The sequence below is a fragment of the Contarinia nasturtii genome, unplaced genomic scaffold, assembly GCF_009176525.2.
Source record: "Contarinia nasturtii isolate CC-2019 unplaced genomic scaffold, AAFC_CNas_1.1 Cnas_scaffold_187, whole genome shotgun sequence".
Classification (NCBI taxonomy): Eukaryota; Metazoa; Arthropoda; class Insecta; order Diptera; family Cecidomyiidae; genus Contarinia; species Contarinia nasturtii.
The window spans coordinates 2,470,710-2,594,002 of record NW_022197544.1 but is presented as its reverse complement, the minus strand read 5'-3'; the positions used below and the strand labels follow the sequence as shown (position 1 = coordinate 2,594,002).

The window sequence follows — 123,293 nt, the reverse complement described above, 5'->3', positions numbered from 1 at the left end:
ATCACGCTATCTGAACTACATTAAAGCGAATAAGTTGGAATACTTGGATTTGGATAATAATTCGATTGACGAACTCACAACATCTTTTTATTTCTTGAAAAATTTGAGCCATTTTCAACATTTAAACAAATGTATGTTTTATTTCAATTTAAAGTCCAAACCTCATTGGCGCTCTCACACGTCAGCGGATGTTTTAAAGTCAACAATTACTGAAAACTACTGAAAGTAGGCCAAGAGGAACGACAAGAAACCAAATTGACCACATATGCATTAGCGCCAAATGGCGCAGCTCACTACTTGGCGTACGAAATAATAGGGGCGCAGACTTGTTCACCAACCATGGACTCATCCTAGCAACCATTCTATTGAAAATCATGGCAATAAAGAACACACGACAGAAGCAACGACGCACTAACATCAACGTCGGTGAACTGAAAGACCCCATCAAAAGAAGAGAGTATTCAGCCAAATTGAATGAGTTGCTAGAACAAGATGCACTCAATTGGCAAGAGTGCCATCTGGAGGCAGCCAAGCAAACTCTGGTCGAACAAAGAAGAAAAAGCCGCAAAGCATGGATTTCTGACGACAGGTGGCAGCTCATTGAGCAATGCCGCCTGTTGAAAGAAAGACTAAACCAGAATGAAACTCCAGATGTGCGAGCTCAGTACAATGACATGGGAAAAAGAGTCAAGAGAGCAGCCAGACACGATCAACGCACCAACACCAACAAACTAGCTGACGAAGCAGAAGAGGCAGCGCAGAAGCACGACATGCGCACCCTTTACCGAAAAGTTAAAGAACTGGCAAATGGTGGCAAGAACAACAACATGCTCCTCGAAGACAAAGACGGCAACCACATAGTCTCTATAGACCAGCAGCGATCAAGATGGAAAGAATACTTCGACGAATTGCTCAACTTCCAAGGTGACGCAAACACAAACAGGCGAATCAGCACTACAGCACCATCAAGAACTGAGATAGTTGAGGCCATAAAGAAGCTCAAAAACAACAAAGCACCTGGAACCGACAGCATACCAACAGAGGCCTCTTTAAGGCAAGCCCAACACTATCAGCCGCAGCGTTACACGAAATGTAACACATGGAAGCATGGAATAACGAGGATTTCGACAATGAATGGAAGGAAGGCGTCGTTGTGAAGATACCAAAGAAAGGTGAACTAAAGAAGTGTGGTAACTGGAGAGGCATCACAGTGCTTAACACGATCAATAAGATCGTGGCACAGATAATTCTCCCACGCATCTCTGAACACATAGAAAGCCAACTTCGAGATGAACAGGCTGGATTCCGAGCAAACCGTGGCTGTATTGACCAGTCAAATACGCTACGGCTTATAATAGAACAGTCAAACGAATTCCAGTCACCGCTCTATGTAATGTTCGTGGACTTCGAAAAAGCATTCGACCGAGTCAACAGAAGAGAGATATGGAAGGCGCTGGTGAGAAAAGGCATCCCATCCAAAATCATCAGAGTTATTAGAGCACTTTACTCTGAAGTGAAGTGTAGTGTACTGCACAACGGAGCTAGGAGTGAAGAGTTCGAAGTACGAAACGGTGTAAGGCATCACCACTGCTGTTCATAATAGTCCTGGACGAAGCCCTTCGAGAGATTTCAACTGAAACACTTGGCATTTGGTGGAATCCAACACGTAAGCTTGGTGATCTTGACTCCTAACCAACACACACTCAAATATGCAGACACTAATGAACAATCTGTGCGCATCCACACAACCTAAGAGCCTTAATATCAACATCAATAAGACCAAATTGATGCGTATCAACACCGGCAACACTAACACCATCACTGTCGGAATACAAACGATTGAAGAAGTCAGTGAATACTGCAATTTGGGCAGTGTGATGTCGAAGAATGGAGGCACAAAAGAAGACATCAGCAGCAGAATCGCTAAAGCAAGGGCCGCATATGGACAACTTCGCACAACACGGAACAAAAGAAAAATAGCTACCAGCACAAAACTACGAATATTCATGTCATGTGTGCTTGCGGTCCTCTTGTACGGCAGTGAAACATGGAGCTACACAGAACGAGAACTATCAAGTGCTCAAGTATTTGTCAACAAGTGCCACCGTAAGATATTGGGAATATACTGGCCAAATACCATCACCAACAGCCAACTAACTTGTATCTAATACTCACTTTCATTTAAACTAGCTAGAGTTTTAAAACTACTTTCCAAAAATTTATTTGTATAAAAATTGTACTAATCTCAACCGTCGGCTTATTTAAGTAGACGTAAAAAGCAATAAATAATAATAATAATAATAATAATAATAACTGTACCAACAGACTGACTGTGAGCCACTTGAGCAAATGATAAAGAAAAAGAAGTGAAGTTGGATCGGACATACACTAAGAAAGCCACACGATTCAATATGCCGTCAAGCACCAGACTGGAATCCACAAGGCAACAGAATACGAGGCCGACCAAAATAGACATGGAAAAGAAGAGTTGACAATGAGCTTGTCGAAGCAGGAATCACATAGAACGAAGCTAAGACCACAGCCAGCAATCGTAGAAGATGGAAAGCCTTATCTGAGGCCCTATGCTCCACAAGGAGTTAAAGGGAAAAAAAGACTGTTAATAAAAACACTTTAAATTTTATTTTTAAATGCTTTATTCAAAATTCGTAAAAAGAGAATTTTTCTACATGCAAATCTCTCTACCTCTTATTCAAAACTGAATCATATCTATATAAAAGCACATCTGAATTCGTTCCCAAACACAAACTATCAAAAGTACTATATTTCCCCAAATACTTTTTTACGGATGTGAGGTCTACTCATTATTCCTTTTAATATATATATGCCAATTAAGAATGCAAACAAAACTATAATGCACAAGCATAGGCCACAACATTTGCAGCAGAGTATGCAGCCCCCTAAACAGCCCAAGGGATCTGGTTCTGATAGAAATAAAAAATTAAGATACAACTTTCGTCAAATTATTTTATCTTTGGAGATATACTTACTCTGAATAAATGATTCTGGTGTTGTAATGGATATGGACGTACAATTATCTGGTACTGATGACTGTGCAACCACATCTGAAATCGGAATCGTGCCCAAAAGTATCGGAATTGTTCCCTGCACATTTTCGTGCATTCCAGACATTTTCAGCACAAACTGTGTAAATAAATGAAACATAAATTTCAAAATCATCTGAATATAAAACATATTTCAAGTTATACCATCAGTTCGTAGCACCACTGAATATTAGAAAAACTATTTGTAGGCTGTAATGGAGGAATTTCAAATAATTGATCCCTTTTTATTGAACTTTTTGCATCCACACCATCCAATAATATTTCAGTAATTTTGTTTGACTTGTGTTTAACGTCAAATTGAGGTTCATACATAAAATACGATTCCTTTCTATTAAGAATTACTTTTATTTGTTTAACCGGAACATTACTCATATTTTCAATATCCATTGTGATTGGAATAGTTTGACCCGAAGTATATCCGGTTGCCGGTATTGAAATATTCGCTCGAAGTGGTTCATTTAGACCGTTAGAAGAGAACGATTTCTCTAATGGTAAGTTCACTGGCTCCTTTTGTAATAATTGCAGTGTTTATTTAGATAATGTTTGAATGTTTTAAAACTTAAATTTACGATTTTAATTTACCTTCACATTTGGTATTTCATTCAAATTTAACGGTGAAATGACAACAAACTCTTCAAATTCCTTTTTTTCTTTACGACTTCTATCATTAGCGAATCTCAAAATTACGTTCACAGAATAGGAAACGGAACCCTTTTCCCCACAAATAGTCGACGGAATGTCACCCGGCAAAACATATGCGAATGGAAAAGAGTGTGTACCTGCCGACAAACTCTTTCCCGCACAAGAGTTCATCAAATTTGAACCCAATAAATATTCTGTGTAGTCCAAATGATTTTCCTCTTTTGTATAAAACTCTTCTTCATTTTGTAATTTTCTTGTTAAAAACATGTATGTTTTTCCCTCAAAATGGATCTCAATATCTGTAATTTATAGAAAAACAGTGTTATTTGCTTGCTGCACATGGCCTACTGCCCAGCAGCATTGATGCTCGGCTCGCTGATTTGAAGCATTAGCCGCATGTGTACATGTGTCAATGAGGAATGGCGACGCCCAAACGTGCACCATTCACGTGATTTTGTCAAAATATATGCACATAGTTTTCAAAAATGTGAAAAAAAATACATGAATATTCAAACGCACACAAAGTGTGCACGTGATAGATCCTCGAATGCTGTTAGGCAGTAGGCCGTGTATAACATAACTGTAAATTTTATTTGTCACCATTTGATTTTTTTAAAACATATATTCGTCACTTACTGCGAATTAGCTTCTCAGATTCCAATTCCACTTGCACATGACCCTCTACCTTTTGTCCTGCATAATATGCTTTAGATGAGTTATCAAAGCAAATATTCAGAATTTTTGGCGACATTTTTAATTTTCTATATAAATAGATTATGCAAATTGTAAAAAATCAAATAAATTAAAAACAACATGCTTTATATATTATTAAATGGAAAAAACCAAATTTATTTATTAGTTTTAAATTATTTAGTACTAATAACCTAATTTGAAATGGAATTTTTTGTACAAACTGCTAGACAAACTGCTTTCTTAAATATTTTACTTACATTTTGCGTGGCGTTATTTTGAAGACTAAATTAATTTCTCGATTTTACTGTGAAAAATACGATGCGATATCAGTAAAACACTCTAAAAATATTGAGCTATATTTTGTTCCCTTTCTTACTCGCACCAGAAGATGATGTAGATGTTTAAATGTGGCATAAAACAGTTTTTTTTAAAAATAGGATGAATAGATACGATACATTAATAGTTATTTCAGTAGAACACTGGTAAAAATTGTGTTATCTTTGGTTTTCTTTCTTACTCGCACCAGACGATGACGTAAATGTTTTCGCAGAAGCGGCTTTTTTAAAATTTAGTCAGAGAATTTCATAAGGCGCCTATCGTTCGGCAAGCAAGGAAACATGAGGTCACATATACGGCAAACGAACCATATCTACTACACGGTTTTCGTACGTGCGACGAATACGTCTACACAGATACCGCATCTCGCACGAACGAAAACTGTTCGGTACATATGGTTCGTTTGCCGTATATGTGTCCGCATGTTTGCTTGCTTGCCGCCCGATAGGCGACGCAGGTAAGCAAGCTGCTTATAGCAAGACATTTGACAATCACTGAATTTAGTCAAACAAAATTACAAAATTTCAGAGCAAAAAACAATCACCTAGTTGATTATTCAAGGATTATAATATAAAAACATAAAAATATACGCATACTGTACATTTTAAATGTTAACAAACGAGAGCATATAAGTAAAAATGTGTATGAGTAACCAGCATACAAAGCCAGCCGGCTGATAACACAGCTGCTAAACTTAAATTTTAAATTAAATTATCAAATCTCATACCGAAAAAACCCCAATGAGCAATAAAAAACATCTAAAGTAAGATTATAAACAATTCTTTAGCATGCATTCGTATAAAATATTTAAAAATTATGATTTTTTGTTTGATATTATTAAACTGTTATGGCGGTTAAGTAAAGACTTAAATTCAAATTTTTGATTGTGATTTTCTTAGTTAGAACAAATGTGACGTTTGTACTTTGAAAATTTCCAGCAAATTTTCCACTTAAATTCAGTAAGCGATAGGGGAAATCAACAATACCGAGAGTGGAACAATTCACACAAAAAGGTATGCCAATGAGAAAGGAGTATCCATCTCATAGTAAATCTCAATTAAAATGTATCTTTCATATATACAGAGATATGATTTTATTGCATGCTATCCATTGATTGACACACATCCCATCAGTTTTTCTTTTTTTCATATTGAAAACCTTTTTGCATAAATTAGAAATAAATGGCCGATTAAGCGAGGTGAAACGAATTTCTAAAACGAAATATGAAATATTTAGGCCCAATCAGCCGTATATATTTTATGGTTGCTAAGTTATGCCCCCAGAGAATACCGTCCTCCCCTACACACTCATTCAACGCAAATATAAAATCATTGTTATAATGATTGATGGTATATTTTCATGCACACTATATATTATTTCTATCATCCGATAAAAAAAATTGTGAAACAATATACAAAGTGTACAGCCGCAGTGAATATTGAATTGCCGTATTCGATTTTCAGTTCATGCAATGCTCTCTTGTTCATTGATATTCACTGTACGTAGCAGTGAAGGGTGTATGGTAATTGAAGTTTTGCATTTCCATCTCAAATGTGTGTCGATTTGTGTGAAGGGGAAAATTGAATTGAATCCAGTAGTAAATTTCCTTGTCGTTGTTATCGTGTATGTTTTTTCCCCGATATAATGTTTTCCATACAATCCGACAAATACACGCAGACAGTGTGCGTGGAGCAATGTTGTTGACACACACAACATAAGCGGTACAACGGTAAACGAAATCTTTGGCATATTGCTTGAATTTAGTGTTAGTCACGCAGTCGCCAAGTGAATACCCATAAGAAAGGTGAATATGGCGAAACATTTGATGGAAAACATATCCTTAGGCATATAAAAAAACAAATTCATTGAAACATTTTGTTTTATATTGTTTCGTTGACATTTTTGTTTATTCACGTTATTTTTACATTTATTGAGAAATTTTTAATGATTTTTCAATGTCATTGATGTTTTATGACAATAAAACGACAACAAGTACGCCACTAAACTATTCTTAACAATAAATCTATATATATCGAAAGATTCTTTTCTCTACCTTTAATCGAATGGAGTGTCACTTTTTGAACGAAGAGATAGAGTAAAAAGAAACACAAAAACAATATCATCAAGTTTTCCATTGACTGAAGTATAGAAGTTTGTACAAAAATTCAATGTCCAGACGCAGTTAATTACTATTCGTTGTTTTTCTTGCTGTGTATATGTGCTCAATCTTTTATCTTGTGCAATTTGTGCATAACGAAAACATAAAAAAAAATAAAGAAATAGTTGTTGTTTTTTGGTTCAGTTTAAGTCCGCGTGAGCAAGTCCCAACTGGTCTATGAAAAAATGTTCAGGTATGTTTATTGCTATCACTCTTGATTGGACACTTAGTTCGGTCTGCGACAATACCACGTACAATTGCCATTGTATGGAATACATTAATTTGCATATGGTAAACGATATGTATATTGAGCGAGAGTGAGCTTAACACTTTGACGACTTTTGGTCTTCTTTTCGGATTTCACATCTCTGGCGGCAACATTTTAAAACCGATTTTTGTTTTTGGACGCCGGGCTTCCTCAAAATAGACTAACTATAATGAATCTAAGCTTTCTTTTTTAACATCTCAATTGCAGTTGCGTGTTTCCAAGTAACATTTCAGATTACAGAGTGATATCATGTGGAAAGATTCAATCTAAACAAAAATCCATTTTCAATTTTACAATAATTCATTTCAATTCAATCCGGGGAACGTATCCGAATCATTTATCCGATCTGTATACAAGGAATATCGTGACAAGAGGATATTTAGTATTATTTGTGTAGTATGTGAGCACAAATGTACCAACAGAGATGTAAATTTTGTAGTTGTTCAGATTTTATCGTCAAAGGGTTAATGTGTACTACGCATACATTGTATTTATTTCGATTGTGAAGCAACGCAATGGACAAAAATGCAAATGATGGAGCAAATGAGTGAGCAGAATGTTCAGAAAATAAAAATTATTGGTGATATTGATAATAAAAATCCAATCTAATAAATGAATGAAATTTTCATTGCCAATTTAATATTACGCGAAGCTTTTGGCTCTTGGTCAATGAAATGTGAGTCACAATGCACCTTTGTGTGTCTGCTTTTAAGTAAATCAAATGAAAACTGATTAGTATGCATTCTGCATAGAGTTTGAGTGTGTTGTGATATTCTTCTGTTCCTCATTTTTCATTCTCTCGCTCTCTGTCGCATATGGTTTGAACTGAGTCGTTTTTCCCCATCATTATGTGATCGGCTTCGGTTAGGTCTGATATGTAGATTGTTCGGTCTAATAAACATTTGTTTCGTTCGTTTGCAGGAAGCAACAATCAGATTAGGTGCTGTAATTTGATCACAAATGTAACATTGATGCACTGAAAAATGGCAGAAGGCGGCCTAAGCTTAAATCGAAGCCAGGAGTCAATCGACGAACGTAGCGGAGATCATGATTCAACCGTTCAAGTATTGTATTCTTTTTTTTTTCTCATTCGTATTTTAATATGTTTTTGTGTTGCAGTACAAACAAAATGAACAAATTGTCTATTAACCTTCCTTTTATCATGTTTTGAACTGTTTATTTTTTTCTGCTCTCTCTCTCTCTCTCTCTCGATGCCTCTTGCAACTCGGTGGGTTCTTTGTTTTGCTTGGCATTTTCATTCGGGCGTGCGCTCGTTCAGTCATCACATGTTTTGCAACGGATTAAATCGGATCGAATTCCGGTAACAAAACCAGAAGAAGATCGCCGCAGGCGTACCATTATCGTCGAAAAGAAAAATGGATCGTTTGGCTTCACACTACAAAGTTATGGCATTCATTATAAAAAGGAGCAAGAGGTACAACATTTTATTCCACTTTGTATGCTTATGGTGTGTGTCGTCGTCGTTGTCTTCTTCATCGTCATCATCATCGTTATAGCCGCTATATCGTTTTGAATGTGTAAATTTCAAAGAGTTGCGCGCTTATCATTCGCGAATGAGCTCGCCCGTATTTTTGCAACACTGCATTTCAAATAGCCGCCGGCAATTTCTATTATAAATCTTGATTTGTATAAGCTTAGCGTTAGCGCTTAGGCCAACTATTTTGAACTTTGAGTCTATGAAAAAGACAGCAAAACTGAACATTCACTTACTGTGTAATAGAAGAATTAGTTTTGCATCAAGAAAAAAAGAACTCGAAAAAAAAGTTTGCACAAAGAAAATGTGTGCTGCGAAAGAGAAACAGTGATACAGATGCTAATACTTGCAATCTTCTAATTGCAAAACTCTATTGCATCCATAATAATTCTTTTTTTTCTACTCTCTTTCTGTCTCCAGGTGGAAATGATAACTTATGTGGATTTCGTAGAATACGATGGTCCGGCATACAAAAGCGGTAAGAAGTTGATTGGTTTTTTTTCTTTTTGTAAATTTGCTGCTACTATGTTCTAAATCTGAATGTTTCTCTCTTTCTCTCTGTCATCGGTGGATTCGTTTATTTGTAGGAATGCGCGAAGGCGATGTGATTCTATCTATAAATGGCACTGATATGGAAAAGGCTGATCACAAAACGATTGTGACATACATAAAAAATTGTGATTCACGTATGCGTATGGTTGTGTTATTTGAGGACTGTGTACGAAAAGTTGAACTACATATGCGATACATTCAATTGCAAAATGTGTTGCATTCTAAAATGAACGAATTAGAACGAACATGTTTAAAAGAACGTGAACTACTTGAAGGCAAAAAGATATGGAAAACTCATAGTTTGCCGGCACCACGAAAGAAAGCGTCATCAGCAGCCGCTGCCGCTGCAGCATCAAATGTTTCACCATCAACCGAATATCTAACACCATCGATGTCTGATTTAGAGAATATAAATACAACGGCATTTCCAAATGTGCGGCCAATATCTGAGGATGATTTAACAAAAGCGAATAAACACAGTCCGAGTGTAATTGCGCCGCCCGTTCAATTTATGTTGGCCACTTATCAATATTTAGATCCGCAATGTCGTTATATTTTAAAGCCATCGGCATCAAATAGTGGTGAATATCTATTGAGCATTGGACCACCAGCACGTAGTAAAAGCGAACACCAACAATTTTATAATGCAAATAGCATTTCACATGATGAACTGAGTGCGTCACAAGAGAATGTCGAAAATAATCATGATAATCAAAAGGATACACGGTGCAATTCAAAGCCACGAAATCACTGCCATAAACGTTCATGTAATCCATGCTTGGGATCACAACGTGATAAACAAAATAACGGTGATAACGTTAGCCTTGATGCATATGATTTGGCCAGTCCGTGTTGTAATCCAGAATGTGTACCGAGAAGGTCGAAGCACAAAGAACACAAACATAAACATAGGGATAAAGATCGTGCACAGCGACCAAGATCACAGTCACATGTGTGTCATAAGAAGCAAGCTGCACAGCAAACAGCACAATGCAATCACATTGAGAAACATGTAAAAAAAAAATCTTTGCGACATCTATTTGCCTCCGACATGTGTTGAACCTGAATATATTTGTGTTGTTTTTTTTTTTCATTCTTAGAATCATCGTCGTCTGCACAATTTGAGCAATCAATTGGCATCACGTTGTAGTCTTCATTCGTGTATATCATCAAGTGATTTTGACGGAGGTGGTGGCGTCGCTGAAAGTAGTGCCACTTCCTATACAACATCATTGAGCACGGACACACTATATTGGGATCAACAAAGTGATGCATCTGCCACAAATAGTCGACAGCAATCAATCAAATCTCGTCAATCGTACAATAGTCTTCAGCACCCAAGCGCAATGCTAGGTATGACCGGAAATCGACAGTTAGACTGGAATTGATACATTTTGATATTTTTGTTTGGATTCTATTAGGTAACGCAAATGTAATGCCACAACATCGACATCATCATCACCATCATCAAAAACGAGGCTATCATATTGCTCCGACACAAGGTGGAGCACCGCAACCAATTCCAAACCATGAAAATATATCGTATTATGATACACAAGTAAGTTCATATTTTCATCATCTAAAATCTAAGAATGACATTTTTCTTCCAAACTTTTGACAATTTTTCCAATTGTTTTCGTCAATTTTAAAAGCAGTACATTCAACAGAAACCAAAATCATGGGATAATTTAGCGATGAAAGCAATCGGTGGGTATGGTTTTGGCTATGGATATTTGGAAAAAGCCAATACAAAGGCACGCACGAATGTCACGTCATCGGGAACCGTTCGTACACATTTTTTAGAATCGGAAAATCAAATAATGTATTCATCGCAAGGATTGACAACCAATCGAAATATTAACGAAATTGTCAATCCAAATCATCAACATAATTCAGTGCCAAGAAAAAATCCATCGGGACGATATTCATTGTTAAATATTGAGAATTATGCACCGCCACCATCGCAATTTGTACAAGAATTTGCGGCAACAACAACAACCACATCGTTTACCAAATCGACCGATAATTTATTGGATACATACAATAATGTATCAAATACGAGCATCAATTCATGTGAATGTAAACCGGTCGATTCGCAAAATAAGATTTTGAAACACAAACAACAATCGGAGTGCATCGGTTATTATTCGAATTTGCCAAAAACAACTGTATGCAAAACAATGCCATTGGCAACAACAAAAGTCAAAAGCAATGACACAACGGCCAAAAATTGCGAAACGGTCAGCACTGTTTCCGAAATAACACGATTGTAAGTAGGGGGGACAACAGCAAAAGCAACAGAAACAGCACCAACATCGATTATGCTTCAAGTGCAATACTCCATAAAATATCATTACCTTGTTACCAAAACAAATTATAGTAACGAAGCACAAATTTTTTTTCCAATTATATGTACATATAAGTCGATATTTAAGTATCTGTTACCATACACACACACACACACACACAAACAGTCAAACACACTCTCACAGTCAAAGCGGTCTAGAAGAAATACGGCCAACAAATGAGTGGTATTTATTTCTTCAGCATTAAACAAACAAATACAATGAATTTGCAACCATCCGTTATCACATTTAAGAGTAATAGAGAAAATGGAGAGTTTTAATGCTTTTAAATGTTGTCTTTTTTAGCCATTAATCATCATCGATCAAATAGATGACAAATAATAATGAAAATATGATTTTGATACACATACAAACAAACACACGCCGAAAATATGCAAATATCATCGATAGCAACTATATTCTTGTAGTATTTTTCTTTTCTTTTCGAGACTTTTTAACAGCAGCTTAATGAATAGTGATAGATAATTTTTTTTTCTCGATGCAACACATATTTAATTAGACGGTCTAAATCAAAATAAACGATAGAATTTTGATGGTGTGGACAATGTTGTTATAAGAGTAGGACTGAAAGGGATTCAAAGCGCTGGAAAAAGTGTGGTTTTCGTGTTTGTTTGTCTTCAAATTACTTTTTTTTTTGTTACGCGTTAAAATGACACCAGAATGCTTCCTAGTCATGCACAACAAATTTTTTTGCAATGAAGCAGCACTTCTGTTTGTTATAATTGTATCGAATTTCTTTGCATTTTATTTTGTTACCAAGTAATTTCTTCTAGTGAATTTTCATCAGGGTCTGATTTCAAAATGTGAAACGTTTTTTTATACATAATACAAAGAAACATCTATTATTTATTTAAAATAATTTTATTCATTAGGAAAAAACAATGAATCTCACTAAAAAAGAAAATGGTAGAGAGTGAGAAAAAAAAATAAACAGGTACAATTCGATCGTTTCGAGAAAATTAGATTTATTTAGATTGTGAGGGAAAAAAAGTCATATATATTTTTGTTGAGTCATGCATTTTTATTTAGATAAAAATTAAAATATGTTTGATAATAGTGAGTGGGTTTTTGTAATTTATATGTCATTCGGATGAGTTTGGATCGAAAATTGATTATTGTCAATGGAATATCGAATATGATGGCAATAAAATTGTTTAAGTAAATAATCGAATTAAATCGAGAGAGAGAGAGAAAAAAAAAGAAATCGAAAAAAGTAAATGGAAAGATCGTCGAAAATAGATCAAATATCTCGCCTTAGAAATTAGTTCTCATCGTAGATATTTTCAAGCATCAACACAGTTTGTAAGCAAGAAATAAATTGTATTTTATAAAGGCCAAATTTACTTGAATTCAATAAAAAGAAAAAAAGAAAAAAGACAAACATTTCAGTTAATAAAGTTCACAACAACAAAAAAGGTTTTTGCATTTTTTTCTTTTCTAATTTCAAACAAAATCGTTTAACATGTGACGTGGCATGGTGACAAGCTATTACAATCAGTATTATGCATCTTCAGACCATTGCATAGGCAGCATAATTGGCCAAACCGCATCTATTACGATGTCTTTCAATCTTCATGTAGCCAGTCTCACCCCAGCGATCACCTGTTGGTTATTTATTAAAAAAATAAAAAATTAACGCTTACACAAGTGAAAAAAAAAAACATATACCCACCCCACCAATTCTGCAAAATAAAATAGTCTGGAGTATAACCAACGGCAAGCATCGCATGATTCACCATTTTATCGGTACATGAGGAATCTGAATAAATTCCATGCGAATATAGTTGAAATGATTTTGGTGCTGCGTTTATAGTTATTGGAATTGGTCCATATTGTGCAATGGCTTTTACAAGTGATTTTTCATCTTTTTTCGGAAGTATTGCCCACCTCGTAACATTTACGACGGATAAATTTGGATTGTACATGCACTCTTGTTGCTCAGACGCATATGGATAGTCGGTTTCTCGCATTAAACCGTTTGTAGATTGAAGATATTGAAGAGTTCCACGAAAATTGCCACCTTGACAGGCACCATTGCCCCAATCAATGCTACAATCAACAAATTGCTGTGCACTTAATGGTACAACCATTCCAGTTCGACGAAATATTTGCGCTTCAATGCTTGTTGCAACCGAAAATGCATAACAACTTCCACACGACAGCTGATTTTTTGGTTTGGTTATGAAACCCAAATCACGCCAATCCAGCGCTTGAAATGAGTGAAACATTTGATATAGTACTGTTAAATTGTAAAAATTTGATGGAATACTTACTTTCGGGTATATAAGTATCGTCGTTTGGACTATGACGAATTGCACGGCGCAGTGCTTCTTTATCTTCAGCATTTACTTCATTTTGCGGTAAACTTTCCGGATGAACAACTTCTTTAAGGCGGACGAATCGTTTCAAATATGCTAGGGCGTAATCGATGAAAATTAGGACGTTTGGACAATTTTATTAAATAGCACTGGAGATAAATACCTTCTTGTGTGTAATCTGTCATACTATTTGCACGTAATTCGTATGTATGTTTACCCATTTTGGCTTCTTCGTTATGCTTTTTTATTATCTCCATATTCTTTTCAAATGCCACACGTGCACGTTTCACTTGATAATCATGATAATATATTTTATCCATATTGGCCTGTAAATGAGTTAATTTTAAATGTTATTTTATTAATTGAATTCAGTTTACTAAAACTCACTTGAAAATGATCAAAATTATCAAATGTTATAATTCGCCCGAATGAAAAATCATTGGCATTAATAATGACAATGAAAACTGATGCACTACTAAATATGAAAATTATGTTAAATAGACAAGCCATAACTGCAAACTGTATTCGCTGAATTTACACAATTGACTTAAATAGTTCATCGACTATTTAACTTGATCATAGACAATGACAAATTCGGGAATATAAACAAATTTCATTCTGTTCCGTATGCAGCTTTTTTGTGTCGATTGACAATGAAAACACAACTATAAACTTGTAACAATAATAAAAACAAAACTATATTTGATTCATTTCGACATGTTTCATTTGGTGATAATTTCAATTACTTAAATTAGGTATTTAATGTTTTTTTTAAATATTTCTTTGGAATTGAATGTTGCGTATAGTTTTTTTTAAACCATCGCATAAGCAGCACAATTTGCTATACCGCACATATTCTGATTTCTAGCTACCTTCATGTAACCTCTATCCCCCCACCGATCACCCCACCAATTCTGCAAAATAAAATAGTCTGGAGCGTAACCAACGGCAAGCATTGCATGATTTGGTGGACCATCCGTGCACGCAGGATCTGAATAAATTCCATGTGAATATAGTTGAAACGTTCGTGGTTTTGCATTTATTGAAATTGGAATTGGTCCATATTGTGCTATGGCCTTTACAAGTGATTTCTCATCTTTTTTCGGAAGTATTGCCCATCTCGTAACATTCACAACGGACAAATTTTCATTGTACATACACTCTTGTTGCTCAGACACATATGGATAGTCTGATTCTCGCATTAAACCTTTCGAAATGTTTTGAAGATATTTAAGAGATCGACGTAAAACACCACCTGTACAGCCCATGTTCCCCGATTCGATGCTACAATCAACAATTTGTTGTGCGCTCAACTCTACAAGCACTCCAGTTCGTCGGAATATTTGCGCTTCAATGCTTGTTGCAACAGAAAATGCATAGCAACTGCCACACGTTAATTGATTCTTTGGCTTGGTTTTGAAACCCAAATCACGCCAATCCAGGGCTAAAACAGAAAATAAATCTTAAAGTTACCTAAGCCAGAATAACTTGATATTATACTTACTTTCGGGTATGTAAACGTCATCGGCCTCACTATGACGTATTGAACGTCGCAATGCTTCTTTATCATCACCATAAAATTCATTTTCCGGATGAATGGCTTCTGTAAATCGAATAAATCGCTTTAGATATAGCGAATGCGTGAGGTCTGTCATACTATTTGCGCCCAATTCATAGCTATGTCTGCCCATTCTGGCTTCATCGTTATGCTTTTTTATAAGCTCCATATTATTTTTAAAAGCAATTCGCGCACGTTTTACATCATGTTCGTGATAGTATGTTTTATTCATGGCAGCCTATTGAATTTAATTAACCATTTAGTAAGTCCAAGAAAACTCGTTTTGAAGAAATCACAATTTTTTTGAAAAAAAAAAAACTCACTTGAAAATTATCAAAATTGTTAAATCTAATAATTCGGCCAAATGCAGCGTCGTCTGCATAGACACTATCAAAACTCAATACACTACTGATTACTAAAATTGGTACGACTAAAGAGGCCATCATTGCCGACCACATTCGTGAAAATAACACCGTAGATTACTGCATAATAAATGTTCCCTTGACTATTTAACTCGATCATAGACAATGACAAATTCAGAAAAATAAACAAATTTCGCTCACTTCCGTATGCATTTTCATTTTTCAAGAATGGCCATCACATGTTTTATGTCGGTTAAAAGTTAAAATGCCGAATGCACACATTTGATTTCAGCTTCACTTTTGTTTTGGCTCTGTGTAATATAGCTCCGTACATTTTTTCTTGAACGTTAGGCGCAAATCAGATGTTTTGTGAGCAAATAAAAATTGCAAAAAGTATACCGCCGACCAAATCGAGTCAAACAGAGAGATTTACGACCTGAGATAGTATTGCCAGACGGACATAACAAGTTATGGTCATTTATGGACAATATATGGAAATGAGTGGACTTTCAATCATTCATAACATGCGTGGACAGGAAAATGCGCATCAAAAAAGCAAGTAGATTGTAAAGCATACTAATTTTGTCATGTTCTTTTCTATGTGTCCATATATTCTTTGCTCCTCTAGACATTGATAGAGGGATTTGTACAGAACTGTGAAACCCCCTGTATATTGATTCGTTTGTGAAAATTTTAATTAATAGACACATCGAATTTATAAATTGCGATTAAAAGATCGGTATGTCCCATTTTTGTTTTTTTTTATTGATACTGTTTCGGTTTTTCTTTTGAATTACGATCATTAGCTTGGATGTTGTGTGTTTTTTGTCAAAAAAAAAACAATTGTTATTTTACTTTAATACGTAGCGCATGATAAAGAGCTGCTGTCTCCAAAGACTGTGAATATTTTCATTTTTTATTTTTCGATCAATTGATCGGCTGAAAATGAAAAACAGAACTAACAATTTCATGAATGTACTCGATATAGATATTAAGAACGTACACATGTAACTGAAGATTTTTCTAGAATAATGAATCTACAATTGCCAGGCTTCGCTCGGATTGTAACTTAAATGAAGGGTGTATGCACTATGTGTCACGTACTCATATATTCATGCAACATTCGCAAATTATTAAATTAAATACAGTAATTATGAAGGTGCTACGGATAAGCAAATGTGTATCTATCATATATGAACAAATTTCTGTAAAATGTACATGATTCTCTATATCGATTACGATCGACTACGCCATTATATACAATGTATGATTCAGGATCGATCCAATTTTTCTGTTCGTTAAAATAATAAAACACATTTTATCCAATGGAATTTGTGATCATGCCGAAATTTTTTTCACTAAGTTGAAATTCTTTTCAAATTACACGCGAATCTTCATTGTCGATTGAACAGAATAAAAGAAGCTACGCTCTGGAAAATAACTTTAGTCTTCTAAGCAAGTGAACTAGGTGCGAAAATGAAGTTATTCGACATAAAACTGACACTTTTCTTCGTGAATATATTCCTTGTAAGTATATTTTCAATCATTTTTTGACAAACACCATATCACAAAAGTGCTACTTATTACGTTCATTATAATGTTTTTTTTTTTTCATTTCAGATTATCCACTGTGGCGGAACGAAGAAGGAAAAGAAGGCCAGCAGTAGTAATAATAATGTAGAAAACAGTAAGTACTCATACTCATGTATAATTGTATATAAAATATGTTTCAAACAATTTAAAGAAAAATGACTGAATATACATCGATCAAAAGTTTGGGCCAATGTATTTTTCATTTAAAAAACGCAGCAAAATGGCGTTTTTTAAGGTTTCAAAAATAACACTTTTTATTCTCAGAAATCAATAGTTTTTTGTATGTTTTTTCAATATCGTATGAAGAATAAAATAGTAAATATTTAGGAAAAAATATTCACTGGTTTTCAAATGACAAGTCATTGACTGCAAAAAAAACAATTAATTTTCATACAAAATTTGTCATTTCAAAGACTTGCAATAATACTTCTGATCGGTGGTGTATGAAATCTTGCGTTGATCGTGGAAAATTAGCCCATTTTTTAAACTACAATCAAATAAGACGCACCACGTCAATTCCTATGGAAATTATTTCTAGCATTTGTTTTTAAGATTATCGAACATTGACAATTTAGTATTTGATGTTCGGTAAAGTGAGTAGTTATTGAGTGAAAAGGAGTGAATTAATAAATAAATGTGTATTGATATATGGCTGATAAAACTTTTTATGGAACACAATAAGGAGTCTTGAAATTATACAGCCTTATACAATACCAAAATTTCCATGAACAACGAAACATTCGTTTCTCCGCATTCCTTTATTCTCTTGATCACATAGCAACAATGTCAAACACACAAAATTTTCGAATACTTATATTAATTTTGCTTCTATTTCACTTTCAGTCGCCGACATTTTTGCTTACGTCGATGAAGCGGTTAAAAATTTCACATTAAAATTGACTGATGAGAAAAAAATTGTAATGGTTTTGGGAATAACTGGTTCTGGTAAATCGACTTTAACGCTACACCTTTCTGGTGCCGATTTAGAAGCGATAGAAGATCCAATGGATGGCACCATTCGCATTGTACATAATCTTATTTCAAATGAGACGTGGGCATCAACGACAATCGTGCCAAATTTGTTGATCGATAAAAAAAATCAAATCGCCTACTATGACTGTCCAGGATTCAAAGATAATAACGATGAAATCAAATACGAAATTGCCATTAATTATCTACTTAAAAAGTTATGGGAACATGCCAAACAGGTAAAACTTCTTTATGTTTTGCCACAAGATGCATTTCAAGGAAGTAGTAGAGATGGCTTAGAAGAATTTGCCCTGCATGGTGCTATGATGATCACAGATGTTGACCATTATAAAAATGGTATGGGTTTGGTAGTTACACGAGCTGATCATGCAAGAAAAGTGCCGGATGACAAGCTTACGGCATTTAAAGGCAATTCACTGTTGCGCGGAATGAACGGATTGGACTATCCTGACTTGGAAATTGAAGATAAAATCAAACATTTTGTTAAAATATTTTTAGAAAAAGATGGTGATAAATATAAGCGAATTAGAATTCATCGATTAGTAAGAGTTCCTGGAAATTTGGACGAAATGCCAGAAATGGTTGATGAAAAAAACTCCATCACAGATATGGTAAAATCACTTAAATGGATTGATAAAAGAGATAGCGATTTTGGATTTAGTTTGTCTGAGAAAGCCATTTCCATCATTGGTAAAATGATCAATAAATTGGCTAAAAGTTTAGATGATGATGAATCTAAGATTAGCGAAGAGATCAAAGAATTTTTTTCAATCCAAAAGAACCAAGCTATGGATGTTAAAGAAAAATTCGCTCTCTACGAAAAAGTACAACGAGCTTATAAGGAATTATCTCAGATCGCATCTAATCATAACGATATTAAATTGTTTGAAAGCGAACTTAAAAGTGCTACCTCTTCACTTGGTATTCCAATATCGAAGCCACATCGAGATAGTTTGGATAGACACATTGAAATGGTGTTTAATTTTATGAAAATGAGCAATTCCAATTTACCGAGCTTCTTCAAAATTGGAAACAAATTGAAGAAAGCCATCAACGAGCTCAACGAAGCTAATGAAAAATACAAACAGGCTATATACAATGAGATAAATGAAGATCTAAAAAATGAGGTTCGTGCACTTTTCAGTGAAATTGAAATGTTTTATTTAAATCAGGAGAGTGATGTCTCAGATTTATCTGTATTAGACGAAAAAATGCATGCGGCATTTAAAAAATTAAAGTTCTCATCCTATTCGCCGACACCAGAAGTATTTATCAAAGAAATTTTTAAGGATTTGTCAGATCTGAAACTCGATGGAACAGGAAAAATAACTGAAATTTTAAATAAATTGAAGAAAATTATCAATTTCATAATCTCCATTGGATACAAAAATGACAATGTATTATTAAAATTATTCAACGACCCAAGTGACAAAGTAAAAACTACAGAAAAGTATCTGTCCGATTCATCGAATTGGTACAGGTTTTTGTTGACTTTATCCAAGTTTGAGGGGCAATCTGACGACAATCGCGAAAAAGCAAAGAAAATAATCGAGGAAATAGCCCAACTTATTCGTAACAAGGCAAGCCATCTCAGCGAAAATATTTCAAAATATGCATTAGCCATGAAACTCACATCTTTTGATCTTAAGAATATTACATTAAACACATTTAAGCTGAAGTCGTTGGAAGCTTCAATCAATATAATCCATAATAAACCACCGCCAAAAACGCAGAAGGTAGAATCGAAATCAGAGAAACCGTTACCGAAAAACGATGAACCAGAAAATACCGATAAACCAGAAAAGAACCCAACAATTCAGAAAATTGTCTTTAAAAACCCAAAAATTGTCATTAAAAATCCGAAAGTCTTCGTAAGAAAACCTATCGTGAATATTCCAAAAATTCGTCGTAATAATCCTGTAAAGGCATCAAAATTGAAAAAAGAATAATCATTTCCACCCAAAATCTTTCCCACTTGAATCTAAAATGTCTTGATTTAAAATCATAACAGCCAATATTTTTTGGTGCATTTTTTGATAGCTTAACTAATAAAATGATCTTTTGGGACCGCTCCGTCACGTAGAAAAGTATGAAAGTATATTTTATTCACTTACAACAATTTCTTTATTGATTCAAATTGATGCATAAGTGTAAATAATAAAAATTACATTCAGAAATATTTCCATTTGTTTATTTTACTTTCTTTTGACAATTTATTTATATGAAAAAAATATAGAGGGAAAAATTTCAGACAATATATTGAATTAACTAGTCAGTTGAGCTGACAGTACGTTAGCCAGCTAAATGGGCTAAAACAATAGACGTTATTGTTTTGATGGTGAATCACTTTTCTCGTTTTAATGGAAGTGATTGTTCATTATAACAATATCTTCTATTGTTTTAGTCCATTTAGCTGGCTATAACGTACTGTCAGCTCAACTGACCAGTTAGTTCAATAAATTGTCTGTCAAATTTACCATATCATTTATAATGCGATATGTTTAGTGGTTGCTGTGTTCTTGGAGATAACGAATAAAGAGGGTGGACAGAGTCAAGAAATGGCCTACTCACACGATGGATGCATAACATTTGACATGGACCAAGATAATCCTGTCTTATACAATTGAACATTACCATTGGGTGAATTATGTGTTGAATTTGACTAATCTTTTCTTTCAAACAACCATCCTTTAAGTTTCTATTTATTCATTTATTGGATTTTATTTAAATATTGGCTGTGTAGTCATAATCTTTGTCATCACGTGAAATAAACGTGTACATTTTTGGTGCTGAACCAACGAATAAAAACATTTCTCTTTCGGTATTGGTAATCTTTTTTTATTTTTACTTTTCAATTACTGAATATTCTTATATTATGCATAGGTCAAGGGTGTGTTTTCGCTTGACATCTGCAAAAACTTTCAAAAACCAATTATTTAATGCTCGCTCGTATTTGCTCCATTCGCACTTATAATTTTCTCATACTGTTCCCGCACTAATAAATGATATAAATAAAGAAAACGGGAAACAAAATGTTATACATGTAATGAACTTAATATATTGAAACCTTTTACCTTCTGCATTTTTAATCAGATCTCCTGGAACGTGTCCAACATGATTTTTTGCCTTAACATCAGCTCCATGACGAATGAGCGATGTAGCGATATCCATTTTACCTAAAAATTAATAAAAATATATTGTGAGAATCTTGTACTGGGTGCAATTTTAACGTTTGAAAGTATTACCAAGTTTACAAGCATAATGAAGTGCACTATAACCTCGATTATCAAATTTATTAACGTCAGCTTTTTTATCAAGAAGCTTTTCGACCACATTTGTCATGCCTGTGCGAATCAATATAATCGTTCAGATGTTCAATTTGTTAAAACTACAAAATAACATCTACCTTTGAGCACTGCCTCTATTATTATTGATTTTCCTCCTTCCAATTTTTGATGACGAAAGTCTGCTCCCTTGTTAAGGATAATCATCGCAATTTCCTCATGCGCTGAAACAACGAATATATACAATATATATCAGTAATGTGCGAAGGAGGGTTTACCCCCTGTGATTTGGAAAATTTTATTCGCGAAAATTATTCGAATTTGCTAGGGTCTTTGATTCTAAAGTAAAGAGCTTTTTTTAGCTCATCAATGTAGAAAATTGAGGAGAATTCTTTCAATTTCCGAGGGTTTTTGGTTCCGAGAGAATTTTTTCCGATTTGCTAGGGTTTTTCACGGAGAAAATTCTTTCGATTTGCTAGGGATTTTCGCCTCAAAAAGTGACTTCCAGAAAAAAAATTGTTCGATTTGCTAGAGAAATTTTTGGTTTCGAAAAACCACCCCCCCTGAAAAATTTTCCTCGCACAATACTGATATATCTATATCTATTATATATATTAATGTTTCAAATACTTCAGAAATTACCATTTATGATTGCTTGACAAAGCGGTGTTTTCCCCTTTACATCTCTTACGTTGACTTCAGCACCTTCATCAATAAGCCTATTAACTTCATTTATATCACCTGTACGTAAAGCGTTATCAATTCAGTATAATTCATTTCATAATAAATTGAATGCTCTCATTTGAGAGAAAGGTACCTTTTCTGGATGCTGCCAAGAGCTTCAAAGCTTTAAAAATAATTAAAATAATGAATTTAAAAAAACTGTGGAGAATTTTAGAGAAAATACACCTTAAAAAGCTCAAAGTGATCCTGGCAAAATGTCAATGGCATTTTACAAAGTCAACACTTTCATTCTCATATGAATGTATTTTTCAAGTATATCAGGTAGTTGCAAAAATGATATTTTACCAGGCTTACTTTAAGAATTGTCTGGTAAATTTTGTCAGAGTGTTATTAATAAATTAAAAATGGCACTATCATTCAAAATTAAGTGAATTTTAAGTCCTGAAAATTACCTTTATCTCTTTCTTCGACTATGTGATCAAATTCAGCTGAAAAGGTACAATTAAATTTATCAATAAGTTATGAATCGACACTGTTTATCTGAAAATTACCCATAGAGTGACCCTTCTTTATGGCAAACTCTTTTGGAGTTAATCCATAATTATTTTTTACATCAATATCGGCTCCATTTAAGATGAGAATTTTTGCAGTACTCATATGATCTGAATAATCAAATGGCATAGTTATTGAAAAGATTATTGTTTTTAACTCGATTTTGGTTAGAAATTACTATGAGTGGCAGCTGCATGTAAGGGAGTACAATCATAAAGATTAAATCTTGAATTTCTGATGGTCTTTACGTTAACATCATATCCCAAATGAAGAAGCCTGATAACGGCCTTATCTAAACCTGAATCACAGAATATTTTCAATGTATTAAATATTTGATAATATTTTTACAATTTCTTAAGTGTTACCTTGATATGCAAAAATATTTAAAGGCGTCTCTCCCCAATCGTTCCGAATATGAGCATCAGCATGGTGATCAAGAAGCATCAGAACGATCTCTTCATGCTCTGGGCAAATAAACCAAATAATATTCAATTTATTACTTTCATAATTTTCACTTAAAACATCAATCAGTCTTACTGCCGAGTGCAGCACAATGAAGGGCTGACCAATTATCCCTATTTACTAAATTAACTTTAGCCTTGTCTTTCAGAAGTACTTTAACAAACTCAGTGTGTCCTAAAAATGATAATATTTTAAATGATTATTTTATGAAACTAACCATTATTGAGATATAGATTACCGTGTCGGCTGGCTATAATAAGTGGCGTGTCTCCATCGTTATTTTGTACATTAATATTTATTCCCTTTTTGATGAATGTTTTAATCTTATCCGTCAGTCCTGAAGAAGTAGTCAACATTAAAAAAATTAAAATTAAAATTGAATTAAAGAATGAAATAAACATTTCCATCGATGTCTGGCCAAATCAGAGTAACGAAACGACAACAGCCTAGGGGCATAGTTCGGTGAAAAAATTCACAAAATTCACAGAAATTCATTATTGTGACAGTTCAGGCGTGCTAGCAAGCCGCCATCTTGGATTTTCATGTACAATTCATACAAATTCACTGAAATTCGTAATACAAAAGAATGCGTAAAACCAATGAATGTATATAATGAACACTAAAATATTTTCTATACGTCCATCATACTGTACATGATTTACTTTCAAACAAACCAGTGTCATGACAATCTAACTCGTCAGTATGGGCTTCATTACTCTGGAGTAATTGAACTTAATTCCAGAAATCGTTTGAAAAGTCTTGCTTTCATCTTACAATCTTAGTTTAGTTGTAGTCAGTACGTCAAAATAATATTTTAAAAAGAAATTACCTTGTTTGGCTGCCACAAAAATCTCATCTGTAAAAATAAAAATAAATTGTAGTAAATTGAAATGAAGACATGTGGATTTGACCATTTTTGCAATTTTTATATAGTAAGCAAGCATATCGTATATAAAAGTAAGCAAAAAGGAACGTTCAGGCAATAACCTCTCTCTTTAACAATATCATCAAATTTATCTAAAAAAGAACAAATAATTTCATCAATAAGTTATGAATCGATACTGTTTATCTGAAAATTACCCAAAAAAAAGTAGTGACCCCTCTGTTTTGCGAACTCTCTTGGAGTTAATCCAAAATTATTTTTTATATTAACATCGGCTCCATTAAAGATGAGAATTTTTACAGTACTACTACACTCTGAATAATAAAATGGCATAATTATTAAAAAAAAAAAAATATTTTTTTCAACTCGATTTCGGTTAGATATTACTATGACTGGCAGCTGCATGTAACGGAGTACAATCATAAAGATTAAATCTTGAATTTTTGATGGTCTTTACGTTAACATCGTATCCCAAATGAAGAAGCCTGATAACGGCCTTATCTAAACCTGAATCACAGAATATTTTCAATGTATTAAATATTTGATGATTTTTTACAATCTCTAAATGGTTACCTTGATATGCAATAATATTGAATGGCGTCTCTCCCCAATCGTTTCTAATATTAGCGTCAGCATGATGCTGAAGAAGCATCAGAACGATCTCTTCATGCTCTGGGCAAATAAACCAAATAATATTCAATTTATTACTTTCATAATTTTCACTTAAAATATCAATCAGTCTTACTGCCGAGTGCAGCAACATGCAATGGCGTCCAATGATCTTTATTTACTAAATTAGCATTAGCCAAATTTTCCAGAAGAATCTTAGCAACTTTCGCATGTCCTAAACAAAACAATAATAAAATACTTTAAGTAAACATGTTTTAACTTTTGAGTTGTACAAAATCATTTGGATCATACCATGTCTGCTAGCAATAATTAACGCAGTATCGCCATCGCCGTTTTGTTCATTAACATTTATTCCCTGTTCGAGTATTCCATAGATCTCATCCTTTAATCCTGAGCAAATTTGTGAAGTTAAAATATTGTTAGGTTTATGTAAAACACTTGTATTTTTCAGCAATTATTTTGGTGGTTAACAACGTCAGAAATGCGGAATTTAAATTACCTTTTTCGGCGGCATTAAAGAACTTCTTCAAAAGAACATCTATGAATACGAATTAGTTTTAGTGAAAAGAATATCAGAAGATAAATTTAGAGAGGTAGATCTATTGTTGTGATAAATTTATTAATGCGTTAAGCAATATTGTAATACGCTTTATATTACCTTTATCGTGGATCATAGAGTCAATTTCACCTGAAACGAAACAGATAAATTTATCAATACATTTTTTCAATGAAAGTGTTTTTCTAGTGGATTTTAGGTTCTGTGAAATACTTAACTACACCATACGATTGGGAAACTTTTTCAGTCGATATTGTTAAGCGTTTGTAATGTTAAAAGAACAAATATGATACTACCTTTATCTGTGGCAATGTCTTTTGGTGTTTTTCCATCTTTTGATTTAATATTAACATCAGCTCCACGAAAAATGAGAAGTTTGACGGTATCAGATTGATCTGAATAATCGATTTATATTATTAAAAATCTTGTTTATTTATGAGGTTAAATCAGAATTTACTAGCTACAACAGCACAATGTAGAGGCGTCCATCCATTCGCATCGGTTGTTTTTAAATTAATATTGAACCAATTATCAAGAACCTTTCGGATTGCATGGTTAAGACCTGCACAAATAAATTCACAACATTTTTCAAATTCATTAAATGTAATTGTAACTTTTCAAAAATCTAAGTATTTTTACCTTTACTAGCCATAATATGGAATGGCGACAATCCTTCGGCGTCCATTGCATTTGCATGAGCACCATGATCAAGGAGTAATTTAACGATATCTTCTTTCACTGAAAAAATCAACCAAATAATTTACGATTTATAATTTACATTCTCAACTTATACTCATTAATCAGTCTTACTAGCATATGATGCAGAGTGCAATGCCGATTGCCATTTATTATTATGCACTAAATTAACACCAGCATTGTTATTTAGAAGTACTTTAACGAATGAGTAATGTCCTAAAGAATATATTTTAAGCAAAAAAAATTATAGTCACATTCGAATGTACAAAATCATTTGTATCAATAATCTGTAGAATCCTACCAAGTCTGCTAGATATTATTAACGCAGTATCGCCATTGTTGTTCTCTTCATTAATATTTACTCCCTTTTCAATAAGGGGCTTAATCTTATCCTGTAAGCCTGAACATATTATTAAAAATAAAAGAAATTTCAATTAAAAAAATTACGATTATGACATGGAAATTACCTCCTTCAGCTGCATCAAAAAACTCTACAAATGAAAATTCGTTTGAGAAAGACAAAATGAATTGGAGACATTAAAAAGTAAGTTTTTCTATATGAAATTGTTGTTTATTATATTGGTCTACAGAAATTTGACTGGATCCCTTCACTTGCCATTTTTTCCATCAAAACGATTTGAAACCATATGTTTTGAAAACATATTCTGTAGACCAATACATTGATACATAGATTTCCATATGCTGTAGATTACCTTTCACTGCGATTATATGATCAAATGCAGCTGAAAAGAACCAAATTAAAAATAAATTATCAATAAGTTCTGTATTGTGACTATAAAAAGAACCATCACTAAAACAAAGAGACAGTAGAACTGATGTTCAGATCAAAATGTTACCTTTATCTTTAGCGATGTCTCTTGCAGTTTTTCCTTCGTGATTTGTTGCATTAACATCAGCTCCATTAAAGATAAGAAATTTCACAATGCCCATTTGATCTGAACGTTTCAATGATAAAATTATTGAAAGAAAATGTTACTTCATTTCGGTCGGTGACAAATTACCATACGCTGCTGCTGCGTATAAAGGTGTCCATTCTGAAGTCGGTGGGGTGTTGTTTGTTTTTAAATTAATATCGAATCCATTATCAAGAAGTCTTTTGATCGCAGCGTCAAGACCTGATTAAAAATATGTTAAATACATGATAGTACTTTAACGAAGGGTATTACCCCGAATAGACATAAGATGGAATGCTGTCCATCCCCACTCGTTCCTTGCATTAACATCAGCACCGTGATCAAGGAGCATCTTAACGATATCAGGATAATCTGAGTAAATGCACGAAATAATTTTGAATTTTTTACTTTCATTATCAATTTTCAATATTTGATCATCTTACTGCCGTATGCAGCAATATGCAATGCAGACCAAATGTTTTTTGATAGTATGTTAACATCAGCTTTGTTTTCAAGAAGAACCTTTACGAAATTTGTATGTCCTGAACAAAACACATATAAAATATTTGAATTTATCGTTGAATTCATACTCAAAAAATGAATATTGTAGATTACCGCTTTTGGCAGCTATAATTAGTGCCGTTTCTCCTTGCTTATTGCGTACATTGATATCAATTCCTTTTTCAAGGCATGGCTTGATACTATCTGCTAAACCTAAAGCAATAGATGAAAATAAAATCAAATATTTACCCCTTTTTTAACAAATATATTTTATGCTGATCATTCATCAGAAGCTTGGCTATAAAATAAAATTACCTTCATGGGCAGCATCAAGAAGCTCATCTGTAAATGAATAAAAAAAAATAGCATAGATTTCATTGATAAGAAAAGTATTTTTGTTTTTTTTTTTCACTCATTGCATGTTAATGAACAATTCCGACTAACTTGCATCTTCTGCCACACATTCAAATTCCTAAGGAACAAAATAAAATGACGATAATTTCAAAAAAATAAAATGAGGAAAATAGAAAAAACTTACAAAAATTGTGACCAGAAAAAGTGCCACGTACAGTGTCCACCGTGACTTCATTTTTTAATGAGTTATTAGCACGTTAAGTGATGATATTCCCAGAAACATCTGAGTTTTTGATGCGTTGGATCTATGCTTTTATACACCCCAAATATGCATTCCACTAAGGATTATTAGAGCGATACACGTCTCAACTTTTTGCTATATTGACTTTGAAAATATTTCCAAAAATACAAATTCACTGGTATAAATATTTGTCGGCTGGAATTTGTCTAAGTAGTCACATGTACTTCGACTGGAATACCCCTTCTACAAAAAACGTTACCCAAATTTTAGAATTTTAACCTTCTTTTATTTCAACATTTTTAGCATTTTGACTCAGCATTCAAACAGTTAACAAAAGTAAACAAATGACCAGACGTGGTTCAATTTATCCACTTACATACTTTTTTCGAATATTCTATCTGATGGCTGTATCATAGATTGTAACAGGGGGTACAGTGGCTGCTGCGACTACTACGGCACCATTCGCTCACTGAGGTTAAGCTGCATTTGCTTTGGCCAGTGTTTGAATGGGTGACCGATAGAACATCGTATGTAAGCTACTAACGTTATTAACGGGGTTTTGAGCCAAATCGCATCGGCTTGATAGCAGCTTGACAGCGCATCAGCTGGATAGCAGCTGATAGCGCATCAGCTTGATAGCGTCACAAAATCACCGAGAAAAAAATAATCTTGCGTAATAATTACGCCTTTGGGTCTGTGCAAAAAACTGAATAGCATAAGCATGAGCGACACCTCCTAGCTCCCCAAAAAAAAAAAAAAAAAAAAAAATCATAGATTGTATTTTCATGAGGGGCCATAAATTAATAGTCTATAACCTTTCTTCATATGAGATATTTTAGCTCAGGCACTGAAATGGAGCGACAACAATCAATTCTATTTCACTCCATTTCAGCGCTCGACGTTAGTTGCCTGAACTGATTCAGCTTGCTGAAAATATATCAATATACACAGAGAGAAAAATTTGAGTACGGTGACTCGCAATTACGGTGTTAGCAGAGCATCTACCTCTCAACATGAGTTACGCACTCTAATTTACTCTATTTTTGGTATTAATTTCATACAAGTGAAAGAAGAAATACATGTGTGTAAATAAATGACTACACATGTATCTCATCACTTGGATGAAATTAACCCCAAAAATAGATTAAAATAGAGTGTGTACCTCATTTTGAGGGGTAGACGCTCTGCTAACACCGCAAGTGCGAGTTACCGTACTCAAATATTTCTCTCTGTGTAATGTCTGTTCAAAGCTCGACATTTTATAACTATTCATATCTCTCTTTATAATGAATATATACTGGAAGACTCCTGTATAACTTTAAAACACTTGATCAAATATCGACAGTTCGGAATATCATATCTTATTAAAAAATGGATGATGAGATATGGATCTGTCATACATGCTACTTGACTTTCTCACAATTTGTGAGCCACAAAATACGATTTGACAAAGAAAATGAAGAAGAGAAATTAGTATTTTTCTTGGAAATGTGCCTAATTTTTTTTAGAAAAAATTAAATTACAGATGACAATGATATTGTTAAAAAAGTATTATGATTGGAGGTGTAAGCTTGTCCAATTTTGTTCCTCTCTGAAACTTAAATGCCATAATTTTGATATTTTTGTGGATTTCCCTTCAAAAAATCAAATTATGGATGCAAACACATTGGAGAGAAACATATTATTTTCACATTTTAGTTTTACCATTATATACTACTATTATACATATATACAAATGAGTAAGTTTAAATTTTCTATCCGTCGATTTAATGTAAAAAAGGATGATGAACATTTTTGAAATGGTGCCAGGATTGATGATAGCCAAGAACGATCCGAATATTCATCGCTGGAGCCTTGAAGATGGATATACAATCGGTTTAAATGAAGGGGAGTATCCAATTCGTACAATTAATTCAGGACCTGATGCTGCACTTGATATCGATATTGCTTTTCCTATTCAAGGATCATATTATTCTTGTTTACCTTTTAAACGGGAAGGTTATCGTGTATATGTGGGCACCAAGTGAAATTCTGGATAGTTATAGTTAGTTAACGTAAATTTATGGCTGATTGATGGGCAACTAGATATAAAAGTGGTCTGAGTGGTTTTCTGGGTTTTGAAATACCACTTTCAGTGCAAACGAAAATTTGAACTTCGTAATTATTTACCAGCACAGCAAAAATGTTACTTCAATTCAGAACGGAAACTACGTTTCTTTAAAACGTATTCGGTTATTAATTGTGATACAGAATGTGAGGCAAACTTTACAAAGCAGGAATGTGGATGTGTAGCTTTTAATATGCCAAGTACGTTCTGCAAGAGTATTGCCGATATTAATTTGGATGAATGTCAGCAATTATTTTTAATAACAGCAATTATTTTTTTTAGTGATTTAAACAAATTAGAAAAATTTGTCAAAAAATTAAAAGAACTCCATAAAAATCCGTAAGATATATTGTTAATACGTATTAATTCAATAATTGAATAGATTTCAAATTAATCACTATTTCTAGGAATACCTCACAACCAATAACGAATATGATTGCAAAAGTTTGTGTTGATCTTCACATAAATTGTGCTACATCCCACATAATTCATTTGCGGAGTAATTTTGACGGTGGCGGGACTGTGTGGAGTTTGGCGGAGATGACATACAAACTCTGTGTACGAGGGTAACAGCACTTCTATGTGTATCATTCTTACGCAGATGATTAGTAACTTAGCTGTGTGTACGGCTACTAAGATGTACGATTGGACAAAATAAATCTATGAACAGCAAAGAACGCTGTTGCACTCGTACACACAGCATTTGCATGCTATCTCCGCTGAACTCCGCACAGTCCCGTCATCGATAAAATTACTCCGCAAATGAGTTATATGGGATGAAAGCTGGCACGCATGGGACAATTTGGAATAGTATGGGTCCAGTCGGAAAACTTGGCCATTCTCTCAGCAAAAAAATGACAATCAAGAAGAAATGAAAATGACAAATACGCCAACAATATTCAAATGATAAAAGTACTTATCACTTGATGTCAGAATAAAATATTCTCTCATTCGAATCGATAAATAAACCCACGTATCACATCAAATATTTAGGTAATTGTGTATTATTATTCATTTACGTTTATCATAATGTCTTGCGTCATTGTGTATTTACAACCATTCGGTATTTATTTGGTTTTCTCTCTTTTAATGGATAGCACAAATTTAAGACAAAAACATGCAAAACTTCAATATGAAGAATAAGCTTGTCAAGTTTTGTTCTTTTCTAGGATTTTGTTTTGAAATTGCTAGGGTTTTTCGCGAAAAATTCTTTCGCTTTGCTAGGGATTTTGATTGGCTAATTGAAACCTGAAAAAAGTTTTGGAAAACCTAAAAAAAGAATTGTTCTGAAAGAACATAGTAAAACTATTATTATTTTATTTTTGACCTTCTTTCATTTGTTAACATTTTATTTTAAATTAATGAATTGAAATATTCGTTTCGCTTCGAGTTGAAAACAAAACAAAATCGACGTCACAAATTAAGTAACTATAATCACAAAAATTTTATATTCGTAAATAAGATTGTTCTTTGAAATTATTAAATAATGCAGCAATGAGTTTTATCGATTACTTTTACTTTAGGTACTGCAATTTAAAATTCATCATGATCTGTTTTTGGATCCAAAATTAATTTATCCGAATTGTATGGTTTCTTTCTTTGCTCATCTCCATTAGATTTCTTCGGCGAAATATGTGTGATACGTTCGTAAAGTAGTACATTATGCCCAACTCGTCCGTCTGTCGTGAATTCCGAATGGCTTATATTATTGATTACCTTGTAGTTTTGTAAGAATTCTTTGATTTTCGGTTGTAAACAATCAAAAAGAACGGCATGTGATGGCATTGCTGATTTCGGATGTACAGGTACGTGAGATCGTAGCCAAGCAACTGGATTTGCATAGAATTTATCGGCTTCATCCATGTAATTTTCGATGCCATTCAAATTGGGTTCGCATGTTAAAAATCGTAGTGAAACATTTTGATGAACATGACTGTAAAACGGTGTTGAATGGCATGGCATTAGAAATAGAAACTTTGCTGTATGTCCATCCACATCACGATATTCACGTGCAATACGTTCAATCGAAAGCATAATATCGGTGGTGCCACGTTGATGCACCCAACTCAAGTAGAACGCCGGTATTGCATTGAATGTTAACAGTCCCAAAGTAACAATCCAAATGGCCCATCGTGAAGCATTATGACTCCAGTTTTTCAATGTATCTGCGGTAATATGCAAACAAATTGGCAACAATGGTAAAATAAAACGAAATTCCTTGTGATTTAGAAAACTGTATACGGCCAATGTGAACGCTGTTGCTTTTAATAAATCATATCGGTCTGAATAAATGGTGTGATTTTGCAATGTTTGAACTACGGCAAATGCAAATGGTAATGTGACAATTCCCAAAACAGTCGGCAAACCAATTGTGAAATACCAATACCACGGTTGTGTTCCATAAAAACTGCCCACATTCTCGAGCACATTCAATTTAAAAAATTCAAACGGCGTCACAATGAAACCACCATATGCGTACGAATCCAATCCAATGGCAATGGTGCCAACAATCAATGCAATTGGTAAATATCGTTTAAGCACTAATTCGGCAATCGAACGATAAGATCTTTGCATATGGATAACGCACAATGGGAACCATAAAATTGCAGCCGTTGGCCGTATGAAACATAAAAGGGCAACAATCCAAAGATACTTTTGCGAATCGGTCTTTGAGTTTTGTGGATAAAGGCTCAGCGCAACGGTTGTCAAACATGTTTCGACCGTATTGAGCAGAGTTCGAGTGGCAGTATAAAACCAAAACCAAGATGTTGCTATCAAAAATATGGACCATTTACTTCGTTTGCTCCAACGATAAAAGCAATAGTCACTGTATGCAGATAAAAAGGCTTGTGAAATTCGAGGTGCCAACACCAAATATTGTACACGCTCGAAACCAAGCCAGGCAAGTGCTCGATACACAACTGCTATGCTCAATGGATGAATGTAGCTGCGTATGCCCTTTGACCATTCCCATGTCATGTAACCATATCCAAAGGTTAATTTATGTGCCACTTCTAAACTTTGCCAATACTCGTCCGGCACGTACCAAGTTTTCACCACAAACACCGATAAGAGACGCAAAAGTAGAAAAGCCACAAACACAATCATTGTATACACAACTTTACCATTTGCTACTTATCTCTGAAAACATTGGCGTAAAATAAAAATTATTAGCAATTGCAACAATCGTTTTACTGATCAAATACAACATAGAATAGATAGAATTGTAATTAAGGTTTTACTTACAAAATAATAATAAAAAAAAGCACAACAATTGCCGGTAGTTGTTTATTGCTTGATTCGTGTGACGTTTTGTGTTGTAACCCATACACATATACACACTGATTTTCATGACGTTTGCTTTATGAGCCAATGCGTATAAACTTGAATTGTGGCAAACTGTCAAAGGACAATTCAAATTTCGATACATTCGTTATTTATTTCCTGCAAAACTGATATTTTTTCTGAATTTTTCAAAAAAAAAGCCAAATATATTCAAGCGATTTCATATTGATTTCTCGTGAAAAAATGACGTTTTTTTGCCATTAATTGAAATCAACGATGTTGTTTATTCTAAACAGCAAATAACTCGGTTTCGACCTTTGGACAAATCATACTTTTGAAGTTCAACTCGACATGAATGAACTGATAAAAATTGATAAAATGAAACCACTTGAAAAGCACGTGTTTCGTTTGAAGGTATATATTTTTTCTACTTCAAGTTGATTCAAAGGAAAAAAAATCGAAAAATTATCATGCATCGAAGAAGAAAAAACAAAACGAAAAGATCTTGGAACAACGTCTGAATGAAAAATGACTTTCTGCATTTGCCAATAATGAAATAATATTTATTATTATAGATTTTCTTTTAACAACATATAATACAATAGTTGGATGAATTCATAAAATCATGACTCTATTTAAAGTGCAATTAGGACACGTGCACATTTATTTTGTTTAACTAATTGAAGCGTATGTCATCAACATTTGTGAGCCCATTCTCTTTCTCTCCTCCACTTTCTCTCTTTCATTTTTTTCAAAAAAAAAAAAAAATAGTCTATTTTTATTGGCAGCCAAAGACTGTTTAACTCTACACATAGGCATAGCCATTTCTTTCAATAGAGAAAACAAAAAAGAATATCATATAAATAAATTTCACTTAAAAATTAAGACGAAAAAAAATAAATTAAAAAAATATATATTGTATAGATTCTTGACTCTTTGCAAATGGGTGCATAGAAAAATAATTCTTTGTTATACACAATATACATTAGAACATCCGTGTTGCATGTCGGATTTCTTTCCAGTTCGTTTTTGCTCTTTAAAAAATACTCGTTGATGTGAACAATAAAAGGACTATATGCATGTCTTCAAACAAAATTAAAATATCAAATAATATTCATTTCACTAATAACAATGTGAAAGACGGTGACGGTTCTTCATCGGTGACGGTGATAAAAATGTGCACATCATCCTAATGCACATCATCGAAAATTGTTCAATGTTTAAATGTATTTAAATAAATTATATGATGAAATTGTGCATCAATAAATATGAGCGCAATTTTAGTGCCCGCTCAATTGTTTGTTTGTTTATTCGTTTCTCTATAATGTGATATTCAAAATATCAATAGAGAGAAAAACGGTGACATTGTATTATCATGCCGACTTCATTCCGTGGCAGTATCATTCAATGTAAAATATTGGAGATTTAACAGTAGTAATATTTTTGGCTTTAAATCATTTCTTTCTCAGCTTCATGTTGTTCGTTTGTTCTGTTGTTGTCTATAAATGGATTTGATTAATCAATGTTCAATTTAAAAATGTGTATTCGCAATCGATATAGTCTTCCTGAGAACTAAATCTGTGATGCAATTTGCGCTATATTTTTTTATTTTTTTTTGGTTTAAATAATGTTCGCTTCGCTAGCGCATTCCTCTTCCACTGAAAATTAAATAAAAAAAAAGAACAAGAATAGAGATTGTCACAATACATTCAAAGATAGAATCGAAATGTTCATTGCCTTTCGATCAAATATATTATGTTTTATCTTTTGCACACCTGTAATATACATTCCTTCTTCTTCGTATGTTGAATCGTGTTTAGCCAAAATACGGAGAAGTGGACGCAATTTCAACCACCATTGATGTTTGGGAATACGTTGTCTGAAAAAAAAAAAATGAAAGTGTTATTGTAAAGAAAATTTAAAATGAATTCAAAATCAAACACAAGTCTCATTATTGCGAATAGTCTGTGTTTTAAATACGGTGCTATTGAGTAAAGATTTAAAACGATACAAAAAATCCCGAATTAACTTACTGGAAATTAGTTTCCGGAATAAGTTCTTTGACTGGCGTGAAACGGTATTGACGACGAACCAAACCAAGTAAGCAAGCGCTTTCTGGTCCATTTGCATTGACTGTGCCATCATCAGCTGTGCATGTTTTCAATTGTTCAACCATCCATTCAACGCATTTGGCTGCCATTTTGGTGCCCATATTACGATCGAATGGTGTTGGTGAGCCACCTTGTTGCATATGCCCCAAAACATTCATACGTGATGAGAATAGACCACGTCCCTCTTCCGTGTATAAACGATGAATGAATTCGGTATTATAACTTTCGGATGCTTTTTCATTGCGCAAAATTAAACCACGTTGAACGCCCTCGGACATTTTCGATGCCATATGTTGTACATCCTGTTGCAAATCTTTAATTGAGAATTTCTCTTCATAAATGTATGCAGCATCAGCACCACCAGCCAAACCGGCCAATGTTGCCAAATAACCACAATAGCCTCCCATTGTTTCAATGACAAATACACGGCGTTTTGTTCCTTGAGCCGATTGACGAATACGATCGCAAATTTCAGTAATCTCATTCAATCCGGTATCACATCCAAGTGAAAATTCAGTACCGGGAACATTATTTGAAATGGTCGATGGAATAACAACCATTGGAATACAGAATTCCTTGAATTTTTCACGTTGATCGGCCAATTGACCACATGCATGATATGCTTCGAAACCACCAACAATCAAAAGACCTTGAATCTTGAATTCACGCAATTTAGCGGCAATTTTCTCAAATTTACCCTCCGGAAGGGTACGTTTTGTGCCAAGAAAAGCACCACCCTGACCAACCCAACCAGTTACATCAGACCTGAAATCATACAAGTCGCATTTAAAAAAGACCCGACGAGAGAGAGAGAAGTGCATATCTTTTTACCAATTCATTTGGTTAATATTTCCAGCAATCAATCCTTCAATACCGTCATGAATTCCAAATACGGCATCACCGCGATAGATACAATTACGCACAAACGAACGAACAGCCGCATTCATACCACATGCCGGTGCTCCAATGTGCATAACAGCCATTCGATAACCACTCTGAAAACAAAAATAATGTTACTCTGGTGCTGCCATTTAATTGTTCACTTTTTGCTCTTACAGGTGGTCGGCCATCTTGTGATTCCTTTGGTGGCTTTAGACGAGTCAACATCTTGTATGTTTCAAGATTTCTAGCAAATGAGCGTCCACGCAATTCGACAGCCAATTCGAATTGCTTCTCAGCCATAGCCTTTGCAACAGCTTGTGTACGCTCAACACATTCCATCAATGGTACACGAATAGCCTATAGTTGAGAAATGTTCTTGTTATTTGAAATCAAATATTTTACTATTAATTAGCATCCAATCGAACAAAATATCGTGATCGTGATTTTTAATTGAGTTTGAGTGCAATATTTAACACATACTTGATTACCATCCAATGACACAACGCATGGAACTTCTGACTCATCAGCTTCCATCAATGCCATAACTGCCTCAGCTCCCATACGGCATCCCTGTCGAAAGCAATTTATCGATTAATTTATTCGATTATTTATTAGACAATGAATGCAATTGTATTCAATCAAATGAATCTCTCAACAATTTATAAATTGAGATCTTATTTATTCATTTTGTTTGTGATATACTTCTATTATTGCAATTGAATGGAACAATCAATTATTCTGTATTCATGAAAACGCAGATAGATAGATAGATAGATAGACAGAGAGACACAGAGAGAGAGAGAGAGAGAGTATCAAAATATACGAACCAAAACACGATCAAAAGCGCTTGGATTGCCTCCACGTTGTACATGACCCAGTACAGTGATGCGAGTATCTTGATTTAATTCTCTGACGACAGTTTGACGAACCAGTTCAGCTGTAATCGGATTTCCATCACGATCAATGGCACCTTCAGCAACAATGATAATATTCAAACGTTGGCCAGCATTTCGTTCCTATTAACAGAAAAAAAAAACATTCGTTTTCAAATCAACATGAAATTTGAGCCAAAAACAAAATGAAATAATTAATTAAGTCTAATAAAGCGAGCATTTGCATGGAAAGGTCTTAAAGCTTCTTTTGGTCATGAACAAAAAAGATGTTCATCGTACAAAACACTCATTTTTTTGCAATCAAAATTCAAATACACGTTATCGCATGTAATCTGTAACGTTTAATCGTACAATGGCACTTTTTTGTTCGTGGCAATGCAAGTTTTTTTTTCTTTTTTTAAAGAAGCAACAAAAGAAATTGATCAACATGTGTATCGAAATCTAAAAATATCTTGTGATGGGTAAGTTATTGCCAATAATTAATTTGATGACACGATCATTTGAATAAAGACACTTCACGACAAATGAAATGAAAAAAAGGGCAAAGGTTCAAATTGATTTAATAATGAATGCGATATTGAATGGCGAAATTGAGAGTGCAAAAACGAAAAGAAGTAGATGTATCAATTGGGGAATTCAATTTCGGATTGTTTATGTCAAAAGGCATTTTATTGAATGAAATGACATTCTGATAAAATGAAAAGAATTGAAAAAAGTCGTTTGTGTGTGTGTTTGTATTTGTGTGTGCGTGTTCGTGTCTGTGATTGTTTGTATTTTGTGGAATTTTTTGAGAATTCAAACGAAAAAAATCAATCAACAACAACATCACAAGAAATCTCAACTGTCGAAGTAATGACAGCGATGAATATATTTGATCACAAATATAGAAACAACAACAAAAATATCACTAGATTATCTGCATCGTAATAGTCTAATTAATTATCCCATTAATTATTTTGATGTATATATAAAAAAATATATGCGTGCTCATTAAAATCGTAATTATGTACTTGGTTTTTGTTGTTTGCTTAAAATTGTAGTGCATTTAAAAATCTCGGCGAACAACCGCGAATTAAGTGCATTTCATTGATCAAAATTAGAAGAAAAAAACATCCAATAACATATTTAGAACTTAAACAAAAAAAAAGCAACAACGAAACAAATTTATTGAATTGATGCTTGCCTGTGACAATTGTTTACAAAGACGTTGAGGCCAGTCGGCAGTTGGTGGATCCTCTGGTATAAATATATAATCTGCTTCACCACACAAACCCGCTACAACGGCCAAATAACTGTAATTATGGTGTTGGTTATTTACGAACAAAATTTGTAAAAAACATCATTATTTGTGAAATTGAACGTTGTTTTTTTTTGGAATTGTGTTTTTTGTTTGTGTCTTTCTTTTTTCTCAGTGTTTTGTGTGACTGTATCCTGTTAGACTGGAATTTATTCTCTTTTTTTTGTTTAAATTTGTATCGTGAAGCATACAATTGGCGCTATATTTTAAGGTAAACGACAAAAAAATGCAATGATGCTTGGATATGATGAAATGTGAGGCTTAACGCGATAATTAGTCAGTGGTACAATACAAATATTTTTGTAATTTTCAACAGAAAGGATTCGGTAATGCACATTGATTAAGCTTGCCTGAATCAATTTATTGCAGAGTCTAGTCGGCCAATCGGTCGGCGGCGGAGACTCGGGGATGAATATATAGTCCGCTTCTGATATTACACCACTAACCACTGCCAAGTAGCTACACATTCGGGTTATTTGTATGTTTTTTTTTTTCGTTTGTTTGTTCGTTCATTTTGGTTTTGTTAAAAATCTTATTTTTGTAAAGTCAGTTTAAATATAGACATCTTAAACTTTAAACAGCTACACCGATTAAAAAGAACACCGCTAAGGCGTAAATACTTTGGTATAAATGAAGCGCGTGCGACACATTTAAAAATGCTGAATCATATATTGTACTTGTGTGTGCTTGCGCCATTCAAAACAAAATCACCAAAGTAATTACATCCTCATCAATTTCCATCCGATGCAAAATAAAAGCGAAATAAGATCGAACAAAACAACCAATTTTCATATGGATTTGTGTACCGCTCTTTTTCTTTTTTCGTTTCAAAAATTAAAATGTTATTAACACTCACCCACAGTGACGGCCCATGACTTCCATAATGAAGGTTCTTTGATGCGAATATGCTGTACTGACGATTGCATCAATTGCCTCGATGATACGATGCAATGCTGAATCTGTGCCAATGGTCATGTCTGTACCGCAAAAGTCATTATCGATGGAACCAACCATTCCAGCAATATGTAAAGCTCCATACTTTTTGCGTTGTTCATCGTCGATTTTTTTCTCTTTTAGCAATTCATCCAGCAAACTGCTCCATTCTTGACGGAACAAATTTGCACCGGTCAATGAACCATCACCACCAATTACAACCTAAACAATTCAAATTCGAATATTCAAACAAAAATCAAAATATACAACATAAATCAGTCGGTTTTTGTCAATATTATCGTTTAATGTTGCGTTAGTGTAAAAAACTGTCTACTCAATCAATTAAAAAACGAAAATTATATTCACTTTCGATTGAAGATATTTCAATAAGAAAAACAGTTAAAAGTGGCATTAATTAAAATTCCATTTTGCGCATGTTGAACGTTTGGTTTCAAATTCACCGAATGAAATTTCATCATATATTTGTTATTTGCTTTTTGAAATAAAATAATGAATTACCAAATTTGTAATGCCGCGTTTGATGAGATTATTTGCAGCCTGCAAGCGACCTTCACGTGTGCGGAATGCAGCACATCGAGCAGAGCCAATAACAGTGCCACTATATTTAAGATTAAAAAAAAAAATCAGACCGTTCAACATTCGAAAGTAAACACACTGTTTTTGTTGTTGTTTCAAAATTTAAAACGAAAAAAAAATACTCGATTCAACGGAAAAAGAAAACAATTTTTACCCTCGATGAATGATGCTGGACACCGATGACCAATTTGCTTCTTCGATGTTTTCACCACCATCGACCATGCCTTGGTAACCTTCACGAATGAAGTAAACCTATTTGTTTGGTACGTGATAAAAAAGACAACAACAAGAAATGTGAACGCACCGCGAATCAATTTTGCATCATTATGGTGAAATTTCGGTCATCGCGTACTATGCTCACGTACTCACACCGAATTCACCATCAACGTAGATGGCACAACAACAACAATGAATGATGTAAAGAAACGAGTGTGTTTTTCTCAGTTAATCATACCTTGCAACCGAGATAAATGCCCATACGCACACATGCACGTACGGCTGCATTCATGCCCTGTGAATCACCACCACTTGTTAACACGGCCAAGCCCTTGCCCTTGTGTGACCCGCGGGCAATAAAGCGGTGATTTCTTAATTCAGCCATCGGTTTCTTCTCAAATGTCTACGTTCAAGAATGTGGGGTAATGTGGGGATCAAATCAAAATAAATCACCGTTTTTAAAACTCATAAAATCCAATTTCAAGCCAATTATCATATGTTCAAGTAAATTCAATTCAATGTATGCAAAACCAATATTGTGAAATAAATTTTCGTGCGTAATTTTGTTTTTTTTATCGTTATATAACGATATATCAACAAACCAATTCAATCGTAATTTAAAAAATAAAATAAAATTGAGTTTTGTCAAGAAATCAAAAAGCAAATCAAATGAACTGCGAGCACAATTTTTTTTATAATAATTAATGTTGGAAAGAAATAATAAAACGGATTTCATTCATGCGAAGTCGATTTCCAGTATATAGATATATATTAGTTTTTTTTGTAAGATTTCATAGAATTCAAATAGGTTGTGATTATTTTGAAGTGTGAACGAAAAATAAAAAGACCAAGAAACGAAGAGTAAATGAAAGAAAAAAAAGGAAAAGAAAACGAACATTATTTAAAATGAAAATCTCCTGTTATAGATAGATAGAAGCACATATACACTTGCACAGTTGTTATTATTATAGCAAAAAGCTTACCATTTCAACGTAATTATCTGTATTCACACAACACTTATTTCAAATATTTGTATTATTTAATAAAAAAAAGAACAAAAAAATTGTTGGTGCTCGAAATTGTATCTTTTAATTGATAAAGCGAGTGACAATGCCGAAAAACGTCTTACTTGAAGCAATCAATAAATAGTTTCTGTGTGTTATGGACCCGGAGAGTGACACAGTAGTATATGATTAGAGACCAAACGTGATACACCAAACGAACAAATCAACTGATCTTCAATTACGCAAAAATGAGGTAACAAGGTGACATATTTTTGACACTTCAAGGTGACCTTATGTACACAAACATTGGATAAACGATTGTACGGCCATCTGTTGTTTTGCTTTTGAAACCGTCATTTTTGGTGGAAAAAGTCGACAAATTCACCGTTTACATATCAAATCAATGGTAAAAATTAAATTTAAAATTCAACAAAATATTCAATTATTCATCACTTTCAATTCTCAGTTGTTATCGAATATTATTTTACTTTTTATCGCACAAAATGCGATGCATTCACCTTAAAAATGATTTGAATGGTGCGCAAAGCTTTTACAACTGTGTTTGTGTGTCGGTATTTTATGCTGTCAAACATGTTTTGCATTCTACTTCATGGCTATTGGAATGTGTCAAATTGTGCGCGTTGTGTGATATCAAATCGTATTTAGTTTGTGTGTCTACTACACGTGGTTTTACACATTGTGAAATTTTAAAAAGTAAAATATAAATATTTACGGTGAAAAAAATTGAATAAATCAATTTAAAATGGCAACAGTTAATCCCGTTGATGATGTTAGCGTCGAACCAGAAGCTAAAAAACAAAAATTGGACGAAGAATCGGTTGAAGCGGTTTGCGTTGAAGCAAAAATCGAAAGTGCTGACGATACATCGAATGCAACAAAACTTCAACAAAGTATTATCGATCAGGTTGAATACTATTTTAGTGATCCAAATCTATTTCGCGATAAATTTTTAACCGCTGAAATTGAAAAGAATGAAGGATGGGTTGCAATCACCACATTGACGACATTCAAACGTTTAGCCGCATTAACAACAGATGTTAAAGAAATCATTGATGCATTGGATAAATCCGATTCGGGTTTGTTGGAAATCAATGCGGCACGTGACAGTGTTCGTCGTCATCCCGAAAATCCGTTGCCCGAACGAAATGAAGAAACACGCAAAGAAATCATTTCACGTTCAGCATACGTAAAAGGTTTTCCAAAGGAAATGGAAATGCCGGAATTCATTGAATTCTTCAAGGATTATCCAAAAGTGGTACATTTCAAAATTACTTATTAATTATTATTGATTGTTTTACGATTATTCTCCGATTACTTATCGATTATTTTAAATTTTATTCTTTCCTTTTGTGATTCTCCCCTTAGGTACATGTCACCATTCGCAAATATTTGGATAAACCAACCAAAACATACAAGTCAAAAGGTAGCGCATTTGTAACATTCAGTACACGTGAACAATGTGCCGCATTTTTGTCACAAGATGTCAAACACAAGGATACCGAATTGATTACAAAATGGCAATCCGATTACTATGCTGGCAAAAAGACCGAACGTGAAGAATTGAAAAAAGAGAAACAAGCCAAACTCGATCCGGATATTGAATTGCCAAAGGGTACCGTTCTACTCATCACCGACATTAAGCCGGACAATACGCGTGAAATCATCAAAGAAGCAATTGAAAAATTCGAAACGGAAGTGGCATTCGTTGAATTTGCAAAAGGTGATGAACGCGCCCATGTACGTTTGACCAATGAAAATGCTGGCAAAGATCTGTTGGCCAAATTGACCGATGGCAAATTGAAATTTGGCGAAAATGAATCACCAGTCAGTTTGCTTGAAGGTGAAGACGAAGAAAAATATCTGAAAGATTGTGTTGAAAAAATGAAATTACGCCGCCGGGGCAACAACAGAAACAACAAACACCATAAATTCAGTAGCCGAAAACGAGATTAATCATCCGACGATTCACTAACACCTACATACATTAAGAATACATCATTTTATATACGAATGTATAAATTACTAATTTTCAACTGAATTTCAATTCCAGAATTTTTCTCTTTTCTTATTTTTGTTTCTTCTTCTTCTTCTTAAAATTAAAGAAATAAAAAAAACTATGAAATTTATTCGTTAGACAAATGTCAATGAAAATATGGATGCGTTTGATTTTAATTGCGTATATACCGTTTTACAGGATTGTTATTGGCAACAACACACTGTTGTCGGTGTCCAGTATTTATATATTGCATCGTTATCTTGTTTACATAATACTTCTTCTTTTTATTGGTTATTTCGTTAATGCTATTTTTTCAGCCAGTGATCCGCTAAATGTCGCTTTTGGTAAGCTATATATTTGATAAATGTCAGTATATATGAGTATTTGGGATAAGAAATAAATATAAACAGCACCGTACCATTATTCAACAATAAATTGTTTTACATATATTTATTAGTTTATTGGAATCGCCATTATCAGTGATTTTGTGATATTTGACAACATAAAAAGATCATCCATCTCATTCTTATTCATTTATTTGTTGTTTATTTCCATTGTTTTGTTTTCTTTTTTTTCGCTTCAATTAAATGTTTATGTCTCGGGTAAATTTTTGTAAAACATTTCGCGTTTTTATTTTTCATCATATCTGTGAAAAAAAAATACATATATATTTATATTTAATATAATATTACTTTTATCAAAAAATAATAACATCGTCTATACTTTCGTATGTGGTTTTGTTTTGTTTCAAAATAAGAAAGAATATGTTTGTAAACTTCAATAAAACATTATGTATGTAAGTGAGTGTATCGCTCTCTCGTTCTTTCTATCTCTATTTTTTTCTCTGTGTATATAACCTTAGCTGCTGTAAAATTCAATTTTTCAATTTTTTGATGTTATTGTTTGCGTGTGTTCTATTTTTTTTCTTGTTTAATTTTGATATGGTCAAAAGCTTGATCGTCTATCTTTTGTGTCATTTTAAATGTTTATAACTCTATTTATCTCTCAATTCATTTCGCTTCATTTGATTTTTTTTTATAAAAAATATTTATTTTTCAATTCATATCGTTTCAGCTGTATACATATATATATATATGATTTTGCCTGTTTGCATAAAAAAGAGCCGTAAATGTACATAAATTTCGTTTTCAATTTTCGTTTTCATTTTCATCTAAATAATTTTTTTTAGATCTTTACGCTAGATCTTACATCACATCGATTAGATAAACAATTATGTGCTACTAGTACCAATTGGTACTATTAATTTCTTTCTGTCACCCTCACTTGTATGTTTCTTTTCAAATTAAAAAAATTCAACTAATAATATTCTAGTAAAAACTGATCAGAACATAAATTTGGCACGATGTAGTTAAAATTTATTATATCATAAATAAATGTTAAATTCTGTCTTAAATCCATTCTTAATTTCTTTTTTTTTTATTTTCCTTTTGTCTATTAACTTAGCTTATCTCTTTTGTCTATTTCTTTTTTTTTTTCGTTTTCACTCAGTTTTCTCGATTCGCTGCATGCGCATATAAATATATATAAAAAAACAATATCAATTTTAATCAATGAGAAATAATGTTGAATCGAGGGTGTTTTGTCAATTCTCATCACCCTCGTTGATTGTCAGAGTGTCTTTGTCGTCGTTTAGTTTTCGCTTTTTTATCATGGAACCTGTATTAGCGTCAGTAATGTTATCAGTCATTGACTGTAAATGGTCCTGATTATTGGCATTCGATGATTGCGAGTCATAGCTATCTGATGCAGTAGCGGCTGCTTTTCGTTTATCCGGCGATACAGATTCAACTTTAAGTTTTTCCGCTAACGCTTTTAAACTGGCTAATGAATTATCACAATCGGTTGTATCGATGTCGGTTAAATTTATGCGAGCCTCTTCAATCATTTGATACGTGCCGAACGGTAATTTTTGTAAATTCTCCAAACGTTGAACATGCGTTTTTGATCGTAAATGTTTGGCCAAATGACCATGAATACGAAACGCACGACTACAATCCGAACATTCAAATGGTCGTGGATTATTTTTTGTTGAATTTCCTTGCGTTTCGACAACATTCAATTTTTGGCACTTATTGTCACGCATATGCCGTTGCAGACGATTTTGCGTTTGAAAATATACACCGCACAAATTACATTTGAATTTTCGTTCGGGATTCATGTAGTGAATATTCATGTGCAATACCAATTGATGACTTTTTGGAAAGCTAACACCACAAATCGTACATTTCGATGGTCCACCATCTTCTTGAATAAATGCAATATTTGCACGTGTGGTACTATTTGTTGAAGCTCCTCGTGGCATTGCAATCATTGGCAAATCACTTGAATTTGCTGATTTACTTTTAAAACCATCTTCACCAACAACAACCGTACGGGCCGACATGAGCACTTCGGGTCCCGATAACAATGACATCATCGATAATCGTCGCATTTGTTTATTTCCATTGTCAGTCACAGCATCCGAATCAGACGATGCACTGCTATCATCAATTGCATTATCCTGTTCGTTGGCCAATTTCAGGTACTCGGACGCAATATTTTTGGCACTAATTTCTTTTTGTGAAACTGATTCGCATTGTGTCGGTGGTTTCGTCGATGTGGTTGGCACAGAATTAATCGCATCATGATTAGACATGGTAACGACAACACTTGCCTCACATGATGACGTTGTTGCTGTCATCGTCGTTGTCATTGTCGTTATTGTTGTTGCTTTTGATGCATCCAATTTAACAGAATTTGCAGCAATTTCGGCCAATGTATCCATGCCGGATTGATCATTGATACCTTTGGCTAAATCAACTGTTTCATCGGTCGGTTTTGTAATGTGAAGCTCAACTTTAACATCATCCTTTTCACAACTCGATTGATTTGTGACCACGCTTTTTTCGTTCGATTGAATTGTTGCCTTTTCGTCTTTCATTGTTTGATCGTCATTTGGTAGACGTTCGGCCACACTTTGTCGTCTTAGTTCAATTGATTTGGAATCCAAATTGGTCATTATCATTGACCTTGGCTTTGGACTGATATCAATATGATCTAATTTCTTTGATAGCATAAAGAAAGTGCTGCCAGATTCTTTGAAAAATTTATTTGACGGTTTTTCATCGAATGCATTTAGCGTATGCACTTGACTAAGTTTCATTTTTGACTTTTGCAATGCTCTCTCCGTTAAATATGTTTGTAATAGCATGTTGTTGGTGAGAGTTGGCTCTTGTCCATTACAACTAACCGGAGTTAAATTTAAATCATATGACGGTGACGATGACATTGCTGGCACTTTATCGCTCAGTGTCATCAATGATTTTAATAGTTCGGCAGCATTATGCAATGAAGTTGGTGTTGTTGATGTGGTGGTGGAGGTGGTGGTCGCGGTTACGGTGGTAACGGTATTCGTGGCGATTGATTTACTTTCTAAACTTTCTTTGAGCTCCGTTGAAATGGTTGTATTTCGCGGTTTACTCAAATCAATAACGTCCGCATTCATGTTAACACGTTTTGGTTTAATTTCGGTTGGTATTTTAGTGCTCGTTGTTGCACTTGTTTCAGTTGATGATAGATTTACACATACATTTGATATGACTGAGTCACTTTTGATAAAACCATCATGTTGGTTTGCTGTAAATTCCTGTTTATTTGTTGTTTGATGTTTTGGCGATGTTGTTAAATCACTCTGAACATACGGATATGTGGTTGGTTGACTTGGAACCAGCGATTTTGGCGATACATGCGATTCTTCACATGGTGATCGCTGTGATAATGACAATAGACAATGAGCTGCTTCATGATCCGGTAATTTTGCGTCTTCATTATCTGAAAAAATAAATAAATTGAAAAACCATATTTATATAAAGTCTCACAATAAAAATTAAAATCAATAATTTGGTCTCCGAATCAAAAGATTTTCCAACAATTCGAAATAAAAAAAAAATTAAAATTTTCAACAAATTCTTATAGAATAGAGTAATTGAGTCATTTTCGTTTACCACTGCTATCAATCTCGTTTTCCATTTCATTCTCCAATTCGTCTCCATCCGAATAATCATCTGAAACGGTATCGCAATCTTCATTTGTTGGTGGTAGATGTTGGTCAGTCGATGTATTCATTTGATCTTCTTCTGGATTAGCACCGTCATCGGCTGGTGTTTGAGGATTGATACCTTTTTCCAGACACTTTTTGTAGTGTGCCTTTGATTCCATGTGTTTGGTGAGATTGCCTTTCGTTTTAAAACTATTTAAAAAAAAAAAATAACAAGAAAATAAATTGCATTACATAAGGTAAGCTAGTAAGCTATTTTCATTTTTTTATTTAAAAGAAAAATCCTGGATACTTTACCTAAACATACAATGTCGACATGTGTATGGCCGAACATCACTATGAACCGTGCGAATGTGTTTTTTCAGTGTGCATGGTTTAATACACCTCATTCCGCATTCGATGCAGACATAACGTCCTCTGCCACGACCCCGAACATAAGTATAGTCTTCATTGCTCTTATAGCCACCAGGTACGGTCGATAGTTTTTGTACATCACTCACGTTTGCCACCGTATCATCCAAAATGCTCACCTGCTCGGTGACATTAGACGTCGTCAGTTGATTGTCGGTTTCGCCACTTAGTCGAATGCAATGTTCCTTTGTATCAATTAATTTGAGTGAGTCTTGTGTTTTATCGGATGGTGCACAAATCATTGTCAATTTATTTGATGTGGTAAATTTGCATCCTTGATAATTGGTATGGGTACGTTGTCGCGAATCGTACAGTGACATCACTTCTTTTGGTGAGAAACCCAATGGATGTGGATTATTTTCGGCGCACGTTTGCCAATTGCTGTACATTGAAAGTTCCGGTCGACCGACAAACAAAGCATAAACTGGTTGCGGCCGATTAAGTGTACAGTAAAACGTTTTTGTGCTACATTTCAAACCAAGATAAGTGTATGCATGCCCATTTAAATAAAGTTGAACACAATTTTTCGATGGTCGTGGTGTTTCTGGTGAAATGAGTGGTAATGTATTTGCGGTTGGTGTGATGCCATGGTGTTTTTTCGGTGTAAATGTACCAGGTTTCAATGGCAAACTAGATGGACGTAAAAAATTATTCGTTTGTTTAACGACTTTGTCATGATCCAAAACGTTTAATGGCATTTTCACTTTTTCTGGTGTCATTTCATTTCGAATATTCGATTGCAATGGTTCGTATGCCGTCGAAGCACATTCAACATTTATATGAAGCGGTGATACATCGACAACTTGAGCTAATAGTTTTTGTCGAGGTTTTAATTTATCTAAATTGGTTGAGCTCACTTCTAAATTTCCATGTAATTTACCGCCACCACCGACATCGATACGAATTTTTGGCGGACTCAAATTATCAGCAATTCTCATAAAATTAAATGGTTTTTCACTAATCGTATGACTACTGTCACGACTTGTGTTTATTGGCCATACATTATGCGGTGACTGTTGCTGTTGCTGATGCTGTTGCTGTTGCGTTGCACCAAGATTATGCGGATGATTTGCGATTGTGTCATTGTTGTGATATTCGGAAGACGAATGTGATTTAATATTTAGGATTTTTGATAATGGTTCCGGTGATTTTGAATGTTTTGCTGTGTGTACTACAACTGATGCTGGACTTATGACAGCTGATGATATCGATAGATTTATCGATCGAATTGATGGCGTGCCCGTCGACATATTACCAATATAAAAACTATTTGGATTTTGACTTGGATTAAAGATACGGTCCGAACATTTTTCCGTTATCATTGACGGAATAATTGGCGATAGTGGAGCATTTGCAGATAATGAGTTTGGTCCAGGAATACCGGGAACAAATGGAATGATTTTACCTAAAAAAACAAATAGTTGTCACAATGTCACATTTGAATTGAAGAAAATGAAAATCCAAACAATTAATTAATTACCTCCGTGCATAATTTTTGTAGCTTCGATGGCCGCTGGAAGATCCGAATTGAATTCGGGTTGTTTTGGTGGCAACGTTAATGGATTATAGGCGGTAATTGAATTAATTGGTGGCGGTGGAAATTGGAAATAATTTGAAATTAAATTTTGATTATTAGCTAAACGAGATGATAATGGAAGAATGGTTTGTTGAATATTTCCCGGGCTTATGGCCACATTGGTGGTGGTAGTAGTGCTTGTTTTTCGTTTAACTGTAATCGGTGATTCAATGATTGAACCGCCTGATAAAAGACCAGTACGAATGCTAAGTGGACTATTTTCGGGTATTGAGTCAGGTGACAGTGATGAAATCGAAACAATTGAACCACCTGACGATCCAAAGCGCGCAATTTTTTCGACGGTCTTTTCAACAATTTTTATTTCACCGCCACACATTTGTAACAGTTTTTGATTTCTCGATGCGAATAATTCGTCGGTTGTCTGTAATGAGGATGACGACGATGATGATGGTGAAAATGATGCCTGTGGCCTTGACGGTGGTTCTTTCGATGGTGTCGTTTTATTTGAATCGATCAATGAGATAGCGCCTTCGGTTGCGGATACTGCAGTGTTATCACTTTTGCCGGCAGTCTCTTTTGATTTGTTTGGTGTTCGCGATTGATAATGGTCAACGAGCCGTGTTTTACCAAGCAATGGCCCCGGCGATGGCAACGATGCATCCATCAATTGTTTGGTTATTTGTACACATTGTGATGACACTGATTGCATTTCGGTGGCAAAATTACCAAATGAAGACGGTGAGGTTGATCTATTACTGGCACTTGATTTAAAATTTTCCATTGCGCTACGACTAGACGATGCAGACGCCGGATAAACGGACGTTGCAACTGTTTGTATTTTACCTAAACTCAAACCAGCCGCTTGTTGTGCTGCCAATTTGGCTAATGATAATGGTGTACGATGATGTCGTATACTAGAACTGGCCAATTTGGCCAATGTGCTTGGACTATATTTTTCCGGTCGATATAAATTAAATGAATTCGATCGAAAGTATTTGTGTGATGGCGATCCAACTGGACTAATGGGGGCACTTTGTGGACTACCATTGGCTTGAGCCGATAATGATAAAGACACTTGTGGCGTTCCCTGGCAATAGCATTTCGTATGGTATTGAAGATTATCCGCACTTCGAAATGAAATATTACATAATGGGCAAATGTATATGGCATCATCACCTTCGCCTGCCGTCGGCACAGCCAAACCGCGTGAATTTAATAGCAACGATTTTATGATTGATCGTTCGGGATTTTGTGGATGATGATTTTCATAGAATGTACCACCACCACCACCACTGCTGCTGCTGCCACCTTGAATGGCCGCATTTGATTCAGATTGACTGGATGTGGACGCAACTGGACTACCCGAATGTATTGAATCATTTCCGATGGATTTCTTTCGTTGTGATTCGCGTGATGAATTTGTTAAATTCAATGGTTGTGCATCGGATGATAAATTTAGAACAGAATAGGATGTCGTTCGATTTGGTGGGGATGATTTTTTGAGAGCTTGTTGTGCTTGTTGCTGTAATGTTGGAAATGGTTTCGTCTTTATCGATCCAATTGATTTGGCCTCATGTGGAACGCTTATTTTTAAAAGCATTTCGTCTGGACTCTGTAGAAGCGGTAGCAGTGGCAATGATGATGATGATGATGTCGATTCTGACCACGTTTGGGTCGTTTGTGTTTCATTCGCATTATTTACATTTGAATTTATGCCACGAGGTATTCCCGTTATTTTGTGATATTTCTTTTGCAATGCTGGCGCAACACCTTCCATAATCGCTTCATTTTGTGATATGATTTTCGAAATGTGCTCCTTCAAATACTCGACACTTTGCGTTGACTGAAATCATACGATTTGAAATTTAATTTTTAAATTAAATACAAAATTAAAATGAATAATAAAATGAGTAATAAAAAAAATCATTATCTAACTAACCAATGGTGAATGCGTTATCATCGTATTCTCATTGACCATTTCAATGGGTTTGGTTTTGATAAGAGCCTTTGGCCTGCTATCATCGATTTGTGATATGGAATTTGAATTGGTATTGTTATTATTGTTGTTACTGTTGTTATTGTTTTGATAGTAAACGGCTTTATGAAATTTCGGTTTGTATGGTCTATCTGGCACTGCCAACGATGCTATCGAATGCGCCACTGAATGCCCTTGAGATGATGATGAAAAATTTAGAGCTGCATGTGGCACAGTTGAACTACTGTGCGACTCTTCCATAGGCGTTGTTGATCGACTTATCTGTATCAAATGAAAAATGAACGATGATAACATTCAAAATGAAGATGATGATGAATATCAATTTGTTTAAACTTACAACATCAGAACTGGCAGTTTCACTGCTGTTGCTCAATTCGAGATCGGAACTAGTACTTTGTGATATGTCGAGATCTGCTTCGTCGTTTGGCAGCTGAGCATTATGTGCACTTTTTATCCCATTTTCTTCTATAACTGCGCTTGCGACACGTTTGAACTTTTTATGTAAATATTTTAAACTACTAGAATTGTTGAAGTTATTTGGAGGACTTGATTCCTTGTGTGTTGTTGTTGTTATTGTTGTTTTTTGGCACTCAACTGTATTCGCATGGCTATCGGATGTGGAAGCGATTGATGCTGTTGCTGACGATGACGACATACTCGCCTCATTCATATTATTTGCTAACATTTTCCGATTATGAGCTTCATTCTGTTTTTGACGACGTCTCCATCCGACGTGATTTGAATCATCTGCAATACATAAATGGTTTTTTTTTTCGTTCAATTTTGTTTATTTCATTTCATTTCGTTCATTCTTTCTATCTTCGTATGTGTATGTGTGTATGTGTGTATCACTGTAAATTGTCATACTATCTGACTTAATTGATTGAAATTGAATGAGACTTTGCTATTGCGAAAGTGACTACATGCTATATATATGTATATATATATATTATATGTACAACGTATATATTTAAACTGCGGTTATGTCTGCCAAACGATAACTGACCACGCGATATTTACGATAAAACCAAAATCAAGCAAAACAGATACTTTGTGTGTGAATTGCGATCATTTTTTATATGTGTATATACTTCGTCTTAGCTTGAGGTTTTGCTTCATTTTTGCAATCGTTCCATTTCCTGCATTATTATTGTTTAACACTGCTTGTTGCCATTCTTTGTGTGTATATATACATATATATTTTGTGATGTGTTGTTATTGTGCACATATGCATACACATATGTTATTGACCAACCAGACACACTGAGATTAAATACTATTGAAATCATTTTCAGACGAATACCAATACTTGTTTGGAAAAAGACAAACACAAAGGAGATGGTGAAAAAGTGAGTCTTATGTGAAATTTAAATGTGCATATTAATGCGAGTAAAAGAGATAACCGTATATACGTCACCTACTCCTTTATGCATTTTTTTCAATTTAATTGATTGTGTTTCATTATAAATATCGCTATACCAGTAGCTCTAGTACAACAAACTGCCAGATTTTAATGTATTTTCACGAATTTTTAAACAAAAATCGCTAAAATCGAGTTCAAATTTGTAAAGCTACGATTTTGTTTAAAATTATTCAGTTTGAAACTGGGATGAAACTTTTTAGATTTCTGTCTTTTTAAACTTACCGAATATCTGTATTTTCATGAATGTCGATATGGCTCAAGTTTAAATCATACGATTTTCATTAAAATTGCCCAATTTTTCGGCGGACCCCAGGGGTTAGATATATTTTTTAAATTCCACTTGTTTATGCATCAATACGTTACAGAGTATAACTTCTAATAGAACCAAAGGAGAATTTACCATTGTGATCAAAAATTATGAATATTTTTTTTTTTAATAGAAGAAATCGCAAATGGATCTTCATCATTTCTGTTACGGCCGAAAATGTACATATCCTTCCCCCACTCCTATGTCAAGTTTCAAAGTGATGTGATAACCAGTATTTATATGCTCACCTGTTGCATATAATGGCACAAAGTAAATTCTAGACATTCTGTGATACCAAAGTGATTCAATAAGATTTTAATCAAAGTTTTGGTGCATATTCTATCAAAGCTTTCAGTTATCTAGTACATTTTTTAAGTCCTGTTGTAAAAACATTCAGTTTTAGCTTTTCTTAATTTTTGGCATTTTATACCTGTTACTTCAAATTGCAAAAAACTGCACATTCTAGACTTGAACTAAGAATCTTTATGTAAATCACTTATGAAGAATATACCTTTTCAGCCGTAAAGGAAACGAAGAAGACCCATTTTCGGTTTCTTCTCTTTTAAACTATTATATGTACTTTTTGATCACAATAGTACAAAGCAGTCTGGCGCCAATCGACAGACAATAACAATAACACAGACAAACCAGCCCGCACACATACAAACACGTCATTTGCCTTTCTTACGTACATGACATAGTATTTTACACACAACATAGAATATATATATACACATCATGGCGTGTAATACAAGAATACATATTTAAATTTACACACTGTATATATAAATAAAAAAAACATCATCATCGCCATCATCATCATCATAATTGTTGAATGTACGTAATGACGACGACCTGAGGGAATTCCTGATGATTATTTTTTTGCTTAGATTCATCCCACGAAACAAGAAATGCAAGTTTTCTTTCTCTTTCACACACATTTGCACACACACATGCACACATGCACACATGCACACACTAGATGTTTATAAATAACATAAATACGAAAAAAATATTTTGTACAGTATGAACTTTTTCTTTTTTTGCTGCTGTTGCTGTTCATCGTCTCGTCGTTTTTTAGGCACCACCAAAGTAAAATGAATAATTCACATCGAACCACCGTATTATGAAACTATTTTTTTTTACCGAAACTTTTTATTTTTTGTACACATTCAAATTCACAATATATAAATTTTATTTGCTATTCGTTTTCTTTGCTGTCGATGTTCACGCACATTTTCTTCCTTGTTTATCCGAATGAAATAAAAATTCGGTTTTCCAATTGTTCCTTTCATTTTTTTTCCTTTTTCAAATATACTTACGCTGCCCTACCGGATGCATGATTTTATTATTATCACAATAAGTTTGTTGAGGCACAGCGGAAAACACAAAATCACAAGAGCAAATACAACACTATTTTACTTCAAATATTTACGACGCCATATGCATTCGATCGTCTTCATCTTAAAATTCATTTGACGTTCGGAGTGTGTTCATTCAGTTCTTTCGTGTGTATTTTTTTTCCTCTTTTTCTTCTTTCATTCTTACATTTTTATCAGTTCTTTCTTTTATTTTTTCCCCACTTGGTATGTACTGGAATGTGGTCCACTAGGCGGCGCTAATGATTCATCAACACAAAAGATAACCACTTTGACAGCAGGTGACACCACTTTGACAAATTCATTTATACTCGTATTGCATAGCTTGAGGTTAGCGTAAGTGTTTTTATTTTGATTAAGACTTGTTGTTACAGAAATTCATCAATAAATTAAATTTGTTTTTCATTCGAAAACAATGTACTGTTTTTTGAATTATTGAACATTTTTTTTCATTAAAAACAAATATTTCAATGAAATGTTATCAATTTGTTCAAGAAATAAAGAATTGCTGAATGAAAAGATAATTCTGAGATTATTTGAAGCCATTCGTACTGATTTTGACAGTTCACATTCAACTTTAGTATTCTCCATCTATTATGTGTTGCGCAGCATGTGAACACTCTCACTTGTCAAACTTTCGTATTATTTGTTGCAATTGAAATTTGCTTGTTTTATTGTTTATTTCAAATAATTCATGGTTGATTGAATAATCCCGTAGAAGCACCGAATTGAAAAAAAAAACTAGACTTCAACTCACAGCAATTCAGAATGGTGGACAATGTGCAGCATATTATTTTGGTAAAATCAGTAAAAGGCGGCGTCGGAAAATCTACAGTTAGCACTCAATTGGCCTTATCACTATGGGATTCCGGTTATCGTGTTAGTTTGTTACTCACTTCCTTTTAGCAATTAAATATATTTATAATTTTACTCCTATTTTGCACAAGAAATTAACACGCATTTGTGTAAATTATACGATTACGGATAAAAATACATGAAACAAATGTTGTATGTTCGTTTATTTATTTTTTTCTAGGTCGGAATTTTAGATACTGATATTTGCGGTCCGAGCATTCCATACTTACTGAATGTGGAAAATAACAGCGGTACGGAAACCATTTATGACTAACAGACATTTCGTTATCAAAACAGACATTTCGTTATCAAAATACAAAATGCGTATATTTCATTTGTACTTCATCACATTTCGTTTCTTTTTCTATGTCGTTTAAAATTTGTGTTATTTTTTTCTTCTGTTTCATCGTCTGTTATCAGTGTATCAAAGTGAATCCGGAAAATGGGTACCGATTTTTAAAGGCGACGACAAACGTCTGGCAATTATGTCAATTGGATTTTTATTGAATTCCAGAGATGATCCGATTATTTGGCGTGGACCAAAGAAAACATCGATGATACGACAATTTATCAATGACATTGAATGGGGTGAATTAGATTATTTAGTTGTTGACACACCACCTGGCACATCCGATGAGCATATCACCATTATGGAATGTATGAATGAAATCGCCGGCAAATGTGACGGTGCTGTGATTGTTACTACGCCACAAGAGGTCTCATTGGAAGATGTTCGCAAAGAGATTACATTTTGTAACAAGACCAAAATAAATATTCTCGGCATCATTGAGAATATGAACGGTTTTACATGTCCAAATTGTGCCGAATGCACGCCAATATTTTCATCCGATGGTAAATGTTTAAATCAAATAGTAATGACGCTTTAAATATACAAATATTATGTTTGTGTTGAAATTTCAGGTGGAAAAGCTCTTGCCGATTATGCACATATTCCAATTTGGGGTTCGCTTCCGATTGATCCACGTGTAGCCGTTCTATCGCGAAGTTCACAATCGGTGCTCAGTGGTTTGCCAAATTCAACATTTGCCGATGTGTTTAATGACATCGTCCAAAATAAAATAGTCAAAGCTTAAATTCGTGATTTTAAACTGAGATTTAAAGTTGTTGAAAACATAAATAAAAAAAATATGAAAAACAATGCATTTACAATTGTATTATATTTTATTAGATATACGATGATTTCACTTTTAATACAAAATAAACAAATAAATTTTGTTACCGTTTGATGGGAGATGAGTGGAGTAAAAGGCGAAAGTTGAACAAAAAAAATATATGTCTAAATGCATGAGAATTTGATGAGTTTTGCATTATTTGTTGGTTCATCGAAATTATTCAGTTTTTGCATTGGCTGCGTCTTTAATTTTTCGTCGCCATTGGATCCATTCTTCGCTGCCCGGCAAATTTGATGTTTCAACCAATTGATAATAGGCTTCGCGAATTATTTTCAACGCCTGTACATTACGATATGGAAGTTTTGTGAGTGGATCAATGTATTTGGCTGGTAATTTTGTGAGCGGACAAACTAAGTCGACTTTTCGCTTGGCACTCGGTTTATTAAACACTTTTTTGAAATATTCATCGTTCAGATCATTTTCGAGTGTGATGAATGTTCGTTCGACACGCTTATTTGATGCTGAAAACGGATCACTATTTGATGTTTTTATTGTGTCCATTTTATTACTGGATGGTTCAATGTCCATATCAATGGACACTTCACCGTTAATATTGGTTATACTACTGGAATTTCGTTTTCGTTGTAATGCCAACAATGATTTGGTTGTTTCGATGGCTGGCATGCTAAGTGAATGGTAACGTATAATTGGACCCGGATTAACACGTTTCGTCGGTCGGACTTTTTTCTTTTCAATTTCCATCTTTTTGAATCGTTCTAACGATGCTAAATTTTCTTTGGCCGTTGTTTCGGCTTCGGCCAGCAATTCTTTTTGTGTTGGCATTACATCAACGATGCGATAATTTTTGACACGTTTTCGCATCGCCTCTTTACGTTCTTTTACCTGACGGGAGAATCACAAAACAAAAGAACGAATAATCAAAAGAGAAATAATAATTTAAAAATTAATGAATAATAAGAAAGTTCTTTTACCCTATGCTGTGTGGCGGCTGATTTTAATGCGGTCGAATGTCGCAACGATATTTTTCCCGAATCCAAAACTGTGTATGATGATCGATGCATTCGTTTCGATTTAAGACGTTTTGTGGCGGCCGGCTTTTTAACCGTTTTCGCTGTTGGCTGTTGTTGCTGTTGTTTCGCTTTTGTTGGTGGTCTTCCTCTTGCTTTGAGATCTTTGTATACTTTTGTGGATTGTTTTGCTCGCCGTTCCGGTACCTCTTCAGTATCTGAAATGAGCTCATCATTTTCGTCGATTGAAAAATCGGAATCGACCGAATCGTCATCGTCGTCTTGTTTTATTTGTTGTATATAATCATTATCGTCTTCAGTCTCTTGGAAGCCACCGTACAATGTTTTGTATATTTCTTCTTCCTCCTCTTCATTCAGTAAATTACTTATTCGATTTCCAGCATTCACTCGACGTTCACGGGTTGCCGCCATTTTGCTTTTATCTCGGCTATATATCAATGTTTCAAAATTTGTTGCATTTTTTAGTCATTTAATTTACAATTGTTCTTCATCGAATGGAACTTGTGCATGGTGCACACAATTTATTTACACTTACCAATGTTAAAATTGAATTTAAGATGGAATTTGCGAGAATTTTGTTTTGTTTTTAGTTACTATTCTTTTCGCAATGTTCGGGTGTTGAGTAGTTTACTGAATTTCGACTTTGACATTTGGCTGTCAATAGAGGTTTATGTCTTTTTTTTCTCTCTCCTATCATGCAATGTACTGATGTATGTAACGCCATCTATTGGTCTTACATTGCAAATGAAACACATTTGTCAGTAATTCAAAAGATGTTTTTATTTCAAAAGAATTCGGTAAGGGAGAATATAACAAAAAAATAACATATTTATAGCAATTAGGTTTCGGTTCATTTTTTTTTTTCAATTGTATTGGTTGAATTCACTTCGCTTTTCGAGTTGTATGTATTTTCAATTTCAAAGTTTTCCGAATAGAAGAAGATGTTCGATTTAGTTGTCTCGCTTGTGTACTGAGAGTAAGTGCTTGTTAATAAGACGAAAACTTATCGAAAGTTTTACCTTGAGGTCGTGTAATTTAAGTGGTGTTTTAAGGTGATAATTGCGAAGAATGTGTGCAGCGACCAGTTTCATTGTATAAATTGCATAACTATAACCTATTGGAAAGAAGAAAGATGTTAAAATAATAAACGAAATGTTCAAACTGTACTTGACAGCGAAAAGAAACATGACCACAAAAAAACTTTGGAAAACAATGTAAGTTGAATTAAAGAGAACAAATACGAACAGTAATGCACTTACCGATACAATTGCGTGGTCCTAGGGAAAATGGCAAATAGATTCCTTGTTGCTCTTTATTCGGATGATTTTCGTTTGGTTTGAAGCGATCTGGATCAAAAAGATGGGCAGTCGGTCCGTAGTAGTTATCGCGTCGATGTATTTGACGAATGCCAATGAAAATCGGTATATTTGCCGGAATATCGTATCCTTTGAGATTGATTGTTTCGTTTGCGGCTCGTCCAATCAATGGCACCGTTGGAAATAATCGTTGTGTTTCACGCAAACATTGATCCAAATAAATCATTTTATTGATAAGGGCTGGCGTTAGATCAACATCTGAATTTGGCATTATATTTAACAGCTCTTGATATACTTTCTCCTGAACATCCTCGTGCATTGCTAACATAAGCAATAATGTCGATAGTGACACGCCTGTTGTATCGCTCGCCTATTTTGTAGTTTTTGTGCGTGTTTTTGTTGTTGTTGTTGTTATTTTTTTGGGTGTATTATTTCGTTGTTATTCGATTGCGTTTTCGTCAAAGAAGAAATATAAAACATTCATTATTGCTTAATCTGAAATTCATTAAATATTCCTCCGAGTCGAAATAATTTCGAAAACTTACGCCGATTAAGAGAGTATGAGCTTCGACTTTGATGTCCTGAAGCGTGAAGTTTTTGTTTTGCTGTGACACTGTAATCAGCTTATCGAGAAAAGTATTGCCGTTGGATCCATTTTCCAATGACCGTTTAATTATCTGAAATTATTCAAAAGCGAAATAAATTTCCCGAAAGCATTTTACTCCTTTCAACTGCAATTTGAACACTTTCGAAAACTACGACAATCCAATAACATTGGTAATTCGCAAAACACGCTCAACGAAGCAGCATAATTGAACGGCGATGAAAACGATGTGCATACAACATATATATATATATATTTAGATATGTATGTATGTGTGATGGAGTTATTGGCGCGCGCGAAAATCATTTGATGGGCAAATGAACGAACGGAAAGTACATGAAAGGAAAGGGAAGGGACAGGGAAGGGAAAGGCATTCTAACGTAAAGCGTGTATATTTGTGTCACAAAAAGCGACACAGGAATCGAGAAAGAGGGAGAGAGAGAGAAACAACTAACAAAAATGAAAGAAAATAGCATTACCCCGTCCATAACTTCGTCACTAAACTTTTGAAAGTACACAAGTTTCTTTTGGTAGTTTGTGATTTTGCGGAACCATTCAACTTGCAGCCATGGACGAAACATCCGTTGTATTACCGCCGAAATTGCACTGTGAAAATTATTAAAAAGGATTTATGTACTTAATTAAAAATCGATATTTGATGTAAAAGCTTTAAGTCGATATTACAAAAGTTCGAGAAAATGGTTCATTAAAATTGCGAATTGACTGTATCGATAGTCGAAGCCAAGCAACGGCAAATCGATTACGAATGATATGCGACAAGAGAAATCAGCTTCATTCAATGAATGGGAAGTTTGGGTGCGTATGTGTGTGTCTCTATGTGAATTATATGTAGGATGAGTATGGGATGCGAAAATCTGAATCGAGCCGTGTGAATTGAGTGAGAGAATTGAAAACGGTAAATTGCTCCCACTCCTTCTTTCGCATTATATCAAACGCAAATGGAAAATGGAAAATGAACATGAAAATGAAAAACTTTTTCGAACAATTTAAAACGGCAACGAAACAGAAATTTAAAAAAAAAACAACAAAATTTATACTTACTCGCTGAAGAAGTTCGCGTACGCCGTTTTCTGGTGCCATTCAATGCCGAGCGTTGCATCCAAGTACATTGAGAGCAGACACACATTCAGTGGCAACATCACATCAAAAGGTTTTCCATTTTTAGACTCATCATCGAGTTTTGTATTGCAAAATTCGCGTATATAGTAGTTGAAAATGGATAAATGACTAAAAACGGTTGAGTCTTTTAGAGAGTGTGGGACAGACACAAAGAGTAAAATTAGTTGAATCAAAAGAAAAAAAAAAGCTTTTAAAAATTGCGACCAAAAACAAAAACAAGCAGCAGCAGCAGCAGCAACAACAACAACAGCGATGAGAATAAAATTGCGAACACACAAAAACTGATACACTTCAATTACCTTTTAGCGATGGGCTCATGAGTTTTCGATGCATTTTCCAAACTTCGCCTACGCATATTCACCGATCAAAACAGTGAACGCATAATGAGAAAAACGAGAATGAAAAATAAAAGTCAAACTCATACGAAAACAGAGAGAAACAATGTTGAAGGAGATGTTGCAAAACAATTTTTAAAAAAATTTATAAATTTTTTTCTGTTTCTATGTTTGTTTCTGCATTTGACAATGGCGAGAAAAACAAAATATTACCATTGCTTGAAAAAAGGCCATCACCACCGAGCGCATCATGAATTGCTTCGTACACTTTTGGTTTGTTTAATGTTGATCGTCCCTTCAGCACTTGTTCTGCCGATTCGGCATCATGAACGAAAATATATAGATTCGGTCCCATCCAAACTCGTGTTGGGCTCGGATACTTTTGACTAATTTCGTCCAAATACTTTGAATTTTCTATGTTTTAACAAATAAACTTTTTTTTGTTATTTTCATGAAAACGGAATTGCACAAGATTTTTAAGAAATAAATACAAGCTATATTACAAATTAGAAAAAAAAACGAAACAATACATAATAAACGAACGGATTAAATTGATCATGGACAAACCTTCCTCATTCCACATTCCAAGAATATTGCCAACGATTGGAATGTACACAGTGGGTCCAGGCATTTTCCATGATAATATATAGATGTTGCGTCGAGTCCATATTACATATAGCCATAATATGGCTAAAATAATGTATAAAATAAACATATTTTCACTCTCCGTTTAATTTTGTTCGTGATTAATACTATTTTTCCGCCACCATCACCGTCATCGACCAACTAATCACACAAGTTTTGCACACACTGTAAAATCGATTTTGATGTGTTCACCGATCAATTTCTTTTTCCCTCGATGAATTAAATTCAAGCTACAAATGATGTTACTGCTGCTGCTGCTGGTGCTGCTACTGCTCCATGTTCATTGACGAGATAATGCAAGCGTAATGCATGCATCATTATTAAATAAAATGCTTTTAAATATAGTCCCTATTCTAGAAAAGAGTTATCAATTGCACCTTTTGATTATTTAGAATAGTGTCGGCAGCTTGGAATGAACGGGAATGCAATGAAAAAGAAAGAAAAAAAGAAGCAAATAAACGATGGCATGTTATCAGAAGGGCGGATTAAAATAGGTTAAGGCAAAATGCATTTACATTCATGATTTTATTCAAGCTCTGAACTAATTCGAAATATTGCAACACATAAATGAACACATACTCTCCGTTTGCATTATATTATAAGACAGTTTCGTTGTTGTCGTTTTTGTTCCGTTGTTTTTGCAACCACATAGACTAAAAAAGGGTGCTGAGACATGAATGACTGGCATTCGTCAAAAAATTACGCGCACCATATTATCAAAACGATTACGGGCAAAGGTCGTTTACAAATTGGTATCGACGATCAACGGTTTTCATCGAATTCAATTGATTTATTCACGTAAGTACATTCGATTAATTATTTGAAAAGGATACCCATTAAAAGCAACTGCTGTTTTATGTCGCATCGCTTATATCTTACCTTTTTCCATCTCATTCAATCGTTTGCTCCGTATCATCGGCTCGTTCCATATACATGGATATGGTGTGCGTGTGTATGACTGTGAATGAGATTTTGTGAGTGAATAACAATGCAATGCATGTATGCGTTGTTACGGGAATTAAATGAGTGATGCATGTCTATTCATGACTTTCTCGCAATGTAGCCTATGTAAACAATTGGTTGTATGAAGTGAATGCAACGTATTGTGCATAAGATGAAGTGTATTTTCGAGAGGCTAATGAAACCGATTCCTTTTATTATTATCAAACGACGACGATGGTCTAAAGAACATAATCTATCCAACCCATTGTACATTGCAAATTGTATATGTGTAATGTGTATCCATGTTATGTTTTTCAGATTGCATGTGGAAATTCGCTGATACGCTCTCTCGCTCTCCTCTTTCTCGTCAACTCTTTTTCTTCAAATCCTGTTAAAATTGCCAAATTGATAACAGTGCACAACCGTGCGTGTTGTGTTGTCGATATATGCAAGACATAAGAGGTATATCGAGACAACACAAATGAGCAAACAATGAGAATCGCATAAAAAAAAAAACCATACACACATTGTCAGCGATATGCCAACGACAAAGTATACGACAGTTATCGTGCAGTTCAAATGGCATTCAGCCTTCTTTCATCTCGTTTTCGTTTGAATGCAGTGTGAATTATGATTAGTCAATTTGCATCTAATGCACTATTCTTTTTATATGTGTTGCTTTGAAAATCGTGCAATTCTTCTTTGCACAATCCTTGATACCTCAAAAAGCCTCAAATTCTATCAAGCTTTAAAGTCTACAATAAATTCTTTCATGATGTATTCATTGGTTCAAATATTTTCGATTTCAGTCTGTCTCTGCCTCTGGCCGATTTTCACTGCTATTCTCAGCTATATTTTTTTTTTGTCCAACCCATTGTTTTGCTTGTACATTTTCGCTTCGAGCAAAAAGCAAACATTAACGTACGTTCTTCATTTATTGAAACGCTTTATGTATGACAAACCGTCTCCACTCTCTATTTTGTTGCCATTTATATTGCTGTTGTTGATGCTATTGATTTTGCTGTATTTTGAATATTTTCTTAAACTCAGCAAAATCAACTCGTCGCCTACAAAATGTGTGTTTATGTTCGATAAAATATACAAGAGCCACATTTTTGCTAATGTTGTATTCTCCGTGTTTTGTTTTCTAGTTGTGTGTACGTGCATCGAATGCACTTTACATCATTTATTCTCGAACCCTGTGCACCATAAAACTTTGTCAATTGTCTACTATCCTTCATGCTCACTTTCTCTCTCTCTCTTTGTATATCTTTCTTATTGTGCTAAAAGAATCGGTTCTGGTTTTAGTTTTGAAATGTGTTGACGTTTATAGTAGATGCCACCACAAACGCTTTCAGTACGGTGTGTATACATATATCTTAAATGTCATGTCAAATATTTAAATAATGTGTGTTGTACACACTTTCTAGTTTTATGTAAATACAATTCACTTAGACTCGTTAGACTTGGAAATTATTTTTTGTTATCTTCCGTTTATTTTTCCGTTTTTGGTTTGAAACGGAGTTTGAAATTGTGATGAATGTGTGATCAAAATACAGATGTGACGCATTTAAATAGATGAGTGTCTTCCAAAGTTAATTTTCGGTAATTTTTGGTACTTTGTGTATGTGAATTGCTATGCGCAAAATTGTTGTAATTTTCCATTTATTTCATCATTATATAGATTTTCATCGTTCGAAACGTTCAATATGTATCGTAGACAGTTTATGAATTTTGGCACCAAGAGCAAAATTACTGCATTATGGACAACAATATCAGATAGCAGAAATGTCTATAATTTGCAAAAATTATGTCGCAAGTTTTCTACATCGCATGCATTCGAACCAAAAATATGTGTGATTGGAGCGGGGCCAGCCGGATTTTATGCTTCACAGCATATTCTCAAAACATTACCAAATGCACGAATCGATATCATCGAGAAATTACCCGTTCCGTTTGGATTGGTTAGGCATGTAATTGCAATAGAATCTATCTTTACATACACACTCACACATTGAGCATACAAACACCTGACGGAAGAATTTTATGGTCATTTTCTTTTCTCTCTTTTTCACATTTTTATTTATCGGTGCAGATTTGGCGTTGCGCCCGATCATCCTGAAGTGAAAAATGTCATAAATACATTCACAAAAGTTGCAGAAAATCCACGCGTTCGATTCATTGGAAACTTATCGCTGGGAAAGGATGTGTCATTGCGAGACGTTCGTAATGCATACAATGCCGTTGTATTGGTGAGTAAAGTAGATTACAATTGAAAATAATATTTAAAGAAAAAAACGAATTCGTCTTCGTTATCGTCGTCATCGTTTCGGTTATTAAATTATGTTCATTCTATGCACATTTTGTGTGTGCGTTTTTTCTTTACTTTTTCATTGACAGTGTTATGGAGCCGAAGAAGACCGTAAAATGCGAATCAATGATGAAGATAAGAATACATTGTCGGCACGGAAATTTGTCGCTTGGTATAATGGATTACCGGATTGTGAAGAGAGCTATGAGTCAATTGAAAACCAACTGCGAAACAGTGAAACGGTGACACTGATTGGACAGGGTAATGTTGCTGTTGATGTGGCGCGCATTTTATTATCGCCAATTGATGCACTAAGAAAAACTGACATCACATCACGTGCCCTATCAACGTTGGCCGAATCAAATATCCGAATGGTTCATTTGGTTGGTCGACGTGGTCCACTTCAAGCTGCTTTCACCATTAAAGAATTGCGTGAAATGTTAAATTTACCAAATGTATCAACCATTTGGCGTACAACTGATTTTATTGGCATTGATGAACAATTTGTTGGAAGGCTACCACGACCCAAAAAACGAATAACCGAACTAATGCTAAAAAATGTCCACGCATCAGTGGACACAACATCATCCACATCAAAATATTTTTCACCCATATTTTTTCGTAGTCCGATACATGTAGAGCATGATAATTCAAATAATGAAAAACGATTGCGATTAACCGTAAATCGATTATCCGAAACGGAAGCAGCAATACCAACAAATGACGCTGAAACATTACATACAAATTTAATATTAAGAAGCATCGGTTACAAAAGTGTAAACGTTATTACGCACAGCGATGATGAATTGTTAAATTTTGATACGAGCAAAGGATTGGTACGCAACGAACATGGTCGAGTTCTTAAGTTAATCGAACAAAATAGTGTGGATGCATCCAGTGTGGATGATAAATATGAGCGTGGACTATATGCCAGCGGGTGGTTGGGAACGGGCCCAACGGGTGTTATACTCACCACCATGAGCAATTCATTTTTGGTTGCAAAAAATCTATGCGATGATATTCAAGCGAAGCGAATTGATTGTAGCACAAAGTCCGGCTTGGACATTAAAAAGTATACAACAGCAATAACATGGAATGACTGGCTAAAAATTGACAAATTTGAAACTGAAATGGGTGCTCAGAGTGGAAAACCACGCGAAAAACTTTTACACACTTCAAAAATGCTGGAAATTTTAAAATAATTTATTATTGTCCATGTTTTGTTATTTCTTCTTCATTTCTTTCTTTTTTTGGCTGAGAAGGAAAAAAACAAAGTTTACTCTTATACGTAGAAACACAAACAAACTTATCAACTGCCCCCGCACAAATCATATTTGTTCTTTTGTTTTCTTTTTTTGTTTAACAAGAGAAAAATACTTGAAAACTTGCAAGTTTTCATGTGAAGTGAAAATAAAGCACAATAAAATTAATGATGGTTTTCCTCATTTTTGTTACGTCTGCAAAATGTCGAATGAAATTCTCACGATACCGGATGAGACTCCAAATGCCGTCTAAATAAGATTTGTATAGATTTTCTTTAGTGAAAACAGTAATCCACTTTTGTTAAAATTCGATTTTATACATTCGTTATGTATTCGATTTTATAATTTAATATCGTAAAAGGAACAACAATTGCTAACGAATAAAAAAAATTGAAAATGGAAAAAATAAGAATGAATAACAAAAATAAACAAAAGATGATTTTTAAGAAGGCATCGTCCCACGGCGAGCCATTTCGTTTCATCAACAGAACAATGAGCTCACTCACCTTTGCTGTGCTGCTCGCCAAATGAAGTGTATGTTATCTTCATCCAGTGGCGAGCGCGTCTTCATCGCCATTACAGACGCCCGCCGTCATGCACTCAACACTCTCTGGCATAAGTCAAACGGCATTTTCTTGGAAAATATAACAAAAACGACTTACCTCATTAAAAGCAGAGTCAGCCAACATAAAAGTAGGCAAAAAACAACACCAACAACAAATCAACACACTCTAACACACAATTTTTTATGTCTTTTTTTATAACTTTATTTTGTAACTTGTTTCATTTTTTTTTTGTTCTATGCTGTATGTACATTCGTAATTATTCTTAATGTTTCCCTGAATTCACATTTCGAAGTGTTTCTGAAAATACACACTTTGAAATGTGCTCCATGGAAAGCTTCTGACTATACGCACAACTATACACACACGCGCGCACGCACATATTTACACACACATACACGTACAATCACATAATTCACATGGAAAATCATCACGTTTGAACCATTGTATTTTCTCTAGTTATAACTTTTCTTTAATATTCTTTTCAATACTCCATTCATTCCATAGGTGTTAACGAAAAATAACGATTTTTTGTATACGAATAAATTCAACTACATTAATTAGAACGGGCATAGAATGAAATTTGAATTTTTTCCTCAGGAGGTGGAAAAACCTGAAAATGTAACTCATTTCGGCGAGAAAAATTCACTGAAACAAAAAAACTGGGTATGCCATCGATACTACATCGTGTCATGGAACCATAGAACTCATAAATTGAGGGTGATTAATAGTCATTTTTCGTCAACACCTATGCTGCATTCCGTCTATTGTTATAGTCACAATATGTGACTGACTGTGTGACACATTCGCTTTGATGGCAGAAGGAATGCGCTGGTCCAACAGCCTTAGCCAATCATCCCCATGCAAATAAACGTATTGTACGATGCTGTGTACTTCATTGCACGAACGCGCGCGCGTACGCTCTCGTTAGATTATTTGATACAAAGAGAGGTTGCTTCTAAAATTACAACACATTTATAAGTAATTTTTTTTTGTTCTTCTTCTTTTTGTTGTTGTTGTTTTATTTATTTCATTTTCATTTTCTCTCATTTCTATTTTGGTTACTGTATTAAATAATATAAAACTTTCTACATTGACTCATGTAAATTTAATGAAGGAATATTCGTTCAGTTATTATCATGTTCATTATTTTGAATTTATGATGTGAATGAGCTTATGAACTTCGTAATTTCACTGTATATAATATATTTTTTGTGTTCACCATATTATTTGTATTTTTTTTGTTTTGTTTTGTTTTGGTTTTTTCTTTTCTTTGGATGTGTTTGTATGTGTGTGACTTATTGCAATTTGAATGAGAGCGTAAATGGCATGAAATTGGAAAAAAGGTTCCACTTTTATTTTCAAGTTTCAATGTTTCTTTAAATATACATATATATAATTCTTAATTTTTTTTGTTTGGCAATTACTCAATTCATTTTCATTAAATATACTCAATTACTACGATCAATAGACTATTCAATGATACACAATCGTTAAAAAATAGATATTATTTGATTTTTTTTTTGTTTGGCTTCGATTTTTATAAACGGATTTTTTTATAGTGTAGTTTTGAAGAATCATTATTATTACTTTTATTACTCTTATTAATTATTGTTATTATTATTAGATCTCTTTTTTTGTGTTGTTTTAAATCAATGCATATGTGAATCAGCACAAGAATCAATATCGATACGTCATAAAAGTCCTCGTTAATACACTCCGATGACGTTTCATATTAAATTTCGAAAGTATTTGCATGCCGTTAAATGTCATTCGCAAGAACTTATTAGATTTTTTCTTTTCGTTATGGTTGTTTTGTTTGTGTTTTGAGTTGAGTTATTTAGTTTTCTTTTTTACTTCTTTTGGGTAGCATTTTCTTGTTCAGCGATGCGCAGATCAGCTTCGTTAAGAACTATAAGCACGTTGTTAATGTGTTGCATTACTTTCCATTTGTCACATCATAAGTATTGTTTCATGTCAATTTGTGTTTTGTGACGTACAATCAAATTATCACCAAACATTTTGTTCCCGCGTGCGTTGAATTTGAATTATGAATTACACACAAACTGGGAATATTAAGGGATAGAGACGAGGAAAAGGGAACAAATCATAACCGAAAGAGAAAGAGAGAGAGAGAGAGAGGGCAAAAGAGAAAGGGAAACAAAGAGATGGCGAAAGAGAAAAAGGGGGGAGAGAGAGAGGAGGGAAATGACACATAAACTTTCGTCAAAAATCTAATAAATTCTTTAATCTGCATTAAAAATTTGCGCTCATGGATGTAATTCAAAAATGTGGCATAAAATATAAAACAATGAATACTAGAGTAGTATGGATCACACAATAAATGACACAACACAAATGGAAACACACATTTATATATATTTAGAGAGAGAGAGAGAGAGAGAGAGAGAGAAAGAGATGTGAAAGAGAATTGAAGACAGCAAAATACAATGAGAATGAGTGAGGGTGCAAATAAGTGAGATGGCAAGAGAGAGAGAGAGAATAGAATGTGTATGTGTGTGTGTGAGAGAGAAAGCGAGTGGAAAAGAGAAAAGTACGTTCATATATACCGTATAATCAAGTCACTTTTATGAATTGCTAATTACGTCGATGAGCGCCTGCAAAAATACTTCCCGCGGAAATCATCTACACAATGGGATGGCTTGAAATTTCACCTTTTTCACCGCAATTATTTCCGAAATCCGGTGATTCGGGAGGGATGATGTGATGCTGTGCACATTGCACTATGTGTTTGTGTGAAAGAGAAATAAAGAGAGAAAGAGAGCGAAAAAAAGGTACACACATTTGGAATTTTCAATTCAAGTCAGACTGCGTGTGATACAATGAATGAGCGCGAGATAAGAATTAACCGCATGCTGATAAATGCTGATAAAAAACGCATTGATGAGTGAACGTTGAATGAATGGGGCTATCCAACGTGATTATTTGTTTGTTGTTGTTATTGTTAAATAAGCATTTGGAGCCCATATTTAGAAAAAAAAATGGGACTAAAAGCTCCCCCACATCTAGATGAACATTAGAAATGCGACGATTAATTTACTTTTTACCGACCTACGATCCAACCGAAAAATATTATTTTCTATGCTTTTTGACAATTCATCTTTTGTTTTGTGTTTGGTTTGTTAAAACCAAACTGAATTTTCATGCACATTTCGTTGCTTTTTTAACGTTTTTTTTCTTCTAGCCTGACATTAAATCCGATGCCATCAGCCATGTTTTTCTTTTCTTTTCCATAAACCGAGTGCATTTTGAATGCTCTTTTTCTTGACTAGATTTAGTTCTAAATTATTTTATTTTACTTATCCATCAAACGATTTATTTTGTCAAAATTTTCATTTAAAATTTAAAATGATGTTATTTTACGTCTAAAAAATATAAACATTCCAAAAATTGGTAATAAGAATTTTTCCAACTAAATTATTCTCTTTTTTTTGTTATTAAAAGTCGATAAACATAATATCGTCAAAGGTTTAACAGATAAAAATTGGTTATCTAAAAAGAAATTACAACTATAATGGTATGAGGTGAAGGGGGGGAGTGTTAAGCGAATGGAAAGCTTCGTTCCTGTTTTTTGGATTTTGGTGAGTCGCCAACTATGTCGATCTATTGTTACGTATAGCTTTGTAAGGTGCACTAGCACACGCTTTATGATTCAAATACCTACATATACATATTTTTTTTTAAATTTGTTTTTACGTTTCATTCCATTAAAATATCACGTCTAACTCGAACCACGAAGTTCTTTTTCACAAAACAATAATATGAAGGGAAAAAGTCAAACCACACGGACTATGAGTGTGTGTGTGTTTGTATGTGGATGTGACTGTGGCGGATAAAAAAGAACAATTTTATCACAATATATACCGAATCGTTTAAAAGAAGTTCGTTTTTTGCCTCCATGCATTCCATCTCTTCAACTCAGCAATGAAAATTAATAAAGAAAATTGCATCTAAAGTGAGCTTAAGTGGCCTCTTAAATGAAGTTCGAAATAGTTTCCGTCAAAAGCGAGACGAGAAATTATTCATCAAACACACATACACACAATCTTTTTTATGTTTTCACGGAGTTTAGAAATTTATTTAAACGCAGATCTATCGAATAAAACACACATACACAGAGCAAAAGAGACGGAGATATGGAGAAAGACAAAAAAAAATAATAATACCTCAATACAATTTTCTTCAACTTGTATACTTAAATATGTCTTTCAACTGTAATTGCGAACTGGGTGAGTCTGTCAACAAATGATGATAACAGATATGTTCCTTTTCAACGCTTCACACGAAAACAAGGTTGAACATTTGATTCTCAGAGGTACGTACTTCGAAACGCAGCTAACGAGAGAAAGTGAAATAGTCGTAGAGAGTAAAAGAAACGAAAAACAAACACTGTACGAAATAACAACAAACATATATTTTTCAACGAAACAACAAGATGAACGAAAGCGAACAGAAAAGAGAAAAGAAAACAAATAAAATATTCCCTATGAATATGTATATGAATTATGATTTTCTATTTATCAAAATCTTGGTGCATTCATTTCTCGCGGACATTTTCTTGCCTAAAAATGCCGATTTTCTTTTTATGAACGTCACCGTCGACGTCGACGTCGTCATCGCCGCACACACATAATATTTATTTATTTATTTTTATTAATATTTCTATTTTGTTTTTGTTTTTTCAGTAGAGTCGTATATTAATAAATATTCTTTTGCCTCGTTCTGCTCGTTTTGTTATTCATTTTGATTATAGTCAGTTCAAAGCAAAAAAAAAAAAAAAAAAAAAAAAAAAAAAAAAATCGAGAAAATATTTAGCATGCTAACGAAAGAATGGAACGTGTAAGCTTATGTGGAGTTCGACTTTTGAGCAACGCGTTTAAAATTAAGCTCATTGTATAAATGTTAGCGAGTTAGCTGTTCTTCTTGATTTTTTTTCTTTCTTTATTTTCGTCGTTCTTTTTCTTGGCGGGGTCGGCATTCAGCATATTTTATTCGAGATAATTATACACAAAGCATTAATCAAATGCTTTACTTTTGATCCAGTAATCACGTGTCTCTTTCTCTTAATGTTTTTGGCGTGCTTTGAATGTCTTTGTCTGATGTTAAATCGTCGATGAACAGTTGTTGCGTCCATAAAATCGCTTGATTGGCAATGAGGTGGTGCGCATCTCGTTGAATTGACTTTAATTATTTGAACGTTTGGCTTTTGATTTTAAACTTAGTTAAATTAGCTGTGTTTGCCTTCATCGTCATTATTTTCATTAAATTTCGTTTCAAGTACGATAAATTCAAGCGCTACAATTACCGTTGTCATTTTTTTATCTCGCCGATTTGAGTTTATCTGAATTCCATGCCACAAAAGAGAATGCCATTCTGACGTTTTGCCGAATTGCTGTTCAAATGATTTCCCGTAAAATGGATCGAATTTGAAACATAAATCCAAAAAAACATGTAGAATATCGCTTAAGTGTGATGCAAATGATTTTGGACCATTTATTTCATTCGAATTAAAAAAAAAAAATCTGAATTCGGGAAAGTTGTTTCGAAAATAATTCATTGTCTTTTTTTCTGTTGCAACCAGGTACATATCAAGCTAAATAAGTCCTATATTTTTAAATGCTGGCATTCAGCACTTTTTTTCTTTCGCTTTTTTACTTTTTGCTTCTATTCTTATACATTCAGTTTAATATTTCTATTATTTACTAAAAACTAAACAATAGATATTCAGTATCATCATCATTATCGTCAACATCAATCGTTGCGTCAATATTGACGCAATGAAAGTGTGAGTTGTGTTGTGTTAGTCTTTGCGTTTTAGGTAATTAAATCAGTGGTTTTGCTCAATCATAAGAAGATATAGACAAAATAGAGAAAGAGATCTATCGTAGTGAGAATGGAGCATCCATTTCAAGCATCTTTTCTCTATTCAGTTTGTGTGTATTTTATTCCGTTTTTATTTTCATTCTAACATGTTGCTTTTTCAATTTCATAAGTAGCCACCGTATTATACTGGAGTGGCGTTCAGCCAGTGCGTCTGCTCAAAATCATAAAGAAATGAATGTGTGATGTTTTCAACATGCTTTTAACTCGGATGACTGTTAAATGTTATTGCAGTCCGATTGTCTCCACGCGCCATATCACATGGAACAGACAAAACCGTTTCTTTTGTATATATTCCACATTGCCGTTCACCGTAAATTCCAATGTGTGGAAAGAAACAAACACCGTCGTTCTATTTGATGTGCGAGCGTGCGTACAAAACCAAAGTGTCAGCATGTCAACTTCTTAAAAAAAAATTCGATGCGAAACAAAACGGAACGTATCTTACATGAAATGATACAACACATTTTGGTCTCAATGCATGAATTTCTTCGATGAAAACTATACAAAACAAAAATGCGCGGTGTTATGCGAACAAAAAAGAAAAACAACAACATCGAATCGTTTCAATTTTTACTGAAACCACTTAGAAAACTCGAACCATTCTTTTTATTTTAAATTTGCAAAACAACCCACAAAACACTTATAGCTAAAGAAGAAATAATTGGATTGCGTGTGCTCAGTGGTGCGTTGGTGGATTTGGTTTCTTTCTCTTTTTTTTTTTTCAAAAAAGCTTAAGGCGAATATATATATTAGAGTGTTTTGTTTTTCTCTAACAAAAAATATATTAAAAGAAATAGAATTTTTTTTGTTTCAGTTGAGCTAATAGAATCGTCAAAAAGGTTTAAGCGAGCAAAAAGTTTCTTTGGAAGTCCATTGGTTAGATTGAAAAAAAAAAATCATCGAAAAAAATGTTTACAAAAAGGAACGATTTAAAAAATAAAACGACAAAAAGCCATGCAAACAACTTTTTTGACTTTATGTGACTACAAATTGGCAGAGAAGTTTGACCTGCGTAAGCGACCTCATTTCGAAAAAAAGACAAATGCGCCACCGCTGCTGAAGATAGACGTTTATTGTTTGTTTGTTTTGAGATTTCAGCGCCGTGGCTCACTTGAGATGATCCAAAAATGAAAAACAGAATTATGGGCGTTCTTTGCGATTTCAAATTGAAATACGAAAAAACAAGTTTATTTCAGTCTGAAAGTCACAAAGATTAAAAAAAGGAAAAATTCAACTGACGGAATTTCGATAGGATCTCTTCAGTGAATTAATCGTGCTTAGAACTTGGTGAACGAAGAAATCCATATCGAAGTTGTCACACATTCTTAAAAATCTCAATTCTTCATAAATGTTAGACACGTTTTTGCTCTGGCTGAGCATTTCATGAAGGGAACTAGATCAGTTGGATTGTTTTGGATCATTTGATGTTTAGAAGAAACATTTTTCACATATAATGGGAAAATCGAGCGAAAAACTAGGCAAAGTCCTTTCATTAAAATTTTATTTAAAAGTACACAGAGACACGCATTCACTTTGACACCGAAAATAAAAGTTATTCTTCATTGTCATATGTAGTACGAAGAAATCTCCGATGAATTTTCGTAATTCTAGGTTCAGTTCTATTTCTTGTTCGAAAAGGTGTCCAAACGGTTATGTTTGGTTCTTGTTTTTGCATCAAATGAATTATAACTAACTAACGTTCATCATAATTTCGCCATTTTAACTTCTAATATGGTCTTGTTTTTGTTTTTTTGTTTTCTATGTTGGAAACCGTTAAAAAATAAGCAATTTTCATCGATTTCATGATTTTCATGATCTGTCAATCATCAATCGTTTTCAATGCTAAAACAAATGCTCACGTATACAATTTATCGTCAAGCTGTGCAATTTGACAAATATTGATACCTCTATACAGTAACAGTAAATCATTGTCATAAGCTAATTACTAGACTAATGAAAAAAAAAATTTCGAAATGCTTGGAGCCAATCATGTGCCGCATAGCGCCGGCATCAAACTCACATAACTGATGGTTGAGCTAAGCGCTTCATCGCACTCATTGGCACCACGCATTTTATAGACATTATTGTGTTCCAATTATTATTAGTAAAGATTATCATTATCAATTTCTATGCTCTAAATTATTTAATATATTTATTTATATATTGGTTTTGTTTTATTTTGTTGTTTATTTGATTCGTTTTTTATGTTTTGTTCTGTTTGTTATTTTCTTTTAAATATTCGTGTATTTGATTTTATGATTTATTTGTTTGTTTTTTTCGAATAAACTTAGTAATAAGTAAAACCAACTAGCTACTACAACTTACCACCCCGATAGTAGCCTGTTCGATGGGATCCAAACAAAATTCGTTTGAATGCTTGTCTAAACTCAGGACTAAATATTGTATAAATAACAGGATTTAGTGTTGAATTAAAATAACCCAACCACAAAAATAAAGATGCAATTTTATCGTTTATTTGGCATGATTCACCACACAGCGGCAACAATAAAGCCATTAGAAAAAATGGTAACCAGCATACAACGAACGCACCAGTTATGATTGCCAACGTTTTGGCTGCCTTTCGTTCGCGCTTCGTTTCCAGCGTCTCCTTCCGAGACTTTGAACTCTGCAATTAGAACAAGAAATGAGGAGATAGAGAGAGAAAGAGTGAGAAAAACAACCAAATAAAAAAGAAAACTCGTAAAAGATTCAGTGAAAATTACACAATTTTCGAAATGTATTCTTTCTTATGAGAAAAATATCCATTAAAAAATATAAATACCATACACACATATTCTCTTATATTTTTTATTTTTATTTTTATTTTACTCAAAGTACTCAAGAAAATCAACGGAATAGACATTTTGCCAACTTATGCCATTATTTCCGGATCCATTTTTGATTTTTGCAATAATAGCATCATCGTCATTAAATATTAAAAAGAAAATATCATGATTCTCATGATTTTTATAGACTTCAAATAAATAAATCGCTCTGATTACGAAATGAGATCCCTTTACACTTTGTATATATTAAACGAACCATTATGAAATGTCATACATTCTGCGCGGAAAATCTCATTGTTTTACGCAACGATTGTATTACAGTACGCATCAAGGCACATTCTCGAGATATCGCAGTTCTCTTTTTTTTTTATTACATACCATCCAAGTAAGAGCAACACCGTACTATTTATATGTTCTTTGTGAATGTGCGCGCGTGTATCATCGTTATATGGGAAAAAGTCGACGCTTGCCATTTGGTTCTACAGTTTTTTTTTTTCTCGATTGAACCCATATCGATTTACCAAATACAACGCACTAGGGAGGCGATATTATTGCAAAGTATTCTAAGGGATGCCAGTACAAATGAAGAAACTGGGGGACAGATTCCTTAGATATTTCCACGCAATGGCTGTGAAACAGTGTTGTATATTCATGAAAAATGTTACTTTTAATTAAAATGCGGACACACTTTTGACAAGAAAAAGAAATGTGCAGAGGTAGGCGGCAGAATCGGCACGTGTAGCAGTTTTCTTTCGTATGAATCAAGTGAAAATATACTTTCCCAAAATTGAATTTCGCTCAAATTGTAAACATTGGATATTTTGAAGTAATTTTAAATCAACGCTAATGTATTGAAAGGTAAACAAGCACAAAATACTAAATGGATTTCGTCTGAATAACATCAAATTTAGGTGTTTACTTTTGCACTTAAATAACCCTTACAATATGTTTAATGAATTGCACACAGAAGCGATTGTATGATGATATTTATTAATTTAATGGAGTAATTGCATATCATGTGTAGCGCTTTTATTGTAGAAATTATTTCCTTCCGTACTTGTCAAGGTTGTTTAAACAATTCAATGCTTGGCTCTATTCACGTCAACTATTTTCTAGAAACTGTTGCTCAATACGGCGAACCACACAAATGCTCATGTCATAATAACTTTCAATGAAGAGAAATGAAAGACATGCTGATAGGTACTTTTACCTCACATCAAATTTTATGGATTTTTTTTATGAATTCTAATGATAAATTCGTCGAAGAAGTGCTTTCGATTTCAATGCAATAGAATCCATCACTCGGATGCGCGCAAAAAAAAGATAAACTTTCTTACAATTCTGTCTATATTTTTATTTCAATTCGTGAGGCGTAAAAATGTGAGGCGAGCCAGACAAAAAAAAGAGACATGTACAATTGTACATGAAATGTGTTGTATTGATAAATCTCTTGGGTGATTGATTTATTTGATTATCGGAACTGACTTTTTTGCAACAATGGAAAAAAACCATCCACCAGACATTTCAGATCGAGGAATTATGCTTCACGCTGAATTTTTTCGAATAAACTAACTTCAAAATTCACTCAATATCAATTTTCATTTATATTCATTTTCCATATTTATATACAATGGCATGGAATCGTTTAAGCAGCAGACAATATGAAACGATCCAGGCCCAGGCATGTAGCACGCATGTTAAAAAAGATCGAATCAAAAAGTTCTACGCACTTCTTTCCGATTCATTATGCTTGCGATAGACACAAATACTGCAATACATTTAGTGCTTTAGTAATCACACAATATAAAAAATACTCAAAGTTTCTTCTGATATTCTGGTGTAACAACATTTCAGACGGATGGATTTTAAAATTCCGACAGAACAACTGGAGCGCAGGATGTTTTTAATCTCACATTATAAAAATCAATCGGAAAATTCGGATTTATATTCATCGGATATTTATAGACATGTAGTTACGAACATGTCTGAAACTTATGGCGATTGATTAATTGAAATGTTAAGGTGAACACAAAGTAAAAGCCCAATCAAATTGAACGCACTTGTCTCAATTGTCGAAAGAATTAATTATTAATACGGTATCCGTATCCCATGTGTAAAAGAAATGAAGATTGGATATTTTGGTTGATTTTAATCATTTTAATTCAGTTACAATCGAAATGAATTGATCTAAATCATTTACAGATGATTGAAAATGCTTAGTCGCCTATGTGACTGAGGTTCTAGTTGTATGGTTCAGATCGTTTTAACTCTTCACTCATGTTGTCTCAAATAAATCGACTGATAGTCGGCTAAATATATTTTCACAAGGGATGCTCACTATTTTACCCTGATGAACCATTAAAATGGCAGTGCAGGTGCGAGAGAGAGTTAATGTGATAGATTGTACATAAAAGTTTTTATGTCGACTGAATTAATGTTATTCATAGTTTACCAACCAGATTGGTTATTTGTTTATAGAAAATAGCGAAAAACCGCGACTCAGAACACACTTTATTTTCAACGTAGCCAAGACAATCATTCGTTTTTTGTGCATATATATCCATGACCCGACCCCAGTTCTGAAAAATGCACATTTTTATCACAAATTGAAAAAAAAAATCGCGAAAATGTTGACATTTCTTCTTTTCCTCTTCAATAATGTTAAAAAATGTTCGTAGATTATAAGTACATGAAAGAAAATATTTGTTGAATTTTATTCCAATTGGCGTTTCGGATTCAATACATTTCCACCTGGTAAACGAATTAGGAAAATATGTTGGTAATCCAAGGGTTAAATGAGATCCTTTTTTTTGCCTAGGTTTTTTTACTTGAATCACTTATCTGTTGGTAAATTGAACACTTCGGTTAATTACGGGAGCAAGCTCTTTCAAAATGAGAAATATAGTGCTGAAATTATTGAATTTTCAAGGGACATAATACAATTGATAATGAGAAATTACTCAAAAAGGGCTTATTGCCCCCGTAAACTCTGGTGTACCTATGTTCGTAGACATTTTTCATTGTATGGAATGTTTGAAAGATGAGAATACCCGAGTATACCGGCGACGCTCTTTACAGAGCGTGTGCGCTCTTACTGACGCTCTTCTGAATTTCTTTTTATTCATCTTCTCTACATTATAAGCAGCGACGAAGAAGAGCTATATCATACACAGCAACAAACACAGTGCGAGTGACTAACAACAAATCTAGTAACCATTGCATTAGTTCTTGTATATATTTCGTATGTACTGTGTTCGTTGCTGTGTATGATACAGCTCTTCTTCGTTGCTGCCTATATTGTAAAGAAGATGAATAAAAAGATATTCAGAAGAGCGCACACGCTCTGTAAAGAGCGCCGCCGGTGTACTCGGGTAGTTTATGAAAATTAGTAATTCGAAGTCATATAAAAGAATATTTTCAGAATGTATAAAGTTTTATTTCAAATATTTGCGCAACCATAACGTGCAAAGAATTGAAGTCTCTCTGATATAACACTTAAATATTGATACAATTGTTTTTTTTTTAAATTTACGTCCAAAGGCAACCATAACTTTAAATTAAATTAACGTTTATTCAAGTTTTCTACCATATCATTCATATTCGATAATTTGTTGTAAAATATGTTTCACATATTTCTACAGGAATCAATGTAAACTAAACCAGCAATATTCAAAAATAAAATGTTTGTCGCAACGGAAAAAGGTGAATAATTTTATTTCGAACTGAAATTGTCAGATGATAGATTCATCGATGAAAATTAACGTTATTAAGACATTTAAATTGACATCAGATGAAAATAGACTTTGTATTACAGCTGATATTATTATTGCATTATGATTGGTGCTTAATTAAATAATAAATGACGCTATTCAATTTTGATCTGGTTACGTTTATAATTGATATAGATTTTCAATTTGTATTTCGTGTTACATTTTAAATAAGATTTCTGTATGATTTTTTTTTTTTTTTTCAAATATTCAGTGGCCAAACATGATATTGACGTTTTATTTGTGTTGTGATGAGTGCATAGACCCTAAATCGAAGAAATAATGCAAATAGTGGTTCCATCTAAAATTCACACCAATACAAGTGGTACTGTTACTATTTTTGCTGTACACGTAGAGTTTGTCAACTGCATGTTGTGTTCTTCATTCTTTTGAATTGAGAACGCCGATTTTGCCTATTTGAATGTAAAATTAAAATTAAGGGAAAAAAACTTTTTCCAACGTAATGTTTTCATTTTAACTTTTTTGTGTGTGGCTTTTCGGAATTTCGCGAAAAAAATATTCAAAAAAAAAAAAAACGAATTAGATTTCGTACAAGTGGCTGGAAGTATTCTCATATATAGAGCAAAACGGAAACAAGCGTTGTGGTTACAAAAAGCACCAATAAAAGATATGTCAGTAACACGGTATTGTCAATTCAATTCAAATAAGAATGTGCGGTTTAGCAAATAACTGATAGAGATTGATACAATGCCGTGAGTAGTATAGTCAGAATGTAATTTGACATTTTTCAATGAAAAACCATCTACTTTTCATGTGAAAAAGTTGCCAATAAAAACTTGTTCCACGAAATATTCTCGTGTTTTTTCATATAAATAGGATTTACTTAGTGCAATCCATCGTGCGAGCATGGACAGCGAATGCTTTCAATCAACGTATAACGTACTCAATGTCAAGCTGATTTCTACAGCGCAATCAAGTTTTTATTTTATGTATAGGGGAATTGGGGTACGATTGTACCGAACACTCGGTTTTTTTTGTGCTGTTCGGATTAAAGTTTGGATTTTGTTTTTCTTTCTGTACGGCGTAACTGAGTTTGAAACACTAATTAGAAACAAAGGTTTTCGATTTTGGTTTCAGTTTAGCTATATACACTTCGAATGCGCATTTTTTGACACCAAAATCTAATAAAGGCACATAAAATTTGTGGAAAAAAATACGGAAATAAGTTCAAACATGGAATATTTTATTGAGTTTTTTACAGAAAAGTACGATACTGGTGTTGTGAATTAAACATTTTCTCGTATTTATTTTGGGAAAGCATGAAAGTTCAACGTTTTTTTTTTTGACGACTTACGTAGTATAATTGCATCATTTTCACACCATCTCTATACAAAAAAAAAATCTCAATTTTGCTGAAAAAGTTTGCGTTTTTTAACAAAAGTAAAACCGAGAGTTATTTTTTCACACACGTAGATTTTGAGAAATGTTCAAAATGTAGAAACCATGGATTTTCATATTATCAAATTTTCAAAATTGATTTCAAAGTCAAGTGCTTCATTCACAATTTTTTTTTGACTTGCAACTTTCTATCGGACACGGACATTTGATATTTTTACCACTTTTATTTCGACGAGTGTCAAAATGTAATTTAATCGCAAAAAACTAAGATTTTTTCATGGATACAGATTCAACTTCAATTCATTCACAAGCTTATTATGACGGGCACAATCGTCATCCGTCGAAGTAATGACAGTGAAGGTCACTTTGGGTAGGTATGTCGCGTTAGGATAAACTTTTTGACTTAATTCTTTATGTCACTGAAGAGGATCTCTGCTCCTCAAGCTCCCCAGGGCATTCCTCCTCACATTTATTGCTTTGAGAAACAATCTCTGTAGAACATAGACCTTTAGTTGAATTTGCACGTCAACATTTTGACGAAAAAGAGAAATTATGTTGAATTTCATTGAATCACAATGGTAAAATTTCTGTGTGTCTAAGATTCCTGATTTTTCAATTTGATATCTTCGATGATTGTCAATTCCGCAATATAAAAAAAGTATATTTGTAACTCACTTTGCTAACTTGAGTTGGTTGTTGCGTTGTCCCTAGCACTGGTGGTGTTTTTTGGATTTCGTCGTGTTTTTGATGGTTTGGATGCGATGGAGAAGATGAAACCATTAATGGATTCGCATTAACGTTTCCGGTGCTTTGATCACTTATTGCTATACAAGTTTCACCTTCTTTGCTTTGATTTTCCTTTTGCGATTGTGTCGTCACTTGTTGCGAAACGGTTACTATTGCTTCAGAAGATGGCGATGTTGTAACCTAACAATCAAATAATAAATTGTTTCAATTTTATATAACAATTTTTCAATTTAAATTTCATTTTTGGATGCAGATGGCGCAAACACTGATTTCACTTTCAAAGTTGTAATTGAATTTTGAAATCGTTTGTTACTCACCTCTTTTGTTGTGTCGTTGAATGTGGTAGTGATAATATCAATTCCTTTTTTATCTGTACTACTTTCGTCTGTGTCACCGACTGTATTAACTGTGATTGTGGAGTTCCCTTCAACTAAACCTAATGATGAAACTGCTGATTTCTCGTGATTGACAAAGTTTGATGTTAAACGAAATCGTAATCGTGGATTGGACTTCTTCATTGTTTTATTAACCTAAACAAAATGAAAGCGACAAAGAATCGAAAAACAATTCTATTATACAATATGTATATAACAATTGTGTTTGGTCATAAATTAAGCGGCCGTCATTCACTTGAAATGAAAATATTGTTTGCCAATGCCGATATGCAAACATACATAAATAGTGTGGGTGTGTGTGTGTGTGTGTGTGTGTGTGTGTCAATATGTATGCAATACCTGATTATTGTTGGCAGAAAGGGTCTGTTTTGGACGTCTTCTATGAATTCGTTTTCGTGCAGTTTGATATATTTTCCAATACAATATTAATATTATCAACAGGGGTACATAAAACGTACTGCACGTGGCAAATATCTGAAACGAGAAACGATACAACAATACGGTTGTCAATTTGAATTTGCTATAACTCTCTCTCTCTCTATCATCGATTGATGTTTATTTTACAATTGAAAATAATTGAATATCGAAACAAACCTGATAGCCGATGTCTTGCGATACCATACATTTTTGTTGTTGTATTCGTTCCATATATTCGGGATCTTTCCATCCGAATTGCGGTGCTAACGATACGATTACGGCTGATATCCATACGAAAAATATCATCAAAGAAACGCGACCAGTTGTTCTCGAGTGAATATAATCAACATTTGTGACTGCCCAATAACTGCAAATGAATACATGATTTTTTTTTTTTTTTTTTCAAATTTTAAAATCAACATAAAATTCATTTTCATTTGAGTCTGATGAACAAGACATTGAGCCATTTTATTTGCTATAACATTTCACCAACATTCTTTTTTACCGCATTGGCAATTATGCGATTCCATTGAAACAAGCAATTCCAATATATTTTATTGAAAAAGCTTTTGTTAAGCGACTTTGTGTAGTTATTTACGAACAATGCTTGTCAAATCTGATGTCTAATTCATTTCTTATACCGTTTCAGGCAAAATAACATTTCACCATCACAAAATATGAAAATAAAAACACTTGACCTCAAAATCATTTAACCCTTTTCGGAGCCAAAGAAGACTAGATACATGTGATTTTAACGCTTTTTTATATCTCAAATATAATATGGCACTAGATTTCTAGATCTATGCCAGCAACAAAATACTAAGCACAGCGCCTAAGATATGCCTGTTAATAATTAAACTGATTTTTAAAAGAAACTGATTGTACTGACAAGTGAGTTGGAATATGGATTTTCTACTATTTACTTAAAACAGAACCGAGCAAAAAGCGAAAATGCACTGAAAACCCTCTTAGGGTAGCTACGAGTTAGTAATAACGTCTCAAACTTACTACAAAAGAAATATTAATTGGATTATGGCTTACCGATCGGCAGCTATGGCAACCAGATGTAATATCGATGCAGTACAACAAAGAACATCGCACGATGTCCATATATCACAAAGCTCCGGTCCGAGTATCCAACCTGAACTAATCTGTAATGTGACATGAGGATTGCTTTTTATCAGATACACTGAGAGATAATGATGATGAGACCCTCGGTTTTTCTTATCTTTTCTGAGGGTCCGTAGATTGTTTGAAATCAAGTGGTATTAAGTGATATAATTGCTTTATATGTATAAAAGCGTCAAGAACAGTTTTTAGATGTTCAACAAAATGCCGAAAGAAATTTATTGATTGGTGAATCTTACTTCGTAAACGGCTCCTAACGGCATCACAAGACATGCAACGAATAAATCAGCTACAGCCAACGATGCCACCAAATAGTTTGCGACATTTTGTAGATTTCGTTCCAATATAATTGCAGCTATAACAAATACGTTTCCTGTTGAAAATAATAAAATATACGGAACAAAACCTTAAACTGAGTTTATCTTGAGAAAACGGATTTTCTATGTTAATTTTTTCAACACGAATGGCATCAGAATGAGCTAATGCCGTGCTAGCTAAAAAAAAATCCAGAAAATAGTTGACAGATTCAGGTCATTTGAAGATTTAGTCACATTTACGTACTATAGGCAAAACAAAAATATTTAGATTTGATGAAGTTTGGAACTTCTTTATATATTTTGACATATTGAATTTGAAAAATTGTCCGAGACTTTGAAAAATCTGTCTGAAAAAAATGCTCAGAGTCCCACCATTACCATTTTTTGTAATAGAAATACAATTTTCTCAAGTTTGGAGTACGGAAATATTACTCGAAATATTTTAGATTATAAAAATGAAACTAACTTTTATCCATTTCGATATGAAAGTATTTTAAAAAAATAAACAATTTTGTTGAAATTGGCCTGAAATCTTAAAAAGCAAGAATGCGAGGAATTTTTAATGCTGTACTCACCGATAACTGTTATTAATATCACAAGTCCTAATATTGTAGACGTAACAGCCAGAATCACAAGCTCGGTAATTTCGTCGCTTGTTGTATTTCCTAATCCGCTAGTTGTTCTGTTGATGATATTGCTTTGAGTTAAGATGGAGCTGTTGAAACACCCATCACATGACCCGTTAAAATAAAATGAACTATTTAAAATTTTAAAATCCGGTGATAAATATGTTTCGGAATTTCCGTCATCAAGAAGTAAGTCATAAGCATCTGAAATGAAGTGAAAAAAAAAACAAGCCAATTAATATTGTCTAACCCGTAATTTTATCATATTAATGATAGCATCCGTTTACATTGTGTCATGAATAAAAGTAAATACAGCTCCTGAAACTGTGTGCTCACATTTTTCGGAAAATCATTTTATCAATCACTGGGGTTGTTCGGTTCAAAACTTTTATGAACATTTTGTACCATGTAACATATATATTTCGGGTGAGTTTTAAAATTCAAATTAACAAGGTTTCTTTCATCGTGAAATGAAGTCGAGATGTTTACCATGAAATTCATGCTTTTTTATCATACAATGCAAAATTGAGTGAGATTCCAATGAAAAATGTGCGTACTACATACGTACACAATTTGTATGATGTAAAATACAACTTATTCAATTTACCGAATAAATCTGTGAGGAATGCTGGGTTTTCATTCGGGGTTTTAGTATATGCGCATAGTATTTTTTATGCGTTTGCAAAACAATAAGCAAGGAAATTCCATGGCTCAACATGGTATAACGCACTTACTACAAATAACAACCGTTTGGACCAGCATGTTTTTTTTATTATTCTATCGTTCTGTCGATATATTCGGTCGTATCCAATGTTTCACATTGTGGTTTTACAGTACATTTTCACACGCACATTCCAGCAAATCAAGTTGAGTTCATTTAAAAGAATTGTCCACAATGTGTGTGTGTGCCCCCCTTTTTCATGTATGTTATACATATTAAAACTAAAGGCACTGCTATTCAACTCTCTCTCTCTCTCTCTCTCTCTCTCTCTCTCTCCGTACATACATGCCATATATAATGTGAAATTCAACTCAAGCATTCCTTACTGTAATGGAAAAATAGCCAAGTGATTTTTTTTCGGCGTTTATTTTTTTTTTTTGCTGTGCAGTAATTCGAGTTTGGAATTTCATTGAATAATGCCCGTCTAGTATACATATAGATTGTGTGAAATTGGAATTAATGTTAGCTTTCAACAAATCAAATCGATTCATAACCGCGTGATTTATCATAAAATGTATTGCATTCCATTCAACAGCATTTCTCTATAGAATAAATTGAGCCAAATCTATAAATCTATAGGCAGTATTATTATTGCTCTTGGACACAATAATATAAACACTTACAAAGAAGCAAAAAACCACAAAAAACATGCCTCAACAACAGACAGAGAGAAAAAAAAACGTCACGCAAATAAAAACTAGGAAGAAAAGATTTGGTGTTTTATTCACTTGTTCTTTCTGCTGTGTGTATTAGAATCAATGAATAAATCGCCTATTTTCTGTACAAAGGCCCCATCACCAAATCATGAATGCTCTCTTCATTCTTTTTTCTCCGCCAAACAAGTGGACGAGAAGTGAGCGTAACCTAGCTAAATGAAATCGTTCAAGTGTAAAACAGTAACAAGTAATCCTGTTTTTATTCATATTAACGAAAAACCAAAAATCATGAGAAAAATCTGGCTACTTGATGCTCTTTTTCTTCTCTTTTACCGCTCAGCATACGATAATCCATATCAACAGTAGTACATCTAAAGATATTCTTGCTTGAATGACGAACATCCGCGTTAAATTTGATACTTATTTTCGCTTCATTCGGTGTAACCTTCTACGTGTGATTCAAGTGAGATTGAACAAAAAAGAAAGTATAGTAGAGCAACAGAAGAAAAACACCACGCACACTCTCTATTTATTATTATGAATAGGGTGTAAATTTGTATTCTCTCTGTTTCACACACAATCTTCAAAATCATTTGCAATTTTTCACTTTTATTTTTTACTGGCTCTTTCTATTTCAATAAATATAAATGAATATGCAAAATCATCGATGTATGAAGAGTCTTTTAAAATGAATGTGTCTTTTTTTACCACTCCCCATCACCAAAATTTCGTTTGATTTTTACATTTTATATGAGATGATAACACACCATGGTTATTCATGACAAGATGTAAAATTTGTTCCCGGAATTTAACAAGACATATAAAAAAAAATCAAATGCAAATTTTTCAACACAGAATATGCTGCAAATTTTATGCTTTTCTTTCGCTTTTGCTTCAACGACCATTCTATAAATGAATTAATTTTTCGCTTTGTGTTGAAATTTACATTGAATTATTATACTTTAGTAGATTCTTTGACACGATTGTTTCGATATAAGCATTTGGTTGCGAGAATAGATAAAAAAAAAATATATAATATGCACACTGCACACAATAAATTACATTTTCTCAGTTAAATCAGAGTTTTATTTATAGCATATATCTTTACAACTGAATTAATGCTGGAAACGTGGTGTTGGTAGGCCAAAGAGGGTGTGCCTTGATTTTTACTTAAAAAGTGTCACTTTTAACTATTCTGCCAGACCTTGTATCACCAGAATTGAATCTTATGAATTAATCTTTTAAATAGAATAAAGAATGAAAAACCTTTTTCAGCATTACAGCACATTTTCATATAAATTCGATGTAAAAAGATTTCAGCATCTTCACTGCATCATTGAGATTTTGAACTGATAATAGAAGGAAAAATGCTTAAAATATGATAAACGATCTTTGCGAGTGTTTTTCAATAGATAAATAATAAAAGTGTCAAAAAATCGACCATTTTTGAAAAGCCAATCAATAGAGCACTAAAGGAGAAATGCTCGAATAAATGATCACAAACGACCGGCAATAAAAGCGTATACATATTTTGATGTTTCTTTAATAATCAACAGATTCTGTGAGATTTACAACATCAAAATATAGAAAAAGTTTTTCAAATTGAAAAAAGTAGTGTTTGCCAATACTTATTAGTTGATATGAATAAGTCTATGGCATCACCAAAACCAGTAATGACCAAGGAGTTCGCTTTCATAGGAGTTGAACGAAAATCTCTTTTGTACGAATAGTTCGTTCAGTGTTCAAAGGTCGTTTTCATTCGTATACGTTCGAACGAGCATATTTTTTTGGTTCAAAATCGAGCCATTTCAAAAACGACCGAATGTTCATTCAAATTTGATTAAATGTAATGTTTTACTGATGTTTTCATTGTTCTCTCATATTTTAACGAATATTTGTGAAATTCAGATTCCAACAAACGAACACGAACAATGTCTTATCTCTGGGCTGAATGAACATGTTACTTATGTACTTACACACCATTGATTACTATTTACCAGATGTCATAATAATAGGCAACGAGCGACATTACAATATCAATACATTTTAAGAAATAAATGAATTAAAAGAAATTGTCTGCAAAAACATATTTCAAAAATTATGATAAAAATACGTAGCGGTAGGTCGCGACAAATGCTGGTACTTGGCGTTGTTTGCTAGATTTTTCTTCTTGGGACCTTACTCCCAATAGTTTACATTGTTGTTCCCACAGGGAACCATACAAAAATATTGTGGTCAAATAACACTATAAATAAGGTCACTTAACCATTAATCATAAATCCTAAGCTATCAAAAAGTCATCATAATCGGTTGTGCAATTTCTGGCATGCGCATTTCTCATAGGAAATTGCGTAAAACTTTGCGCGTACATGCACGTTGAATATATCAGCAATTGTTACTTTTTTATTTAAAATAATCATAAATAACGAGTGATGTTTTGGGTGTTCAAGAATATAAAATCGATCCACTTTGTGTAATGATTTGTATGCAGAATGTACGTGTTTTTCTTTCTCCTAATATTGAAGACGATTCATGTCAGAAAATTGTTTGGACATTTCCATTATACTTGAATAAACGAAGCAACAGTCTCTTTTTTCATCAGATGTCTTGACTCAAAAGAATACATTCTGTAAATCTCGTTAACTGGAGATAAACGAGCAAAAATAATCCAAACATAGGACTAGTGTTGTAACGAAAATTGTTTGTTTTTTTTTCTTCTTCTTCTTTTTGAAATCATAGTTGTTTATCCATATAAAACTTCTTCTATTATCCACGTCTGATAAATTGAAAACCAAAGTGGTAAACAATTGAATGGCTGCGAAAAAATGCGCTCAAATACATAAAATGTAATATACGTCTACATGTTAAATACAAAATAAAAGAACATGTTCTTTTCTTTCTATGTAGAGATTCCAATGCCAAAAGACGTTTCATTTAATGTATTCGATACATGTTTTTAATGGAACATCTACAGAAAAATCCTTCGCGTACATACGAATATCTTGGCATACTTACGTAGACTATATATGCATGTAGTATGCGAACATTCTTTTTTCTACCTTTCTCTTCATCTATCTCTCTCTCTTTTTCTCTCTTTTATAGTTCACTCTTGCTTGCTCTCTCATTTTGTACAAGAGTGCACCAGAGAGAGAGTGAGAGAATCAATTCCATAATGTTCAATGGATAAAATTCGAATAGTATGGCGCAAGCTCATACGCAATTTCATGCGGCTTATTTCATAAAGCGCTAACTCAGCCATAGCTGATGGCAAACTTCAGACGTAAAATACATTTTAAGTGCGGTGAGAACGGCGATATTTGTTCACCTGATATTATTCTCAGAAAATATACGGTTCGATTTTGTTTTGTTTATTTTGAGGAGTAATATTATGACGGTGGTCAAATGAAAAACGTACTTCCTGAATACAGCACGTCAATATTCATGCACAAGAGAAAAAGAAAAATGTACCGAGAATTATGTATAAAGACTTTGTTAACTACTGAAGCAGAATTCATTCCATTTAGATGAAGACATCAAAGAAAGTAATTTGGATAAAATACGTACTTATCTGAAGCAAACCAGGAATGAATTATTAAAGAATCGACTCTGTTTTCCAAATGTGGCCATGATAAAGTGAAAGCAGTTTCAATCCAAGCGTCACAAATTTATCAAAGTATTTTCTATCACAATCATTAGCTAGTTTCAAAAACTTCAAACGATTACTATTTGAAAATTACATAAATAAAACTTTAAAATTTTGATGGGTTCATTAGATTTCAAGAAAAATCGAAGACAAACGACAGACAAAACAGTGAACATTAAGTACAAATGTTAAAATGTCATAAATTCGTTGGGAAAAAAATTATTTTCGTTTCAACTCATTTTTAACAGAATACAATTCATAGCGCATGTGCTAGACTCTTGCGCTTTATTCAAGTGAGACAGGAGATATCAACTTCAACTGTTTAAATTAAAAACAAAAAAAAGAGAGTAAGACCGTCAAACGCATTTCCGAAGCTTTAGTGATGAAATGTTACGTGGTTTTCGTTGCTATATTACTCCTTTCATTCGGAAGATTGAGCGAATGAACCGCACCGAATATGAAACAAAAAGAGTGAAAAAGAAATGAACCACACTAAAAATTTGCATTGCGAATAAGGATACTTGTGTTTTAAATCTGCGAACATTTCCGCATTTCGTTGTTGGGCTTTACAAAATATCATATTCTTCCTCATTTCAAAGTCAAATTTTCCGCCAAAAATACACATACTGTGTTTGTGTATGTGTCTGTGTTAGATTTAGTAATTTCGCGGTAAGCCTTATGCGCTCATCCTTCTTCGCTCTCTGTCGCCTAGTTTGAACTCATCGCATTCTACTTTCACTCTGTCTACTGTATAGACATAAATATGATTTGTGATTATATGCATAATGGGGCGAATATACGTAGTATGATGGTATTTTGTGCGTGTGAAGCGAGGATATCATTTGAATTTTCAATCTCAAGTATACGACTATATTCGGAAATCTGCATGATACAAAATGAAAAAAAAAAAAAACGAAGAAAAAAAGGGAAAACGGAAAAATACACACTCTGTGCATGACGGCACCCCAAAATATCATTGTTTCATTTTCCTTAAATCTCACTCTTACGCGCGCTCTCACTCTCTGTCTCTCCGAGCTTTTTTTTATCGTTTTAGAAAAGTAGTGGTTTGTATCGCATTAATAAAAACAGTATATCATAATTCTATACTTTATGCTCGTAAAAATGGTCATTGTCAAAAAAATTATGTGCGAATATTTTTATGTCTTACTTTTCGAGGATCGGGGAAATGGTGATGGAGCGGATGGAAAGGGGACCGATGGAATGAATAAATTATAACCTTCAGAAAATGAGAAGCATTGTTTGAACTCTTGCTAATTTTCGAGTCGCTAATGCAAGCATTAAGTTGTTTTTTCTGTTATTCTTTGCTAGTTTTTTTTTTCTTCTTCTTCCATTTCTTTTTGTGTGCATCATGATCACAATGTTTTGTGCATTGTTGTTTCGACCCGAATTAGCTATGTGTGTCTGATCACATACATTTCCCTCTGTTGATGTTGAGAATGCCATTTTTTCCTTATTTTTTTTCTGTCACTGAGCCATAATCAAAAACGATTACATTTTTTTGCGCCTAATATTTTTGTCGTTTGACTTTGCTTTAGGCATAGGCAACATTTGATGACTAGCCTCGTATAAAGAATAATAATAAAAAAAAAGAAAGAAAAACATATACGATGTTTTACGCAAACAAGCAGCGTTCAGCTAGAAAGAAACAAAAAGAACAAAACCATGTACATGTGCTTGTACTTGGTCGATTTTTACAAGCGCGCTATCTTGAAAAGGATGCGCTCTTTTAACAAATCAGCGTAAAAAAAATATTGAAAGATGGGAAATCTTAATTCAAAGTACATGCACAGATGTTAATGGCTGTTTGAAGTACGTGCGAAAAATGCTTTTGTTGGGATATCCGAAACAAACGTTGAGATTTGACATTCATTTTTCGTTTGCTCACAAATATATTCCAAATAATAATCATAATACACTCTGTTACTCTCTGTGCACACACGTTTGTTTGTTCATACTGTATTGTACGGAGTGAACGATGCAGCCTTTGCGCGCAAACAAAGGATTTTACTCGGCAATTGTCAATGCCAATCTATATAAATAGCATTTTCATTATCAAAACACCATACGATGCTAGATTATGTTGGGTGTGACTTTGAGCTGATATGTTCGCAAAGTTAACTTTTGATGATTTTGAAACAATTTATTTATTAACAGTTGCCAGGCTAAAGATGAAAATAATAATAATAACAACAACAACAACAACAACAATGGAGCTAGGAAAAAACCATCCCGTCATGCTTTTTGATTGAGTAACTACACCGAATTTGCATTGAGTTTGATTTAAGCTTAAAAACAAACTTAACGAAAATAGTAGTTAATCTTTTCAAAACTTTTCCGTCTTGTCATTCATTGAATTCAAGACGTTTAAACTTTTATTGTGTGAATAAAATTACATATATCTATATTTCTATACGTTGTAAGAAACAAAAAACCAAAAAACCATTGTGCTACCCAAAATGAATAAATGAAAGCTTTTTAGTTTTCTTCTTCTTGATGCACACTTAAGACCAGAAATCGAATTGAAAGCACCAGAAAGAAAAATGGAAATTACTTTGTGTGTACAAAAAGAAAATGAAAATATGTGTGTATAAAAAGTATTGCGAATACTCTTATTGAATTTAAATGAATTTTTTTTATTGTCTTTATTCGGTTTGCAGAAATAATATTTCATCACCGATGCTGAGTATTTTCTCACATTCGCAACCACGTTAGCGTGTGCATAAAAACCACGACGCAAAAGCACAAGAAAAACAGATTCACCGAATCGCAAATCATATGAAGATGGAAGGTTCATTTGCAAGTTTCTTAGTTAAAAGGTTTATGCGTTTCTATTCAATTTCCATAACAGAATTCCATTATTTGAAAAGCGAAAGAGCGAACAGAGAGAGAGAGAGAGAGAGAGAGAGGTTCTGGCTATTATTTCAAAAATATAGTTTGAAAGAAGCAAATGTACATAATATATATTACTTTGTGTGTATGCGCTCTTGTCAATATGTCTTATTTTATTTCAACACCAAAAAACGAAGTTTCATTCAAATGAAGAAGGTTTATTTGTTTACATTTTTGTAGCATGTTTTTATATTGAAGATATTTCATTTTCAACTTGTCAATGGTTAAATTGAAGGCTGGTCAATGAGCGTGTGCACGCGCTCACGTCCTCGTTTTCTTTCGACGCAAATGTGTATGTGTACGTTGTGTCAATATATCTTTTTCTCGCATGAAAAGAAAAAAAAAAAACGAAGTTTTGCTCCATATGATATGCAATAAAATGATATATTGAAGCCAAGAAAAAAACGAAGCAACCAACGAACCAAATAACAAAACTATACACATTACATATATATAGCTTTCTAATTTGATGTGAATTGAGAAGCTATTTGGGAAAAGATGAAAATAAAAGTATGATATGCACACAGATGTTACGAAAATCTATCCAGCTATGAAAATTATAATCAAATACTATATTGTTTGACACGTTTGTGTGTGTGACACTGTGTGTTGAGGGAAAAAGGATTTTCAGTAAACATTGCCTATAGATTTGGTGGTGCGAACAAAATGCGTGCGAAGAGAAAAGGGGTTTCGATCCAAAAAGTGAGAACTTTCTGTGTCAATTGCTTTCTGATATGTTCGCTTCACTGATGCAATTATTTTCGGGGGTTGTCGACAAAACCAATTGGGATATACGAGTGAGAGCAAGAGAATTATGTGTGCCAATTGCTAAATGGAAAATCTTTTACTTCTATATCATATGTATCTAATCTAATGGAATTCAAAAGTGTTTTGGAAGGTGTTTCGTCATTTTATCCAATATAGATCCATTGTTTTTTCTATGTGTATTTGTATTTGTATTTGTTGTTGATGTTTTATTTCTTTGCGCTCCTGTTTAAATAAAGTTTAAATAAGGTTCCATTAAAACGAAGATTTTGACCGATGAAAAATAAATAAGTTGAAAAATGCACAGAGCATGTTTAGTTTGAAAATTGACAAGTGAACAGAAACACCGAATGAAGAAAGACATGCACACGTACAGCGGCAATTGGTTGATGCGTGTGTAAGTGTGGTGAAGTAATGTTGAAAGTGTAAAAGCATTCTTGAGCGAGAATGTATCAACATGTCAAGAGTATCTATCGACTAGATCGATAGTAAGAGATGGAGAGACGGAGCGGTTTTCACAGTTCGGTCGGTTGCATTGAATGGCAAACCAAACTAAATCGAAATAGAGCATTGAATGTTGTCTTAAAGTGAACTAAATTTCGACAGATGATAGGTGACAGTAATGAAAGTGTATGTTTCTTACCTTTAACCACTTCTGCCAAATCGGTGTCGATCGTGCTAGACGCTGGTTTCGTAGATATAGCTGTAGTATATTCCATGTTAAAGCTTTTTTCATTTGAATTTCGATTATCGAAAAATTACAATTTTTTTTTGTTATTATTATTTGTTTGCTGCCCGGTTGTATTTTTTCGTATTTCGATTCGTTTTATTCTCTCGTATTTACACACTGTCAATCTCTTTTTATTTCCTTATGTTGGTGATTGCTGATGCAGTTGCTGTAGTTGCTGTTCAATTTGAATGAATTAATCATGCCGCTGATGTTTGGTTGTCATGAGTATGGCATTCGAATTTATGTTGAATTCATTGATGTAAAACTTAATCCGGACGATAAAAAGCGCACACACGCACTCACCAACAACACAACGAACAAAAAACTCAATTCCCCAGTTCTGAGTCCATTATTTATAAAATATTTATATCCAATTTCATCATGGTTTTAAAAATCGGTGGTTCCACTTTAAAGTTTTATAAAACATGCCTCTCACATTTAACGGTCCCTTTTCTCGTTGCTATCTCGCTTATTTGCTCCTTTATCTCTATATGTATACATTCAAATGATCACTTTAAATTAATATTTTGTATCACATTCATAACATAGATATGTAAATTGTAGTTGATCACACACAAAAAAAAGTGAACCTAAATTTTCCAACAGATAAAAAACTCAGTGAAAACGTTTACAAAAACAGAAGAAGATTGAAATTGAAATGATAAAAGGATTTACACACGACAAAAAATACGAATAAAAAAAATGTGAATTATATCAAAAACGGTGATACGAGCTTTCAGTTGATTCACACATTGAAAGTCAGTTAATCATGCGCCGAGCTCGAGTAAAGCGTCGCTCGTTGATAATTACATTTTATCTGGAATAAATTAGCCATGTCTATGTTCTACATAGATAAATAACATCACTTTTCCAGTCATTTCATCCATACGTACTTTCACACGCATACAGACACACACACAGTGATACAGTGCCGAAACGAGAAAGAGAATGTTTCGTGAGAACATTGACCATCTGCTACGCCCTCTGGATGTGCCCGTTAAAAGGCGGCCTCATTTATGTAATTTCGATGAGATAATTGAAAATCTTTCATGCTTTATGTACTTTGGATTAAAACTGTTAATGAAAACTGTAACGAAAATATTCGCGTTTACCGACTCATACAAAATACATTTTAAACTAAAATAATGAAGCTAGAGAGCGAAATGTAGAATGAGAAAAACAGAGAATTGTGGGTTCGAAACAACAACAACGACAGCAAAAAATCCATTTCACCACAGTGATTGTTCGTTGTGGTTCATAGGTTTATGTATGTTTATTTTATGTGGTACCGTATTGCCGAGATATTTTAATTTGCGCACTGAATAGAATATAAATTGAAATCAACTGAAAAACAAAATTGCATTAATTATATCTTTTAAAGTGGCTTTGTTTCTGCATTTGGTTGCTTTCCATGCTTTTGCCATCTTTCTTTGTGCAAAACAGTTTGATGTAGTTCAGTTGTATGTTCGAGAGCGTTCAAGTTTTTGCCCCTATACAATACGCTTACCGTGTCTGTGTCCATATTATATTCTCGGTTTCTCTATTTCTTTCTCTTTTACTCGCTTTTATTTCTCAATCATAGTATGCATTGTGTCCAGATGACAACAACACAGACACCATCGCAGTGAGAGATGCATTGGCCGAACATTTTCATGTTACGAAAATACAAATAAAATGAGATACCGAGTGATTGCTACCATTTGGGTCATCTATAATTACTTTTAGAATCAAAGTTCTGTATTTCATCGGGTGTATGTGTGTGTCCGTGCATGGGTATTTGTGTGTGAAAGTGTTTTCACTCCTTAAAATATGTGTGAAAATATAGTGAATGACGCGACGATAGAGGATATTGTGTGTATTATATTATTTTCCTATGCAGATACTTTTTATATTTATTGATATCTATATATAAAATGAAAATGTGTGTATGAAATGTATGGGGGCAGCAGACTACGATAAGTGTATTTCTATTTGATTGGTGTTGTCTTTTTCATTCATTACAACCTGAAATAAAATGAAACAATGCAAATTGGATTAGATGTTGAACAAAAGCATGGAGAGAATATGAGCTTAAACGAGTGAATTGAATGCGAGAGAAAAAGTGAGATAGAAAGAGAGAAAAGGACAAAGTGTCTACATATATTTTAGCCTGTTTTCAAAATTGACATAATAAAACAAGCACATCGGATGTGGTGTGAAAGAATCAAGTCAAAGAGCACTGTACAAATTTGTGGTTCGAAAACCATTACACAAATTCGATTTGATTGAATGCACGGTACGTGAAAATGCGCTGTTTGTCAAAAATGACGTTGTCAAGTATATACCGAAGCACGGTGGGAAGATTCTCTAAACATAACAATGTTTTTTTAAGGCACACATGCAGCGATCACGCTCGCGCGTTTGCATCTGCACACGCATGCACATTGAGTACACAGCACAGAGTACATGCAAAAGCAATGCCGCACAATGGGAATGGCTTGGTTGAATGGTCGATTCAATGCTCATGGCAAGTGTACACAGCCAGCAGCCAGCAGCCAGCATCAAGTGGCGGGATTATGTGATTCCACTTGTTTGTCTTTAAACGCTTCCATTATATATTCGTACCTTCCACTCAAATAATATTTTACACGGTGCATACAAGGTGGATATATTACGCACACACACACACAATATTGTTGTCAGAAAGTTATTGTATATATTATGGTGTTGTTGTTCATTTGTTCGTTTGCTTGCCTCGATTGTTTTACCACATCACATTAGCCACTGTTTACTGTAGTTGTTGGCTGCTGCTGCTATTGCTTGTCATTAAAGCCACCGACGACACTACCACCGCCGCCGTGTGTTGTCACATTAGGCGAGGGAGTGCGATTTCTCTGTTATTATGCAGTAGTCTCAGCATTCGGAAAACAAATTAAACTATTTTGTTGTGCTAGAAAAGTGCCAATCAAAAGTTTTTATTGCTGGAAATGAGCCAACAGCATTCGTATGCGCGCTACTCTTACTTATTCAGTTTCTCTATATTATTTTGTATGTGCAGATACAGGAAGTTTATATAAGTTTTTAAGGACGGAAAAATTGTTTTCGATGCACCATAAAGCGTTTCCATGTTGAGAAATAAGTCAGTTTAATTCTCTCACAAAGTGATAAAATATCATCAAACCGCAAGATTTTTGTTATTTGCCATGCTTTTTCCTACTGCATATTTCCTTGTTGTTCCCACTTGTCGTATATGTTTTGCTTACACGAATTCTCCAAAGAGAGTCATCGAGAACCGATACTCACAGAAATAGAAAGAGCAAGCGAAAGATAGAGAATGTGGTTCATGTTTCGTCTGATAAAAAATGCACCGACTTTGCATGCCAAATTCCTTTCTTGAGACTTTGTCATGCCGCTCCATGCACATTGCAAATAACATCAATGTCGTGTGTCGCTTTCTTTGTGTGCGTGTATGTGTGTGTGTTTATGAATGTTAGTTGCAGGAGGGCCGATTAAAAATGAATGTGCATTTGAGCGTTTTAGCATTTGAGATGACGTACCGCTTATTTGGAGCTAACTCTTGAATTCAAGCCCAAATAACACAGCAATCAGAAGCTGATGATGATGAAGAAATGTGCGGGGGTTATGATTTCAGTGTTAACGACATCATCCAAGCATCTGGAATATGCTCTTTTATGCCCATCCCGAAAATGCACATTGAAGTACACTGGCAACACGCCAAACGATATATTCGATACAAGTGAATCCCCTTCGAGCGATTGTTCCCTTGTGCTTTGTTGTGTGTGCGCGCGTTATGTGTATCTTCGTGTGCATGTTCCATATTTTTATTCGATGAATAGATACGTATATATGTATGTGTTTTGTGTACTAATAAGAAAATAATTGACAAAAACTTTTCATCTATTGAAATCTATTGGCTTTGTATGAATAAGTTAAATACTAGGAGTCGATATGTTCGAGTGAGAGTTGAAATATCATTCTCTCTCTCCCTTTATCTCTATCTTTCACACACGATTTATCTTTGTTTCCAATGGAAACTTTCCATGTGTATATGTTGAGAGCAAATATTCATCACGACACAACTGAATAAATTGTTCGCAAATTTTTATCGAAAAATTTTAAACAACAAACAAACAATCAAACTCTATGAAAGTTTTATGAAAATTCAGAAGTTGAACACAAAAGCAACTGAATTTGAATTGTATTTAGTAGTTTTAGCATGATCATGACTTCATGAACCGTTTCCAAATGAGGCGCACACACCATAACTTGTTTCCACATACTTTTCTCTGTTTCTCGGTCATATAAGGTATATGTGCGCCTCTCTACACGGGTTTTTTCTTCGGTATTGTTGTACGCTATGTTTGCACCATTTGCGGGAACATGGTAAAATAAATTCAAACACATTACTTTATGCGATGTGTTGGCTTTGCTCCCGACAATATAAACTGTGTAAAATAGACTAGCGTCTTCCCATTTGTCTCCATCTTTACAATTTTCATTCAATTTGGTAAAATGAAAAAAGAAAACCGAAGAAGCAAAAGCAGCACAAGCTGAAGAAGAGGAAGAGGACGATGACAAAGAAGATTTGTTCGAACCATTTTTAAAACAGGCTCACATTTGCTTGTTTGCTGTTGCGTTTTATATATATGTTAGGGTGGGTCAAATCATCATAGCGATTCTCGTTCTATGGGTCATAACAAGCATTTTTGCTCAAGAAACCATAAGTCCAAAATGAGTTCCTGAAGATATTTTCTGCTGCCCTCACATTCTCCCCACCCCTTAGGGGTCATAGCTCCTTAACCCCTGATTTTTTTTTACCTGAAACCCAAAAATTCGGCTTCAGCATGCCAAAAAACCTTTAGAAAGTGTTTTTTCCAGATGCCCTCCAAGCAAATTTTCACAAAATAACCCATAGTCTCATAGTATTTGACTCCAAATGGGGGATCTTAGTTTTTGTGAAAATGGGCTCGGTTTTTTTGTCTTTTTCATACAACATCTAAGTCGATTTTTAAATATTTTGGAAAATATCTTCAGAGAAAAATTTGGTTGGCTCGAAATTCATTTTAGATATACGGTTTCTTGGGCAAAAATGCTTGTTATGATCCATAGAACCAGAATCGCGATGATGCTTTGATGCAAAAAATTGACCCACCCTAATATATATATTTTTCTTGCACATTTAAAATGTGCGTTCACTTGTGAGAATTTTCTCGTTTTTGGTTTAAAATGCGTATGCGCATCAATTTTCTCTTTCTTTTTTCTCAGCTTAATATATCGCGATGGCGTTCTATCTACGGTTCCTTTGGCTATGGCGGCGAATATATATGAGTTTAGATAGTTGGGCAAAGAATTCATTTTTTATTGTAAATCGCATCACGGACATTTATGTGGATAGCAACGAAGGCGAAAAAAGCCACGACTGAAATAGCTCCTAATTGTTTTTTTCCATTAAAATAATTTTCGTGCAATGCAAAAACGTTTATTGATTGCAATTTCCTTGGCACAAGAAAAGAATTTCCTGGCAACTTCACTTTATTTTATAAAAGCACCAGCGCATGACTGAATGTACTTCATATTACATCGTATGCACTTGTCTGACATCCGTCGTCGCGTTCACATCATAATGTCTCACGACAACCACCAGATTTTCTTTTCTTTTTCTATTTTCTTTTCTCGTCTTTTTTTTCTTTTTCTTTTTCTTTTGTTGTTCTTTTTCTTCACCTTTCATTCCACGTGAATTCATTGCCTGTCGTGCCTCAGTCCCGGCACACAACTTTCCCATTCACTGAGCGCGCCATGAACGACGCTGAATATAATTTGATATGAATTTGATATGTAAAAGCGACTCATTACGAATTATTCATATCGGACAATGTGCCAAAAAAGAGAATGGTCGATGGTTTTATCAATTATAAATTGTCATTTATTCGTAAGAATCACATAAAAAGAAATCACAAGAGATCAATCTAAATGATAACAATGGCGGCGAAGGCAAATGTAATGGCTATAGCCACATCGTTTCATGTAATATTCAATTGAATGTTGTATGGGAATAATGCGTGATCTTCGTACCACATCAATATTTATCGAATTAAATTCAAACATTTTCCAAACGAAATTCCATATTTATACAGTCTCCTCTCAATTTTTCTTTATTGCCGTCTTTTTGTTCCTCATGAAAAGCTACTAAGCGTGTATTATTCCATTTTTTTCGTGTGATTTTTTTTATTGTTGCTCTCCATTTAATTCCGAAGCATTTCTTTTCTACTTCTTTTCTGTTTGGTAATCCGGAATCCAGATAAGTAAAATTGATTTCATTCACTTCGTTTCGAAGTGTTAGAGTGCGATTGCGTGAGAATGTGGTACAGAAAGATATTTTGTTATTTGAGGTTTTTCTTCTTCTTCTTCTCTGCTCTCTTTTGGTCTGATTATACCAAATGAAGTTGAGTGTCTTTAACGTTCTATTTACTTCGATTATGTGCACCCTTTTAAAAAAAAATTATTGAGTGGGAATCAAAGGAACGTGGAATCAAAGTCTGGGTTTGCAGCGTGCGTACTTATTGGAATCGTAGAATTAAAGAGTCCGATGAAAGATTCATTCGTTCGTTCATCTTGGTGATGATGGTAGTGACGATTTTTATCCTACACTCTTCTTGTTAAATTAGCTAATAAATTGAATGCTCATGCCTGGCACAGCCCGAGCGGAATGGAATTTCCATTTGATTTGGTGGAGCGTTTTCGCAATTCGGACTGTGTTCAACATTAGCGTTGGAATTTTTCGACTTTTTTTCCGTTTTCTTCTACTTCTTCTTTTTCGTCTTTTCCGTTTTCTTCGAAATTTTGTCTTTTTCTTATCCCGCCGAATGGCAAACGGACGCGCTAGACCAAACGATAAAGAAAATAGAAGGCAAACGAGAGTGAAGTTGTGAATAACGCATACACTTTCTTGAATAAAACACACAATGAAATATGCACACACGCGCCAACTGCCACATTGGATCAAAATATATGTATACGCATAAAATGTGTTGTGTGTGCTCGATTCTTCTCTTCTCTCGCACATGATGTACACTCTTATATATATAAATATAATACGTATCTTGCACGTTTGGTCCGAAACGCTTATCGGTTCTTATTGCTCAAATGCTATTTAAACTGCTCTCAATCCTTATACATATATTAATAATATTGGTGCGTTTTGAAATCAAAAACTCGCATTCAAAAACTACTTTTGATCATATTTATGGTCAAAGGTTTGAACCGCACTAATACCATAGCCTCTAAACGAGTCCAATTATGGATTTCGTTTTGCGAATAGATTGCGGCGCTTTTCTTTATTCTTTCATATTTATTTTTTTCCTTTTACTTTCTTTCCTTGCCCCATTCACCATATATTCTATCTATATGGATTTCTCTCTCTCGCGCTTTTCTCAACACTGTTTGCTCTGGTCGTTTCTCTCGTTTATGTACATAGAGATGTACAGACACCAGAAAAAGGTCTATATTTTCCACGAAATTATTTATTAAGCTAATCTTTTCTGAACACATACCTGAATCGTCTTTGCTCGTTTTGTCCCCCCGACAAATCCCTCAATTCAATTGCTATCAAATGAAAATGCATTGCACATTTCGCTTTTGACCGTGTGCTTTCGCTATCATTTCTCTTTTTCGTTCTCTCACACTATGTTTATCGTCGGTCTTTTTTTTAAGGTTGTGTATGCTTTTTGGCAATTCTTTGGATTTCATTTCGTGGTTTTGGCTCAATTCAACAAGAACTCTTGCTCTGGGTCAACATTATTTATATTATTTTTCATTCTTTCTCATTCACGCTCATTAATGCGATGGCTGGTTTGGTACATTAAGCCGGAGTAAAAAATAATAATAATAAAAAACGAAACGAGAAAAAAGACGAAGACGGTGTGATATGGTGACGACGACGACAACGTCAACGAGTACATGAAAATGACAGAGTTTCATCGTATCATCTCATTGTCAAGAAATCCAAACAGTTTCATGAGTAGGACCGAACCGCAATATTTGTTTTAATTTCAGAACAAACATCAAAATAACAAATCACACAATTCATAGTGACGATAGCATATATTAAATTACAAGAAAAGAAAACACACACTCGCATTCGCACTAGCACTGACACTCTTTCGCTCTTCATTCGCGCTGTAACGACCAAAAATGAAAAGAACAAAAAAAATAACACGAGAAAGAGAGATGAATAGAAAGAGAGAGAGAGAGAGATCGAGCGAAAAAGAGACCAGAAAAAAATATACTTTGTTCACAATTTATTTTATTTTTTCTTTGTTTTTTTTTTCCTTTGCGATGGAAAATACGAATGGGTCTCTCGGATAGGAGTCACTTTCCCTCTAACTCTCCTGCTCTTTACTGTGATACATGTACATATATACTTAACGTATACATTTTGTGTACTATTCATTTGGAGATGTTTATAGAAGATTAACAAGTAACCTTTCTGGATGCTATACTCTCTACTCTCTCTCACAGTTTCTACTTTTCTTGTTTCTGTATTTTGGCAACAATACCACTGTTGCTTTATCAAACATACATACATTATTACTGTTATTGCAATAGTTGTTATGGTTTTTATTCTTATTATTATTATTTTTCTGGTTATTTCGGTTCAGTTTTTATTCATCCATTTTTATTTTATATTTTGTTTTGATTTTTTATTCGGCCACCACACGAGCAATAAAAACACGGAAAACTGTCGTTTTACTCATATGACTATGACGACGACGATGACAATAACAAACACAAGAATAAACTATTGAATCATGAACAAAAATAACAACAAAAAAAAAAAAATGAAAAATCGAGAAGCAAAACAACAAACCAAAGCCAAAAATTTGTAATTTTTTTTTGTTCTTTTATTCTTTTCAATGCTCTCGTTTTTATTCATATACATTAATAGAATTTACATAATTCTTGTGCTCATTTCTCTCCATGCGTTTTTATTTCTTTTAATGGTACGTTTCTTTTTTACTCTTTGTCGTTGTCGTCGATGTTTGCTTACTTGCGTATCTTTTGTGTGAATCCACCGCTTGATATATATTCATTGGCAAAAAGTACTAATTAAAACGACGAAACTGTTAATCTCGTTGAAAACCGATTTCAAGAGGGAAAAAAACAACAACGAAAAAAAAAATATTCAATCGAACAACAACAGAATGAGAACGAACCAGTGTGTAACAGAGAAAAAAAAATTACTTTTTTATTAGTTTCTAGGCTTCAGCAATAACTTTCTCCCGGACCGATTCGATTCGCTTCAATAAAAATTCTTTTTTTTTTCTCGCTTCAACTTTCCTTCAACGGAATTAAAACAAAACAGTTTTATACTAACATACGAAAACGAATTCTGTTTTTTTGCTATTCTTAATAATCGCAACGAATTTACGGCCCATGTTCATGCTTGAAAAGCAACACCCTAACTGAAAATAAAGTGAAATGCTGACGGCAGCACGCCTGAGATATCAGTATCGAAATATTCCAAATGGATGAGCAAGCGAATACACCATATAAACATGAACTAACTGACTCTCGCTGTCGCACCTATGCATTGTTTTCCACGGAGAACAGCAAGAGCAGCAACAGCAGGCACGATGCCATCATACATTTGGTATGTGTATCGCGCGCGTCGTATGTCGTGTGCTTCGGTTGCCAGCTTTCGTACAATATAACGTACATGGCGTATACACACTTCGGCTTGTATTGTGTGTATTATTGGAAGAGAAAAAGAGAAATTGAGCGAACGAATGAAAGAGAGCATGGCTTACGATGAGATGGCAAGTTATCGGCAGCATCATCAGCAAAGCCAATGCCAAAGCCAAATGCAAAAGAAGCAGAGCAAAAGTTCTGGAGCAAAGTCTTGGATCGAACAGGATTGTGTCAGTCAGGCGATAGCACAATAGCTTTTACTTGTACAGCATCAGCATCGGCAACATCGACACTAGCAGCAGCAGCAGCAGCAACAGTACAAAACTGATATTTGATGTGATTTACTTTTAGCTGTCGAAATTTTATGTAAGCTTTCATTCACAAAAACAATGCACTCACCGCATTCTCTTTCATTCTCATTCTCTTGCTCTCCATGTGTCCCGAGTGTCAGTTGGTAAATGAGATGAGCGTGAGCGAAAGCCGAAAGGGACACGAAAAGTTATAAATGGTCGACCTGTCGTTATTTAAAGTACGCAATAAGCAATAAGCTAATGAATTGTGATACAAACTTGATTTTTAGATAGGTCGGTCATTTAATTTTATTTAATATGCTTAAATAACGGCTGAACATTGGAAGCAACAGAAACCGAATACAACAACAACAGAGGACTACAAACACAGAGTACGTACGATGACGATGGGCTAAAAGGCATCGAACGTTAGCCACTCGGAAATATTCAGATAATTCCAAATCGTATATATATATCGTTCATTGTGCACGCTCACACTCGACCGCGCGCGTACTCAACGATTTGTCTCGCCGTCATTTTACATTATTTCACAATCTATATTCGAAAGAGAGCGAGAGATTCAACCATTCGATAGTCAACATTACATTTTACATTGTGCATATCGTGCATATCGGTCGTACATAGATGATATTGTATACGCCGTGACAATGTTCATTTTTGCAACTTTCCGAAGCTTTTCTCTCTTAACTCTGTTTGTGTGTGTGATTTTTTTTATTTCAGAGGAAAAACGATGAGACTTTTGACACGAACAGCCAGAATGCTCTGAAAAGTTTTATTTGTTTTCGTGACACGTTGTGTATTTCCCGCTCACTCGCTCACTCGCTCGCTCACTCGCTTGTTCATTCAGTCGTTTGCATTATTTTTTTTATTTTTATTTTTCATTGGCGTGTGCTTCTGAAACATGGTAAATTCACAGGCCATTTCCCGAATCCAAGAAAGTGCCAAAGCGGTATAAGCATCACAAATACACAAAGATATCGGAATATAGCTGAAAAGCGGAACACAAACGACGGCACAGAGTAGCTATACGTTGTTTTTTGGCGAACATAAAAATCATATCTCGAATAATAGTTACATTTTCGGGGTAAATGTTTCTTTAATAGAAATTTACTTTCGGCAATACATTGTCATCATTGCCCTTTTACCATTTCGAATTCGCAATGTTGGAAAATCGACCACGAGCTCTATATGCGCGCTCCCCCCGATATAAACATTATTGGTCCTCCTCGAACCCACGAAATATACGTGCACTTATTACCGAATGTAAACCATACTAGTATATTTCTGAAATGAAAAAAGAAAAAAAGAAAATAAAACAAAACCAACAATTGCGAGTCCATTTTTCTTTCTTCCATTCCTTGGGCAACACTGTGTGCAAAGTGAAAATATATTTTCCCGTTTGATTCACGCACTCTCCACCATCGATGCGTTCGTCGTTCGTCTCACTTGTGTTCTTCTTGTTCTTTGTGTTGTTGCCGTTGCTGTTGTTCTTGGTTTATGCTCTCTACACTTTGTCGCTCGGTGTTGTCCCGTTTTCACGCGCCATTCCCATATTCGATATCATCGTCTACCTTTGCCACCCGATAGATGGAAAGAGAAGCTCTTTCTCTCTGTCTTTCGGCCTGTGAGTCGTATCTCTTTTCTATGTAGAAAATTCGAACAAATGTTCAGCATGTTGTTGTGTGTTTTTTTATTCAACACCACCATCACCACCAGGCCTTGAGTTTATAACTCATTTACACATTACGTGCGCTTTTATCGCTTTTATCAACATTCTATAAGCCAGGATGAAAGCAAATTGTAAACCTTTATTTCGAGAGCACTGAAAATTGCCTTTTCAGTTTCAGTTTCAGTTCCAATTTGAGTGTGAAATTTCTGTTTCTTTCAATTTTTTTTCTCTTCTTCTTGTCTTTTACATTTTCTTACTTGTTCTTAACTGCAATGTTCGTCGTATAAACGGGACGAGTTTGGAACGATTTTCTTTAAATGGTTGTAATAAATTAGACCGTACGCAATGAACGAACGCTTGGAATGCTTTTTACAAATGTATCATTTTCTCTGTGTGTCTCTGGGTTTCTGGTAAAAGTATGCGAAAATCAAACATAGAAAAATCGTGAATGTGTATGTGTGCTTGTGTGTGTTGTGTGTGACAGAGACTACACGATCATTTCAAAAGGCGACATTTAAAAAATATTCATCATAGCATCAGCACACGGCCCAAGAAACGGATTTTAGAATGTATCACGATTTTTAATATGAAACACTGAACCTTGTCGTCGCTTCATGCTCAAAACGCATCCAAATCATCCACTCGAAAACTTATTAGATTACGGAATTTTTATGGAAAACATTACTTATTTCAAGGGAAAACAGATTTGGTGATAAGTTTGAAGAATGTGTTTATTCTTTTTTATTCCAGTTTCTTTTTCACTCTCACTGTTTCGCACTCTTCGTAATGTCTTTCAGTGTTGCACTTTAACCATGTACCCTTACTCATTCTTCGATAAATCGCGAGCGTGCGACAATTAAAATGAATGATCCCAAGACAACGACACAAGACATAATCAGACGCGCTTCAGATTGTGCCAAATTAACGTAGAACCACTTCAGTCAGCCTAAAATTCAATGGGCACGCACAAATATCTCACTTTTCATCTAAAGCGCACTTTGAGGCCATGGCGAAAAAAGAAGAAGAATTAAATACGTCATCAACAGCATTTCAAGCCATTGCAAAGCTCTTGATGTGAACTTTTTGTATTCGCGATCGATTTGTGTGTGTTTGTGTATTTTTTTAAATCTTTTTCAGCTCAATTTCGATGGAATTTAATTAATGAAAATTCCATGCACTTCGAAATTGGTAAATCACAAAATTATACCAGCGCTTAAAAGTATCGTTTATGTTGCATTTTTTGAACAGAAATAACACCTATCATAACGATTTTATTTTAAATTGATTATAAAATCGTTTTTGCCTATTTTATACACGCATATATGCAATGGTGTTCGTATTTTGAAAAATGGTTCATAGGTTGGATTCGATATTGTAGCGAAAAGTAGTAAAAAACACAGTTTGAAAATTCAAAATTGCTATTGTTTTCGACGATTTGTGTATATTTTTGACGTAAGTTTATTGTAATTCGAATACATTTCGAGATATATTTCTTGATAAATTCATTCCGGTACCGTTGACTTCATCATTCAAAGTCACTTGTGGAACGTTTTTATTCACATCTACAACACTTTATCCGGCTAAAAATGTGTTGACTACTGTGAACTGGCATTGCCAATGATTAATAATGCACCGCAACATTTTGAAATGTTTTCAAATGCTTACACAGCTGGAGTATCTGAAGATCTATGGCCATTTGAATGATTTATATTCCACTTATTGATACGAAAGTAAATGTGATATCAGTGAAAAAGTTGACAAAACTACAGCATTAGAAATGTGATGCGAGAACTTAATGTTATAGCGCCCTTGATCGAATCGAAGGAAACAGTCTTTTTCGGGACAAAATATTAGAAATAATTCGAATTCAATGTTTGAGGTAGACAATGATTTTTATTATTATTAATTTTTTATCTTTTTTTCACAAACGAATGTGGGGTTTCGGCTCTGCGTCATCATTATCTAAATGAAATGATTCGCTTAACCTGACAGGCGCTGAAAAATGCAGGGCAGAGATAATACTTTGGAAAAAATGGAAATGCGATACTTTACAATCGGAAATTGGAATAGGCCCGTTAGATAGGAGTCGGAAATACCTTATTATTGGCTGTTAAAATCAATAGCTGAATCAGGAAAAAATTCACTGTTTAACCTCAGGAACTTGATGAAATCGATCAAACGCCTGTTATGGCAATTGCAAATGCTTTAAACCGATTGAACGATTGAAGTATCAATGGACAGGCGCGTTTGATACATTTAGTATGCATGAAATCAAATCTTATGGGTTTTTTTTTACTGTGTTTTATTTTCGGAAGACAGATTCAAACAAATGGAAGCTTGCAGCAACAGCCACAGCAGCAAAAAAAATCACGTTCAGACGTTTTGTATATTTTATGACTTCGTCAAGCATAAAATCAAGAACCATCAACCTTGGATATATTTCGTCGTGAAACATTGGCTACAAAACTTAGCACACAACTTTTCGATGGCAATAAAGTTAATGTTTAATTCACAAACTTGCCTAATTAGATTGGGACAATTGCTAATTCTATTTTCTGACTTTTGTAATAGTTCTTCCGATTTAATTAGACCGTTAGTTGTTTTTACATTCGCATCTCAACTGCGACGAATAGAGACAGAGAGAAAGCGAGAGTGAGAAGGAGAAAGAATTAAATACATGTTGTAATACAACATTTGAAAATGTGCGAATGTGTCACTTTGATTTTTCATGCAAAATTTACTGTTTTTGGCTGTTGGCTGTTTGTTTATTTCACACATTTTTTTTTATTTCGAATGTTTATTTTGTGATAATATTCAAAGCCGGATTTATGTAATGGAGTGAAAGCAGCTTATTTATTGGCTGAACATTCACGATCTACATCTACACTTGTGCCCTCCTCCGAAAAAAAAAAAAAAAACTATTATAGACTGTCATAAAAAACATATTCAAAGGAAAATAATCATCAACACTCTTGAGATGGAAAATTCAAAAGGCTGAATTGTCGAAGGGAATGAATGTGAATCGTGAAAGTTTTTGTGAGTGAACTTTGTGAGTGAAAAGCACTTTTTTCACTGATATTATGAATGTGGTTTAAATCAGAAAGCGCAAACTCAGTCATAACATGACCAATTTTATTTTGCTGTCAACATCGCTGAGACATGAACATAAGACCTTAAATCAAATTTGATTAAAAATACACTGAAAATGCAAGAAAGTCGACCAATACACAGGAGAGAAATCAAAAGAAGAAGAAGAAGAAGAAGATGCAGAAAATGTGAAACGGAGTCATTTCATTTTGTCGCATTACCGTTGTTTGTTTTCGCAAAATCTTTCTTACATGAGACTTGTAGCCGAAAAAAATTGCACCATACACACAGACGCTTTCTCTCATAAAATTTACAGTGAAATTGAATGTGTTGACGCTTTGCAATTCTACATAAAATATCAAAATGATGACTTGTACCCGAGAGATGTGAGCATGTGTGTGTGTGTTTTTTTTTTTTGAGTGAACAAGAGAGTCCAATGCGGTTTATGTTGTGAAAATGTGCAAAATGGATTAAGATTTGTGTTTTGAAAGTGCTTGGAGCAAAGCATCGCGCGCAAAGCTCTCAGATCTTTTAACCAGAAAGATCAATAAGAGTATAACTTATGTTCTTACATACAATCTTTTAACTTGTGTTATTATCCTCATTTGCATGCACATCAAGATATATTGTTTCATTGAAACGGTTTCAAACCAAATGATGAACATGTTTTAGGCGCAACATCACAATCGAAAGTTTACAATATGAAGTTGTGAAATCACTTTTTCATTCAAATGTATGTGTACATCAATCCATACACAGGGCTAACCAACTCAAACTTTAGTGCTTAGCAATACCTTCATTTCGCTCCTGCGAAACATTTTGATTGAATCAAGCAAACGATCGGAATTATACAGTATTGTCAATCATACAATAATTCATTTTTGTCACAGCTGGAACTAATGCTGTCCAATATCTGAAAATAAAAGTCGACATCACGACGACTGAGATTTCTAAAAAATCCGGTTGATCGATAAGATCATACCATTTTACATTATGGAAGCTCTTTCTTTGCGGCACCGAATATGGTTTCACCAGATTATTCCGTAGTCAATCATAGAGAGAGAATGTTTCCGTGTTTCTTTTTTTTGTTTTAACCCTCTTTGAACTACTCAAACCTTTTACTAGAGTTTTTTTTCGTCAACCAAGTGACCCTTTCTTTCTTTTAACTTCTTCACAATTTTCCGAGATGAAAATTCCTTTAATTTGCTGGCCAACCCTTCTGATTTAAACCATTTTCCCTCTTCCCCCATTCTAACACATCGTAACCAGTAGTCAATCTAACCTTCTAAGACCAACATTCATCAATTCTTCGCTGAGATAAAACTTGAATCTTTTGAAAAATATATGGAATACTTTCGAAATTGTGCCACAACCCATGTGAGTCATCTATCTGAAATGTAATGATAATCAAAAATGAAATTCCAACTAAAAAATGTGCGTTTTATTTAAATGCCACGAATAAAATTGTATAACCCTGTTATGATATGCAGTGTATATAGTGGCATATTTTATGTGTTGTTTATTTTGGCATTTTCATTTGCTCGGGTTCCTTGTAATATTTTTTTTTCTTGTTTTGTATTGTAAACGAAAAAAAAGGGCAAGAGTTCATTAAAACGCACTTCAGTTGTACAATTGTATTTACTTTTGGTTTTGTGGTTATCATGTTTTCACTTGCTTAACTGTGATGTGTTACAAATACAATAAACTACTACAATCTACCATATTATTAAAGTGAGATTTTAACAACAGCGCAACAGCATCATCAACAACAAAACCAATAATAACTGTTTAAAGACCATGTAAATGATGTTGCTTGGATGAAAATTAAAATGACATGATATTGAAATTCAGTTGATATATCTAAACTTTTGCCCTAGTACACGATTAAATTAGCTTGTTCATGTGTGAAAACCACTTTCATTACCAACTTGATGTAATTGATAAACTTTTGCATTGTACATTTAAAATAAAATGTTTTCCAGAGAGATAGAGAGAGAGAGCAGAATCAGCAGTGGCATAAGCAGCAGAAGATCAAATACCAATATAGCTTATAGGTGGTTATTCGTGTGAAATTGGCGCACACTTTGGAAACTTGATGAAAATTCGTACAATTTGTGTATGCTTTGCGTGTATACTGTGTAAATATTCATTTTACCACTGTAGAGCAATTGTTTTTTTTCCTCTCCTTTATGTACAAACTATACGAAGTTATGACGCTCATTACGCGTTGCGGATGTTGTGGCTATTTTTGGTCGGTGGCATTTACTCCAATCTCGAAATGAAAATAGAAACTTGCCATAACTACAAAACAGAGAAATTGCAACTAACGGGTCCCACAGAAAGATTTTATGTGATGGTTTTTTTCTCTCAATTTTTTTTTCTTTTTCTCGTTGCTGTTTTGTTGTAAACTATCTTTTATATGAACCTCGAATTGGAAACGATCGGAGACATAGTGAGAAAGAGTAAGAGTGAGAACGGAATAGAGATAAAATACTTCAATTACAAAAGCGACTGTTTCTGTAGCGAAACCCTTGGAGACACCGCTCCAAAACTTGAGTGAACTTCTTCGCTTTTCTTGAATAGATGCATAAGCCCACAAATACTAAGAACCACCTGAGTCAACCGATGAGAGGAGATGTATGTTAGAGACAAGAGAGAGAGAGAGAGAGAGAGAGAGAGAGAGGATAGAAATACCATGTGATATTTTTCATTTGGTTGAATAGCAAATGGAAGAGTGGAAGAGTGAGCTAAAAAGATACAGATAGAAAGAGAGAACGTGGAGATTTTGCACAATTTAGCATTTGCATTATATTGCTGTTTGGGGGATGAAAATGAGACACAGCCGTAGTATGCATAGAGCAATAGAAAAACAATTTGATATATTCGTCAAACAAGAACGAACATATGTCAATTGGTTTGTTTTAAATGTAAAGAGTTTTCGTGTTCGTTTGTGTGTTTGTGTCTGTTCGATTGTGAGAAATGTGTTCTTTGACGAACTTCCGTTTGTGTTGTCTTGTAAAAATGCGAGCATCAAAGCGAACGCGATGTTGACAGAGAGTCGTTTCGTATTTTATTGTACGTATAACATCCGGTATACGCAACTATATAAATTTCTAGAGTACTTTGGAAAATTCTTGCAAAAGCGAGAGGATTTTTCATTGAAAATCAGTGCCATGCATCCGTCTTTGATTTTGTTTGCCGATAAATATCCTTTTTCTAATGAACGCCGCGGCACGCCAAATGACACTAGCCATTAAAGAATACTCCAGTTGATATATACATGAAAACGGAAGTAACAATATATCGATTGTGAGACGTCTATTTCTTAAGGTGGAAATTTAAGATTTCGATGAATTGAAAAGAATCAAAGCGAAAAAAAAAACGTCAAAAGATAAAAATGCTTCAACACTTACGTACGATACAAAATGCTTCAACATTTACTGATGTTTACTAGAAAAAAGCGATCAAGAAACATCGGACAATCAATACAAATAATGCGATATATTGCTTCGTCCACTTGTAATAATATTCCAACCATTTAACAGGGCTTCAGTCATTCGCTTGGATTCGATGCTGCGCATTCAATAACGATTTTCTCGATATTCTTTTCATTTTTAAATTGAGTAAACGCACTTGAACGTTAAGAGCGAACGGAAATATAGGAGATTAAGTAGTATATAACTTGAAATCTAGTTGAGATCAAATTGAGAAAATATATATTTAGATTATTTATAATGACTTTGAATTTGAGATCAAATCGTCATAGCATCATTGAAATTGCAATGCATACAATAATAGTTTCATCTTGCTTTTTATCTCTCAGCACCGCTGATGATGCACAATATTTTAAGCTTCTGTCAGTTATGGATATTCAAAATAATTGACTAGTGATGGCCAAAACCATCTATAATCCACATACAGGGTGTCTCATAATTCCGTACAAATCTCTCTACCGCAGATTTTCATATCCCAAGTATATATGGGCACTTTTTCCAGGTTGGTAAGTAAGTCATACCAATTTGACCATGTCCAATGACTTTTTTCAATATTTCTTTATTTCTCAGTCCAATTTCCAATTAGCCAAAAAATGGAGAATTTCTGTTGAGAAACATAGACAGAGTGATATGGAACATCAATCAGAATATAGAACATTTTGACCCGAAGGGGTCATATTCATGATCTATACTAAAACGGCCGAACCGGAAAAAGTGCCCATTTAACTGTTTATGAGCTGAGGAATTTGTTGTATGGGACAACCTGTATATGAATTCAAGTATAAACCACATTCAGCGTGGGTGTACATAGAAAGATTAAAACATTTCAACAAATATGAATGCCACTTCGGATGCAGTTTTGAAAGCTCTCTAACAAATAGTAATTTCCTAAAAGCTATATAGAATTCTCTCCCTTTCGCTCACGTTTTTTTCATTCCCCTGTGAAAATAAGTAAAATTAAGAAAAAAAAAATGCATGAAATCCAATTGAAAAGCAATAAAAAAAAACCAACATAATCGCGCTTTTGTGTAAAGCGAATATGAAGCACATCTCTTGACAGATGTCTGAAACCACTCGTAAATCTATTATTTTTTTGGCATTCATTCCGTTGATGTCGGTGGGTTTTTATCATCGTTTTGATTGACCACATCTCAAAACTTTAGCTTATTGTATTTGTTAATACATATGTATTCTGGCCGAATGTTTTTGATCTATCGTCTATTTATTGTATTTGCAATGAGTTTAATTATTAGAATAATTCGGCTATGTAATTATGTGGAATTTGGTTTGAGTCCGCACATCGCAAATGATTCACACAAACACACACACAACCAATGCTTGATGTTCGCAAATATTTTTCAATAAAACAGAATTAAATACTCGGAAATATTATATCACTGTTGAATCGGGATTTTGGATTTGATAGATTAATTTAATAAATTGTGATGGTTTGCAAATTACGTGTAGCATATCTCTATTCTCTGCATTCGTTTATATCATTTGACGTGTGCCGACAGCAACGTTTTTATAATACGTCGGATGCGCTCTCCTATATCTAGTGCCACAATACCATGTCCGCAGTAATTTTGAAATCAGCTGAAAGCACACAATCCAGAACCATTAAACGTACTCTAGTTATAGCGATCCATGGTGCTTGAATTAGATTTATTTTTTTTATACACATTAATTTTTTTCGGTGGATTTATTTTTAGGGTTAATTGTTCAATTCTCGGTTAGATTTGCATTGAAATATGGGTCGCAAATTGTTAATTGATACGTTTAAACTTTTGAATTTCAACATATAAAGAAAAAAAAATGCTACATTTTAATCTGTGATTTCGGTTTGGTATTACATTTCTGTTCTGCTCTTACTTTTATTCATCGACAGAAATAATTCCATCTTATACCGTCGAACAAAGTATCGTACAAGCTTCATTGACCAATGGCACAATTACATTCCCCCCGTTTTTTTTCCTTAATCTTTCCACAAACGAACGGATGGATGAAGGGAAAATATACAAAAATATCTTAAATTTTTTCTTTCGCTTTCGGTTAAGATGCATAAATCTAACATTGCGATGCTTTGAAGTGCGTTGAATAAATTTGTTTTGTTTTCGTACGAAAATTCGTTTAATATGAACTGGGTTAAACACTCAAACTCATGGATGACCACATTTTTTTTTTGTTCGACAAGCGATTTCTTTCATTGAGAACATGAAATGTGGGAAAAATGGCTTGGAAAATCAACATTCTGTAGAAGGGTCTTTTTTTCATCTCTCGACGTAGTCGTCGTGGTCGTTATCGGTGCTGGTGGGCAAAAAAAGGACATGTACACGGTTATTATTATTTTCTTTTCTCTGTTACTTCTTTGTTGCTGGGATATATCAAAAAGTACCCAACGAGTACAACAGTTTATCCGATCTTCTCTCTCTCTCTATCTCTCTCTCTCTTCTTCTACCTCTATCTCGTCGTCGTCTTTCTTATCATGGAACGGGTATTATATATTTTTTTCTATCATTCTTACAAAAGTATAAACGTTTGTTATATCGCTTCGTCCATGAACAATGCTGAAATCAATTAACGAGTATGTTTTTTTCTTTCTTTATTTCACTATGGATGACTTTTTAGTATCTGATCGGTCGGATTTGTTGTTGTTGTTGTTGTTGTTTTCGCCCTCTTCAATAAAAAAAAAGACGAATTGTCATAAAAAATCCTTTGCTACATATCAAATTGACATTGAGCAGTTTTGATTGTCCGTTTTGAATCGATAGAGTATTGATTCGAATTGCGCTTTGGCAGTGCGTGATTTGATTTATTAGAACGGTAGACTTTTGTGTCTTTTTTTGTGTTTTCTTTTTCTGTTGCTACTGCTTATACATGTGACATGTGAACGCCCAGCGAGAGAACAAGTTTAAGAAGTCAGAAGAATAAGTTTTTAAGAAGTTAAATAACAACATCAAACAGAAGATGGCATGAATGAGAGAAAAAATGGAGCGACGCATACACTCACTCACCGTGTTCAAAATAACATAGCAATAGATCCCTCTTTATCTCGAATAGATTGAACATTTATCTTTCTTTTGAAAATCGTATTTCTTTGGAGTGAAGCTGAAGTAAGAGAGACTGCTGTTTTCATTAAACTTGGAAATCCGCAATGTTTGTCTCATTTAACATATGTATTGGCGACAAAAGAAGGAATGAACGAGAGAGAGAGAGAGAGAGAGAGAGAGAGAGATCCAAAAATTGTGCCACGCAACACCGATTCACACAATGTTCAAAACACATGTCTGAAGCCCGTAAATGCATTCAATCATTGATAGAAACATTTGACTGTTGGTTTGCCTGCCATTCTCGTAACAGATATTCTCGGCCATTCGACATACATATCATACAATTGTTCAAGTTTCTATTAAAGGTTTCTACTACAATATATATGTATTTTTTTTTGTTCTGTCAAAAACTTTGCGCCTTTGGTTGCTTTAACTATCAAAGCAAACTTTTCACAGAAAAAAAAGATGAAACTTTTTGTTTTGACGGCTAAACCATCATATTCGTGTGTAAAACTTAACTACACGCAACCTCGACAATTCTCAATTCGGCTTATTAGTTGTGTCGCAGAATGAAATGGGACTATTTTAAACTAACCATAAGACATCGACAATACCAATATTTCTTGGAACGATGATGACGGTGGTATTATGGTATTGTTGAATATTGGTCAATTCGATGGAAGTTTTATACGCATTTCCAAACGATAACGATAGACTGTTCGTTAAAGTTTTACGCAACACACACATCTATTAGGGAAACGGCTACACATTTTTGATGATAATATTTTGAAAAATCAGCTGCGCCACTCAAATTCATAAACATTGTAAACGGTTGAATAACGATAGAATGACAATGACATTTTACCCACGTAAAATGCAAATATTTACAGTTGAGCTCCTATTATGTTGGCTCAACGGTGATTATGTATGTGTAATTTAATAGTTTTCATTGTGGTTGTCTGTCGTGTGTGTGTATTTGTGTTTGTATGTGCGTTTGTGCTTTCATTTTTCCATGGTGCGTTTTAAAAACCATCTAGATAGATGGATCTATGATACACATATGATTTCGGCTAATGCATGTGATACACTACACACAAAATGTGGGTTATAATTTTATGGTAGACAACACCCACCACGAAAACCGTACGTAACCAAAAAACGCGTGAGTTCAATGTCATTTGATAGTTTAATAGAATCCCATATTTCATAGTATTATACTGTTTATTATTCAAATTGATTTTCAATAAAATATTCAACGAAGTTTTGTGTAAACATATATATGGTTGGCTGGGCAAAAGAACTGAAACATCATTGAAACATTTCTCTAGATAAATTTGATTTTGATTGGTATTTCCTAGTTCTGTGATTTGTTGTGTCCTTTTTCCCTTACATTTTCGGAAAATCATTTCGGAATATTTAATGTGAATAATGACTTTGGTAGTTGTCGTTTTTCTATTCTGGCATTCACACAAAATCGTGCAACAATCGAATTGCGTTGATTTTAAGTTTGAATTTTAATTACCATATTGATTGAGTAAATGTCCATAATTATCGCGGCACGGATAATCACATACTTTAATGTCAACATAATCATTTGATTTTGCTAATTAAATATTTCATAATGTTATCATCTGTAATACACTGTAATCAATGAACAATATTTTGGCCATTACGGCCCACTCAACGCATATTTAACGTTTAATGTTACAGTAAAATCATGCAAATTGCCCCCATAGCATTCGTTTCATTATGGTTCGAATAACACACGTCAAATAATCGCAATTTCGATTTTTATGCATTAAGAATGATCATGAGTCATGGCATGTAAGTGAATCACACAGGCGAATGAATAAAAAGAAACCATTGAGTCATTCGCATTGAACGTATTTGCGCAAGCTGTCATTAGTTCTGCACTGCTAACATATTCAAATGAGAATGATTGAAAAACATAAAGATGAATAGTTGGCAGTTTTTTTTTCTTATATTTTTGATCAGCTTGAGTATTTCGTTCTTTTTTTGTGTTACACATTTTAATCGCTTTACTCTATTGCATTTGCTATAGATGTACAAGTTTAATATATATATGCGCCAGTTGGCATTAAACTCACTCATTCGATATGTTTCCATGTCAACATTAAATGCCACCACAGCACATTTTATGCCCTTAAAACCTCATGGAAGATACGAATTTTGTGTACACCCACATGCATATATGTATATACATACACGCACCAAGCAAAATTACAAATATACAGGAAAAAGTCAAACAGTAACAGCTGCTAATAAGCAACAGTTATTGCAATGGTGTGGTGCGCCTTTTCATATTCCTTAATTTCAGTGTATGCGAAACCGCATTTGAAAAGCATCAAAAAGAGAATGAATTATGTGTAACAGAAACCACATGAATATACATGTTTCCCTTCATCTGATGTCTTTATTCAATGCAATTATTTATGTGCGGGTCAAAACGTTTCCATTCCCTCAAAAACATTGGCGGCATTACTCACTCTCATTCTACCCCCTCATTTTTCTATGCATTGAGGTTTATGCAGTCAAAACACTTTATGTTGTTTGAATATACGTTTCTAAACCAAAGTAATACATGCACACACACACATCCATTCATACACAAAACATTTTACAGTGCCAAAAAACTATCAGCGAAAGCATTCCAATGCATTTGGCGCTTGAGTGAGTTTTGTGAATTGTTTCATTCTAAACGGGCTATTGTGTATGCGTAAATTCATTAGATGTTTAAATGGATGCGTCTAATTTTTGGACCATAGTTCATTGTATTATTCACGCTATTTTCAAACGATGAGAATTTACATATGGGGAAAATATACATGTGCCTCTCCATCTGTATATTAAATGTCGCGTGCGAGTTGTGCTTTTACATTTTCACATAACATTCAAACAGCCATAATATGCGAAAATTCTCGGAATTTTCATGAGCAAATGCCCGGATAAATATTCCAAGCGATATAAGTATAGAGCAGAAGTTACAGTAAATGAACAAATGCCAAGTAAATTCACTTCGAACTCGCTTTCATATATTGATTAAAGTTGCTGCCACTGCTGCCACTGTGGTTTTTTTTTCTCTTCTTTCTTCGTTTCTCAAACAAAGGCGATCTGTATAAATGAGTCCAAATAGAGTATCACAATTTTTGTTTATCTATGCCAAAATGCTATGAAACTCACCCATCGTAAAGATGTCGGGAAAAAAGGGGCAAAACAAAAGTAAACAAAATCGAATGGAGAGGAAAAAAAGGCGGCTGAGAAAAGAGAATTGGTTATAATAAAAAAAGGATATTATACTTTTCTTTTGCCCTGAGCTTGCCAAGTATGTGATTTTGTGTGAATAAATGTGCATTTTAGGAAAACTGCGCAAAACGTACGACATGGAAAAAATGCTCTATCACACAAATTGGTATTTATCGGAGCAACAATACCTATATATATGTACAGTATGTTTCTGTTGAGCGTTTAGCATTAAACGATAGCGCCTATGTATATTTTATTGTTTTCACAGCTCTCTAACGAAAATGTATGCCGTCCGTGTGCTTTATAACATCGAATCATGCAATAATTGATAACGACACAATAAAATGCGTGCGAAATCGATTAAAATATAAAAATTATTGGTAAACGACACAAACCTGTGCGGTTACCATGGCTACACTCTGATTGAGAAATGGAAAAAGCGCGCGAAAAAACACTACAAGGTAATTATTATTACACGCAAACATACAAATACACAGACACAAACACCCACATACATGGTTTTTGTCAATGTGATACAGGTGACGAACCAAATAATGGTCATGATTATTTCCATATCGATTTACTCATCCTGTAAGAAAGCGGGGAAAAAAACATGAACGAAATCAAATATTGTCTACCATGCATAACGGTGTGGCAAATAACGGGTAACTTTACGCATATATTTATTTACTGTGTCGTATGAGCCAAAAATCTCTTCATTATTTTTTCTTCTCTTTTTTTTCAATTTTATTGCAATAAGCTGCCATATATACATATATTTTTTCGAAAATATATACAGTGACAATACATTATGATTGACTGTGGATAAAATAAAGCCGGATTTTAATATTTCATAAAGCAGGCAATAAATATTAAACGAAGTGAATCGCGAAGGGGAAAAAGCAACCAATCATAACAAAACCATGGCCAAAACGCTTCCGGAATGTTTGAAATAAAGAGTAACATTTAAATGATCATTATTTATGTTTCTTTAACCTTTAACTTTTCAATCCCCGTATAAAAATTTACAAATATATTGCAATCCAATTAAATTTGTTTGTTAAGTCCCAAATTCATGTAGCAGCATATGCCAGTAATTTACATTTGAATGAATGAATCAGAGTAAAAATACAACTTCGCACTTTTAAGCACTTGCTGCCAATTCGATGACATTTCCACAAAAGAGAACAGATGTGATTTCAAATTTTTATTCCTTAATTAATTTTTACCTCTGGATTTAACTTCATTTCGAAAGTTGGAGTCGGAAAATTTTCATACACACCAAGAAGTTACAAAGACAGTATCCAAATATATTGTAAAATATTGTTCGTTTTGAACTTCCCTTTGACAGGCTCCAAACTTCATTTCGGTTGGGAAATGTTACATATTTAAAAAAAAATAAATAATCATCGATATTAAAGCATTGAATTGGTTTTATTGAATAGGCTTTGAAAATTTAATTTTGGGAAATGTCGGTACATGTTTTTAATTCGAAATGAAGCGACTTACTTTAAACCCACATGATTAATTTTAGGTTTGTGCCTTTACTTTGTTCTTGTCAATAATATGTAGTATTTTGTCTCTAATGATTCGTTTTCATCTTCATTTTGCAAATGATAGATTTATGTAATTGGCGTTGCCGTTGTTTTTTGAATTTTGCAGAAGAAGAAAAAAAATCCCATCAATTTAATTTTATTTAATGGAAAATTTGAATTTCTCTTCGCATCCATTCGAATTACGAACGAAATAAAAGTGAATAAAAGGCATTACATTGGCGTTAAACCAAATAGGTTGAAATTAAATGGTGCCTGTCTTTGAATACGCAAACAATGGCAGAGAAGAAAGAGAAAATCAAAATGTCACCGTTTATCGATCACAAAATTATCGAGTTGAATATAAGTAAATGACGAATATATTGAGTTGCATGGAATGCGCATTCTGAATGTTACTTTGAAAACGCTTGTCTGAAACACAATGAGCCACATCGAATATGTCGCATGCGAGTTTGATACACAAATAGGATTATTCATACTTTGTATCCTCTCACACTCCATCCTTTTCTTTTCTCATTTCCTTTCTCCGTCTCATTTTCATTCACGTCAATCTACCACATCACATTTTGGATACACATATATCGAAGAACACAACAAATTGCTTTTTTTTTTGTTCTTTTCTCCTTTGAGCTGAAAATGTTTTATCACCTCAATGTCGCGACATATCCAAATCCGTCTTGATGCGTGTTTTAACCCGGCGTTAATTAGAGGTGTTCTGATTATGAGAAATCGACACCTGATTAAAATTTTGTCGTGTGCGATATTCATAATGAATATTGAATACACCGTGAGATGCGGTACGGCCCACATATTTATGTGACCCAAAAAAACTCCGAAAATTAAATAAAAGGTGAATATTTTCAATTAGCCTTTGTTGAACATTTATTTTTTGTTTACATTTTGTTTCTCTTTCTTACTCGTCCAGAAAAAAAAACGAAGTGTCACAGTTTTTGTGCGAGTGCTTCCTCGTTCTGTTGAGAGAATGAAGAAAACCATAACAAAATTGAAAAGCGCTTTACTGCTACTTTTCTCATGTGTCAAATGGAATCTTATTCGGTTTGTTTAAGAGTTATTTCAATGTGAAATGGCGCCACACACAATATGGCGCTTAACAATTTATGTACATATCATGCTTAAATGCCACGTAATTTTAAGAATACTCAATAAGCTTCTTCAAACGAACCACTTGATTTTCTCAATCTTCATATTTCTTTATTTTTCATTTGGATTTTTGAACAAGCGAACAGACACCCACCCACACCCGTATATATGTACTCACGACCTTGCCAATTACTCGATATTATTTGACCTTTGTGTGATTATTATACTTATTTCGAACACATATCCCTTCTCTCGTCTCAGCCATTTAAGCCGATTCCATCAAAAACGAATGCTTATTTCTGCATTAACAACCGTCTGCGGCTGAAATTGATTTGAACGTATTGCGACGTTATTAAAATAAATAAGAAAAAAACTCAGATGAATAAAATGTGAAATCATGCAAAACATACTCACACATGCATGTCTGGAACATGATTCAAAAATTAATCTCATTAGCGAAAATTGAGTTTTCACGTTTTCCGAGCACAAAATAAACTTTCAAAAAAAAGGGAAAAGAACCAAATCGCGTTGCTATGATTTTTAGTTTTCATTTTGTGCAAAATACACATTCAAGTGAAGTTTTTTTTTTCACTTTTTCGAATTATTCTACAAATTCCGCATAAAACAAAATCCACAACTTATTACTTCTACATATTTTACTAGCATTTTTTAACGAATTGAAAGTTGAAGCACTGATTTCAAATTGAAATTCTGAATTACGTGAGAAAAAAAATTAGATTTCAGCTGAAAAGATTTCAAACTGTTTTTTGTTTATATTCCGGACTCCTTGCTCGGGAATTTTCTAAGAAAAATATAATTTATATTTCCATTATTTATAATTGTAAAGCATATACAATTCGCTATCGCATCCGTGCATTTGAAAAGCATAGTGATTCGCGGTGATTTGCAAATTTGAAGAGGTAAAAACATTTGTGACAGACTGTAGTATTTGTGGTAGTAATTTATATAAGATTATTAATGTGACCAACTCGTTTTTGCAAAATTTCATTATCTCACGAAAGGCGCGTAATTTTTTTTATTTATTTATTTATTAAAAGAGTAAGTGTAAAAGTTAAAGCCGCCCGAAAAGCTGCATTTTCTCTTAATACGTGGAAAAAATGTGAACAATACATAGAGAAGCATAGAAGTTTCGATAACAAAATAATGTCAATGCTATGTCCATACATATCATGCATACTGTCGCTGAGGATGTCAAATGGTGTATAGTCTCATAGACGTGGTTGGTTACACGCAAAAGCATCAATTCATCTCATAAACGACGGATAAGACAGAAATAATGAAAACAGAGGGTAAGTGTTAATTAAATATTCAACAACAAAAAAATAAGAGACTGTGAGTAAATTGTCCTCTGACATCAAATATCTCACTTTTTTCATTCTCTATTGAGTTGTCTGAGCTTTTTTTTTGGCAAAATCATCGTTGAAAACTAGTGAAAAATGGTCCTACATAGCAAAAGAACTGTGAAAAATGGCAATTTAACACACCTTGCCAGAAGAAGAACAAGAAAGAGAAAAAAGTATGCTGACTTTTTGTTTTATGCATGTAAAATGGTGCTGAGGTATAAAGCGTGTTGCTACTTGGTTTCGAAATTTTGTATTTTTCGCATTTAGTGGATGAAGTGATGGTGTTCCGAGTGAGAATGCCAAAATATATATATGTAGTGATAGAGAGAGAGTGAGAGAGAGAGAGAGAATGAGCTGTTGTTCTCCAATGAAACACAATCGAAATTACCTTTTCAAAAGAACGAGAAGACAAAGCGTGAGAGTGAGTGAACAATTTTTTTTTATAAAAATGAACCTATATATACATAAGACGCGAGAGCAGTCTTCGTCCTATTACACCGCTATAGAAAGAAGTAAAAACGAAAACTTGTATAAATGTTTCTCTTGTTATTTGACAGCGGTGCACACGACTAATTTTCCTATTGGCTTGAGAAAATAAACACTTATTTCTTTTCTTTCCGTCTACTTCTTATTATTGTAATTTTTTTTATTTTGAAAATACAAATGGCCAAATTACCATGACGACGACGCCACTTGTCCGAAATTTGGTTAATAGCTGATTTCGAACTTTTTCATAGCCATTAAGCTTTGTTATCCATTCAACGTTTGCACACATGTTCTTGTCGATTATGTTTGTGCAACATACACACACATACATTCGCTAGCTCGCTCACAAATCCGTTTGATATAAAAGTTACAACGCTTTGAACTACGTTGAGCACATATAATATTTGCCAAGATTAAGCACCGCGAAACATTGGAATGAACGCATAGCAAAAGTTTATCACATTGAACACATTATAGTTTCAAATCACATTGGAAAAAATTTCAATGATTCTCGAAATCTGTGTTGTGCAGAAGAAAGTCTTTGGATCTTTGTGTGTAATGCTATTCTTGTTTGTCGT

The 123,293-nt window shown here is 33.9% G+C and overlaps 14 protein-coding genes and 1 pseudogene across 25 annotated transcripts; 5 read left to right on the top strand and 10 right to left on the bottom strand.

Moving 5' to 3' along the window:
* Positions 1–2,656: 2,656 nt before the first annotated feature.
* On the bottom strand, positions 2,657–4,930 carry LOC116352530 (arrestin domain-containing protein 1-like). Its single transcript, XM_031785196.1, has 7 exons — positions 4,795–4,930; positions 4,676–4,722; positions 4,362–4,486; positions 3,666–4,024; positions 3,228–3,590; positions 3,009–3,162; positions 2,657–2,942 (listed from the first exon to the last, which is right to left on the bottom strand). Exons 3-7 carry the CDS (start codon positions 4,474–4,476, stop codon positions 2,779–2,781), a joined length of 1,155 nt encoding a protein of 384 aa, XP_031641056.1. The 5' UTR covers positions 4,477–4,486; positions 4,676–4,722; positions 4,795–4,930; the 3' UTR covers positions 2,657–2,778.
* A 1,601-nt stretch (positions 4,931–6,531) lies between these two features.
* On the top strand, positions 6,532–12,986 carry LOC116352663. Of its 3 annotated transcripts, none has more exons than XM_031785410.1 (8): positions 6,532–6,558; positions 8,102–8,244; positions 8,460–8,615; positions 9,096–9,153; positions 9,263–10,239; positions 10,328–10,580; positions 10,649–10,785; positions 10,880–12,986. In XM_031785410.1, exons 2-8 carry the CDS (start codon positions 8,164–8,166, stop codon positions 11,498–11,500), a joined length of 2,283 nt encoding a protein of 760 aa, XP_031641270.1. In that variant the 5' UTR covers positions 6,532–6,558; positions 8,102–8,163; the 3' UTR covers positions 11,501–12,986. The 3 variants fall into 3 exon arrangements, with proteins under 3 accessions (XP_031641270.1, XP_031641271.1, XP_031641269.1); XM_031785411.1 differs by having other exon boundaries at positions 6,535–7,105; positions 10,883–12,986; XM_031785409.1 differs by having other exon boundaries at positions 6,535–7,105.
* An 81-nt stretch (positions 12,987–13,067) lies between these two features.
* On the bottom strand, positions 13,068–14,223 carry LOC116352664 (cathepsin L1-like). The gene is made up of 4 exons (XM_031785412.1): positions 14,075–14,223; positions 13,867–14,007; positions 13,266–13,802; positions 13,068–13,195 (listed from the first exon to the last, which is right to left on the bottom strand). The coding sequence occupies exons 1-4, from the start codon at positions 14,166–14,168 to the stop codon at positions 13,104–13,106; spliced, it is 864 nt and encodes a 287-aa protein (XP_031641272.1). The 5' UTR covers positions 14,169–14,223; the 3' UTR covers positions 13,068–13,103.
* Positions 14,224–14,723: 500 nt separating this feature from the next.
* On the bottom strand, positions 14,724–15,865 carry LOC116336732 (annotated as a pseudogene).
* Positions 15,866–17,240: 1,375 nt separating this feature from the next.
* Positions 17,241–20,593, top strand: LOC116352643. Its single transcript, XM_031785374.1, has 3 exons — positions 17,241–17,358; positions 17,452–17,518; positions 18,268–20,593. Exons 1-3 carry the CDS (start codon positions 17,308–17,310, stop codon positions 20,361–20,363), a joined length of 2,214 nt encoding a protein of 737 aa, XP_031641234.1. The 5' UTR covers positions 17,241–17,307; the 3' UTR covers positions 20,364–20,593.
* A 637-nt stretch (positions 20,594–21,230) lies between these two features.
* Positions 21,231–28,243, bottom strand: LOC116352302 (serine/threonine-protein phosphatase 6 regulatory ankyrin repeat subunit A-like). Its single transcript, XM_031784788.1, has 36 exons — positions 28,115–28,243; positions 28,021–28,048; positions 27,892–27,918; positions 27,691–27,789; positions 27,519–27,617; positions 27,349–27,447; positions 27,184–27,297; positions 27,019–27,117; positions 26,875–26,904; positions 26,629–26,652; positions 26,463–26,561; positions 26,276–26,377; positions 26,105–26,203; positions 25,923–26,027; positions 25,762–25,860; positions 25,568–25,597; positions 25,409–25,447; positions 25,201–25,299; positions 25,025–25,123; positions 24,853–24,951; positions 24,667–24,786; positions 24,477–24,593; positions 24,384–24,413; positions 24,226–24,252; positions 23,635–23,733; positions 23,472–23,570; positions 23,300–23,398; positions 23,113–23,232; positions 22,934–23,044; positions 22,835–22,870; positions 22,516–22,545; positions 22,341–22,439; positions 21,821–21,922; positions 21,660–21,758; positions 21,489–21,590; positions 21,231–21,409 (listed from the first exon to the last, which is right to left on the bottom strand). Exons 1-36 carry the CDS (start codon positions 28,163–28,165, stop codon positions 21,351–21,353), a joined length of 2,889 nt encoding a protein of 962 aa, XP_031640648.1. The 5' UTR covers positions 28,166–28,243; the 3' UTR covers positions 21,231–21,350.
* Positions 28,244–31,773: 3,530 nt separating this feature from the next.
* Positions 31,774–33,674, bottom strand: LOC116352506 (GPI mannosyltransferase 3-like). Its single transcript, XM_031785157.1, has 2 exons — positions 33,525–33,674; positions 31,774–33,419 (listed from the first exon to the last, which is right to left on the bottom strand). The coding sequence occupies exon 2, from the start codon at positions 33,384–33,386 to the stop codon at positions 31,812–31,814; it is 1,575 nt and encodes a 524-aa protein (XP_031641017.1). The 5' UTR covers positions 33,387–33,419; positions 33,525–33,674; the 3' UTR covers positions 31,774–31,811.
* Positions 33,675–34,100: 426 nt separating this feature from the next.
* LOC116352160 (ATP-dependent 6-phosphofructokinase) lies at positions 34,101–41,610 on the bottom strand. Of its 2 annotated transcripts, none has more exons than XM_031784539.1 (13): positions 41,476–41,610; positions 40,731–40,895; positions 40,431–40,528; positions 40,199–40,298; positions 39,603–39,901; positions 39,097–39,205; positions 37,384–37,572; positions 37,037–37,126; positions 36,731–36,913; positions 36,506–36,669; positions 35,597–36,439; positions 35,339–35,442; positions 34,101–35,221 (listed from the first exon to the last, which is right to left on the bottom strand). In XM_031784539.1, exons 1-13 carry the CDS (start codon positions 41,476–41,478, stop codon positions 35,184–35,186), a joined length of 2,385 nt encoding a protein of 794 aa, XP_031640399.1. In that variant the 5' UTR covers positions 41,479–41,610; the 3' UTR covers positions 34,101–35,183. The 2 variants fall into 2 exon arrangements, with proteins under 2 accessions (XP_031640399.1, XP_031640398.1); XM_031784538.1 differs by lacking the exon at positions 39,097–39,205 and adding an exon at positions 38,633–38,741 and having other exon boundaries at positions 41,476–41,609.
* Positions 41,611–42,142: 532 nt separating this feature from the next.
* LOC116352203 (la protein homolog) lies at positions 42,143–43,643 on the top strand. Its single transcript, XM_031784607.1, has 2 exons — positions 42,143–42,772; positions 42,883–43,643. Exons 1-2 carry the CDS (start codon positions 42,260–42,262, stop codon positions 43,468–43,470), a joined length of 1,101 nt encoding a protein of 366 aa, XP_031640467.1. The 5' UTR covers positions 42,143–42,259; the 3' UTR covers positions 43,471–43,643.
* A 540-nt stretch (positions 43,644–44,183) lies between these two features.
* On the bottom strand, positions 44,184–54,974 carry LOC116352598. 4 transcript variants are annotated; one of them, XM_031785318.1, is made up of 8 exons: positions 54,567–54,974; positions 53,160–53,312; positions 51,852–52,261; positions 51,458–51,775; positions 49,462–51,361; positions 47,868–49,386; positions 47,518–47,762; positions 44,184–47,344 (listed from the first exon to the last, which is right to left on the bottom strand). In XM_031785318.1, the coding sequence occupies exons 2-8, from the start codon at positions 53,176–53,178 to the stop codon at positions 45,117–45,119; spliced, it is 6,639 nt and encodes a 2,212-aa protein (XP_031641178.1). In that variant the 5' UTR covers positions 53,179–53,312; positions 54,567–54,974; the 3' UTR covers positions 44,184–45,116. The 4 variants fall into 4 exon arrangements, with proteins under 4 accessions (XP_031641178.1, XP_031641176.1, XP_031641177.1 ...); XM_031785316.1 differs by lacking the exon at positions 53,160–53,312 and having other exon boundaries at positions 54,268–54,974; XM_031785317.1 differs by lacking the exon at positions 53,160–53,312 and having other exon boundaries at positions 54,277–54,974.
* Positions 54,975–55,185: 211 nt separating this feature from the next.
* LOC116352601 (cytosolic Fe-S cluster assembly factor NUBP2 homolog 2) lies at positions 55,186–56,641 on the top strand. The gene is made up of 4 exons (XM_031785323.1): positions 55,186–55,502; positions 55,660–55,729; positions 55,899–56,330; positions 56,400–56,641. Exons 1-4 carry the CDS (start codon positions 55,392–55,394, stop codon positions 56,570–56,572), a joined length of 786 nt encoding a protein of 261 aa, XP_031641183.1. The 5' UTR covers positions 55,186–55,391; the 3' UTR covers positions 56,573–56,641.
* LOC116352600 (vacuolar protein sorting-associated protein 72 homolog) lies at positions 56,642–58,310 on the bottom strand. The gene is made up of 3 exons (XM_031785322.1): positions 58,196–58,310; positions 57,604–58,087; positions 56,642–57,514 (listed from the first exon to the last, which is right to left on the bottom strand). Exons 2-3 carry the CDS (start codon positions 58,069–58,071, stop codon positions 56,828–56,830), a joined length of 1,155 nt encoding a protein of 384 aa, XP_031641182.1. The 5' UTR covers positions 58,072–58,087; positions 58,196–58,310; the 3' UTR covers positions 56,642–56,827.
* A 148-nt stretch (positions 58,311–58,458) lies between these two features.
* Positions 58,459–62,003, bottom strand: LOC116352599 (probable cytochrome P450 313a4). The gene is made up of 8 exons (XM_031785321.1): positions 61,623–62,003; positions 61,269–61,469; positions 61,020–61,067; positions 60,643–60,844; positions 60,060–60,186; positions 59,522–59,653; positions 58,920–59,346; positions 58,459–58,774 (listed from the first exon to the last, which is right to left on the bottom strand). The coding sequence occupies exons 1-8, from the start codon at positions 61,768–61,770 to the stop codon at positions 58,611–58,613; spliced, it is 1,449 nt and encodes a 482-aa protein (XP_031641181.1). The 5' UTR covers positions 61,771–62,003; the 3' UTR covers positions 58,459–58,610.
* Positions 62,004–64,051: 2,048 nt separating this feature from the next.
* LOC116352382 (NADPH:adrenodoxin oxidoreductase, mitochondrial) lies at positions 64,052–66,383 on the top strand. Of its 2 annotated transcripts, none has more exons than XM_031784925.1 (4): positions 64,052–64,247; positions 64,327–64,611; positions 64,738–64,894; positions 65,043–66,383. In XM_031784925.1, exons 2-4 carry the CDS (start codon positions 64,352–64,354, stop codon positions 66,153–66,155), a joined length of 1,530 nt encoding a protein of 509 aa, XP_031640785.1. In that variant the 5' UTR covers positions 64,052–64,247; positions 64,327–64,351; the 3' UTR covers positions 66,156–66,383. The 2 variants fall into 2 exon arrangements, with proteins under 2 accessions (XP_031640785.1, XP_031640786.1); XM_031784926.1 differs by having other exon boundaries at positions 64,052–64,266.
* An 8,501-nt stretch (positions 66,384–74,884) lies between these two features.
* LOC116352308 (5-hydroxytryptamine receptor 2A-like) lies at positions 74,885–103,101 on the bottom strand. Of its 5 annotated transcripts, none has more exons than XM_031784810.1 (10): positions 103,023–103,101; positions 93,563–94,136; positions 84,174–84,428; positions 83,521–83,654; positions 83,195–83,304; positions 82,331–82,520; positions 82,076–82,210; positions 81,659–81,871; positions 81,270–81,521; positions 74,885–75,308 (listed from the first exon to the last, which is right to left on the bottom strand). In XM_031784810.1, the coding sequence occupies exons 2-10, from the start codon at positions 93,636–93,638 to the stop codon at positions 74,997–74,999; spliced, it is 1,677 nt and encodes a 558-aa protein (XP_031640670.1). In that variant the 5' UTR covers positions 93,639–94,136; positions 103,023–103,101; the 3' UTR covers positions 74,885–74,996. The 5 variants fall into 5 exon arrangements, with proteins under 5 accessions (XP_031640670.1, XP_031640667.1, XP_031640666.1 ...); XM_031784807.1 differs by having other exon boundaries at positions 102,862–103,095; XM_031784806.1 differs by having other exon boundaries at positions 102,890–103,095.
* Between the last annotated feature and the right edge of the window lie 20,192 nt (positions 103,102–123,293).

What these genes read in the sequence shown, in the direction of transcription:
- LOC116352530 (XM_031785196.1), bottom strand. Translation starts at nt 4,476, where the DNA reads ATGTCGCCAAAAATTCTGAATATTTGCTTTGATAACTCATCTAAAGCA. An exon ending in ATGAAATACCAAATGTGAAG is followed by an intron (nt 3,591 to 3,665) that starts GTAAATTAAAAT and finishes TTATTACAAAAG; the next exon opens with GAGCCAGTGAACTTACCATT. An exon ending in ACCAGAATCATTTATTCAGA is followed by an intron (nt 2,943 to 3,008) that starts GTAAGTATATCT and finishes TATTTCTATCAG; the next exon opens with AACCAGATCCCTTGGGCTGT.
- LOC116352663 (XM_031785410.1), top strand. Translation starts at nt 8,164, where the DNA reads ATGGCAGAAGGCGGCCTAAGCTTAAATCGAAGCCAGGAGTCAATCGAC. An exon ending in GCAATCACATTGAGAAACAT is followed by an intron (nt 10,240 to 10,327) that starts GTAAAAAAAAAA and finishes TTTCATTCTTAG; the next exon opens with AATCATCGTCGTCTGCACAA. An exon ending in TATCGTATTATGATACACAA is followed by an intron (nt 10,786 to 10,879) that starts GTAAGTTCATAT and finishes CAATTTTAAAAG; the next exon opens with CAGTACATTCAACAGAAACC.
- LOC116352664 (XM_031785412.1), bottom strand. Translation starts at nt 14,168, where the DNA reads ATGGAGATAATAAAAAAGCATAACGAAGAAGCCAAAATGGGTAAACAT. An exon ending in GACAGATTACACACAAGAAG is followed by an intron (nt 14,008 to 14,074) that starts GTATTTATCTCC and finishes ATTACGCCCTAG; the next exon opens with CATATTTGAAACGATTCGTC. An exon ending in TATTTTGCAGAATTGGTGGG is followed by an intron (nt 13,196 to 13,265) that starts GTGGGTATATGT and finishes AATAACCAACAG; the next exon opens with GTGATCGCTGGGGTGAGACT.
- LOC116352643 (XM_031785374.1), top strand. Translation starts at nt 17,308, where the DNA reads ATGAAGTTATTCGACATAAAACTGACACTTTTCTTCGTGAATATATTC. An exon ending in TCTTCGTGAATATATTCCTT is followed by an intron (nt 17,359 to 17,451) that starts GTAAGTATATTT and finishes TTTTCATTTCAG; the next exon opens with ATTATCCACTGTGGCGGAAC. An exon ending in TAATAATAATGTAGAAAACA is followed by an intron (nt 17,519 to 18,267) that starts GTAAGTACTCAT and finishes TTTCACTTTCAG; the next exon opens with TCGCCGACATTTTTGCTTAC.
- LOC116352302 (XM_031784788.1), bottom strand. Translation starts at nt 28,165, where the DNA reads ATGAAGTCACGGTGGACACTGTACGTGGCACTTTTTCTGGTCACAATT. An exon ending in GGGTCACTACTTTTTTTTGG is followed by an intron (nt 24,414 to 24,476) that starts GTAATTTTCAGA and finishes GTTCTTTTTTAG; the next exon opens with ATAAATTTGATGATATTGTT. An exon ending in AATAGAGGCAGTGCTCAAAG is followed by an intron (nt 21,759 to 21,820) that starts GTAGATGTTATT and finishes TGATTCGCACAG; the next exon opens with GCATGACAAATGTGGTCGAA.
- LOC116352506 (XM_031785157.1), bottom strand. Translation starts at nt 33,386, where the DNA reads ATGATTGTGTTTGTGGCTTTTCTACTTTTGCGTCTCTTATCGGTGTTT.
- LOC116352160 (XM_031784539.1), bottom strand. An exon ending in AACGCGGCATTACAAATTTG is followed by an intron (nt 39,902 to 40,198) that starts GTAATTCATTAT and finishes TGAATTGTTTAG; the next exon opens with GTTGTAATTGGTGGTGATGG. An exon ending in GTCATGGGCCGTCACTGTGG is followed by an intron (nt 39,206 to 39,602) that starts GTGAGTGTTAAT and finishes CCGAATGTGTAG; the next exon opens with CTACTTGGCAGTGGTTAGTG.
- LOC116352203 (XM_031784607.1), top strand. Translation starts at nt 42,260, where the DNA reads ATGGCAACAGTTAATCCCGTTGATGATGTTAGCGTCGAACCAGAAGCT. An exon ending in TCAAGGATTATCCAAAAGTG is followed by an intron (nt 42,773 to 42,882) that starts GTACATTTCAAA and finishes TTCTCCCCTTAG; the next exon opens with GTACATGTCACCATTCGCAA.
- LOC116352598 (XM_031785316.1), bottom strand. Translation starts at nt 54,307, where the DNA reads ATGAACAGCAACAGCAGCAAAAAAAGAAAAAGTTCATACT. An exon ending in AAACTGCCAGTTCTGATGTT is followed by an intron (nt 51,776 to 51,851) that starts GTAAGTTTAAAC and finishes CATTTGATACAG; the next exon opens with ATAAGTCGATCAACAACGCC. An exon ending in TACAAAAATTATGCACGGAG is followed by an intron (nt 49,387 to 49,461) that starts GTAATTAATTAA and finishes TTGTTTTTTTAG; the next exon opens with GTAAAATCATTCCATTTGTT.
- LOC116352601 (XM_031785323.1), top strand. Translation starts at nt 55,392, where the DNA reads ATGGTGGACAATGTGCAGCATATTATTTTGGTAAAATCAGTAAAAGGC. An exon ending in TATGGGATTCCGGTTATCGT is followed by an intron (nt 55,503 to 55,659) that starts GTTAGTTTGTTA and finishes ATTTTTTTCTAG; the next exon opens with GTCGGAATTTTAGATACTGA. An exon ending in GCCAATATTTTCATCCGATG is followed by an intron (nt 56,331 to 56,399) that starts GTAAATGTTTAA and finishes TTGAAATTTCAG; the next exon opens with GTGGAAAAGCTCTTGCCGAT.
- LOC116352600 (XM_031785322.1), bottom strand. Translation starts at nt 58,071, where the DNA reads ATGGCGGCAACCCGTGAACGTCGAGTGAATGCTGGAAATCGAATAAGT. An exon ending in CAGCCGCCACACAGCATAGG is followed by an intron (nt 57,515 to 57,603) that starts GTAAAAGAACTT and finishes TTCTCCCGTCAG; the next exon opens with GTAAAAGAACGTAAAGAGGC.
- LOC116352599 (XM_031785321.1), bottom strand. Translation starts at nt 61,770, where the DNA reads ATGTTTATTTTATACATTATTTTAGCCATATTATGGCTATATGTAATA. An exon ending in GTGACGAAGTTATGGACGGG is followed by an intron (nt 59,654 to 60,059) that starts GTAATGCTATTT and finishes GAATAATTTCAG; the next exon opens with ATAATTAAACGGTCATTGGA. An exon ending in AGGACCACGCAATTGTATCG is followed by an intron (nt 58,775 to 58,919) that starts GTAAGTGCATTA and finishes TCTTTCCAATAG; the next exon opens with GTTATAGTTATGCAATTTAT.
- LOC116352382 (XM_031784925.1), top strand. Translation starts at nt 64,352, where the DNA reads ATGTATCGTAGACAGTTTATGAATTTTGGCACCAAGAGCAAAATTACT. An exon ending in GTTCCGTTTGGATTGGTTAG is followed by an intron (nt 64,612 to 64,737) that starts GCATGTAATTGC and finishes TTATCGGTGCAG; the next exon opens with ATTTGGCGTTGCGCCCGATC. An exon ending in CATACAATGCCGTTGTATTG is followed by an intron (nt 64,895 to 65,042) that starts GTGAGTAAAGTA and finishes TTTCATTGACAG; the next exon opens with TGTTATGGAGCCGAAGAAGA.
- LOC116352308 (XM_031784810.1), bottom strand. Translation starts at nt 93,638, where the DNA reads ATGGAATATACTACAGCTATATCTACGAAACCAGCGTCTAGCACGATC. An exon ending in CGCAAGACATCGGCTATCAG is followed by an intron (nt 82,211 to 82,330) that starts GTTTGTTTCGAT and finishes TTCTCGTTTCAG; the next exon opens with ATATTTGCCACGTGCAGTAC. An exon ending in TCAACGACACAACAAAAGAG is followed by an intron (nt 81,522 to 81,658) that starts GTGAGTAACAAA and finishes TTTGATTGTTAG; the next exon opens with GTTACAACATCGCCATCTTC.